Below are 118,534 nucleotides of genomic sequence, written 5' to 3'. Positions count from 1 at the left end.
ATAAAGTAAGTGGCAAGAAATATTCAAAAAGTTGAAATGCATAGAACATAGTTCTCTGACCACAGTAGAAAATAACTAAAAACAACAGTAACAGAATCAAAAAAACCTATAAATAAATTTCAAGAAAGCAAGATACTTCTGAAAAACCTGTGGGTGAAAGAAAAAATCATAAGGAAAAATACTTTGAATTCAATAATAATGAAAAACATGACATGTCAAAACTTGTGGGAACCAGCTCAACTGGTGTTTAAAGGGAAATTTATAACTTTAAGTTCATGTATTAAAAAGAAGAAAGGTTGAAAATTCAATCATTGAAGATTTTATCTCAAGAATCTAGGGAAAAAACAGCAAAAATACACCAGAAATGTAGAAGAAAGGAAATAAAAGAGTGGAAATCAATTACATAGAAAGTTGACATATAAAAAGTAAATCAACAAGGGCAAAACCTGGTTCTTTGAAGGATTAAAATTGATAAGCCCTAGTAAGACTAACCAAAAAAAGAGAGAAAACAAACAAAACATATCATTACAGATTTTACAGGCATTACTAAAAAGATAAGAGGAGATTAAGAGTAAAGACTTTCCCAATAAATTTGACAATATAGATGAAATGGAAACATTTCTTTAAAAAAAATTTCTGAAAAACAGGAGGAAATAATCTGAATAGTCCTAGAACTGTTTTAAAAACTCAGATATGTATTTTAAAACTTTTAAAAGCCAACTGTCTTGCTTCACTAGTGAATTTTTCCAAACATTTCAAAAAGATATAATACCAAATGTACACAAACTCAGAAAACAGAAAAAAAAAAGAAACACTTCCAAATCATTCTATGTGGTCAGTATAATTTTAATACCAAAACCTAGCAATGTCATTATAGAAAAAAAAATTAAAGGCCAGTATCTCTCATAAATACAGCTGCAAAATCATTCATAAAATATTAGCTTATTGAATCTAGTAATATATAATAATTCATGAATAAAGAATGCAAAGTTGGTTTAATATTAAAAAATCAGAACAGCAACAGGAAAAAGATCAGCGGATTCTATCAGTATCAATACCCTGGTTGTGACATTGTACTAGAATTTTGAAAAAATGCTAATTTTTAGGGAAATTGGGTAAAGAGTACAAGTGATCTGTCTGTATTATTTCATACAACTGCATGTGAATCAACAATTATCTCAAAATTAAAAAATCAAGGGTATAATGAATAGAACATAAACGGTAAACACATATGATCATCTCAGTATGTACAGCATTTGATAAAATTCAATATTGTGATAAAAATTCATAATAGTATGATAAAGCTCTTAGCAAACAAGGAATATCTTTTTTTTTTAACCCCCTAAAGCTAACATTGTACTTAATAGTGAAACATTAGACATCTTCCCACTGAATCAGGCACGAGACACATAATCATCATCACACTTCTATTCAACAATGTTGATTAGAACTGGAGGTTCTAACCAGCCTAATAAAGGCAAGGAAAAGAAATTAAAAGCATAGAGATTAGAAAGAAAGAAGTAAACTGTCTTACTTAGAGATGTCAAGGTTTTCAATGCAGATAATCCAAAGTAATCTACAAACAACTAGAATTTAGGAAGGTCACAGAGTACAAGGTCAATAATGATCCAATACATTTCTTCCTACTAGCAATAAACAATTGGGAAAAATAATATTTATAATAGCATCAAAAACATCAAATGTCAAGGGATACATGTAATGAAATATAAGTTAAATTTCTATGCTGAAGACTTCAAAACATTGTTGAGAGAAATCAAAGAAAACTTAAATATTGGAATAAATAAAGAGATACACCATTATCATGAACTGGAAGATTTAAAATAGTTAAGATGTCAGTTCTTCCCAACTTGATCTATTGACTCAATACAATCCAAATCAAAATTTCAGCATTTTTTGGTAGAAATTAACAAGCTATTTCTAACATTATGATGGAAATGTATAACCTAGGCAAAAGACCTATGATAGCCAAGACAATCTTGAAGAAAAACAACAAAACTGGACAACTTAACACTATCAAATTGCAAGACTTAAGATAACATTTCACTAATTAAGACAGTGCAACATTGGCCTAGAGATGAATAAGTACAATGGAACAGAATAAAGAGTCCAGAAACAAACCACACCTTTACAGTCACTTGATTTCTGCAAAATGCCACTATAATTCAGTGAGGGGTACGGTCTGCTGAATAATGAATGATGCCAAGTCAACTGTATATATCTGTATGGGAAAAAAATAAATTTTCACTCCTGCCTAATACCATGAAAAAAAATCAACTCAAAGTGGATCAGAGACCTAAATATGGAAGGTAAAACAATAAATCTTTTAGTAGTAAATAAAAAAATATCTTCATGTCCCTCTTTACACATCCAATAGTTCCTCAAAGCCTTTGGTTGAAATTTTAAACTACATTTGGTACATGGGTAAATGTGGATTTGGTCGTGTTCCACATAGCACCAGCAAGCCCATTGCTCCCTATGTCACCCACGTCCCTGGAAAAAATAAAAGTCATAAAAATAACTAACTATAAAAAGATACATTTTATTAAAATTAAAATCTCTTTTCAGCAAAAGATACCATTAACAAAGTCAAAAGGCAAGCCACATAGTGGGAGAAAATATTTCCTATATATATCTAACCAAAAAATCGTATCGAAAATATATTAAGGACTTGAATGAATCAGTAGGAAAAAAAGGCTTGAATACAGAAAAGTATATCCAAATGACTAATGAGCATAAAAAAGAGATGAAGACTATTAGTTACGAGGGGAAAGCAAAGTAAAACCACAATATACCACCATACACACATAAAATGGCTAAAATTTAAAAGTTGAAAATAGTAAATACAAGGATACAGAGCAATTTGAACTCTCATATAGTTGTTGATGGGAGCATAAATTGGTACACACACTTTGGAATGTGTTTGGTAGTTATTAAAGCTGAACATACATATGTCATGATCCAGCAATCTTACCCTTGGCTTAATAGGAAACAGAAATGAATGGTTATGTTTACCAGAAGACATGGCTAAGAATGTTCATAGCACCTTTACTGATAATAACCAAAAACTCAAAACAACCCAAATGACTGTCAGCAGAATATGTAAGTAAATTGTGCTGTATTCATGCAAATGGAATGCTATACAGCAAAGAATAAACTATGTCCGCATGTAGGTCAATCTTACATAGTATTGAAAGAAGGCAGGCACAAAAGAGCACATATGGTATGATTCCATTTACACAACATTCAAAAGCAGGACAAGCATACTAATCTTGGTGATAGAAGTCAGAATAGTGATTACGTTTGTGGTGGGGAATGAGTAGGATGGTACCTGAAGGAGTTTTCTGGTAATTTTGATATGAGTGGCAGTTAACATGGATGTGCTCACTTTGCAAACATTTATCAAGAAGGACACTTAAGATTTATTTACGTGACTGATACATTTTATACTTTAAAAAGATTAAAAAAAAAAAACCTGTTTCCCAAATAACCACATTCCAATCCATTCCATGGAGTGATAATGTAAACGGCAGCAGGAGTGTTTCCTGACAGGAAGCAGGGTGCTTTGTTAGGGCAATGTTTCAAAGGTCAACAGAAACAGAAATGTCCTTGGAAAACTTAGTAACAATATGGAGTGAACTTGCCAATTTTCTTTTTAAGAAAGAAAGGTAAACTTATAGATAAGACTTATCTTCACTTTTTTTTCATTCAGATAGGAAAAATAAACTTATTTTCCACTGAGACGAATGATAGAGTTTCCAGTGACCAACGATCATAGCCTATGTGACAGCTCACTGGTTTCAGTAGGTCAGCAGAAACTGACATTGTTTTTCTCTCACACTTGGAAAGTTCAGACCATGAGATTATTAAAACAAGCCAGGCATAACATGGTAGGAGTCCAGCATTAATTTGTTAGTTGTGGCAGTTTCTCCTTCACAATGTGAAACTGAATTGGAAGAAAATATCAAATGACTGAAAGTCCTGTTTGCTGCCAAGATGTCAGAGTTGAAAAGGCATCCTTTGGAAAAAGATGGGGAATAATATTCTTTTCCTCTGTTAATATCTTTCCTTGTGTTTAGAGTTTGCAGATAGCATTATCTCTAGAACAAAGCTTCAGGATTTTCCTAACAACCAAGATTCCTAACTGCTTAGGGTGGTAGCTTTTTTAGATGACTACCTTTTCAAAGCAAATCTCGATAAATGTGTGATATACCACTGTGAAATTCCTATCAGGGTCACTTATTCAACGAAGCATTTATCAAACGAGTCTTAGCAGCCAGGCACTGTATGCAGGGCATTAGGGAAGCAAAATAAAATTGCCGGTTTCCTCATGATACCCATGGTCCAGTAAAAGTGTTTGATGGGTTGAGGAGCCTCTCTGGCCTGGTGTAATCTGCTTTCGCTCTTGAACACTAACAGCAGAGAAGGAAGCAAGGAAAGTGGGGGATGGCAGGATATTCTAGGTGGGGTGGTGGTTGTGTTTTATGCAAAATATTCTATTTTTAGCACCTTTAGCAATAGGTTTGGAAAAGAAATTTAAAATGAGTGGAGGAGGATTTTATGTAGGTTTCAGTTCTCAGAACAACCAAGCATGCGAGTTTTATATTGTTGTTACTCAAGATTGGGGAAGTAGGGACAGGGTGTTGACAGCTTTAGCGGGAAGCTGGGAAGTTGCTTCTTGTGGCCCAGGAATGAGATAGACTTGAAGAAATAGACATGTAAAGAGACAGGGTAGAGTATGGGGAAGCACTCTGTGGAGTCAAGCTGGCTGCCTTGCATCTTGGGCAGTCACTTCACCTCTTTCAAGCCAGGTCTCCTCATCTGTATTGCACAGACCTAATTCCCATACTATAACAGGATGGTTTCAATGTCAGAGAGAGTGCATGTAACCTGTACACAGTAGAAATGCAATTCGTGGCAGCTGAAGTGATGACTGACATGTAACAGCAACCTCTGGGAGTAAGGCCCAGGATGTCTGCTTGTCTTCACAGTGCGTTCATTCAAAGGTGCATAGAGAGTGCCTGTGTTCAATCCATCACACGTTGTGAGGTGACAACAAAGCTCTGATGACAGCTGGGCCCTGAACACTTGTATCAAGGGGCTCATTCTGTCCTGGGGTTGTTACCAAACCAAACTTGGGTCCACTCACCTCCATGCAGTAAAGCTAATCCACTGACACAGGGTTGTAGTGAAGGAAAGTGTGGCAGCTCCCGCAGGGCTCCGAGCCACGCAGACGGCTATGCTCAGAAGACCCAAGTTCCCTGTTGGCTTTCAGGGAAACGTTTTCAAAGAAAGGACCAGAGACAGGATTGATTGCAGGGTGTGTGATCAGCTCTGGACATCCTTCTGACTGGCTGGTGGTGAGGTAATTGGGAAACAACATCTCAACCTTCTGGTTCCAACCTACGTGGGGTCTACCTGCTTGTGGTCGACGCGCAGTTACCGTCTTCCCCCTCGGGGGGCTTCAGTATCTGCAGAACACCTCAAGGTAATAGCTCAGGATATTATCTACAGCCCTTGAAGAGGAACTAAAAGTCCTTGACTTCACTTAATGGCTAAACTGTTTTATGTTGCTTGACTGTTTTCCTCTGTTTCCGCATTTTCTCATTTCTCCAGTTAAATACACTCGTTGGGACTCTGGGAGGGCCTGGGAGGCTAAGGTTTTTCTACAAACAAGATTCAGGTGGGGGCCACGGTAAAGGTCTGTCCTGGGAAGGCCCCATAGGATCCTGCTCAGTTACCATTGCCCCTCTTCTTTGATATTCCTCAGTCTTGACGGGGTAACAAGCGTGGAACAAGAAAGGGAATAAAGTTTTGGATAGAGAGGTTAATCATAAATTCAGCAGAGGAACTCAGTTTTAGGGAGGAACTGGTTTCACGGTGGCTGGGGAGCATGGACTCAGCCACCACCTGGTGTGACGGCTCCAGGAGGCCATACCCTGGATGTGCTGATCCACATCAGGCTGTAGGGACAAGTCGTAAACCCACTTCCAAAATTCTTATGAGTGTGGGGGAGGGAGGGCACTCCGCACTGTGGGTCAGTGGTAACATTTTTGTTTCCTTCTGAACCCTAGAGACAGACACTAGAGGGATTCAGGGAACAGGGAAACCAGGGGATTTTTGTGGCAATAAAGGACTGATTGTTAAAGGCCCGCTTGGTCCTTGCTGTTTTACTAGATCTCCACACAACAGTTCTCTGTATTTTTCTTGGAATAAAACTGGCTTTTGCACTAGACGCAAGGCACTGTGCCCTCAAGCAGCGGAGGCTTTCTAAATATTAGCGACTTTAACTCGATTAAGTATTTCCATTTCCTATTCCTGTGACTTTGTGAGGCTCGAGTTCCCAGAAAGGCTGCTTTTATTGATGATGACTCTTTAGGTTGGTTATGTTTTAAGTCATTCTGTTTTTATCATCTGAATAAGTGCTAAAAAAGTCAAGATACTTTTAAAAGATTCTTCACAAAGAAACGTTTTCAGATTTCCAGCTGAGCAAATGAGTTTCAAAGGACTGCAGATTCAGATAGCCTAACAGATTCTTAGTAAAAGGTTTTGTCAGCATTTCCTTCCTGAAGTCCGGTGCTCAACTCGCTGACCTCTCGCCTTCTTGGGTTAGGGCCATCTTTTTGTATAGTCTCAGCTATAAAAATATGCTAGGCCTTGCAACATTTCCCCCCTAAGAGGAATGAAAATTAACTCTGTTGGATTCCCCTCTGTATGACTAACGGAGGCCAGCGAGGCATTTTTACCTTAAAGCCCTCAGACACCAAATCAGAGGAATGGTGGCCTCTGGCCTCACTTGAGGTTCTGGTGCAAGCGTGCAATTAACTTCAGATCTTTGATGTTCTTTGACTTACGTTTCAGTTTTCCATGGGTTATTTTCTCCTAGCCACTTAAAAAGTGTCTTCTGTGACTTTTGTGCTATTTATGTAGAAATGTCAACGTGGAATATAGCTGGGCCTAAAATCTGGCGAGATGGTCCACATTTTCAACATGCCTTGTAACGTTTGCTGAGCACTAGCTGTTTGGATTTGCTTATTTTTCATTTTTTTAAGCTTTTGACTTTTTTTTAAGCATTTAATTCCTTTGAAATATTTCAATTCTAAAACTATAAACTATAGTTCTTTTTAAGGGTATCTCAGATCTCAAATTATAAGAGGTGACATGGTGGGGTTTTGAAGTCACTGAGCAGAAAAATTTTAAAAATTAGCCATTTTAATGAGGAATATATGACTAAGACGGTAGTTGCTAGTTTTCCTTCAAGTCTAGTCTCCCCTGCTTCTATAACAATGCATTCATCTAGCTGTTTTAATTGGTCACCCCAATTAAAGTCTCTATTTTCCAGCTTCCCTGGCAGCCATGTGACAAAATTCTGGCCAAAAGAAGGGGAGCAAAAGTTGCGCACAATTCCTGGGTCACCTCTGTCCCTCCCCTTCTCCCCTCTTCCTTCGTTCTGCTGCTGAGCCGCCGTGGACTGTGTGACAAGAGGAACGCCTTAAGGACCCCAGAATAGTAGACACTCAACATCTAAAAGTGGACACCTACTGACCTTGCCAAGCTGCTATGCCCACGCAGACTTTTACGTGAGAGAAGATAGCCTTGTCTTGTTGGAGTCATTGTCAGTGTGTGCCTTCTGTCATACACAGCCAAGCCTAATCCTAAAACAGAGACTGAAGTAAACATTTACCCCACTGAAGCCTGTGTTTTCAATAGTCACGTGTAGCCTCCAAGGCACTAAATAAGGCCTTGGTAACAATTTTTAAAAGGGCTCAAAGGTATTCTTCTTTATCTGAGGGCATCTAAAACTGCTGACCTAAGTATACTTAGATGTGCGGGGCTGGCTGTTTTCATAACTGTCAATCATACCAAACTACAGGCTTGCTGAAGCAGCCTCAGCACCAAGGACTCCTGCTTGTTCGAGGTCATGTGGAGTCAGGGGCTCAGGGTTCTGCTCTGGAAGCAGCTCATGGGATCTCGACCAGTACTGGGCAGATGCCAAACAGAGTAGGGTGGACAAATTTGAAGACTGGTATTTTCAGACTCTTTAGTGATACGAATTATAGCAAACACTTAAATGCACTTTAATTAACCTAGTTGATCTTTTTATAATCCTATAAGGTAGGGTCTATAATCGTTCTCATTTTGCAGATGAAGTAACAGGCAGAGGGAAATTGAGTAACTTTCCCAAAGTCCCCCAGCTAGTAAGGGAACAGAGGCAGGATTTGAACGCAGGTGTTTTGCCTCCAGAATCTAGGCTCTTAACCACAAGCTATTCTGCATCCCAATAAGAATAATAGTAATTATGCATTGAACATTTATCATGTGCCAGGCTGTTCTAAAATGCTTTCACTTATTAAGTCATTAAATGCAACAGCCCTATGGGGTGGCACCATTATGCCATTTTATAGATGAAGAAACTGAGGCACCGGGAGAGTATGTAACTTGCCCAAACTGGGGTTCAAAGCCACAGCATGGCTGCAGAGAACACACCGTTACCACCTTGATGCACTGTCTCATCAAGCAGCAGGTGCTGCCCTCAATGATGGAGATGCTTTCAGGAGGGGAAGGGAATACGCTTCAAATGACAAAATTTTCTGCAATTTGTCCTCTGTATATGCCCATATTCCAGGCTCTCCATTCACCCTCCTTCTATCTTCTACCACACGTCATCTCCACTCCTGACCACTCAGCTTTCCCCTACCTCCCACTGATTTTGCAGCCCATCTCTTTATTTAAACCTCCTTACCCACTTCTGCTCTAAGTATTTAATGCTGTCAGTACATTCTATTTCCCTTTTGTAGCTTTACTGAGATATAACTGACAAAAATTTAAGCTACTTAAGATGTATACTGTGATGATTTGATATACGTATACATTGTGAAATTATTCCTCCCATCAAGTTAATTAACACATCCATCACCTCACATATTTACCTTCTGGGGGTGGGGCAGGCAGGGTGAGATCAAGTTCTGTTCTCTTAGCTAATTTCAATTATGCAATACAGTGTTATCAACCATAGTTACCACGTTATTCATTAGGTCCTCGGACCTTATTCTTCTTATAACTAGAACTTTGTACCTTTTTACCATCCTTTCCCTATTCCCCCACTCCCCAGCCCAGCCCCTGGAAACCAAATTTTTACTCTGTTTCTATTATTTTGCCCTTTTTTTCCCCCTTAGATTCTGTATATAGGTGATACCATGCAGTATTTGTTTTTCTTTTTCTGGCTTATTTCACTTAGCATAATGCCCACCAGTTTCCTCTGTGTTGGTCACAAATGATGGGATTTCCCTTTTTAAAGACTGAATCTGTGTGTATATATTTATCACAATATTTTGATCAACTCATTTGTTGATGGACACTTAGGTTGTTTCCATACCTTGGCTATGGTAAATAATGCTGCAGTGAACATGGAAGTATAAATATCTCTTGGAGATAATGGTTCTGTTTCCTTTGGATCTAGATCCAGAAGTAGGGTTGCTGGATCACATTCTGCCGGCTCCCTCTCACTCACTCTGCTCAAGCCTTCCTGGAATCTTTGTTGCTGCTCAGGGAAGCCAAACAGTCCCCTGCAGGATCTTCGGTCTTTGCTCTGCCTGTGTATGTGGACAGGGGAGCCAGTCTCCACATCTTACCATCTTGCTTCCTCACTTCACTTAACTCTCTGTTCACAGGTCATCTCATCAGAGGTCTTCTTTAATAACTTACACAAAACAGCACTATACATTGATCATATCACACTATCCTTTCACCCTTTTTTTTTATAGCACTCATCACATATCATAAAATATTTCTCCATTGCCTATTCTCACAAGAAAATACACTCCATAAAAGCAAAACCCTATGTTTTGTTTATTGATTCTCACACCTAAAACTACTGGCTCATAGAAGGAACTCAGTATGAGGGGATGAACAAAGAAGTAAATTTACTTTTCATCTTAAAGAAAACTCTTCCTTGGCTTGTCTGTTCTTTACTTACTGTCCTCTACCTCTTTTAGTTCATAGCCAAGTTTCTTGAAACCTCTGCATTCTTTCCATCTCCTCAGTTCCATGTAATCTGGCTTATGTCCCTGCCAATAACTGCGTCAAGTTTAAATTCCTAACTGCTCAGTCCAATGCGCAAGTATGAGTCTTGATTTCACTTGGGTTGACCATTCCCTCCTTCAGCTACGTCCTTAACAGCTCTTTCCTGGTTATTCTCTAGCTAACTGTTCTTTCCTGGTCTCTCTTAATTCTTTGCTACCCTTAAGGGAAATATTCTCTGGCACTCATCATTGACCTCATTCCTACTCCACACAGTTGTTCCTTTGGTAATCTCAATCACTAATGTATTCTTCTGTATAAAGTATTTTCCATACTTTGGGTTAATTTCTTTAGATTTTGAGAAGTAGGATAATAGGGTAAAAGATACAAATATTTTTACGGCTTTCTGAAAGGACTGTCCAATTTACAATGCCCCTAAAAATGATCAGAGTTGCTAGTTTTCCCTCCCAGGAGAGATAAGATTTGAATAGTCAAAATAGGTTAAAAATATAGATGCAAAGGGGCAGAGAACTTGATTCTATGCAGTGAAGAGAAAATGCTTGAGCAGAAACGTCAAGAATAAAGGCATGAAAAAGGCTGAAATTGTTGTAAGCCTCGAATACTGGATAAGCAGTGAGCCACACACACAAACACATACACACACTGAAGGATTCCAGCAGTTAAAGTGCAGGATTGAAGGAAGGGAGGGGTGGCTGGAACCGACCAGACAGATGAATCCAGTATGTGATGGATAACCCCCACTCTTTTCAGGAAGCTACGTTTGTGGAGAAAACCTTCAAGCATCGAAACTTTGTCAAACATGTATGCTAAGGCTTGCGATCAAGAAACTATGCCTGAGAAGCCGCTTGGTGTTAAGTGTGAAACTAAAAATGCCTTGTGGGTCCTCTAGTTTCCCATAACATAGGACAAGGTTCCTGGGGATTTCCACTTACCTTCTAAGTTTCATGTGACAGTAGAACTCATGCTGATGAATGGAAAGCCCTCTTCTATATTGGGTGACTGGCAAAGAATCTTGCTCTCCTAAGCACTTCAAACCAGTATTCCTCCTGTCTTCAGTGGAGACTCCCTCCCTCTACCTCATCACCAGCAGATCAGCTCTTCTCTGAGGGACAAAATATCTCTTACCTTTCATTGGCCTGGGAATTGGCAGAGCCTGGTGGTGTATACTGGCCTCTAACCTGAAATGATAACAGTAAAGATCTGAACTGAGTCTCTTGTCTACTATCTATTGACAAAAACTGACCCATGAGACTCAAGTTGTTTTGTGTTGCAGGGATGGACTCAGGGTGGCTTCAGGGAGAAATGCATTCCATGAATCTGATCTTCTAGTCTCTGATATGGACAATATCTACCTTTAAACTTAGTTGCTAAGCAACAATTCAAGTCCCCTAGCCAAAACCCTATCCCCAGGTTATTTTCCTGGATAAATTTCCTAAAAGTGTAATTACTGGATGAAGGGTAAGAACTCTCAAGTCTTCTGACAACTATCACCAACTTCAAAAAAAAGTTGTACTAGCTTATGCTCACTTCAGCTTTAGATTAAAAACCAAACTCTGTGTACTGTTGTCCATGCTGTTATATATTCAAATGCTGTTTGATAAGCAAAATGACATCCTCTACCACAGTGCACAGCTCAGGGGTTATGGCAGACCTAGAGCCAGACCGTAAGGGCTCAGGACTGCATCTCAACCACTTGGTTAATAAGGAAATGACTTAACCTACTCTAGGCCTGTTTCCTAGAAAATAAGCAAAGTAAGTATAACGAAGGTGCCTCCTTCACAGACTTGATTAAATGAACAAAACATACAAAAACACTCAGAATAGCCTTACACTTGGAAAGCACTATTGTTTTCATTTGAATTTTTCAGTTACTACTAAATTTTTTTCCATTGGTCGTTAGTATTTCATCCTTGGTGAACTGTTTTTTTCTTAATCACATCCTTTCTCTTCTCGTATTTGATTGAGATAGTCACCTATATTTTCATCTTTATTACATTTATACTTTTTAACTCATTTGGAATTTATGCCGGCTTACGTTGGAGGGAATTTCACCCCCCTTCCCCAAATAGATTACCGCCCCCACCCTACTTCAGAGGTCAATTACAAGTCCAGATTGTCACCTGTACTTCTGACTGATTAGTTACTAATCAGGGCTTCTGTGACCCTTACCCTCCTTGGTTTTGATACTTTGCTAGAATGGCTCACAGAATTCAGGGAAACACTTAAGTTTACCAGTTTATTACATAATAAATTATATGACAAAGGATAGAGATGGACAGCCAGACCTTCACACATAGGGTGAGGTCTGGAGGAGTCCAGAGGGCAGGAGCTTCTGTCCCCATGTAGTTGCGAGCACCACCCTCCTGGCACATGGATGTCTTCACCAACCTGGAAGCTCTCCAGACTCCTTAATATAAGCATTTTTAATGGAGGCTTTATCACATGGGCACGATTGATCTCAGTCTCTAGCCCCCCACCCCTTCTGGAGGACGAGGTTGGGACTGAAAGTTCCAAGTTTCTAATCATGGCTTGGTCTTTCTGATGACCAGCCCTCATCTGAAGCTACTGGGGATCCTACCAAGAGTTGCCCCATTACAACAAAAGACACTCCTACACCCAGGAAATTCCAAGGGATTTCAAAACTGTGTGTCAGGAACTGGGGTCAAAGACCAAATAGTAGAAGAGAAGATGCTCCTCATACTGTTGTCACTCAGGAAATTACACGGGTTTTAGAAGCTCTGTGCCAGGAAACCAGCGACAGACACTGTGTATGCATTTTCTATCATTTCGCATTATCCTACTTTGTGTTCCTTTCAGGCCAATGTGAAATCACTTTAATATATGGTACCTTTGTCAGATAAAGCGAACCATCATTCCTTGATCTCAACGTTGGACCCACAGCGATGTCAATTCTGCCCATCATAAATTGCAAGTTCTGCGTATCAGTATAGTTGTCAAAAGATTAGCTCCCAGCAATAGCTGTTATGAACACCAAACAATGGGTGCCGCCCTCCAGGCACCTGCCTCTGAAGACCTGCTGGCTGGGCTTCTTGGGATCTCTTAAGTCTTCCCCCTCCCACTGCAGTGCCTTTGCCTCCTCCAGCTACTTGAAGTCTCCCATCAATGAGTAATCACGCGGAAGTGATGAGCTTTTCAGTTCATACCCTACTTCAGGACTAAGATGATGAGAGAAATACAGATTTCACTGTGCCTCTTAGAAGCGCCACTAAGCTAGATGGCAGTGCCAGTGCAATGAGCCTGACGCTTCCACTGGAAGTGTCCCTGAAAGGCCGAGCAAGCAACGGCAAGTTCGGCACGTGAGTGCGGAGACCCTGGAGTCCACGCACATGAAGGAGAGGAGGCTGTTTACTCCTCTTTTGATATTTCTTTGCCTACAGTCCCAGCCAAGAGCACAATAACCCAGTGCTTGTTTATTGAGAGTTACAGGACAGCTGCCAAGTGCCCAGGCTCAAGGCAGACAGGCAGGTGCCTGACTGTAGAAGCCTTAGACCGGGTGAGGTTTAGCTCCCCAGGTGATTCTTACAAAGAGGTTTTTATTTCAAAACCAACTTTGAAATTAGCTTTCGTAGCAGATAAAGGAAAAGCTCTTTTGAGTGAGAACTTACCAGGAAACAGTTTCCATAAAACTTTCTCCTTGCTCTTCTCTCCTAGCTGAATGCCTACAACCAGTTTAACCTACTTTTCCTCAAGACAGTCACATCTACCTCAAAAGTAATACCACAGAAAGACTTTTATACAACTTCTGACAACATGGATAGTTTCGAACAGCATAAAAACCAAACCCAAATGCTACATCAGTAACAAATGGGACATTTCTAATGCTTAAAGCAAAACTGGACTAAAATACTAGCTCTCTAGAGACTTAGAAAACATTTCTGATTGGTGACACACTAAATTGAATGCCACTTCTTAGTAACAGCAAGTAATCAGCTAGAGGTTTTCTGAGATTGCATGGAAGATATAATACTACAGCCTTAACATTCAGAGCCTATTCAGATAGCAGAATTTCAGGACTAGTCAGAACCATGGAAGGTAGCAAGCGTGGCAGAACAAAGATCTAAGCTAGTTGCAAAGGCCACTGATGGAAGCGGAGACATCTTTTCTGGAGGGTAAGATTAAGTTCACCTGGCTGAATGCTGTGGCTTCTCCATATACTGTGACTGAGCCACTGCTGAACACGCATGAGCCACCCTCACTCTGATAGAGGTTCTGTTTCCCTCCATGCAGTACTGAACAGTAAGTATTTACATCAGTGCTCTGAATTCTCAGAATTTGGAAATGTGTTTATTAGTGACAATGAAGAAGGGAAGAGCCTTGTGATTTATTTTAGTTCTAGGAGAAACATCCCATAAAGGCTTGTTTTCCAGGGGTAATGTTCTGTTGGTTTGTGAAGTAAAATATTCCTACTCTAACATAATGCCTCTTCCTAAATATGAACTCTCACAGTCACTGGTTAAGAAAAGTGTATCTTAAAAAAAATAGAATGATAATAATGAGATGTTAAAAAGCAAAAAATCAATTTTGACAATGATTTGGGGTAGGTTGGTTGCCCTCTGCTAACAATTTTAATCTCTCTCTGCAGCCACTACCAATTTGCTAGCTAGGTAGAAGATGGTGTGGGCATATACAGGTTTATAACCCAATTTAGTTATATATTCAACAGCTGACTTACCTCACTTGTTATACTTTGATTAAAGTTAATATGGTCATATGTTTTGCGTTTTTCCTTATCAATGATGTCTGGACATCAGAGCAGGAGGTGGGAGATGCGCTCCACAGGAGAAGACCATCTGAGAGAAAAGAGTGGTCATCAGTCTAGACCACAGAGGGAAACAATTCCCTTTTCAGTTTATACATCTGAATTAACAACAGCAGGTCACGGAGGGAATAATGGGCCATGAAGCCAAACACCTGACTCTAACACCTGTTAGCTTATCAACTTTAGCAAGTTCCTTATTCCAATCTATAAAAAAAAATAAAATGTGGGTAATACCAATCCAACAAGCCCAAAAACTTGAACAGTAAGATGGAAATGTTTATGAAGCATTTTCACAAACTGGAATATACTGGGGAAAAAAATAGGGTAGTATAAAATGAACAAGCCACAGACCTCAATGTAACATCCACTCAAACACCAGGAGAGACAAATCAAAATCTGTGATGTTAAGGAAGAGAACTTACAAAAGTACATTCTCCAGTTTATATGAAAATGGTTTAATAATAGTGAAACTTAAAAAGTTGTAAAATTAACAAAGTATATTGGTTAAAGACGGTTTTTTCCCCAAACATGGCAAATAGTATGCAGACATTTATCAATGCAAAGCTTTTAGTTCCCCCTTCATGTACTCTGAATCCTACTTACTATTCAATATGAAACATAATACAAAGATTTCTTTGGCAGACATAATCACAAGCATCAATGTCAAACTCAAAACATTTTCTCCATTAAACTTACCTGACTGAAGGCATCTGATCAAAAGACAAAAATGAGCAGTTTTAGTAAGTAGTTCAGTTTACCAGTAAGAGTTTAGAAGGTAACAAAAGCACAAAGATAAAGCTTTTTGGAAATTAAAACAAATAAATTTTACATTTTATTAAATCATCAAGTATCATGACCTGGGTATACTTTTATTAGCAAAAAAAAAAAAAAAAAAAAAAAAGAGACAGAGAATACAGGAAAAAGGAAAAAAGAAAATGCACCTCAGACCAGAATACCATTAACAAAAGTTTTGTGGAAGCTGCATTTTATTTGAAAATCCACCCATTTTTGCTAACATACATTTTAATATTGTAAACAAAAATAGAATCTGCAGAGACAATGCAACAAGTATGCTTAAACTCATGTACAGAATTGCTTTCCTACAATGAACTGTCCTTCTTAAGGCCCCTCTCAACCCAACGTTAAGATGTATTTACACAAAGCACCGATCAACAGTGCAGTTTAATTCTTCGTTAACTAAACTCTTGCCTAGACATTAACTTTAAAGATACTATTTCCCCTTATTTAAAAGGTACATGATCATAACATGGCATGAGCCAAATAAAAGGTTCAAGGATTTTGTCCCCCTCCCTCCCCCCATAACACCTCCTAGAGTTTTACTGAAAAGAAGGAAAGTCTTGAAGTGAAAGCAATTCCTCACATTCATTTTGGAAAGGCCCTAATGTCAAATGGAAAATAATGACATGCCAAGCACAAAGCAGTAAAGTTCCTTCCCAATGCACTAATGCTGAATTTAAAATGTAGTGCTCTTCCTAGTCAGTGAACTGTTCCCTTGCAAAATCCTAGGCACAGAAATGACTATAAGGATTAATGCATTTATAATGCTTCCCTAAATCCCATAGAGACTGAGAATTCTTAAGCGATTCAGACCTATGGACTTGCCTTAAAGTATTTAGTGCTCTGTATGTCAGCCGAAAAGCATTCTGAATCAGATTCATTCTTGTGGATAAAAATCAAACATACTGTGTACATCCATACTCATTTTCATAAGGAGGTTTGATACAATATTAATGTTATGTAAATTGATAATCATAAATAAATACAAATACTTAAGGAATGTCTACTGCAAACTGAATATATAATTTTTTAAAAAGAAAAGTTAATTTTAGTTACTGTTTCTGTATCTGTGAGGACTGGAGAAAAGAAAGATACTGCATAATTAAGAATTATGACTTGATCCCCCCAAAAGAGTCCTGCTGCATTACAGTAAAGGACACAGCTCTTCTCTCCAGGCAGCTTTTCCAAATACAAATTTCACACTTTCCAAATAAGGGCTTTTCTTGGTAGGTTACTGATTATGGGTATTAACAGGAGTTGAGAGAACTGAAGGGTTAGTCACCAAAAAGACAGATCTTAGTCTGAAATCATGGCAATTCGTGGCTTTATAAACTGTATTGATACATTCTTCTATAGGCTAGTCCCAATTTCCTTCGTGGGCCTTCACTGGGTTACTGTAGCATTCTAATGGAAGAAGAGAGTTTAAGAGACAGCAGTTTGGATTTTGCTGGAAGTTAAGTATTTGCCGCTTGAGCACTTGTCTTTTTGGAGTAATTCCATTCTCTTCCATCTAGTTACATAAACTGTATCTGGGGGGAAAAAAAGAGTGTAAGTTAATTCACTACATTGTAGGATATCTTCTCATAAATAAAAATGCTTTGTGCCTTTTACCATTCAATTGGCCCAGAAGTGTTTATAGCATGCTTATCATAAACCTTGATTTCAAAACAAAGTATTATCAGCTTATCATGAACTAGAACTCAGTATCTGAACCATAATTACAGAGCTTTCCAAGTATCTTTCTAATTACTAGAAACTGGGGGGTAGGAGAAGAAAGATGATGAATGAACAATTTTTGCATGACAAATTCAGAAAATCTCTCCATGAACACAAACAGTTGATGTAAAAATCTCACTTAAAACAACAAACAAAATTTAAAGTATTATTTCCAAATAATGTGATAAAATTAAGAGAAAATTAAGGGAACAGTAATATTATGATTACTAAATAATTTCTTTATTAATATAAATCAAAATCTGAAATATCTACCAAAGAATACTTTTCAATAGGGTGTCACTATTCACTCAGATACTTCAGTCATGATATCCTTTAAACTGCTCAACCGAAGACATCACTGAAATAGATATGCTAATAAACTGTTGTCATATCAGAAGAGTACAAACTCTCAAAGATCCAGAAGGTATATCTACACTGGGGGCTAGAGCATCAAGAAGAACAAATGACACTGTCTTCCAGAAAAAGAGCAGGTATGGATCAAAAGCAGAATCTGTCTATCAAAAAGGACATAAGTATTCACTTGTCCTTAAAAAAAAAATAGTAAGCTATTTTTTGGAAAATACTATTTTTAAATGAAAAGGCATACATAAAAATATAACCCTTTAAAGAAATTAAAATGAATTCCAACAATGAATTCTGGCCATTATATTAAAACTAAAGATGCTCCTAATTAAGCTCGAATCCATGTGTAAAATTGTGTTGTTCTCTATAAATCTTTCAAGACTGAATAAAACACCCAGTTTTTAAGAGTGGTGTTTGATCTCATCCAACTGCTGTGAGCAGTGGATGCTTATAGGTACACATGTGAGATGGTCCTTTGATTTCACACTTCCTAGTTATGTTAAAGATATTTTCCAAAAGTTGTTTGTCCTTATGCCCTATCTTGATCTATTTTTTTATTCTTCACCTAAAGAATAAAGGAGGAGGAGGAAGAGAGGGAACCTAGAGTCCTTTAAAGAAACAAAGAAGAAGAGTGAATTGTGCTTAATGTTTGGTAATTTTTTAAAGTAGGTAAGTAAGTAAGTCCCCATCTCCCCCAACAAGCAGCAATACCTAAAGTGATTTATAAGAAATCCTCCAAAGAGAGCTCTGCAAAAGGGTCCTTTCCTGAAGCTCTGTGAGGACTGTGACTGGAGGGGCTGGATGCTGCCGACAGCTGGGGGAAAAGAAGACAGAGAGAGGGAAAGAAAAAAAGATCTCAGAATGACAGAACATGAAAGCAGAAAATGTAATGAAAGAAGAAGTGGTTTTCGTTTTGTCATCTTTAACAAATATAATGGCAGCCTTTGTAGAAAGTGGAATTATTAAAACAAAAGTTTCAGTCACGTGTCAAATTAAAGGGTAGCCAATGGAATGCATTTTTTTAGAAAGCAAGTTCTTTTTTCTGAATTCCAAAGGAATAAAATCTTTTACCCAAAAAGGGTCGCTGTAAGCTGACCTTCTATGTGCATGTGGGAGAGGGAAGAAACAAATATGTTACTGTGCTTCTTTTTTTTTTAATTGAGAGAAGATGGCTTCCTGTGCCCAGGCTGTCTGTCAAATGGTGTGCAAAGTCTGACCTCAGTCCTGACTCAACACATCTAGCTACAATATTCCTTCCCTCCTTCCTCATAAGAGGTGGAAAGTCCTATCCTCAGTGTTCACACGTTTTTGACATGGTGTTGTCTCCTGCCTGTTTATCTGGACATGCTGCAGCTGATGCTTATACTCTGGGAGGTGGAAGTGAGTTTAGAGGTTATCTAATCACCCACATACTGCCCTGAGTATAGGGAATACTTAAGATCTTTGGTTCAGCTTCCTCTTAGAATATATATGCTTGATTCTTGGAATTTGCTATCATTTAATTTGTACATACAGTAGGGCAAGTAGACTGCTGAAATCAGTAACATATCTTTAGTATTCCTTCAAAGACAGTTCCTGAAGTACCAAAAGGTTCATTTTCATATATGTATCTCCTTCACCAAGCCTACTTTAAGAGTATTTTAAACCAAATATGAGCCAAAGTTGACTAAGTGTAAATAGTTTTAATTCATACCTCAACATTCAAATTCCTATAAAATATTTCAAGGCTCAAAATCTGTCTTTCCTGGTGGTTCAAAGTGATCTCATTTTTACCTTTTAATTTTTTTTTTTTAAGAAAGGCACTATAGAGAATGAATAGCCAATGAGTTTCAGCAAATACTGTATCACAAACGTATGCAATTTGTTGTTTTGGATGCCAAGATGAATGTACAGGTTTAGAAATCATCTTCAGTTATATTAGTGGTTGAGTCATTTTCTTAATCCATACCTTGTTCTCAGAAATCAATGTTCAAAGACAATGGGAAGGTTGATGGAATTACACAAGCAGCTACAGATGTGAGGATGGGACAGCAGGTCTGGGTTTGGGGATTGAAATATCATCCACGCAGAGACAGAATAAGGTGCAACTTAATCGGAAAGACGTTTCCTCCTCACCTTTCACACCAACCAGGATGAACTTTTAGAAACCAAATGATTTTAAGTAAAGTGATCATCAGTCACTGAGCTGGAGGGAGTTTAAGATTAACTGGGGATTTCTCCAAAACAAGTTTTTTCACTTAAAGTTAAAACAAAAACAGTAACAAACCCTGCTTATTGCAGAGAGATAGCATCCAAAATCACAAGTCCCCTATGAGAGCCCCACACTAAAACACCTTCTTAAATCAAATTTTCATGAGGACAGTAATCAGAAGACCTGACAAGTCACAGAGGGAAATGCTCCTAAAGACTACAGTCAAAGGGAACGCAACAGGTCTATTCTTTTCCACGTGTGAGCACACTGCTGGAGAGTAGCCCTAGAGGCTTATGAGTAATGGAAGAGGATCAATTTTCCCTGGGGGGAAGAGTGCTAGTTTTTAACTAATACTTCTACTGTCCTGTTAAATTGATAAAATAAACACATATATATGTCTTATACCTATAAAAATATGCAGCTAAGTACACGAGAAAATAAGATTTAATATCCCTGTGGTTAGTTTTCTATAATCAACACCCACCTTGGGCAGATAAAACCACGGCCCAGACTGGACTGGCTGGCTGCAGAGAGTGCCAAGGACTGAGCCACGCAACAGCCCTTGACCATCTGGTCCCACCCCTTCCTGGCACCTGCACTAAAGCAGAGGCACACAATGCGCTGGTGAGAAAGTAGCCAGCTCAGAATGTAAATAAGGAAAGAGAAGAAAAGGAAATACACTGCAACAGCCCAATTACTGCTCAAAGAAAGAAGGAAGAACACAAGAGCATGAAGAAACAGCAGGATTTAAAGAGCCTGAGAAAGTCACCTGAAATTACAAGGGTTAACCCTTTTACTTATCATTCATGGGAGTAGATTAAAGAACATGTAGAGCTGCTAAGGACTGAGAATAAGGAATTAAAAAAAGAAAATAACCCTATTATCATCATAAACTGCAAAATCACCATATTTTACAGGCCAGCATAAGACAAATTTTAACTTACCATTCCAGTCAAATCCTACTATAAATATGCCATCACTACACACAAAAAACTCAAAACAAAAAAACAGCCTTTTACTCATTTATTTCAAATAACATTATCTATACCAAAATTCCCATAGAGCTAAAAAAAAAATTACTATAGCTATCAGTGTGTTCAAATCAAATCGACCTATATATGTCATTTAAACAAAGTAGTTAGTCTCACTAGTCTAATATAGACATACCTAGTCTTTCTTTCTCATTTTATAGGAAAATGAAATACTGAGAAGCAGTGAAAGAAGAGCTACATATAAATTAAAATACTAAAATTTACAAGTAACTGATGATGGCAACTCTCAGTTGAAACTGCTCCATCCCTCCCTGCACTCTAATCAACTTAAAAAAAAAATGCTGAAATGACAAAAAAAATTCTAATGTTACCAAAAATTTGTAACTTCACAGAGGCAGCTGAGCAAAAAGATTTTCTTTTGCTTGTAGTGTGTGTTTAGTATACTAAAGACAAGAGAACAGAAATCATAAGTTAACTTTAAATAAAGGCAAACATACTGAGAATAAAGGAATTTTTTTAAAAAAAGAATTCCACTGATACACTAAAGATCATAAAATAAAAAGGGGGTTACTCCTTCATTCTACCCCGTTCAACACCAAAGAAAGAAAATTTCAGGTTAGAACAAGAAAGTAGCAGTCTCAGAAAGCGAGACTGGTGCAACTGAAAGCTTATGGGAGAATAAACGGTTGGGAATTTCAGGATAAACGTCTGACATATTGGCTGTGCTGAAAATTCTTAGAGAAGAAGCAACTTTGCCACATCTTTACATTTGAATTTTCCAGTCACCTAAAAGCCTGGATAGCAGTTAACAAGGCTGTAGAGACTCATTTTGTCTTTGGTGAAGAAGAAAAGCCAACATCTTAAGAGAAAAATGAGTATATTTTCTTTGCCTGAGATGAGAGAACACAGTTTTATGGAAAGACGGAAATGAATCTAATCCTGGCTCCTTTGTAAAATGGGGTTTTAGAACATCTAGACCCGATACCCATAATAGCTATCTTGAGGATTAAAATATGCAGAAAACACCTGGCATATATTAGTCATTCAAATATTAGTTCAACCTTACTTACCACGTACAATCAAATGCTCGTCTAGTCTTACATAATAGGTCCAGCTCAAACGTCACTGATCTGTGTTGCGCTTGCTCTTCCACTGTATTATCACCACTCTGTGTTTCTCTTATGTGAGTTCTTATTGTACCATCAACCAGTCACTTGTGTTTCCCTAGTAACTCACCTTTAGGTTTCTCAGATATAAGAAACATATGTTCCCTATCTCTTGTTTAGTAACTAGCAGTGACTTATGCATAGCAAAAGCACTCTATAACATGCTAAATTAAAATGCTTTTTGGTGATTAAAAAAAGCTCTGTATAAAAATGGTCACCAAAGTGGGATATGAGAAGAAAATATTAGAACTTCTCCATTAATTTTTAACCCTTTTAAAATTTGTATTTTTACATAAATGTATCTAACAGATTATTGTAGAATAGAGAAATATAAATACAGTGAGGGTCTGCACTTAAATATTTTCCTGATACTGCTGTGCAATCGAAACATTTAGAAACCACAGCCCTACTTGGTAAGATTTCACAAAGACATCAGCTGTAAAACAGAAAGGTAAGTTGTTTTTGAATAATATTAGAACATAGGCCACTAGTGGTGTATCCGAATCCAGTTGCATAGGATATAAACACAGTGCTGCATTCCAATTTTTTTTTTTTATACTAAAGATAATGCTATTTATTCTCAGCTGCCTCTGTGAAGCATGGCTAAAAGAGAGGACTTTACTGAATAAGGTAGAGGGCCTATTCTGTAGGTTGAGCCGAGCGCCTTTGATTACTGCTCCTTGGGTTTATGCTTAACATAACTCCATCTTGGGCTTCTGTCCATCAATAATATCACAAAGTTATGCCAGCATTACTTCTGTCATCCTCAAAGCACTACTCATCTTGTCTTAGGGGCACGAGACAATGATCTAAGAGGATTTCTCTTTGAAGATATATTGTTTCTAAACATCTCTGAAACTGCACTACTGCTAAGAGTCTACAATACCTTAAAACTATTAACAGGAGTGATATGTTATTCCAAATAGCATCTTAAGTCATCTCCTTAGAATTACGGCAATCTCAACTGACAAAGAGTTAAAGAAATCTAAACTGGAGAGAGGGAAAGAGATTACAAGATTTCCTAAACTCACGGGAGGAAACATTATTAATTGATGTAAGCTAACATAAACAACATTCAGAAGTGTTTCGTGTATCAGAAATGTTTCCAAGGGAAAGAGAAGCCTATTTAAAGTTCCATTTGATGGATGAGAATCATGAAGACTGCCTCAGCTTATCTGAATAAAATGTTCACTGCTAATTCATATTAGATCTTAACCTCCTAACCTAGGAAACCGAAGAAAATGAAAAGCTATGGTTTACGTCAACTGGTATATGAGACAAAATAATAATTAAGTATGTCTACAATGCACCACTGATTTTTTATTTACTGAAAACATGGCACTTTGGTTTGGTTTTTAAAAAATGCCTGAACTGTATTTCATACATGGAGTTGAGACTACCTGCTTTTACTTGATTTACCTATTGGGCTTCCACTAAAAATGTCTAAGGAGAGAGTTCTTTAGACTTAGATATTTTCAAAAAAGGTATGCCCCCTCCCCTAAGAAGAGATTAGGCAGCTTATAAACTATATTAAACTGGACCAAATAAAGATCTTTATTATTATAAAATAAAGCCTGGTACTTTGGGACACCACCACTTCTACGAATGCTGAGCCAATACAGGTGATCCTGATTATAGTCCTCAAGAATGATGTCTCTGGTTCCTGTAAACAATGTCCACAGTCTACATCCCATGTGGATGATTCAGGCCCTAATGCAGAACACGCTCAGCCAGGCTGCCCCATTTCCACATACCAGTCTCCACCCAAGCCTGTGTCTCTCTCTGTATTTATATGATGTTGAAAGATAATAAAAATTAAGGTTTCAAAATAATGAACTATGAATTACTTACAATCAAGGTAATTTATAACACATGGGAAGAAATATAAATTGTACTATAATAAATTAAAATTTGGGAATAGGGACACCTCAGGGAATAGAGACAATTTCTGAAAATAGGTCAATCTTGTAAAGTTTTCTTCTAAAAACAAAAAAAAATCACCAGTAAAGAAAACCAAAACAAACCTCCACATTCCTAAGCCAATTTCAAACATTTTCATTTGGACCTATAAAGTACCCGAGGTAAAATCACCATTTGATAGATAAGGAAACTGAAGCTCAAGAAAGGTACCTAGGCAACTTGTTCTGAAACACCTGGTTAGTGAGGAAGCAGGTTGTGAGTCTGTTGAACTGTATCCCCAAAAGGTATGCTGCAGTCCTGTCCCCTATGAATATATTTATGAATGTCACCTTATTTGGAAATAGGTCTTTGCAGCTGTCATCAAGTTACTAGGGTGGGCCCTAACCCAATGAATGATGCTTCTGTAAGAGGGAAATGCCATGAGAAGACAGAGGCACAAGGAGGACACCACGTCAAAGAGGCAGAGACTAACGCTGCAGCTGTAAGCCAAGCAACGACTAGGGCACCAAAAGCTGGAAGAGGAGAATTCCGAAGGACCACGGCCCCGCTGACACCTTGTTTTCAGACTTCTAGCCTCAAGAACTGTAAGAGATTAAGTTTTTGTTGTTTTAAGCCGTGAAGTTTATGGTGCACTTTGTTACAGCAGCCCCAGGACATCAGTAACAGACCTGAAAGCAGATCTGCTGACTCCAAGGCCGGTGCTTTGCTCCTTCTCTAAAATCTGCTATCTCCATTCATCTCAACTCAGCTAGAATTTATGGGCTATATTTAATGTACAGAAAAAAGTTTAAGAGTAGAGAAATAATTTTTTTAAAGGGACCTCTAGTAAATGTTATACAGTCAATACACCTGTGTGCTCTAGATACACACAGTGCTGTATATGGTCACTGACGTTCATCATCAAGATTTTGCAGAATGTCACAATCACCGAAGATTCTACAAATACGTTCCAGTTTTGTTTAAAACAAGAATTAAGAGTTCTACCTTCTAGAAAAAAAATGCCATCAGCAAAAACCTGGTGAAAAGGCCTGGCTCTACATGTTGTCTTATTAACAATAATGGTCAGCAGATGGGACTCCTCAAACTTTTGTTTTGACTGATTCAGGTATGCCCTGGGGACTAGAGAATCAGTCTCACCTACAGTACTAAATCACATTTCCTCAGGGGATCTTCTACTAGGCAAAGGTGAATGAGCACAACACACTGCTGACAAGGCAAAAGGCCTTCTTCACAGAAATCCAGCTGGGCAGATCAGCTGACAGAGTGGCACTGCCAACACCCACAATTAACATACCAAGAAAATTAAAAAACAAAAAAACAACCCCCCCCCCAAAAACACTAAGCCTAAAAGCAAAGAGAGCCATTAGTTCTTACACAAGAAAGTCATTAAAAAGGCCATCTTTTTGTAAGAGTTGAATTATTCCGATATCCAAAGCCAACAGTGCCCCCATTTAGATGGGTAAAAAGCATTCACAACAAGCCATTGTTTCCTTTTGGACACTTAACTGATGTCATACTTATTTAAAATTGGTTGATACAAACAAAAACATAGCAGCCATTTTGCATCTTTAGCCATACCCTCCATTAAAAAAAAAAAAAACCCTGAAACTTCAATACCAATCAAGAAAACAACAAAACTTTTAATATGCTTATTTTTAAATACTTTTAGGTTTTTTTGGGGGGGAAGGGTTATATTTGTTTGTTTATGTATTTATTTTTACGGAGGTACTGGGGATGGAACCCAGGACCCTGTGCATGCTGAAGGATGCACTCCACCACTGAGCTATACCCTCTCCCCTTAATATGCCTATTTTTAAGATTAAATCCTCTAATGTAACACTCTATGGTTTTCATATCACTTCTGGGAACACAGATTTGATATGGGATCAGTCTGAGTTTCTCATATAAGGAAGTGATAAGAACATAACAAACATAACCCTCCCCGCTTCAAAGATCTTCAACATTTAAGCTGTCTGATAAACATTCATTAAAAGAATGTTATTTCACATAAACAGTATCTTTTAAAAGAAAAGAGAAACTAGGTTAACTGTTTTCATGCTTAGTAACGTAACAGCTGCATACTGCAAAGCAGATTGAATTTACAAACTATTGACCAGCAATGAACATTTCAATTTATATAGCAGTAAGTACCAGTAGGATTTACATAAAGCACAAGTTAAGAGGTGTTAAGAGTACCCATTCTCTTCAAGTTAATAAACAGACACACCAATAACAAGTAATCAAATAGTGTGAGGAAGCACAGAAGAGTAAAAAAGCATTAACCGTAGGGATGTAGTATTTCCCACGCAGTCAAACATCTAGAAAGACGTACTCATGTAGAACATTAAAAAAAAAACAAACACTACAACGTTAGGCATGAAACAGAACACAAAACCCATCTTTAAGCATCTAACAGTTATGTGAAAATCTCTTAGAAAATACAGAGTAAGAGACCACAAAAAAATGGGAAGAGAACAGAGTAAGGTGCATAGGTGTATAGGACGGCATAATTTCAATATTATAGTGTAGTCTATTAAATTAAAGCTATATTGAAGACAAATTTCCTAAAGAACAAAACAAAGTCTGAGCTAACAGCCATCTGGAAGGTATTAGCTACTTTCTCACTAATAGGCACTAACCCAGCAATAAGGGTAACTAGATACAATTTAGAACACACAAAACACATTGTTTGGAATATCTCACTAATGGTAATATGACAAATATCTGGAAGGGTTGAGGTACTCTCAGGAATATTAACTTAGTTTAATAGTAAGTAGTCAAGAGACCAGCTACAAGTTATGCCTTTGGTGAATAATGGCTCCCAAAAGAAACACTTCAAGGAGCAGGGAAAGATTTTTCACAATAGCTGTAGAACTGGGATTTGATTAAAAGATTCTATTTTGATGGGATTTCACTTTATATTTAAACTACCACTTACTTTACAATGTACAAAGAGGTACCTCAAAACATTTCTGAAACTGAAAAAAGAGTAAAATAACGAGAGGACAATAAAAAGGTAGTTCATTAAGAAAAATTATTTTGGTTACTGCTACCCAATGAATGGACAAAATCAATCCAAAGGACTAGCTAATAATCATTAAAAACTGAAACATGATAAAATATTTCTTACTTCAAATAGTTTAATTTTCAATTATTAAACTATTCAATCATGAAATTAAAGGCATCTTCATTCCTCAGGTGATGGTCATCTAATATTTTAGCTCACGATAACTATCGGCCAACAAATTAAATCAATTCCGAACACTGCTATAAATTATTACAATGGTTATAAGTAAGTAAAAAGAGAGATCAATGAGGAATAGTAAGCTACACAATGGAAAAGTTAAGTTTTCAACCAAATCAAATTATTATGAGTCAGGTACTGTTTTAGGAACCATGAACACGGAATTAAACAAGCCACATAAAAGCCTGCCTCTGTGAGGGTTACAATCTGGTCTGGGAGTCTCTCACTAGACTGAATGGATGGATGGATGAATGGATTGAGACAGACAGACAGACAGACCAACAGGTGTCAGGATGTGATAAGTTGTATAAAGAAAAAGAATGCAGAATAAGGAAAAGAACTTCAGATCTCAGAAGAACTGAAAAGGGACAAGCAATGACTAAGAATGAATAAAGAGTAAATCTACTTAATGACAGACAAAGGCGTTCTGGAAAAGACAAACAGCAGCAGAATACTGGATATTTACTGAGAATTGTAAAGACATGGGAACTGAAGAACCTGAACATTCTGTTTACTCATTATTATTCTTATAAAGAGGGAGACTTTGCAAGGCAGTTTACTTTTAAGACAAAGTTGAGGGAATGCCTTACATGTTCAGTTATATTTAGATTCACCTCCTTAGATTTTTAAGTATGCCGCTAAGGGGCCACAAACAACTGCCTACAGAAGTTTACTCAAATATCTACATAATAGGTTAAATTAGAAAGACAAGAAAGGTTCCAGTCTAGATGAAGGAAAGGGTGGAACTAATAGTAACAGAAGAACAATTAGTAGGACTTTGTGACAAGACCTATGGAAAACAAAGGGGAAAAAGGAATTAAAAGTAATATTAAAAGATTTAAGATTCTCACTTTCAACTGATTCAAAGAGCTGTGTAAGGTGGAGACAAAAACCTTTTTGAGCCACTTCACTGCCACCTGATTTTCTTTTCCTAGTTATCATTTTGCTTCCTTCATATGCTTTTCTCAATCAATAATAGTAGAATTAAGTACTTGCTGCAAATTTGATTTCTCAATATAAACGTATTACCCTAATACTCTCATTCTCTTCTCTTCTGGAATATAGTAATTAGAAAAGGGTGTTTCTGTCACTGTTTCATTTCACACACATGGAAATTCTTACACCTTTTTGGTGTTTCACTGAAAGTTACATGGATTTAAAAGGACAACAGGATATAAAACCTGTGTTAAGAACAGAGGCTGGGGACCAGTAATTTTTTTAAAGGGAGATTTTTTTTACTAAGTTTTGTTTACGGTATTAAAAAAAAAACCCTCATATAAAATGTTTCGAGGTTAAAGTATTATCCAAAACTAGAGGATGCTCTTGACAACTATAGTAGTTATACATTGAATATGTACATGTAGTTTATAATCCAATATATTGGAAACCAAGGATTTAGCAGAGTGGTTCACTGCTGACAAAAGAAAGACAGTAGTACTACAGTGGCCATTCAGGCTGAGTCTCATCAGCAGAGAGGCCGTGTGTCACAAATGAGCACTGGCCAGGAATCAAGGATTCCTGCAGCTAAGTTGCATTTCACCACTTACTAAGTTGAAGAACATTACCGAGTCTCAATTTTCATTATCTATAAACCAGGATACTAGTAGGCGCATCTACTTTAAAGATTATTTTGAGAATAAGGTGAAATAGTCTATGTGAAAATGCTTAGAAACTGTCAGGCAGCATTCAAGCTTAAGGTAACTGTATCTTCTGTTTCTGAGACAGGAGCTTGCAAGACAAGACCCGGACTAGGTACAAGTTCAGCCATACATCACGGAAAAAACTTCTGTAGTCACTGGTTCCTGGTAAATTTGCAGCCCTAAAAATACAGCTTTTATTTCTAAATACATTTAAGTTCCTACCACTTGGTCTCTTATAGCATAAAACCAAAGTAATTTTTAAAAATAAACAACATGTATCTGAAGTTAAAAATATGAACAACAAAGAAAAAACTAAAGAACATCAGGAAGACATAAACTAAAGAAAACATCTACATCAAAAGTTAGAGGAGGAAATCAACATCTTCCAAAAGATTATCAAAATATGTTTATTAAGTTATGCCAGTATTCAGAACTACTGCTGGTAAAAGAGGAGAAATAAAACTATAAATAAATACCTGTAATACAACTTATAAAAACAAATGCATAAAAAAGTAACAACTGTACCAGTTTCCTCAACTCCCAGCTGTCTTCATTGTAAATACTTAACCGATTAAGGAACAGGAAGAAAAGGTCACTTTATGAACAAGGGGGGAAAAAAAGAGGCATCTGGGAAAACACATGAACTTCAAAGAACAGGAATTTTATCTCTTAATCAGAATTAAATTCACTACCCACTCCCAGTTACTGGCACTCCGTGAGATGCCAATTTATTAAATGAGTTCAATCCTCAAAAAGGCTGAAAAATGAACAGTGTCTCACTGGTCTACATGATTCATATAGACTAGGTTCAACTGGATCAATACAAACTAATTTTGGCAATGGAACACTATATGCACTGGCAAGTGTAATACTATATGCATTCAAGTGGAAAAGGAATAACAAGTCCATTACTAAATGTTCACATGAATGTTTTCAAATAGCATTAAACATAAAGAAACCAATCAGTCGGCATTGGAAGCAATGTAAGAAATGGAGGCTTACTTTAACAACTGCATGTCATTATTTCTAACTGTTAAATGATACAAGTAGAGACACAGACATAGAAGGATAAGCCATCTTACCACTTTACAAGGTTCTCATCCCACAGTATGCCACCAGAGAAGTAAATAACAGAAATTTCATTATTTCCTCTCCTAACCAAAATGGGGAGAAGCTTCTTTAAAAAAAAAAAAATTCAGATTCCCCTAACGATCATGAGATGAAAAAAAAAGAGTGATTATTTAGAGTGAATCTGCCTGAACTAGAAGAAAACCTTAGAAACATCTGAAGCGGAAAGTCTTTCCTGTGAAGCAATTAGGTCAGCATGGCATTTCAAGTTTTTTTGCCCTTTTGAGGGGTTTGTATTTAAATACAGTCTTTAGTGGCAGGAAGTTATCTAATGAAAAAATGTCATTCACAACTTTTGAAGACTTGTCAGGTTCCACAAACATCTCAAAGGCAACACCTTTATTACAGTACCATTTAAGCCAAGGCACTGAGTTCTGAGTTCTAAGGTCTACAAAGGAAAGCATGTCAGAATAATAGAAAGAAGGTTCCTTAACCTCAGAAAAACCATCCTCTGGACCCACGAACTATAAATGATCAAGAATTTTCCAACTTTAATACTTGTAACCTGTTTATCCTTCCCTTCCAAATAATCAATATTCTTAAATTTTTTTAGATGAGAAAGATACATGAAGTAAATGACATCCACCATGAAGGGAAAAAAATGCTAATAAATTGCTTGTCAAGTTGTATAAAAGGATTTTTTAGTATTATATTCCTTCCACATCAAGCTTTATTAAAACAGTTAACATGTAGCACGTTAATTAGTACCTGTGCTCCTGATACAGGGCCAAAAGGGTTTGGTGGTCTCATGACAGGCTGGCTATATATTAAGGTTGGTTGTGTCATGACAGGTACACTTCCCATTTGAGGAGGCTTAAAAAAACAAAACAAAAAACACATTTATATCAAGTTAAAGAATGCCGACTCACATTTTCTTTATTATAGGTAAACAAGATGGGTAACAGGGATGAACAGTACTAGTATTTTTGCATTAATTCAAAGGGGAAATTCCTGTAAATGTATACAAGACTGACAGATACAAATTTTTAAGAGTAGTTTTTGGTATGGAAAGTCTTTAATGTGCTCACTTTTTAAAGTCTCCAAAAAGCCTAACTTTTTCTATATGAGTTGCAAAATCAAATCTTACTACGGTAAACAAAAAAGAATTTAGACCAAAAAATTTCCAAATTTGCCAGTTTTAGACAGAGGGAAACCTGAAACTATAAAATGGAGAATACATTTCAAAGTAAACTGCCTTTGTATGTCAAATTAAGTTTCTACTTCATTCTGCAAGTGAGCACAAGTGAAAACAGCTGACTCTCTAAAGAAATTTACTCTCTATGGTTCTTTCATTTTATTTCCATTTTTAGGGAAAACCAAGAAGTTTAAATTACACACAAAGAGATTAGTTCATTTTTGAATAATTGAAAATAAATCTCAACCAACCATCTCTTTCTTTAAAAAGTACCACTCCATAAAATTAATATAGTAAGTGACAAAACAGACTACACACAGACCACCACATTAGTCTGGTTAAAATGCAATATTCTAAACCTTATCTTTCTATAAGCTCTATTTAATCTTTTAAGTAGACTACTATTTGTAAGGAGAGATTCATTTTAACTTTATGAGTTTTGTGCAGACTCCTTTTTTCTGTAATGACTGGGAATCCAAAAACTGTAAAACTTCTTCATATGCAGAAAAGAGCTACCTCCATTAATGATGTAAATAAAGACGTAGCACAAGCAGCCACAGTAGCAATACCAACGGATGACGCTTCCTCCTACAAGCAACAGTCCCTCAAAATCTACAGTGGGCTGAAGCCAATACTATCATTTCATATCTACTGAGTCTATATATTAAGAGAGTTGGGAGAGTAAGGGCAGTCTAGTACGTGGGCTGTGGGCAGCTTAAGGTCAAAGAATTGTTTCTGTGATATACCAATCATGTCATAGGAAAATATCTTTGGCCTTTACTAGACTAAATTTACCCCCTACACAATTCAATGAATATTAACCCCCACCCCTCCCCATAATATTAAGGTTGTGAGACCTCAATGGTATTAACGTAAGGTCACAGCAACGAAGACGTGAATGTTTAAGTGAGCTCTTAATGAAATAAAAACACCTAGCAAAATTATAAGGGAAAAAGAAGCCAAGTAGTACAGTGAACATTAATAAACAGTATTAGTTAAAAATAATATCTGTTGTATAAAGACTGTTCTAGAAATACTTATGAAACCAATGCTATGGTACAAGGTTCTGCGTTAGACACTAACGGTATATGGCACTAAGTTCTTTTCTCAGTTACGTCTGTAAATAAATAGATGTTAAATGTGAATCAACATAGTTTCAAAAACCTGTGTTGGGAAAAAATACTTACGATTCCATATCCTATCATGCCTGTTGGTGTAGTAGCAGGATAGGCCATTACAGGGGGTGCCTAACATGGTGAAAGAAAAAATAAACAAGGAAGTATAACTCACGTATGTCAACCGAGTTCAAGGAATTAATAGCTGTAGTTCCACTAGAAAGAATTGCTAAGACAGCTGTGATTAAATGTGACATTTGTGATCATTAATAATTGTGTCAATTAAAGCTCAATGAAATAAAGTGTCTTCAAGTTAGCACAAAAGCAGAATTATTAGAAAGAAAAAATACCATTTAAACTTAGATACAACAGTGATCTAAGATTTCAAGATGCTTTTACAGCTTTAAAAAATTGATTTAAAAAATATTCAAAGTTCCAAAATTTAAAGTCTATCACTATCATAAAAAAAAAAGTATGCCCAGAAAAAGCAGTATTACTAAATGTTTTCCTAGGTACTTCACTAAAAAAAATTTTTTTGTTGTTTTTTTTGGGAGAGACAATTAGGTTTATTTTTATTTACTTATTTAATGGAGGTACTAGGGAGCAAACCCAGGACCTCATGCATCTAAGCAGGCACTCTACCACTGAGCTATATACCCTCCCTGCCCAGGTACCTCAACATTTTTTGAGCAAAGAAAAAAATTTAAAGATCTCAAATCAATTAATAACTTGATCTTCCAAAAATCAGTTTCTATGGACCTCATTCACTCTTTTCAAAGAATCCCCAAGATTTCAAACCACTATGGAATATGACTATTTCTAAGAAGTACAGGTTCTTACAGAGTATGTATATTAGCATTCCCTCTAACTTATTCCATAAATTATTTAAACTACCTTCTGTAATGCACCAATTCAGAGGAGCAATGCATTTTTAAGTCCATTTATGCTTTAATGTCTGAAAGAGCCATCTACCACTAAGATGTTCAAGGGCCCCTACTCCTCCCATTTTAACTCATGCTTTAAAATATACAATCTCAGCACAGAATCATTTTAGATATATTTGCTGTCTTAACAACATTCCCTATGTGTAATGTAAATAAAAACTGAAACTGAATACAGGTGAAAGACCAATAACACTGCTAAAATATATTAAAAAAATTATATGGCAATTTGAACATACACATGAAGAAGTTAAATGAAGCATAACTAAAGTGAATAGTTAAAGGTTTAGTATTTGGGTGAGCATGTAGGACTTATTGGTCTCTCCCTACTTAAAAACCAAGAGCTGAGACAGCAGTAGACAAACTGCCAAGTACAGCAGAAGCCTGTAAGATTTCATGCAATTGTTATTTTCAACATTACCACAATCAACATTTCCCTTCATTCAGAAGTCATCAAGTGCATAGTGGCAGCACAGACACAGACACCCAGCCATCTGGCAGCAAATGGCAGAATATTAAGCAAGAAAAAAAATTTGTATTTCCCATGCCACCATCAGAATCAATTCTGCAACACACCCATGAAATCAGTAGATGCTAAGAAGAATTTTTGACACATTGAAAATCTGAATGTGAAAACAAGTAATAGCTGGAAGGTTATGAGATTCTGCTACAGCAGTGGTTAATAGCATGCCAATTTATTGCAAAAAAGGCTAGTTTTTGGTCACTTACGTATTGTGGAAAATGCATGCCATTCTGTTTTTCCCAGGGAGAACAATTACATAATGCAATAACACTGGATTAGAACAAATACTTACACAACAGAAAATACATAGAGAGCATTTTAGTTCACATGTACATTTATTAACTACCTAAAATTCCTTGTATTTCCAGTATCTAATGGAAGAACATCTATACAAAAACACTATCAAGGTTGACAAGGGGAATTTAGTCTTTGGCATCATCACCTTATTTACATAATAGTTTACTGATTACAAGTGTCATTAAAACATAAAATCTATCAGTAGCGTCAACAGTGCAAAATGCAGTGCATCCTATAAACATAGTTGCACTGTATAATGTCTACCACAGAAAAAAATGCAAGCAGTAATGAAAAGAGTTGGTAGTATAACATCATTACACCAGTGAATTTTTTTTAAATTTTAAAAATATCTTAAAACCTTGACAGTGTTTAAGGATTAATAAAATGGTTAGAAATGTAAAGAAATGTCATAAGCAGCAGTTTATCTAAATAATGAATCACATCACCAGCCCTAAATGTTAGTCACTAAAAAGAACCTCTATAAAATACATACATACAAATGTTCTAACAAAATCCTTAAGAGATGATACACATTACCATATACAACACAGCACCATACATACTGCTTCTTACCAACAAATTTAGATGCCTATTACATTCCAGTTGTTAATCTTAAATCAAGTGCTATCCACAAACTCCTAATATTTCATATTTCATGTAAGTTAACACTAATTTAATAGAAAATTAGAAAATATTCATTGTATTTTCATATCATCACTTAGATTTATATTATTCCTCATGTATTATCAATGTGTAATTCATACCTAGGCTATAAAGTCCACTAACCAAACCTCCTGCCATTCCTAGTCAGAGAAGTGTGTTAAAGTGGGAAAAACACTGGATTCAGAGTCAGAAGGGATGGGTTTCAATTTAAATCTGCTTTCTAGTTGCTCTGGACTTGAAAAAAAAATCACATAACTTTATCCTTACAACTGGGACACTGCTCAAACTTCCCCAAGAATGCACTATTTACAGACTCAAGATAGTATGTATGTACATGTGTGTGTGTAAAAACCTAAACTATTTAAATGCAGGGTTTAAATATTGGTGATGGTAGTGACCATTACCAGAACAGAGAAAAAGTACTGTCTTAAAAACTTGGCTATATTTCATTATTATTTTCTATTAATGAAGACTGAAACTAATGAAACTCTTAAGCTAATGTATTGCAAAATTTTAATAGCACATTCTCTTTAGCTCAGCCCTATTAATCTTAACACATGATTAACCCAAGGAAAATAGCAAAACAGCACAGCACAGTGCTCTGGAAGAGATTTAATAACAAAAAGTGGCATAACAAGGATAATGGGGGTCTCTAACAACAGGAAGTAACTTGCAATCAAAATGCTGCTTATAGTACACTGTTGCAATAAGGCATCTTTCAAATTTTTCTACAGGAAGAAACTGGATTTCTCTGACCCAGGAAGATTTATAGGATTGGTAAAACAGCAGCTGACCAAGGACAGGGGCACAGCCACAAAGCTACTCTGGGACAACCACATCTTACAGTAATTAAAACCATTAGAACTTCTTCAGTACTAGATACTAACTCATTAATTATCGTATATAATTAATTTTCATTATTCGTGAATTCTGTATTTGCAAATCTGCTACTCACTAAAATTTACTTGTAATCCTAAAATCTATACTTGTGCTGCTTTTAAGATCATCCATAGACGTATGCAGTATAGTGAAAAATTTGTCATCCAATGCACTTATTCCCAGCTGAGGTCAAACAAGGTGGAGCCCTGCCTTATTTCAGCTCTGACATGAAGATGATCAGAGGATGGAGAAAGTAGGGAACAGTGCAGCATACTGCAAGAAGCTCTGGCTCTGGGGCCAGATGGATAGGGCCAGCATCTCAACTCAGGCATCCTTTAGTGGGGCAGCTCAGGCAAGGTCACCTAACACTTCTGAACCTCATTTTCTCTTCTGTAAAAGTTAAAATACACACACACACACAATCTACTAGAATGAGTTTTTTTTTTAATATTTAAGATTATAACCTATGTGAGATATGTGAGTGCATTCATACACACGCACCCACACACACACACAGAACTGGTCTGCCTTATTTGCTGCACTCATGTTCTTAAAGTCACCAGAACACTGAATTAGTGAACACTGAGCCATTGTCGGGGGGTGGGGGGGGAATGTGCATGCATGTGTATGAACCTAGCAATGGTTCAGTGTTAGGGTGACTTTAAGGACATAACTGCAGCAAATAAGGAGAATGAACTATATAAATTATATGAAAATATTAACAAAAGCCAAGCAAGCATAGTTTCTTTACCAGTGGTGAGATCAGAAAATAATTAAAGCCTTTATATTCTAGATAAATAAATAATAGATTTCAAACCAGCAGAGAAAAACAGTGATTAAGAATATAAGCTCTGAGGTAAGCCTGCCTGGGTTCTAAAAACCCACCCCAATTTCTGTGATCTGGGCTTTTACTTAATAACCCTGTGTTTCCATTTCCTCATCTGTAATATTAGGATAATAATAGTTACTACCATGTTAGGATAAATTGAGGATTATATAAAACAAAACCACATATTATTTGTTAGAATGATGCCTGGCACAAAGTAACCTTTAAATAAATGTTAGCTACTAAAATGTACTTGGCAAATATAGCCAACTAAGCTTCCTTTAAAAGAAACACAAATTATTTACATTTTGCAAACTTGGTAACAATCTTTCCACTTATGCCTCTCACTACTTTAAAACCATTTTCATGTTACACATTTACATAAATTATTCATGTTAGTATACATCATGAGCTTTTCTGACTCACCATTGTTGCAGCATTCCAAGCAGTTGTTGGTGCAACCTTTGGTTGCCAGTTAGATCCTCCAGTTAGCTTCTTTTCACCTGGCTGACTCCAATTTACATCACTTTAAATAAATATAAGTAAGAATATTAAATGTCTGCAATTATAAAGTTTCTTTACTATGTATTTAGATTGAACAAAGCGTTTAAGATGCAGACGACATCCTACACATGCTCTGCAGGTGAAAGCCAAATCAACCTCTCAAAAGCACACGGGGAAGAACACAAAATAAAACACTCACTTCTTAGTGGTTCCATTTCCAATGCCAAGATCTGAGACAGGAGAAAAAGAAAGCATTTTAAAACTAGATTCATTTTTATAAAACAACTTATTGTAAAGAAGATTAAAGGATCCAAAGAATACTTACTGCCCACAAGGTTGGCTAAGGATGAATCCAAGTCGTCAGATACTAACTTGTTGGGTGGGAGTTTGGCAACAGGAAGACTCTGATTCTGAGAGGCCACTGTTGGTTTTAGAAGTCCACCTAGTTCATCAAAGCCTTAAAGTTACAAACAGACGAAATAGGATTTGTAAGGAACTTTTATGGTGCTAAGCTTTCTAAAGGAGGTATCTGTCCTTTCTCTTTGTTTGTTTATTGGAAAAGTCCTCCAAGAAAATGGGTACTAATTAATGCTCTTAAGTAGAAAAAGGAGAAATTGACCATTTCAAAGTAAACCAACTGAGAAGGCTGTATGTGCTTTGGAAGAAATCATTTATCTTATGTCATTACAAAATTATATTAAGGTTAAAGAGGATGAAAGGAGCATTCAAGTAAACTATTCTCATTCCACAATTGTGAAAGAGAAGGGAATGGAATTAATACTCCCTCTCAGCTGATAAAATCTGCTGAAGACTCACTTACACGTGAAGCAATGTATATAAAAATACATCTCTGTATTTTTTGGAAATCTTGGGAAAAAAGTTTCTTTCAAGAAATAGTATTTTATAAATCTTCTTATACTCTTCAAAGTGGAGAATGTAAAGTATATATAAAACAATATATTAGAAGCAAGTGAAAATGAACCATCAGATTACCTCTTTTCTTCTAAAAATAGCTAGCCTAAATTACACCTAAGAAGTAGCTGAACTACACTCCAATTGCATAAAACCACCTAGTAAACTAGGACACTGCTTAAAAATCAAATCAAATCAAATCAAACCCCTTCAGGTTCTTTCTTTACCAAAAGGTAGAAGGCAAAACAAACCCAATCAGCCAAACCACCAACGAACTCAACAGCACAACCCAGGAATACTACAGAATTTGAAAAAGCAAGTCACCAAAAATGGTGGTTTATAAAATATGAACAATTGCTTTCTATTTCCCTATTCCTTTTTCCCAGCAAGACAAACTCAAGAGGAAAAAATCAAATGCATCAAAAAACATAAACCTACTAGGGCACAGAAAAAAATAAATACTTAGTCCATGCATATTCTTTGTAAGTTTGTTTCTTACCTTTGGGATAATAATTAGCTATATATTAGAAAACTAAGAATACCTCAATATATTTCTTTAAATGGCTTGAATTTAATTACTGTATTTATCACTCTATGATTAAGAACATAATTTAGTGCCAACTTTACAGGAACTCTTAATCTTTACAAACTTCAAATTAACAAGATATTAAATGGAAACCTGGCTCTACAGATTCATAAAGTTCTTTTAAGACAAATGAACAAGCATACTATAAAAATCATCCTTGAAACAATAAAAAGCCACCACACCACAGCTCTGATATTTAATATATTCTAGCTGTTTACTACATGAACTATCTCAACAAATCAAGGTACCACAGGTCATATTCTCCTAGTTAAAAAAAAAAAAGCCAATTTCATTTCAGTAAAGGTAAAAATTGTAATACTAAAAGGTAAAACATACTACACCAAGTGACTAGCAAAATCTCTTTTTTTCTCTATTTAATAGCTCTGAGAAATCTTCTCAGATTCAAAATTGCCACTAAGAAAAGAGTAAAGATTAATAGCCCCTTGACGTTTTTCATCCAGTGGTTGGGGGAAGGATCACTTTTTTGGCTACCCTAATTTCATCTATTTACACATGTTAAAAGGACCACTATCTGTCCTTATACAGACTCTAAATAAGAACAGTATAGTAATGTTGATAAAGCATTTTTTTCTTACCCCCAGAATCTACAATAACGTTGGTAGATTTATTTCCAAACACAGATTCAAAGTCAACATTAAGGCCAGCTGAAGGATGTGGCTGTGCAACTGGAGAAGGAGTAAATCCTAAGAAAAACCAAAATGGAAAAAAGCTCAATTCTTTAATATTCAACATTTACAGTTCTTTAATAATGATGATAATAGAATGGAAAAAGCAGTAAATTCCCACAACAAAAAACAAAGCCAACCCTTCAAGCAAAATATTTCCTACACTACATCTTATTGTGGTAATTACATTTTTCAAAATAAAATCATCCCATTGACAAATACAACTAACAAAAGAGTTAGTGAAGTTGAACTACTAGTTTGTTTCATTACAGAAATAAAATCTTTGCTTATTTTTTACCTTTTGTATGCTGATCATCTTTAAAAAACTAAACACATCTAAAATTCTAGGATTTTGCATGAAGTCAAAATTTAATTTAAGGGATCATTTGGTAGTAAGTGTTTCATGGTGCTTAAAAAAAAAAGAAAAAAGAATCTACTGAGTATCCCCAAGAGACTTTCTCCCTCTACTTACTCACCTTTTCTATTTCTCCCTTCTTCCTTCAATGGTTAACCAAAAGCTTTATAGTTTAAGTTCATTTGAGAAGTGAAAAAATTCTGAAAGTTACAACCCACTAATCCTTGTGTCCCTTTGTGTCTAAATGTTTTTCAAATATAAAAGAAAGAAAGAAAAAAGGACCATTTTCAACTCCCAAACACCCTCTAACTTCAACTAAACTACTTCCGGAAGTGGAACTGACAACTGTACCGTTGAATGTGCTACTTCACCTAGCTACTCTGAAATACTAGAACATAAACAGGAAAACTTATTCTTTCCTGTCCATGTTACACTGCTCATGTTGCTGAAAGCAGACTAGGCTGAGGTAACACATGTAAGATTTTCAATTGTGTGAGGCTGTATTTTTGTGAGGTGAGGTTCTGAATGTCTAGAGGCTGATGAGAATTAAAATCATCTAAAACTATTAGGGCTGTCATACGACTTGGGGAGTTTTCAATCACTGAGTATATATCCAAGGAGAGAACAGTCTAACAAGGATCACAATGAAGGAATTCTTTCACTTTGTGGAAGGCTGTAATGCTCCTAAATTCTCTTCCATCTCTAAATTCTATAAAGTCAGAATGTTAAAAATAAAAAAAGTCTGGCATTAGGAAATTAACTTTATCATTAGGAAGAAGGCAAACTTTTGAGCCCTAAACATAGGCTCACTCTCTTCCCGTCCCAACTTTCTGCTAAAGTACATTCAGTAAGAATCTCACTTTGAACTCTTAATGTACACCACCAGGATATAAAGAAGTACAATGATCCTGTACTAAAAAGACTGATTTTAAAGAAAACTGTAAAAAGTAGGACAAGATTTGGTGAGAAGTCCAAGAAGGTTCTCAAAGAGACAGAAACCAGAAAGCAATGACTTAATATTAACAATGACTCAACACAAGCTGGTGTACGTCAATGATACTACTTTAAAAGTAGCATTTTACATCATAATATGAATATGCTATACGGCACAAAATTTTAAGACTGCAGAAGTTTGATCCTATTCCATAATTACTTAAGTTTTAAAATACTCAACTCAAACACACTAGCCATACAATGAGAATACAAACACTATCAAAATATAAAATAATTTAGTATATGAATCTGAGCAATCATCAAAAGGTTCCTAGAATTCTAGAGACATATAAATTTGACAGCACTTTAAACTGTACAAGCTGCTTAAGAAATATACCATGGGCTTACCAGTTCCTCTTGTAACACCTTACAAAAAGAATAAACATATCTACTCAAGAAAGACAAAAATCTATCATGCTTAATTATATACCCATGCTATACCACCACAGTGTAAGAAGCATACATATTTTTCTTTAAATCATCCTTAAACAGTATCTTAGCTATGATATCACTAAACTTAAGAAAATACAGGAAAAAATAATTTACAACAAGGACAGTATAGCAAATTTCTATTTTTCCCTGCTATTTTGTCCCAGATATCTTGTCCCAAATTCTTTCTAGAATTTGGTTGATATCAGAGATGAGCCTATCCTTTATAATAATACAAAAACAATTTCATTACTTTCTGTAAAGAGAGGAGCCATTTCCTGAGGTCCCTAGGAGCATCAATCTATGCAATTACAATATTACTGCCTAAAAATATAAAAGGTTTGAAGAGATACAATGTAATCTAGAGCTAGTACCTCAAATGTTAAAAGCTTCCACCTAATAGACCAAAAAAGTGAAAGGGAAAATTTTAATAAATTATGACAGCTGATTAGATTGTCAACATTTAATTTTAAAAAGTTACTTAAAGCAAAGGTACAAAACTAATATCACCATTTCAAAAGAGGAGATTTTAGAGACCCCCCCTCCCAAAAAAAAGATAAATAGGCTCTCCAAGTTAAGATTAACTTTATAAAATAATCACTATATTGAACCACCTATCTCATTTCACCAAGGCCCAGTGAAAACTCTGTCACTGACCTGCTCCATTCCATAGATTAACATTTAGAAACCAACTGCACTGCAGGGCAAATCTCAAGAAGACAATAATAAGTTAACTGAAAGGTACAAGATGAACAAGCTTTGGGGAGAGAAAGGCATTCCAAACACCTTTCAGAAAAATTGGCTAGGTTGTTAATAAGTAGTAGTTCTGTAATAAACAGGCCTTATATTTTTTGTGTGTGGAAAAAAAAAACACCCTGCTACTATTTATTAAATACTATGCAAGGGTTTTATAAACAGAATATTATTTAAACTTCATAACATTATGAGACAGTCATTATTATCCTCATTTTACAGATGCGATAACTAAGATTAAACAACTTATCCAAGGTTAAATAATTAAGTCACACAACCAAGCCTTAAGGTCCTTTCATTCCAGGCTTTTGGTTTATCCTGAGTATTTCATCTTATATAAACTAGTAGGTAAAAAAATTAGTTTTTATTATTATAGCTATAATTAATTATATCTATTTATGAGGACTCTTCAAGTTTTACGAATCCCTTGAGCGTTGAACAGCAAATGCTGGATCAAAAAAAATAAAAAGCCCCTGGCAATTTTAAAATCTAAAAGCAATGCAAAAGCAATCAGTGTTCAAAATTATTTCTGATGATTAAATAATTTAGGTAAGAAGTATACTCCAAGTATGAAATGATCTGCATACACAAGAAAGTTTTTAATAGTAGTAGTTTTAATGACAATTCTGTGTCAGGCATCATGCTAGATATTATACAGTCATATATGTAAACCTCACGACAATCCTGGAAGACATTATTATCCAAATTTTCATAGGCTTAGAAAGGTTAAGTACTTGCTTAAAGTCACACAGGAAAAGAAGTGTAACTGGAACTCAAACCCAAATTCATGTATTTCAAACATATTCCTTCCATCAAATACTCTCATAAATTCCATTTTTAAACATTTTTAAGCATGTGCAATTCTTACTGCCAGTCAAGAACCTCAGTTCTTCAGTTGTGCCAAACCTAACTGCTAATGTCCACTTAACCAAGGTAACAACCCCTATACACAAAAAATTCAGTTAGATTTTGAGGTCTTGTTGCTACTGCACTGGCCTAGAATATACATGGAAAGACACAGATAAAATTGGCTATTATATCTTCTTGAAAACTGCTTCCCATTTCTATGGCCTTTGCACAGTGCTGGAAAAGCACACTTCTTTCCAGTCTAATCTCCCTACATCCATGCCACAACTGCTCAAGTCAAATTATCTATTATTTCATCACTAAGATTTACACATGGAGCTTCAAATTCCATAAACTTATAATATTAAAATGTTGTAAGTGCTTCTGAAAATTTGAGAGTTTAGAGAATGAATTAAAGTAGGAAGATGACAGGCATCCATTTATTCATAAAACAACTGTGTTTAATCAAGGAAAACAAAATTAGGCAAAAAATTGCTCTTCAAAAGCAAGTGTTTTTTTCCTTCCCAAATTTAAAAAAAAAAACTCATTCTAAGGAAAGCAACAAAAAGAAGTCCCCCTTGCATAAATAAATTGATAAATTTTAGAGTTATCGTTACCTACCTCCAAATAAACCAGCTACAGTAGAAGGCTCATGGCACATAAGGGTAGTATTAGCATAAGCTTGAGTGCCACAAAAAGAATCTGACAAGGCATATAAGGGGGGGAGGGGAAGGACAGGAAAAAAAAGAAAAAAGAGAAAAGTGAGAAAGTGAGGACAGTTAAGAGTGGAATGGAGTAATTAAAAACAAACCAAAAACAAACACTGATAAACAAACAAACAAAAACCAAACAAAAGAAAAAACAGGAGTTCTACAAATTACAACTTACTAAGAAAAGCACTTAAGGCTCCAATAAGAGCAATATATGTATATATTATATATATATAAAACATATATATATAACATCCACAGCAAATTAAAAAAAAATAACCAACACTGCATCTCTTTAGATAAAGAAATGTGAAGCAGTTGAAGACTAACCTGTCTTCTAGTGTCTTCTTTTGCAGATGAGGAAACAGGTGTAGACAAGGTCATAAACATGGTATAGCTGGGACCACAACCCATTCTCCTTGACTTACAAATTTCAGTTTTCTTATAGCTTTAATGAGGACAAGCTACCTAGTACAATGACCATCACATCATCAGACCAAGGTCCTCCTCTGGAAGGCTTGATGGGTATCTACATACCTAATTCTGATTTCTCTTGATCGTTCTCAAGCTTATAGAACAGGAGTTGGCAAACTACAGCCTGTGACCTATTTTTATACAGCCGTATGAGCTAAAAATGGTTTTTACATTTGAAAGTTTGTTTAAAAAAAAAGGAAAAAGAAAAGACAACGACTTAGAAATTTTATGCATCCTGTAAAGCCTCAAGTATTGTACTATCTGGCTCCTTACCAGAAAAATTTGCTGACCACTGTTCTAGAGCAGCACTACCCAGCATAGCTTTCTAGTAACAGAAATGTTGTATAAATCTGTGCAATATGCAGTTATGTGCATGTGGTAGCCATATATGCAATATGGTAGCCACTAGTCACATGTGCCACCGAACAATGGAAATGTGGCTAGTACAACTGAGAAAGTAAATTTTTAATTTTATTTAACACTGAATTTTAATTAATCAAGTTTAAATGACAATATCTGGCGAGTGGCTAATTAGATGATGCAGCTCCAGGAATGGCCCACACCTCAGGTGGTCCTTTCATGGTTTTACTACTCTGAGTAAGAAACTACTGGAATTTTTATTACACAATTCTACTTCTTGGGAACTCTTAACTTGCACTGAAAGACTCCTTATTAAAAAGCCTCTTCTAGAACAGGCATCAACAAACCACAGCTGCTTGTCTTTGTAAATAAAGTTTCAGTGGAACACACCCAAGCTCATGTGTTTGTGTCTTGTCTATGGCTACTTTCATGCTATAAGGTCAAAGTTGAGAAGCTGAGATAGAGATTGTGTGGCTCACAAGGCAAAGATACTTCTAATCTGACCTTTTAAGAAAAAGTTTGCTGACTCTTATTCTACATTAATACCTAATGGTTCTGTCAGTGGTTTTTAATTTCCTCTTTTGCAATCATTTTCATTAAAAAAAGATAAATGAGTACTTAATGTAAGTTTTTTCTAACGACAAAACTTGGCAGACGAGTTTTTTTTTTAAGTGTACTTTATACTTTAATTTGTATTATTTGCCCTCATAAAGAGGAAGATAAGGGTTTAAATGAAAGCCTGCACTTCCATAAGGGAAAGAGCACTGCAGAGCAAAGCTGCTGGTCTCCTGCTTCAGGCTTTGCTTCCACTAGCTGGGTCAATCTTGGTGCATTTAACTTTTCTGGGACTCGGGATGCATCCATAAGATGGTAATAATATCCTCTAACCACTGTGAGAGTTGAGAGCTGGACCAAACATTCGCATTTTTTTTGCAAACTCTAAACCACCACTTCTAAGATTTTCACCACTTCACATGGACCTACTCACCTTGGTCATCAACTTTACTAATCGGCTTTGCTTTCTGGTCTTCCTCTTGCCCCAACTCAAAAGCCTTAAACTTAAGAAACATTACGAATGTGACATTTCTGGTATATTCCTCTCATTACAGGCTTTCCTTGAAAAGTCAAAATAGTAACTAAATAACTCTCTCACAGTGGTTTTATATTTTCACTCTACTTCTGTTTGAATGTAAAATAGCCACAACCTTTAGCACTTAAGGTTATTGCCCTCCATTCTGTTCCTTTTTAGCGGATACAGATAGATATGACAGCCTGAAGCCTATGCGCTGCTCCGATCTAAAAGACAGAGATATCATGTAGACCCAAAGCAAAGACATATCTGTTTCATGTCCCCAAGTTAAGGCAACTGACTTAAAAAGACACAAACAGCCACATTTACCAAATACATACTATTCATATTCAGTAAATATGAAGACAAATGAACTTGTATAAAACCACAACAGAACACTCCAAAGGTAACTTTAGTTACCCCTCATTAACAAGAAGGTATTCTATTTGACAAATTTCTATAGTAACAAAATGTGAAGCTTATTTTCCACTACTTTTCCTGTAATTTTTATATGTATTACAATATAATAATCACTACAATCAAATATTACACTTTGGAACTATTAGACTAGTTATAAAACCAGAGCACCTGTCTTGAAACTTTCTCAAATCTCCAACTACTGCTTTCTAGTCACCTCCCGTCCTCCCCCTCTCAGATATATCTAACAGAATATTCAGAACGTAGCCACATCATCTGTCTAGGGTACAAAGACGACTTTCTGCATTGCTTTAATCAAAGATTTAAATTTGTGTCACTTTAATGCTGTTCCTTTGATTGAATCAAAGCAGCTTCACCATATTTTAAGGGGGGTTTAGCATCTTTTTAGCAAGATTCAAAAACATTTATTTCAGTTTAGTATATACTTAAAAACTTATTCTACCTTGTGTAACTTTGGTGTGAAATTTTGCCTTTTTATAGATTTTTATGTGCAATTAAGGCTATTCAGTCAAGTTGCTTTTCATTTACCTCTAGGGCAACCATGAAGTGAGACCCTTAAGAATGGACAGAGGGTAGGTAAGGGTCTTAGATAATCTAAAGTTATACTATTACTTGCAGTTAAAAGGGGAAAACAAAGATTAAGAAAGCTACTAAGAGTGATGACCACCCTCTCTCTCAAGCACAGAGGGGAAAATATTAGCACACATAAACACATAACTAAGTTTAAGAGATGTTACTCTTCAACCAACTCTCTGAACTAATAAACAGGATGTAGCATGTGATGCTATAATATGATATATAGAGAACAAAACACATTAAAAAGTCCAACTTCAAAGGAAATTTTCTTTCCTAAAAATTTGCATTAAATAAAGTTAGGAATACTGGTGTAAAAATCTCACTACATTAATGCTATTCAGTTTATTTTAAAATCTGTTATTAAAATCCAAAGTAATTATTTCAGTGCTTTCAAAATAACGGATACGTTTAAAAAAAAAAAAACTTAGGCAGTATAAACATTAATTGGAAAGAAAGGTTAAATGGTACTTTACCAACAAACATTTCATGAGTAGGTGTCCTAGTAGTAAAAGTGGATACATCTGAAGAAATGGGAAGGTGAACATCACCACTACTTTTTGTGAGGAAAGGATTTAAGCTTGGAATGGCATCATCAACAGCATCTATAGTAGCAGAGAAAGGATCTGTGCAGTCCAAGTGCATTACAGCAAAATGAAGAAAGGAAGTAAATTAATTAGTATTTTAATTAGTCAAAAGATGCAAAGTGAAAAGTAGTAGCTATATTATTATTAATCCAAATGCAAATTATTAAATCTAATCACCAAGATGGAAGAAATTCATTTAACATATTTTAAAATGAATCCTCAGAAAAAAACATTTATGTGTCCATAACAAAGGAAGCATACTAGGGGGAGGGTACAGCTTAGTGGTAGAGTGCATGCTGCATGAAGTCCTGGGGCTCAAGCCCCAGTACCTCCATTAAAATAAATAAATAAACCTAGTTGCCCACCCCCAAAATAATAAAACATTAAAAAAAAAAAAGGTAGCATACTAAGGACAAATCTGCTCTACATCAGAAAGCCAATAGTCAAGTCGTTTAAAAAGAGAATATGTAATAACAAAAATGTTTCTATAAAAGAGCCATCCACCCTGAAACGTGTTCTCCTCCCAAGATGGAAGTGTACTGGCTGTGGTGGTATAGCTACATTTACTCGAATAACTGATACATACAATGGAAGCCTGTGTGGAATAAGTAATATTTCAAAAACCAAAGGGAATTAGGGGTTTCCAACATGTGCATATAACTCTTGTATAGGTTCAGATGTAGGAGACAAAATAATAATGAAGAAAAGGTCTAATGATGGGAAGAGGAATTTTAGAAAAATGAAGAACAGAGACAAAAGATTGGCCATTTAGTAGACTAGGATTAGCTCTGAGGCCTAGCTGTGAGTTTTAAAGCCTAAATGATTTGAAAGGAATAATAAAAGTATCATTCCCTACTAGCATGGTACCAAAGATGTACCATTACCAAATCCTAAATCTAAAGTTATTTTAGAATCAGATATTTACTGTCCCTATTCAAGATAACTGAAAGCCATTCATCCTACCTTAAGTAAATAAATGAAGAGAGGGGAAAAAAAAAGCAGCAAAAATACAGTATCATAATTTTTTCTCTTGCAACACAATTAAAAATGAGAAGACACTCCTGTAGTTCCAACCAGCAGTCTGTTCTTGTCTATTCTGCGCTGGTTTGTGACCCTTACTTAAGAATGCAGTAGTAAGCACTGTATTTTACTCTAAGACTGTATAATAGAACAAGAAGAAGGAAGCAATGGCCTAAGGACCAGCTTCTTCATCACAATATAGGCATACTTTCCTTAAAGTCAATAAATTCAAAGTAAGCATTCCACAAGCCCCGCAACTGTTTTAAAAAGGAAAGTATCAAGAAAATATCGAGGTCATTGGCTTAAATACAATAAATTTTTTACATTTAATTTTTGTAATGTTCCTATGGAATTCACAGTTAAAAATAAAGTCCGAAAAACATCAAAATTCACTGATGAATACTCAAACTCAAATGATCACATTTAACATCTTTCCTACCCCTCAATAAATGGAACAATGAAGGGAAAGAATCAGAAAAAATCACTCAGAAATAAAAAGTAGAAAGAGGTCAGATATAAGATTCATTTTTTTGTACTAAAATAAAAATGTTAACGGTGAGCACTCTAACTTCCTTCTTGCATAAGAAAGGAGCTGCATTAAGTTTAGAGTTGACCAGTTCATTTGAAAGTGCTACTTTTAAATTATCTGACAGTGGCATGGAGTTTTTAAAGTACATCGTGGCTTGAAGCCACGAGAGAAGTCACTCAAAAAGAGGACACACATCTCTATAACAGATCCACCATTAGGTATATGAGAAGAAAAAAGTTTGAGAAAAGTTACTAGTTATCTGCTATTCTACTGATTGATACTTTTTACCTAAGCACTTGATATCAATCATTTCCCATTATACGAAACATCCTAAAGAAGAATATGCAGAGATGTGCAAATGAATCTGTATATTTAGATCAATCAGACAATAAAAAAAAAACAAGCTCTTAATTTACCTTGACAAAACACTATAGGTAATCTAAATGATGTTAATCTACTAAGTGGACAATATACCATAATTAAAACAAATTCATTAAGATAAAAAAATGTAATAATGTTCCAGCTATTTCAATTTAAACTTTATTTATTCCTTTTACTTTTAACAAATATTTTTTCCCATTATTTTTATCATTATTCATTTGAAAGTTTAATTTTATGTTAGAGTCATAGAAAAATAATAATAAAAAAAGATTAAAACAGTACCAGTCATATTAGAGTCTTTAAGTTTAAATATTTGGTATCTACATTTATACACTGAAAATTGAGTATTTTCATAAAGTGTTGTGTGTTTCACGCCAGCTAAGAGTAAAACAAATCAAACTTCAGAATGGGTAATTCTTTTCTGCCTGAATTTTGAAATCTTGCTTAAAATATACAACAATGTACTAAGCTCATAAGATTATATATTTTTAGATCTGCTCAAACTTTCAAGGTGATGAAACTGAAATCTTCTAAGATATTAGTATTCAACACCAAGTGCTTATTTAGACTCCAGATCATTTCTTGAAAAATCAAATGTTCACTAATAATTCAATGAGGGGGGGAGGGTATAGCTCAGTGGTAGAGTACATGCTTAGCATGCACGAAGTCCTGGGTTCAATCCCCAGTAGCTTCATTAAAAAATAATAAATAAATAAACAAACAAACCTAATCTAATTACCGCCCCCAAAAGCTTTCAAAAATAAATTAAAAAATTTTTTAAAAGGAATGAGAAACAGGAGAGCTTGTGTTCTTTCTCTTCAATATTCATTTTTAGGTGGAATCTTAAATGCCTTTCCTATAAACATGCAAACCTTACTTTCCCTTAACTCTGTATCACTAACCCACCTATGACTGGAAATACACAATGTGGTGGTGGTGCTTATGATAAGAACTAAATTAAATACCAAATCTGTTATTAATATTCATTTTTGGCAAATGAGAGCAAGAAAAGCATAGAATTTTAGAATTATCAAGAAAATCATAACTTTGTCACATGCTATAGAAACACGATATAAAATGTTACATATTTCAAATTTTCAGGTAAATAAGTAACTTCAAAAATACTTTTAATAATTTACAGCTTTTTTCTTGTTGTTTTTGATATTTCTTTTAATTGAAGTATATTCAGTTTACAATATTGTTTCTTTTTTATTTACAACGTTGTTTCAATTTCCAGTATACATCATAAACTTTCAAGAAATTGACTGTTATGGATTAAAGCTTTTTATATAAAAGATTTATTTATTTATCTTAGTAACTTTAATTTTAAAAATAAAGTAAAAAATCTTAATCTGAATGTCATGGATATGAACAACTCACTGATTAGGAGTATTCAGAGTTCTTGACTTAAAATACTCGACTATCCAATTATACAGAAATCAAAACTCTGAAGCCAAGTATTTTATATGAAAGTCAAGACAAGATTTCAATCTTCTTAAGCTGTGGGGTTCTATAGTAAGATCACCATCCTTTCCTCATATATAAGCTTTTGGAAAAACCGCAGTCAATTGCTACTGCCTCTGCTCCCATTATACTTGATTTGTATTTCTAACATTTTTGAGTTTCACTTGTACACGGCAAGCCTAATGTTAAAATATGGGGAAAGTTTTTATTAAAGTAGTACATAAACCAAAATAACCTAAAATAGAGAAGTAAAACATGATTAAATATATTCTAACATTGTATTATTCACACATAGACTGCTATGAAATATTTCTTGTAACAGAAAATAAAATAATTTTTACAGGCTGAAATTACTTAAAACTATTCGCTCACAGTAATAATCTATCTGCCTTCATATATGAGCTCAATAATTTCAAGCAGAAACTTTCAATTTCTCATTGTTAGAATTAATTGTACATGGTATCCAGACAAAACAATTTCACAGTTCAGTTTCTTTAAAGTGTTTTATTAGTTCTCATTAATAAGCCTTCTGTAAAATTTTTTAATCTATTTAGAAACATAACTTTTTAGGCTTAATTTTAGAAAAACTACTGTTTGTTTTCTTTTGTAAAAGATAAGCAAGCTAGAACAGCTTAAATGTTCATGTTAACTCTACTACCCTTTTCTAAAGGAATTCATAATAAGCAGAAAATAAGCATACAAATTTTGGTGGATTAAAAACCCTAAAATTTCAATTATCATTAGGATGTTAAAAAACTTCTTTCTTACTTTGCTATCTATAGGTCACTCAGTTAAATAATTCAAGAATATTTACTGACTTTAAACTAGCTTATCATTTTTAGAAATTACTCCCAGATCTTAAGATTTAGCTATATTAAAGTAGCTTTCAAAATCAATTAGTTTTTTAAATCAAGTTAGGCCTCACAAAAGTAGTCTAAAAATCTAGTATTCTAGAGTTTCACTATTCCTGTCCCCTGCCCTACCTCGAACCAGAAACAACTTGCCCAGAAAGAAAATGTCCACTCATTCAACAAACATTTACTAAGACCTGTTATCTATCAAGAAATGTTCTAGGCATTGGGAATCTATCACTCAACAAAATATTTTAAAACTCCTCTCTTCACATAGATTACATTCAATTACATAAAGTAGAATCTTTAGAAATAACTATAAAAAATAACAAAACAAAAAAGTTATTAAACTCAAATCATTAAAATAAAGATGAAGAAAGTCTAATATATCATAAAAACTCACTAGAACAATTAATCCCTCCTATGAGAGGTAAGCCAATCAATTCAGATTTTTACATATGAGCTAACATAAATTTTAAGGCAGTTGGACAGCAAACTTCCCTGTTGGTACTAGGGGAAAAAGCTCTTTGAATACCAAAATCTTATAGGGCTGAATTAAATCAACATTTTAAATACAAGTTGCATAAAGTCTGTCATGACATTCCTGCACAAAATATAATGTACTACCTGATAACACTATCCGAATTTTTATTAGAACTTTATTAGATGAGTTTCCCCCTGCAAGTCAATTTTTTTCCTGTATCAAAAGTAAAATAACCATCATGCATTTTCTAGTAATGGAATAGAAATTCAACACTGAAGGATGATTTTATACTTAAACATACATTTGGTCCTTCTTTATCTTCATTAAACCTCATTTCATAATTTAATTGAACATGTATTCCAAAACTGCATTTATGAAAAAATGAAAATGTCTTCAAAGGGCAAGATGATTGCACTGTCATTTTGATACATGAGAACTTGAGAAATACTAAGTGTAACCAAAAATTATATAAACACCACAGAATGGTGAAGGGAGATGCCTACATAACATACAAAGCAGATTCATTAATGCTTACCTCCCCATGTACTTGCTACCTGAGAAGCAGTTGACATAGGAAGTACTGTCGGGTGAAAAGTAGGCTGTTGCAAATCAAGCAGATCATTTGGTAGCTTTGATGTGCTGGTAAGATATTTTGAAAAGAGGATTTATTAGGTAAATGTTGCTACATTAGCCACTCCCCTTCTCCCACCTCAGTAAGTTAAAACATTTTTTTAAAGTGAGAAAAAGAGACCCAATAATATAAATCTCAAAAGGAATAACAATTTCAGCAAAGTAACAGTTGCATACCCCTCAAATAACAGCATTTCTAAGAGGGCCTGGAAAATTATTCAAGTACCATATTTTAAGTTTACATGGGATTCAAATAATAATAGCCCTTCTGGAAAGAATCAATTACTTACCCAGGAAAACACTAATTTTTTTATTGAAAAGAATTTAAACAACATAATTCTAAAATATGAAACATCCTAGCAATTTAATTTTTTTAAGGAAATGTTTTCTTACTTCTAATCTTCAAAGAACTTCGATTAGATCTGCAATGCCAATATCCCTACAAACTAAAATGCCTGTTAACTTTACCTCTATTGCTTCAAGTTTCAAATAACATATCAATTATACAGGGGAAAATGATACATACATATATGACATATTAACCCCATTGCATAACTCCAAGCAGGTACTACTTAAATATTTCTTAACATAAGATTTTTATGTGATTAAGGAATAATAATTCAAAAAAAGATGCCAGTGTTTCCATGAATTGAGGTATTGTGTGTAACACAGCAGAGATCATTTTTAATTTATATTTGCTCAAAAACAAAAGTTTTGAAGACATGTCTTTTAGATGTAAAACATAGTTTTATAAATAGATAAATAAAAATTCAAATGCATTTAGTGCTTTGGGGAAAAACAGAGAATATGCAATAAGCATTCTATAACAGGCTGTAAGATTTGCCCTCAATTACTATAAAAAAAGGTGAAAAGGCTGAGTATTAAATGAAATAAAACTATCAGTCCTTATCTAATAATTTGTTTCATCCTCAAACATTCAACATTCTTTTCCATTAACCCCACTCCCGACCCTACTAAGACAGACTTCTTTCCAAGGTCTCCAAGTGGAAAACTTGACACTTAGTGATGGGTTCAATGTTACTGGAGATAAAGGAAGATATTTTACAAAAACCAAAACAAACAAACAAAAAGATAAAGCTCAAAGAAGAACATATAACTAAATTCAACATCCTGTAAGACTTTAAGGAGCAGGTAGCAGCTGAGTCAGTAAAAGTTACACTGAACTACACCAGGAGTTGGTAGGTGGAAGGAAAGATCTTTTAATGATGAGTTAATAAAATAAACAGCAACAAAAGCAAACAAACAAACGAAACACTCCATCACTCTCTACGTAGCACTTACCATGTGCTAAGCACTATGCTGTACCCTATACTAGTGATCTATGACCCTCACAGAAATGAAAATTCTTGGGCCTCATCCTGCCCCTACTACTGAACCAGAAACTCTAGGGGTGGGGCTCAAAATCTGTAGTTTAATAAACCCTCCAGTGGTTCTGACGCTTGCTAAAGATTGAGAACCACTAACCTATGCCAAACATTACCCTGTTTGGAAATTGAGGGGGAAAAAAAGTAAGAAATAAATGAACTAAGATTCAAACCAGAATCTGATTTCCAAACTTCTACTTTAAACCACTCTAAGGTGAAAGAGGGACGAGATTTAGAAAAAGCCAGTTATTCTAATTTGCCTGTAAATATAATATTTCTATTGTAAACTGGTTTAAATTAGGCAACAAGATTACTGAAATTGGTCTCACATGCTTCAATACCACAGAAATCTGGCAACTAAATTCTTACTGCGTTCTAGATGACAGAGCTTAAATTAACATCAGGGACTAAACATGAAAAACATTTACTATCCAATGAAAGGATATACTGAAATACATATCATACATACATATCCAAGAGTTATATACAAGGTGTTGAATCATCAGACACTTCACAAATGTGTTTAATTACAGTTAATTTTTTTTTGCAATGAAACACTTGCCCAGAAATAACCCACTACCTTCCAACTGGTGTAAGTTTATTATTTAGCCATATCCCGTTTCTTAAATACTAGAAATATAAACTGTATCACTTTATATTTAGCTATTATACTATACCACTACCACCATTTATTACTACCTCTTTTTGAATTTATGATTACAAAATCATATATCAAAGTAAACTTGAAAAGCTCTGCAAAATTTCTATTAAATCTTTAAACCTAAGTATTTGAAGGTAATCTTTAACCACTCGACCTACCTGTTAGAAGAACTAGGGGTAGAAAATATGTCAATGGCTGGTGCAGTCATTATACCCCCTGCTGAGGTGGACACAGGAGAGGCTGCAGTTGTTAAAGAGGTATGAGGTTTCTTTGCAAGTTCTTTTAGGCGCTGTTCCTGTTGAGGAAGGGAACTACCATAAGGAATCCAGAAACCAGATTTGTTTGTATAGCCTCTGAAAAAAACATTTTCTAATTTTGTTTTGATGGCAGAAAGGTATTCTCAGACTGTTTTGTCAGTCATTCAAAGTCAGGATGAAATTGTATAAATATATATTAAATTCTGTTAGTCTGTGTAGAGGTCCCAGTCACTTTATGAACATCTGTACTTGCTTTTCCAAATAAAGAGAATTCACACACCTACCTTTAAAGCTTTTAAACGAGCCTGTTCTTCCTCTAATGCTGCTTGCTTTTCCCTTTCATCCACTTTGGTAAGAGACAGGCCAGTGCTTGCCAGGGAAGAGACTGCGTTGGAAAGTGTTGTCGCTCTAGGATAATCAAACAAAGGTAGTTTCGTTTTTTGCCAGACATTTCACATTACAACCAAGTTATAAAATGGTCTAGCAACCCAGCCACAGAAAGGCACTGTAATTATGAACTGAACATGGAGCCAACACCAGTACTTCAGATGAAACATTCTACCCATTGGTCTAGAGGATTATTATCAATTAGCTGATTTACACATACATTCATTTATCATTTAAATAAATGTTAGACTTTGGAAAAGGCTCACAATAAAGGTGAGGGACATTACCTCTTCTAAGCCCTAAGGGAGGGAACCAATGCAATTAGGAAAGAGCTCACATGCTTCTAGGAAAACCCTGATAGGTAAAAAATATTGAGTTCCTCACAGGAAATGACCTTCTGCTAATCTACAGCTTGGGTTTTGGCAGTACTACTACAGAAACACTAAAACATGAATACCAGTAATAAACAGTGTGTATCTGTCTAGGTATCTTTCCCTTATAATAACACCCAAAGATGTCATCCCCAGAGGACCCACAGGTTCTTTCAAAAAAGATCAGTTTCATTCCAGTCACAGTCCGTCTGGCACCTTCCTTCTGTCTGCTACCATTTTGTCAAGCTAGAATTCCTTTTTCAAACATATTACATGCACAGTGAGTCATCTCTCTTTAGTGGATTCACGGCAAGACAACTCCTTTCCCTTATATCAAAACTTTATTCATATCATAAACCCCAACATTTAACTCCCAAATTTTAATTCCAGGCAAAATAAATACATGTGGTAAAGAATTCTTCTTGAAACTACTCCTGTTATTCATTTTCCTTTTATCGTACATCAAGCATTGTTAATTTCCACTCTAAGCACACAAGTGGAAAAACTACTTTTTAAATTTTATGTAAAATCAAGTTCATAAATGAACCAATGCAAAGATATAACTCAGAAGACAAAGGAAAAGTAATATTGTTGTGAAGAAATACAAGAAATACAAAAATTTTACGATAAAAAACATGAGGTAAATCAATGTACCTTAGCTACTTGGCTGTATTTTTCAGTACTTCCTCAAATAACTGGGCATTTTAACGTTGCCAAAGTTATATATTTAGAAATATATCTAGCCATATATTTAGAAATATAATTCTAAAAACCTACTAGAAAATTCAAAGACCAAGTCTGCCATTAAAAAGTTGAAATCCAGTAATGACAGTTTCCTTTACAAATTTACTTCAATTTTGTTGCTAAAAAAAAGTTCTGAAACAATCAAAAAGGAAGGTTCTTATTATACTTGTATACCTCATACAAGTTTTTTCTTCATACTGGTAAAGAGAAATCTTAAGAAAATATGAGAATTACTCAAGTTACTAACCAACACAAAAATCATGTTACAAGGTCGAAAGAGAAGATCTATGTTATTTTTTAATTTGCTAAGTTAACTGATCTTAGTCTTGGAAATCAGCTAGAAGTCTAACAGAATGATTAAAATACGTCAATAATCAAGCTGATGAACTGGCATTAGAAAAATGATAAAATCTTATGCCAGACATCCTAGCTTTGAGTCCCAGAATTACTACTACACACTTAAGTTCACAGGGCTAGTGTGAGGATTAGTCAAATTTGTAAAAACACATCTTGTAATTATAAAACAAGACATGAAATCTATGTATTTCATCTTTAAGAGAAATATTGACACTATGAACACCATTGTAAACCACACAGTCATTGTCATCATCTTAACAGATGCTGACATTTACTGAAAATAAGGAATTATTCCTAAATTTACATGTATTAGTCCTTGACAGCAGCTCTATGAGGCTGATACTATTATTAAATACATCTTATAAATGGTTAAATCAAGATAAAGAGATGTTAAATAACTTGGAACTTCAGCTAGACTCATCTACTTTCTCAGAAACATCACTACTACTCTTTGCCCCATGAAGAATGATGTACCTGCTTGCAGCTGTAGAATCTTTGATTTTCTTTCCTTCCAAGGAAGCTAAATGTTGTTCCAAAGCATCAAGAAGGCTGCTGGGGGCCTAAAAGTGTACAAATGTTAAGACTTTCATGATAATCAGACCACTCGTCAAAATAAATCAAGCATTATCTAACAAAGGAGAGCAATAAAAATAAACAAGTATATTCCTCATGAACTAATTAACAGTGGAATTTTAGCTACCTAAATTTTTATTACATAAGCATGACCTAGTAAGGAGTATTAATAAATCAAAGACATAAAAACTAAGACTATATGAACAAGAAACACTAAGAGGATCTTGTATTTAATTTTTAAATATTCTACTTATTTAAATTTTAAATAAAAGCACATTCCTAAAAGCTAGAGATACTCTTGAGCATGGTCCTAGTACTAAGTACTCTGCTAAGTAACTGAAAGTTTCCAAACATTATTTTTGAATAGTTAATGACAAATGAAACTGAAGACTAACATCAAGGAAACAAAATCACAATGAGATACAACTTCTTACCCACTGGAATGGCTAACATTAAATAGACTAGCAATATCAAATGTTGATGAAGATACAGAAGAAATGCAACTGTCATACAATACTGGTGGGAATACATCCACCTTGAAAAAAAATATAGATTTAAAAAAAAATAAAGTTAAATATATACCTACCTTAATTACCCAAGTCCATTCCTAACTATTTATCTAGGAGAGAGAGAAACGTATCTCCACAAGAAAAGACTTATTCAAGAATGTTTTAAGGCGCATTAGTTACAATAGTTAAAAAGTTGCAAACAGTACAAAAATCCATCATTTGGAAAATGGATAAACAGAATTGTGGTAAATTCACTTGATGGAACACTATTCAGCAATTAAAAAGAATTAATGATATACTGAACAACACAGACAGATCTCAGAATACCATGATGGGCAAAAGAAGTCAGCTATCAAAATAAATGTTTGCATAATTCCATTCATATTAAATTCAAAATCTGATTAAAAAATGTTCTATTAGAATTCAAAATAGTGATTTGTGTGGAGCAGACTAGGAAGTGACTAAAGGAGGACAGGAGGAATGGGGTGATTGAATCGACTTGTATCAATGGTGTGTTGATTACATAAATGTTAATGGTTATCAAAACTCATTCAAATAGATATTTACCTCACTTGAAAAAAAAAGACGACTAGTTTTAAATTCTCAGGCTATATATCAAACGTCAACCTAATATGAATAGCTAATTACTTTCAAAAGGAAATCTTTCAATGAGTTGAGAAGGAATTGTTCACTATCTTTAAGTGACACAAATGCATTAGTGGCATTCATTTACACCAAATATTCTTCTTTAGGATTTGATATATAGTGTTTCTGGATTACAGGGATCCAAAAACAGTTGGAAGAAACAAAACTAGCTAATTGCCAATTATTATGGCTGAACAATTGCCTTCAACCTGTATTTTCTCTCTAAATACTAAGACCTTAGCACAAGACAGACAAAGTAGAAAATCAATTAATATCAAAAATATTAGATGGCAACATTGACTTCTATGCTGAACTGAGAACACATGTGTACACCTTCAAACCCTAACAAAATATTTGCTAAGCCAGCAGGGCAACCACTGTCCCAAGAGCTATTGCCAGAGATGATGAGGTGAATGTTAATGATAGCAGTTAACATTTTAAAAACTCTTACAACACAACAGGCACTGTGTGAGCTACCTTGTACGTAATCTCTGACTATAAGCAAGACACTACTACCATATCCATTTTACAAATAAACCATCTGTGACAGTGAAAATTAAGTAACTTGTCCCTAATAACAGAGCAGGAGCCAACACAGTGTCTTAAGATACGTCTGATCTGAAAGTCTACATGTTTACTACTATGCTACAGAATCTTAAATTAAAATTGTGGTCATTTAAATTATAGTTGTATAGTTGTTTTTTTTTGTTTGTTTGTTTTGTTTTTCTTCTGAACAGTACAAGGGTTTAAGCTATGTTTACAAATACTAAACTACCTAGTTACGATACTTAATAAACTATTTCCCAAGTTCCTTCTAAATATACCTGGCTATTCCTTTAAAGTTAAACCCACATTACAAAGAGTGAAGGAAATATGATGCTTCACATCTTAAAAAGAGCAATTTACAACAAAAAAAATAGTAAATAATCTCAAATTTCCACTCTTGTGTATAACTACCATCTTCCCTGAAGTATAAAAAGCTTTGTTTTAATACTTTTGAAAATTTTCTGAATCACTCAGAGCTTATCAATGAAGAGGCAGGGAGGTTCACAGGTTGGTCAACCCTACCTAATTAAATACCATGAATATTAAAGCACAGACACATGATGACAGTCTGGCTTTAGGCTGATGCTTTTTAAACAAAAGACAGGTGAAGCTGACATGACAAATGGGGTAAGTAATGAGGAATGTGAAACTGCAAAATCAATTTATACTACATCTTGTTCAAACAGTGACTCTTCTCACATTTAACCTACAATAATGTGCTCAATCTTTATGAGGTCAATTATCTCATGTGGGCATATGAAAGAATTTTCTATTTACATATAACCCATATCTAGATCTAGTGCATACTCTTAGCCTGGAGATCAAACGGATAAATTAGAACAAGTGAGTACAGAGAAACACAGTAAGAACCATTAACAAGAAATAAGTTTAAAAGACATCCCAGAACAACTGAAAATAAGGTAAATAATAAAGAAATGTCAACTATTAACGAGAGAGTTGATATGTAAGGATAATTTGACAATTAAGTACTTTCATTCTTAACACTCAGTAAACGAAAAACAGAAAAGGCCAGAAAAAAACTGCAGATTTAAAATTTCTTTCCTAGAAATTTTTTGAAGCTAATGATGATAAAAACAATATTATAATAGCTAACACTGAGCACTTAATGCTCTAAATTTTTTTAAGGTATTAACTCACTTAATCCTCCAAACTACCTTATGAGGTGGGGATTGTAATATCTCCATTTCAGATATGAGCCTGAAGCACTGAGAGTAACTTCCCCAAATCACAGGGCCAGCTAGTGGAACAGCTGGAACTCAAACTTAGACTAAGTTTGCTCTCTTAATCCAGCATCTTGCTTTGAGGTTTACCCTTTACATCTAGCAGTACACAGCAGACAGTGACTGATATTATAACAAGATACTTACCTGTGAAAGATCTGGTATATCACCTCTGTCAATTCCAACTTGCTGTAAGAAGAAGCAGCATTGTATTTAATAGATAAAACTATAATAAGGGCATATATAAATAAAATTAAGAAAATGATACTTATGGCTAGTACTATGAACAATATTTTAGACAGACTTCTTTAAAATCAAAAGAATATTTAATCCCCACAGATATCATTCAGTATTTCCAAAGACTTAAATACAGTTGATTTAAAATGTATTAGTTTCTGGTGTATGGCATGGATGGACTTGGAGGGCATTATGCTAAGTGAAGTTAAGTCAGACAGAAAAAGACAAATATTGTAAGGTATCACTTATATGTGGAGTCTGAAAAAAATACAACAAACTAGTGAATATAACAGAAAAGAAAGACTCACAAATGTAGAGAAGGAACTACTGGTTACCAGTGGGAAGGGGTGGGGGCAAGATGGAGGTGGAGGTAGAGGATTAAGAGGTACAGATCATCAGATATAAAATAAGCTACAAGGATATATTGTACAACATGGGGAATATAGCCAATATTTTGTAATAACTATAAATGGAGTATAAACAAAAATTTGTGAATCACTATATTGCATACCTATAACACATAATATTGTACATCAACTATACTTCAATTTTTAAAATGATGTTGTAAAATAAATACATAAATTTTTTAAATGGTTAAAAAAATATTTCCAAGGACGTTGATGATATTTGATAGCTCTAAAAGTTCTAACATGGGGGTGGGGGGTAGAGCTAAGTAGCAGAGTGCATGCTTAGTATGCACAAGGTCCTGGGTTCAATCCCCAGTACCTCCATTAATAAATAAATAAACCAACAAATAAATAAGCAAGCCCAATTACCTCTCAAAACAAACAAACAAACAAACAAAATATCACTCACCCCCCAAAATAAGTAACAGTTCTAACATGAGAGGAACCAGAGTGGGAAGTTCAACAAGACTATTGTTACCATCTCCACATCTTCTAAGCACCTACATACCTTGTCATAGTCTGAAAAATCCATCACTTCTATAACACAAAACACTATAGCAAGAACAAGAAAGGCTGACCATTAACAAGTCCCCTGGGGCACAAAAAAAAGCAAAGGAACAAACCTGATGACAATGACTTTCTCTTTCTCCATAATGCTTTCTCTGGCAATCACCAAAGATAACAATTATAAAAACTTATGTTCACTCAAGTAAGCCAACTTTTACACAAATACCAGATGATATCTAACCAGGATATAACTGTCCAACAAAGCAATCCCAATACACTTTCATGTTGTTCAGGTACTAGATAATTTCCAGCAAAAAAGATGAAAACCATTCCTGTTTATTCTAACACCCAAACTGAAAAACTGTTTTTCCCCCCATGGCTATATGACTATATTTCATTTTCTAATCATTCTCTCTTCGTTTTCTCAACCTCTAAGGGGCCAGTCCTAGAATGATTTCAGTAGAAAATTTGATAATTCATACTAAGACCTTAGTAGCTAATCACTAATTGATATATCTGTTCTCTTCAAACACATTTGAAAAAGTTGCTTCTGCCTTTAATCCAAGAACTAACGTCTCCTAATGAAATTGCTAGCCCAAAGACGGCCTCATGAAAAATTATTCTTAGGGCAAGAGAATATTCCTATTTCTCAGATCATATGGAGTAGCTGGTCTATTCCATCTCAGAGTAAGACCAGCAGATCTGGAAGTAAATAAGGGCTTAAAACTTAAGTCAGTAACTATAACTATCAAATACAAAGAACAAAAGGGAAGCAAAGGGAAAAGTCAACAAATTAAAACTTAAAGAATTTACTAAGATCACAGCCTAAACTACCTTTTTCTAGATTTAGTGTATGACTGACCCATTGATTTCTCCTTGAGATAGTTTAAATCCAAAATAAATTTTAGTATACTTCATAAAATAGTTGATTCACAACATAAAGCTGTTTTCTTCAAAGGTCTCATCATCCTGTTCTATCCTATTCCATCTGCAACATAATAAAACATCACTATGGTAATAGAGCTAGAATCACCAACTTGCTAGCTTTAGATTAACTACTTTGACATTACTGATCAATTACCTAGTCATCTTCTAGAATTATCCTAGCAAGACATCTCTGATGGTATGAGTAGAGCACAGAAAGGAAAACAAGCAAAAACACTTTAAGCTCTACCTCTGTGCAAGCAAGATAATGCCCAGAACATTACCACAACTACCTTCTGTGACAATTTCAGGAAATTATTTTTTATGCAGATTTGCAAAATTAGATTATCTTATAACTCACATTCATGGTTTTCATAATCAGGGACAAACAATAAATACACTAAATTCACTTCTATAAGGGGAACAAAATATTTTAATCATGTGGCTGGAGGAAACAGACTTGCACTAACATAGATTATTTTATTTTAACATATTTTAGAATATTTATTTTAACATATTTAACAGAATAAATCTTCTAAAATACATGACTAATTCCAAACATAAAAATCACTGCCATCTACCTAATTTTATAGAGAAATAAATAATTTAAAAACAGATAATGTTCCAGTATTCAATACTGAATTAAATACACAGGGCATTTTTTTACTCACTATTATATCATATTCACATCACAGCATAAAATTCAATATAGCATAGTGATATAATTAAACATATACCTTACTATATTTTAAGATACTTCTTTCACTTGGATATAGACTGATTTCTCTGAAATCCACACTTAAAGACAGAAGAGCAAGTTAGGGGATATAGTGATTTAAAGATAGTTTACCTCTGCAACTTTGAGAAACTCTGAGATTCTTGTCATCCTTGTCAGGAACTTCTTATAGATGTCAAGACCTTCTTTGCACTGGTTCTTTTTCATATCGAAATATTTTTCTGCCAAAAGTAGGTGTAAAAACACTTTAATTCACATCAAAATATAACACTCAAAAAGGAACAAGATTAAGTTAATAGCTCCAAAGAGATTATACAGATGTCTTAGAGAACGCTTTCCCCCTACAGAAAAAATACCAGTGTTAAATTAGCTTAGATACTTCAAGCAAATTAAAAGAGATGCAATTTTATTAGAAACTAAGAAATTATGACTTTACTCATATTATTAGTTCATTCTACAATATTTCTTTCCTCATATATTTGCATGTAAATAGGGATCACATTTTACTCCATTTAAAACAGTGCTAACTTTTATTCCCAAATATCCTCACTAATGATATATAAATAAAGATGCCCACTTTCTCATGTCCAAATGTCACTTGGAAAGCTAATTTAACTTAATATATTAACAGCAGTAAGGAATTTAGTTTATACCAATCACAGGGTAGAAGACTATGTCTTCCAAAGCTTTGTAGAAAAGAAAATCTTCCATTTTTCACTTCTGAACAAAACAAACCCAATTTCCCTATCTCCGTGGGTTAAAGCATTCCTGAGTAAGTTCATGTCGCCCTAGCCTATAAAAAACAAATTTAAACAAATCCTAAAATTAAAAAAAAAAAGTACTGAGGAGGGAGAACAAGTTCACTGGAGTAAACACATTTGACATCTGACACTTGATATTCTGGCACTCCTTGCAGACTGTTACTTGTCTACTCCATTCAAATCCCACTGAAAAAAAATTAGCATTTCTAGGCAAAATTAACGGCATTCCATATATACCAAATACACAGTAAAGCACCACACGTTCCTAAAACATATCAAAAGTAAAAAGCATCCTTAAAAACATGTTTAATTATTTCAAAATAATTATTAATTTTAAAATTAAGTTTAGAAAAAATACCAATTTTACAGTTTAAGTTCATTTTGGAGTAAACTGTGAGGAAATAAGATATTCCTGAGACAGACAATTCCAACTTAATTTTTAAGAAATTTTTATATGTCTAAAATAAAACTGACAGAAAAAAACAGATACAGCTAAAAAATACAAAATTCATCTAGCTGAACACGTTATAAGTAGGTATTTCATCACTTAGCATGTGTAATCAGATATAGGATTCTTTTCTCCAAATTGTCTCAATGAATTTTTAGGCAGCTTTAAGTGACAAGGAAGACATTATTTATCTATACGACACAAGATAGGAAATAAAATGTTATTAAACTATGGAAATATTTACCCAACAGGTTAATAATTCCTTCATTGTATGCTGCAAACAGTCTAATGGCATCCTTGAACAGGAGCATGAAGGCAGCATTTATTACCCCATTTGTAAGTTCGTTGCTATTAACCTGCAAAAAAAATAGAAAAATCAGCTAATCTTTTGTTTTAAAATGACAATAACCGCCTTCGAACTAAAATACAGTGTAATTCAATTATTTAGGTGTATGAGAGAAAAAGACATTTATCTCTAGCAATCAGAGCTCCAGCCAAATAGCTTAAAAATCTTGATCAGAGAGTTGGATTTATTTAAAAGCCACACACACAGTCCTTCAATTTAGTTCAGAAATAAGTCACTGAGAACAAAAGTACCCTTTAACTCTTAACAATCTTAGGCTACATCTCAAGTCTTTCAGTTGTAAGTTCACTTCAACATTAAATACTTCTTAATGCAAAATGAAGCCCCTTTCTAGGTAGGAGTTCACTTTGAGTCACGAAGGATCCACTGAATATTCTTAAATCAAAAAGCATTAAATGGCTACTACAATTACCAAAGCACTGAATTAAGCTAGGCAGAAAACACTTCTTAAAAATACAGCTTTTTCCAGTATTATAAACAAACTCACCTTCAAAACAGTTATGATAATATTTCTCCCTCATATGGTTACTGGGAGAACTAAATGATATATTGAGTATAGAGAGCCCAGTACAGTACTTTATACATAAATGATCAATATTCATTATTAACACTGAATTATGTTTTAACAAAAAAATAGCATGCATTTGTCTACCAAGAATACTAGAAATAACTTTAGTTTTATCTCAAGGAATGAATCAAAAGGGTAATAAACCAAATTAATCTTAAGTTCCTTTTTAGATATCTAAGTGCATGATATTTAACTTGTTAGGTACAGAAAAATGTAAGCATAAAGCTGAATGGTAAGCAGCAAATAGGTAAGTATTTGCAAAATATCTGACAAGATTGATTCCTATTACAGAGAGAATCCTAATTAAAAGCAAATGACAATTAACTAAATAAAAAGTACAGCTGGCTAATAACATGTGAAAGAAGTTCAACTTCACTGATCAAGTAAATTAAAATATAATAATCAAATTAAATTACTGAACTATCTTTTCTTGAGCACCAGACTAGGAGTTATCAAGATAATCAAAACCAAGGTATTATTCTGTACTGATAAGGATTAACAAAAACAAGCACCACTGACAAGTGACTGGCCCAACCCTTTTGGAGCGTAAGTTCGCAGTATTTATTAAAAATTTACATGTATGTCCTTTGAACCACCAAATTCTTTTTCTAGGCATTAACCCTATAGAAACAAGTTTATAAATGTGTAGATACACACACTATCTGACACACACACGGAGTGTTTAGTGCCCCCCTCCTCTGCTTTTTTCCCCCATTTATTTACTGGATTAAAAACCTAAAATACTCCAAATATTTATCAACAGGAGGATCAGATAAATTGTTATATACAATGAAGTATAATAGATACTGAAAAGAATATGAAAATTTATAAAAGAACCCACGATATACTAAGAGAAAAAAAAATTTCGTGGTTGGGTCCTCTCTCTATAAAGACCAAAATAAAGCTCAGTGGTTACATCAATCCCGAGTCTTCTAGACTAAAGGTCAGCAAACTTTTCTGAAAAAGGCCTCACTGTATATCCAACTGCACAGGTCATGGTCTCTGCCACAACTACTCAACCCTCTTATTACCTCAAAACAGCAGGCAGACAATATGTAAACCAATGAGCCTGACTGTGTTCTAAAAACACTACTGTGGACACTGAAAAATAAATTTCATATAATTTTCACCTGTCAAAAATATTTTATTATTTGCAACCATTTAAAAATGTAAAAATTGTTCTTAGCTCACAAGCCATATAAAAATAGGCAGCAGGTCATAGTTTGAGAACCTGTTCTAGTCTATAAAGAACCTACAGGATTCATTCATTGAATGTTTACTGGACACCATCTATGTACCACGAACTACTGACAATGGGGACACAGCAGGGAAAAAATAGACCTGGTCCCTGCCCTCAAGAAGCTTAAAGACTTCCAATTAATAGCATATATTAAAGGAAAATCAATTTTATCATAAGCATCACCATTCCATTCACAAACTTGCACTTACAAGCTCTAAAATAAAATGTCTTAAGATAGATGCACCAAAAGAGAAAAGACTTAAAAATGCTAACACCTAACATATTACAAATAATACAGCTGGCAACTTGGTTCAAGCAATGGTCATTAAAACAAAAATTCTGAGGAACATATAATCCTCGGGCAATAGCTACGTAACAGGCTGTTACAAGTGTATTTGAACTTCCCTTTATTTCTTAATAACTGTCATGCTTGAGTCCTAAAGCAAACAAAAAGTGAAATACTAAGTGAGGTGGTCATAAAGAAAATCTTAATATAATTTTAACACGTAAAAAAATTAGCAAACGAAAGTAGATTTTCAGATCAATTCTTTCATCTCTCCATTGCTTTCTTTAGCTTGTATATGCTATAATTCTGGGATTAGAGACGTACCACCAAAAAAATTAGAGTAAATCCAAAACAATTATAAAAATGGGCAATAATCTGATTTGAGACCATATTTACAGAAAATCCTTAGCCAAATAGGATATTACTGTGAAAAAATTACTCTATGATAATTTGAGAATAAAAACTCTGAGCAATTAAAATGATATAATTTTTTAAATCTAAAATTATAAAAGCATTTATACAATCAACTTACATTAAAATCAAGAAGGGCATCCATCTGATTTTGAATAATTGGTACAGTTTTTAGGAGTTTTTCTGTGTTCATTGTTCTCATAACTCCATCAGCCCTATTTAAAAAAAATGAAAACACTTGAGTTTGTTATTAAATCTACATTTCGAACTCCCATCTGGTTCTCTATTTAAACAGAACAAGTTGCTATGAAACATCACATGTTTTTAAGTCATTATTGAACGTGAAACCTCAAGCAGAAACCATACAGAAAAAACAAAAAAAGGAAACACCATATGTCTAACATCAAAGGGCTCATTTAAAACTAAAAAGAAGATGCAAAACATGAGACACAAAAATAAAAGCTTGTATTACACAGCCAGGTTCACAGTGCATTTTCTACATGAGGAAATCATCTGATCCTCAACGTCACTCATTTGCATAAAGGGCAGTTTTATCGATTTTTTTAATTATAAATTTTAAAAAATCATTTGTCTCAAATCACTAAACAGGACACAATGGAGCCTGCAGTTGAACACAAGACTTGGTGAGCACTGCTTTATTTAAGGTATTTTATTTATGACTCAAACCAAAATAATTTTATTACAAAATAAGGGACATTTTTACAAAGACATTCTAATCTGGCTATTAAAATAATTGATACTTAATGAGGAATGATTTTTAATAGAATATTCTGTTAAATTTTTCCAAAAAGATTTCTTTAAATATTTCTGTAGATATTTCTAAAGATAAAGAAATATTAGCATTAGCAAATGAACTAGAATTTTACAAAACTGACAGCAGGAACACTAGATAAGAGGTACTGGCGTGAAGGCACACAACTAAGTAAGTGTTTATTACACATCAGGCTCCGTACTAAGGGCTTGATGTATGTTTTTCAAATCTTCACGAACTCCTGCAAATAATCTTGTTCCATTTTATAGACAAGGAAATTTCAGGTTTAGTGAGGTTATAAGACTATCAAAAGTCAGGAAACTGGTTTTTGGGTCAGGATGTAAACCCAAGTGTACGAGACTCCAAAACAGTGTTTTTCATAACCTTTTGGCAGAGTAACAAGGCCCTTTCAAAAAATTTATAGGCTTTCCCTAAATAACAAATGACCCATACTTACAAAGAGCTGCTCTACCCTAAGCTACTACCCCCTCAACCACAACCCCAGATACCATAAAAACAATTAAGCTATGAACAGTAAAAACAGTATTTTGCAGGACAAGAGTTTAAAGAACAAACACTGGACTGCGTTAGGTAGGCAACTACTGACGAGCTTGACTCCAATGACTCTCCCAAATAAGATGTGTTAACTCTTAAATGATGCCTGTATCTTCTCAAGTACTAAATTACATTGACTGGTACCAGCTGCTGGAGTTTGGGATAAGGACACCACTCCCTCTTTGTAATTCCTTCTTTATTCTCATACACATCACACTCTCATTTCATCAGTCACCCTTAGCCCCCTATTAGTCCTCCCTCCCTCTCCTTGCTGAATAACTTTTTGACTTCTGGGTCACTTCCTCTCCATCACAGAAGACTTGAATACTGGCTCAGTTTTTCTTGGTTAACTTCAACAACTTACATCCACAATCAATCCAACATCTTGATCTCAAAGTCCCTTAACCACAGCCCGTATTCCCATAGTCAGATCCTGACCTTACTGCCCCTCAAGAAACCACATTATCCCCACCCTACCCCTTTCCTCCACCTAGAGAAAAAGACAAAATACAGACACCTCACCTTATGACAATAACCTTTTAACTTTCCAGCTGACTTGGTCAAGTATCCTCATGGCAAAAACTATTTGACTTTATCATAAACTTCAATGTATCGATCCCACAACTACCTACATTGATCCCTTTTCATTCTTCCTTCTTTCATCTAGCTTATAATTCTACAGATCATTATTATAATCACTCCCTTGCTAATACCCTTAACTCTTTTGCACTTCTCTTTCCCTTACAGTCACTTGGCAAATTCACAATCCTGGGTGAACGTACATTTACCTTCTCCACGTCTATACACATGCAGCTGGGGTTTATAAAGGAAGTAAGAGATAGATATATATATATATATATATATATATATATATATATATATATATATATATGTGAAAAGTCATTTAATAATACTGGGTAATAACCCATTTTGATTTTTAATACTGTGTATTTCTATTAAAAATTACAGTTACACTTCACCTCATTTTTTATACCAAGATATATTCTAAATGAACCATAGATATAAATATGAAGTATTGAGTTTATAAAAATATCCAATAAAAACATGAATAGATAATTAATCATTTGGGGTAGAAAAATCCACTCTGAGTTTGCTTAAAGAAAATAGCCATAAAAATAAAGATAACAATTTTGATCACTTAAGATTTTTTTTAAGTTTTAATAATGCTAAAAAGGGGGGGTGGGGGTGGGATATGTGTAATCCTTATGACAATTTCCCCCCAAATCCAAAAGCTTATTTGTTAGTTTGCCATGTGCTAATATGCATTACATACAGTATATCATTTAATTCTCACAACAATCCTAACAGATAAGTGCTATTAACATCACCACTCTACAGATGAAAAACTACAGATGGAAAACTTGGAGCTTAAGTCAAGGCTTCCTAACTGTGCCACAGCATACTACTACGGAACAAATGGGTTATATGTATACCAAGATATTAATCCCTAAACCTTCAAGCCTCAAGCAGTCTTCTCCATGTAATCCACTGTCCTGTAAAAAAATAAAAGGTTGTGTGCCATGATGTGGAAAAAGTTCCAGCAAACTGATGGATATGTAATAAAAGATACTTGTTCTTAAGAAATAGGCACTCAAGTATTAAGAGCTATAAACTATAAAAACGCATGAGGTACTAAATCCACTCTCAAACAGATCCACATAAAAGTATACAAACACACATACACACAGAAAAATTAAGCAAATGTGACATAATGTTAAAACTGGTGAATCTGAGTAAAGTGTACAGGAGTTATCTATATTACTCTTGCAGCCTTTCAGAAAGTGAAATTGCTTCAAAATAAAATTATTTTTAAAAGTTAGCAAGTTGGCTTAAGTATTCTACTAAAATCCCTCACTTAACTGGAGTGAAGCTACAAATCAAATCTAGATTTAACTCATTAAACGGCCTGTAAGTCCCTAACACAACAGAAAAGAATTTTTTAAAATCCCAATAGAGACGTGGGTAATGCATATTAGCACATGCATTATTTCTGGACTCTGGTAAAGAACATTAAAAAGCAATTAAGAAAACACAAACGGCATTTTAAAAAAACAGAGAAAAAGGCTTAACATCACCATTTAATAATCAATCAATATAAAATGAACACCTAAGAGATAACATTTTCACAATGATGGAAGAATACAGTGAAAGTGGTATTTATAATTGTATTTAACTCAAGAATTTGGTACAACTTTTACACCGGGCAATTTGGTGTTTTCTATTAAAGTGTTAAATCTATATATTTCCTTTGACTTGTCAATTCTAAGAATTTATTCTACAGGAAACTTCACTTAAGAATGCAACCATATATAAAAGAACAGCTAATGCATTACTTTTTTCTAAGATGAAAATGGGAATAAATCAAATGTATATCTAGAACATAATTCTAAAGAAATTCCATTCAATCATAGGTCCTCTTTGATTCACTTCCTTTTTCATTAGAATTAAGTAAGAGTAATTTCCTTTGATAATACTAATTATATTGTGTATAATCAAGGGCTATTCTCATTCAAATAATGAAAGTTTGCTCTAATAAATACAGAAATGCAGCAACTCTCTTCAATCTCAAAACTGCCTTTTCAGATTAGAAAAAAAAGTTGCTATTTAAAAAAATCTATTAATCTGAAATCTACATATATCTTGGTCCGATTTAAACAAACACACTTTATAGTGAAGTACTAACATAAGCCCAGCTGGAAAATAGTTTACTGGACAGAATACTGGGGTTAAGAATCAGACTTCTAGGATAAGCTCCTCTACCATAATTATCTACAAAGTACCTAAATATATGAAACAAAATCTGTGAAATTTAGTTTTGTTAAGTTCCAAACTAATCACCTCCTGATTACGTGACACAGAACATTTAAGTTCAGCTTTAAAGTTTCTTGTGTAACTGATAGGTTACTTTTACATTTATATTACACTTTCCACTTCAGTCTAGTAATTTAACATTTTAAGAGAATAAAGAAACATATTAATTGCTTAGATCTTTGAGCAGCAGCGAAACTCAGAAAGGCATTCACTAAAGTTATTTCTGAAGAAGCCAAGATTCCCCTTAGGGGAGGCCTCCATAGCTACAAGGGTCATCAATGCTCCTTAAGAATGTCTTCAGTGGCTTTTTCCTGGGGACTTATTCATGTAGCCTAAGAAAAACTTGTATTCTATACTAGCCTTATCAGGTATATAAGCACTGATTATATTATTCATGTGATTACTTCTCGTGCCAAAAGACTGTGATTCAGGGTACAGCAAGAAATAAATTCATCCTCTGCATCCAATATTTAAAAAAACCTTTTATAAATACAAAACAGCAAGAAAAGAAAGACACAGAAGGACATCTCATATTTATGGATTGGAAACAATGTGTTAAAGACAGCAACGCTCCCCAATTTGATCTACACATTCAATGCACTCACTATCAAAATCCAGCTGTCATCACTGCAAAAACTGATAAGATGATCCTAAAATTTATATGGAAATGCAAGAGACATAGAATAATAAAAACAATCTTGAAAAATAAGAGAGCCAGAGAACTCACACTTCTCAATTTCAAAACTTCCTACCAAGCAACAGTAATCAAGACAGTGTAGTACTGGAATTAGGACAGACATAGATCAAGAGAACAGAATTCAGAGTCCAGAAATAAATCTTTACACTTATGGTCAAGCTGGGATAACAGAATATCCACATACAAAAGAATGCATCCACACCTCATACTATATATAAATATTAATTCAAAATGGATCAAAAACGTAAATGTAAAATCTAAAACTACAAAACTTAGAATAAGTGAAGGAGTGAGTAAACCTTTGTGACCTTGGATTAAGCAATGTTTTCTTAGACATGATGCCAAAAGTACAAGCAGCCAAAGAAAAAAACAGATAAATTGGACTCCATCAAAATTCAAAACTTGTTTTTCAAAGGATAGCATCAAGAAAGTGAAGACAAGCCACAGAAAGGGAGAAAATATTTTTAAGTTATGTATATGTCCAGAATGTATTTAAAAAACTTACAACGCAACAAGAAAAAGACAAATAACCCAATTTAAAAAACGAGCAAAGGATCTGAACATTTTTCCAAAGAAGACATACAAATAGCCAATAAGCAAATAAAATGACACTCAATATTAGCCATCAGGAAAATGCAAACCAAAATCACAATGATATACCACTTCACACCGACTAGGATGGCTATAATCAAAAAGATAGAAAATAACAAGTACTGACAAGAACGTGGAGAAACTGGAACCTGCATACACTGCTGGTGGGAATGTAAAATCATTCAACTACTTTAAAAAATGGTTTGGCTGTTCCTCAGAAAGCTATACATAAGAGCTACCATATGACCTAGCAATTCCAGTCCTTGGTACATATCCAAGAGGACTGAAAAGATAATCTACACAAAAACTTGTATACTAATGCTCACAGCAACATTATTTCTAAGAGCCAAAAAGTAGAAACTATTCAAATGTCTATCAGCTGATGAACAAAACACAGTATAATCTGTACAACAGAATATTATTCAGTCATAAAAGGAATGAAGTACTGATATATGCTACAACAAGGATGCTACAACTTGCATACATAATGCTAAGTGAAAGAAGCCAGATACAAAAGGCCACATATTGTATCATTCCATTTACATGAAACACCCAGAATAGGCAAATCCAGAGACAGAAAGTAGATTTGTGGTTTCCAGGGTCTAGAGGAAAAGGAAAATGGAAAGCATTGAAATGTTTTAGGATTAGACAGCAGACATGCTGTACAATTTGTTAAATATGTTAAAAACCCCTTAATTGTCCACTTTAAAAGGGTGAATTTTATATTGTGTGAATTATCTCAATAAAGCTGTTATAAAATTTAAAAGAATTTTGAAAATCCTTTTAAATCGAGTGCAAAAAGTATCTGATGTACTTCTTCAAAGAAAAAAGTTCACCTTTTAAAACTGGCCTGAAATTCTATAATTCATAATCAGTAATTCCTATGGTTTACATTTTAAAATATTCAAACACATTAGATGTCAAAAAAAAAGCTCAACTCACCCTCTCTTCACTTTTGTGAAATCAAATGCAACTTGTCTGTATGAAACTGCTTTTTCATTTAGATATCTACTATACCGCCTAATAAATGTAGACATGTCATAACCTGTAAGAAAAGAAACAGAAGTATTGCAGAAATTATTAACATCCCAATTTGCTTAGAAAACTCATTTTATCCAATGGCCATAAAGTCTTGATATCCCACTCTCAGTTTAGTGATGTAAATTAAATGACATTAAAATCTCTATTACTTCACATTTTTAAAGTCAAGTATATGTCACATGCAGCTTAGAAAAACCTTCCCCCTTAGAATTTCACTAAAGTAATAATTCTGTTTTACTTCTGATCAACATTCCTATCTTTTAACAAGAACTGGAAAAGCATGTTTTCTTACACTACTTGACAACCTTATAACTCAAATTTAATATTCTATGGAACCACAACATCACTCCTCAAATCATTAAGTAATTTAATAATTTTCATATTTATGAATCTTTAGCTGCATTATTATTTAGAACAACAATAATTTATGTAGGCCTTATACCTTATAAGCAGTAAATTACTGCATAGTACAACAAAAGAAATGACAATATGCAAGTTTAAGGCATAACAAAAAAATGTATATAAATGTTTTCAACAAAGCTTTCTTAATGAATACCTAAATCAAAGATATTGTTTCAACACAATCATGACATTTGGAAAACTTCAGCAATATAAAATCTAATCAATATCATTAAACAAACAAACAAAAAACCCTTGTGTTTTAGCTATTGCCTGGCTCAGGAAGTCTATAAATTTTTGCTCTTCATTGAAAAAGCAGGTCCATTCTATTTTAGCTCATTTTCATCTAACAAATTTAACTTTAGTTGATGGTCTCTGCTGCTTTAAAAAGAATACCAAAACAACAACAACAACAAAAAAGCAAAGTGACTAGATTTAACATAATCACCAATTCATTTATCAGTAAATATTTCTTGAATGGCTACTAATTTGCCACTGGAGAAAAATCAGTGAACAATACGGAAAAAAAAATTGACTGTCCTCAGATAGTCTTGTAGCTGCTAGTGTTTTTTATAAGGTATTACATACATTCTTCAGGTCTTTAGTTCACATTGTTCCTTCTAATCCACTCCACTCCATCCTCACTAATGCGGGAAAAAATAGCTCATCTTTCAAGGCTCAGTCTCTGAAACCTTCCCTGAACTCTCTGCATTCCCATATTATTCTTAACTCCAAGCACAACTCATAGCTATTAGATGTACATAGTGCCTATCTCACTCACTAGACTAGAAGTTTATTTATATTATATAAACCTAGTGTAACACCCAGCATGTATTTAATAAAATACACCAGAATCCATGCAAACAAAACACATTAACAATCAAAATTACTTTTCAAAAACATCGCTGAATTATATGCTTTTAATTATCATTTCAGTTATATCTTTATAATCTCTTTAGAATATAAGCTTTAAATAAAAGGTCTAAAAACTGTTCTCTACCTAAAAGGAATGAATGCCTTAAAACCTTATCACTAGAAATGCTTAATTTCCATATTAAGAAAATGGAAAATCAGTAGCTAATAAGAACAAAAACCCACTTGGACATATGCATACATTCTGCTCAAAGTAGTGGTCTGCACATCGTTCGCCATAGACTCTTAAAGTTCAAATGAACTGAATAAGGGGGAAAGCAGAAATAAAAAGATGAGGAGGCAGAGTTTATTCCATGTCCTGGAAAACAGAGCAGCTCCAGTTTCATCTGTTACATATATCTAACTTCTATTTAAGATTTTATTTGAAAAAGGGATTCCATTGCTTAATTTTTTTCTTAACTCCTTAGAGTATTATATCTCTTATTAAAGTAGAATCAATCTTGTAACACTTGGTACTATGCATACATTATTGACCTTATAAAATCTCTGGAAGACTAGGTATTCAATTCATTCTACTTAATACTTCCATCTGCCAAAAGTAAACAAGTACTGAACTACACAGTCCCTAAACACAAACAAAGCTAGTCACTAAATTCAAATGATTTTATCTCTACAAATGCCACAACTCAGTCCCACATAATCTCTCTAATTCAGCCTGGACTGAGCTATGGTGCTTTCTTTATCACACACACTCCCTCCCCTTTCCCTCCTCAACTCAAAAACTCTGATGGTTTCTTACTGCATTATAAGAATATTATATATTCTTCTTGCATGATTTTGGCCCCAGCTTCTTGAGGGTTATCTGCCACTACATGTTCCCCATCATCATACATTCTATTCATACTCATTTTCTGTATAAATCTTAAATATCCCTGTTCTTTCACAAGCATGTACATCTGTGTACCTTTGCGGAAGCCAACTCATGCCCTCCTCCATCCATCTTTCAAAGCGCAACACAAATCCCACCTTCTCTAAAGATATTTCCCAGATTGAACCTTTCTGTTGAATATTCACAAGTCCTCTGGCATGTCCTTTATGAGGCTCTTCCTAGAGTTCTATAATGCTATCAGTCTAGTTCTGGAACTAAGTATAACAAATCCCATTAAGACAGAATGTACATGGAGGGCTACAATACCAGATGACGGCAATTTAAAGGTACTGGATTAAAAGTAAAATAAAAAAGTAGGTGAGTATCAATGAGCAATTCATCTGAATAACACATTTTATACTTACCTTTGCTACTAAAATGTATGATATTCCCAACTGCATTTCTTGGAATGAAGTATAAAACAACAACAACAATATAAGTGAAAGCAGATACTTACATTGTGTTTCCTGTGTCAGGTACCATTCTAAGCACTATACATTTATTAACTAGGTTAAGCCTCATGATACTCCTATAGGATGGGTACTATCATTATTCCTGATTTTACAGATGCAGAGAGGTGAAGTAACTTGCTCAAGTTTATGCAGCTGTTAAGTGGTAGAGATGGGATTCAAATCCAGGCAGTCCAATTCCAGAATCCACTCTCAAACTACCCTACGCTGCTTTCTCAAAGAGTTTTGGGTATCAAGTAGTGAAGTCAATCTTAATCTTCACATTAAAAGACAGTTTTTCCTTTCCTATAACTTTTACTAAAACATGATGTTCCTCCATAGCACATGTTCTCAAGGACAGAGTTCAACTCTGCAGTAATTGTCAAATGGGGCCACTCTTGACTTTCCATAATGAGTAAGTTGTCTTTACCTTGCAGTCCACTTTTATCCAAAAAATTGCTTAAGTTAAACAACGTGTTTCTTGAAGCCAAATACTGAATAAAACGCTGAGGGGAAAAAAAAACAACAAATAATTATGTCAAATTTAAGTACTGACATCTAAGAAACTCTAATTTGAAAATTAGGGGAGAAAGTGGTGGTTAACACATTTCATTCATCTTATCTAGTTTAAATTTCTCATCCTTAGTCTTCCTATTAGTTACCAAACCTAAAAACATAACATTTTTCACTAGCATGCAGTAATTTATTAAAGCCTAATGCCCACAGCTATGGCATTAATGTTAAAGTAAAAGGAAACAGGCACTTTTAAACTGGAACCAGTAATTCTGGCTTTACTGCAGCCATATTATAGCTACAGCTAGTCACATTCAGGTGGCAGCTTTACTGTATTGTACTGTATTAAAAGTAAAATAAAATAATAGGTATCAACGAGTAATTCTTTTGAATAAATGATCATGATCTTAGGTAAATACATTCCTGATAAAAATAGAAACTATTATCCTAGTTAAGATCAAAATGTTCCAAGTTACACTGAAGTCAGTATACCCAAATATTTTTGCTGACTCTGTACACTGCTTATAATGAATTAGAAAGCAACTGAGTAACATATGTCCTAAAGACGGTCACGTCTGTCACCTAAGTAAATCGTATTTCAAGTAACATCTGGAAATAACTTTTAAAACTTAAAGACTACAGATAAGATCATTTGCTGTGGTGCTATAACAGTGAATAATAAAAACTAAATTTCCAGCAAGGGCAAGTTAAAATTACAGAATGTATGATCAATTGTGTAGTCACTAAAGATGATAAATACAAAGAACATAGAACATGGAGATGCTTATTATGGTATGATATATAAAAAGGTTAAAAATAATATTTTATCTAATTATGATTATAGCTACAAAAAACACTTCTGGACAGGACCAGAAGGGAACAACAAAACGTGCAAATAGATCTGTTGCAATGTAAGAATTGTGGGTAAGTTTCTGCTTTAATTTTGAACTTTAATGATGCTATATTTGGTATCTGTCAAAGATGACATCAGAGTCTCATGACTGAAAAACCCAAAATAATGAGTAAAATGATGGATCTCAGGAAAATCACTATGCTCAGTAGTCTGATACCAATGAATAAAGTCCCTCCACATCTCTATGGGAGCTGTCTCCCAGCAACTAGAGTTCTGCATTTTTCTAAGGCTCGTAGCAAGATACTAGATTTATCTAGTTCCATTCAAATTTTCTTTAACACAATTCAAAATATTTCTTCTGACACAATTTTACAAGTATTTATACTAGCCTGGGAAAATCACTTAAGAACTAAAAAATAAGTTGCTAAGGCTATCATGGAAAACAAGATGATTCTCTCCAAACCTTAAACTGCAAAAGCTTGTGCATCTTATTTTTAACCCTTCTGGGCAACAGAGACTTTAGACACAACTCTCTGCTGAAGAAGGTATTCTTCAATTAGCCCCTCTCAGCAAAATGCCGTCTTAGTCCTTAATATCACAGCCTCGAACCAGGCAAAGAGCTTCTACAGACAACAATATGAGATCAGACAGAAATCTGACTGGTCTATAATAAAAAAGCAAATGAATACAGACAAACATACAGTCTATAGACAAAGGCCCATAAAAATCAGATGCTACTTATAGAACTCATCTCTAGGCATTACTCTTTGTTTCTTGATCCCATTACTGAAGTCCTCTGTGCTCTGACCCACTTTCTGCTTTCTGATTTACAGGCCATCTTTCCTTAGAGTGTAGAGTCTACAATTATATTTCTGTATAAGCATTTTGCCCTTTTCACCTTTACTCGGTTACTATAGCCTTCCAGAAGTGTCAATGGGAGAACCAAGCTGAATAATCAGTCAACACACCAGTATACTTGTTAACCAAAAATACTGCTTACCTCATTTCCATACACCATCAAATGATGAGTTGTAATGAGAGATTTGAAGACCACCACCCAACTACTGTTGGTAGTTCTTTCAAATAAACTGTCTGCCAACTGTGGGATGTTCACATTCATCTCATTTGTGCACTGAATTAAGTCTGCAATGTTAAAAAAAAAGATTAATTTACTTTGGCTTTCATTTATTGTTAGTGCTAGAACTGCACAATAGCAGGGGAAAGATGTAACAGAACAGAGCTACAAATGGATAGTTCGAAGAAGCTGTTAAGGAGCTCTCAGGAAAACAACTCAAATAGTACTTCTACCTGAGAAGTAAACAGGGCACTGATTAGTATGACACAACTGATCAATAATACCAGAAGTAAGTCAAACTCCCTTTACCCTTAAGTATTTTGTTTCTCTCAAAAGGAATTATTTCAGGGCTGTGTGGAACTTTCAATTCTCTTACTAACCATAAACTTTCAGAGTTACAATGCTAATATTATTCATCCCTATGTTTAAAGAAAACTTTAAAAAGTCATACACATGGAAGCAAGAATAAGCTGAAAGTCAAACACCTTTATGAATACCCTCCCTAGAATGCTGTGTTTGCACTAGTAGAAAGATAGAGCCAATACGTGGTCTATGAGGGGATAGGATTCTCTGTTTATATAAAGTAATTATCATTCTTTTCTCCCTTCAGTTCCACTGAGTTAGCTCTGTTTTTACTTGATTGTAACACTGAAAAACAAAACTGAAAATGGACTGAAAGTTTCTCACTGCAATAAATTTCCAAATAAGAAATGATCCAGGAACTCCAATTATTACTGTGAAAACAGTTAAAACAATGTAAGTTCTAATTTTATATTTCAAAATACAAATAATTGGAAAGAATTACCATAAAGTAGTCTAATATATAATTGTTTCATCACCAAAACTGAAAAAAATTCTTTATAGACCTCAGTTTCACCTCCAATCTGCTTCAGAGATATTACTGGCAAATTCAATTAAGAAAATACTAACTATGGTCTAATTTTGAGAATTAATGAAGAGGCAAATCAAGAAATGAGTTGTTTTAAAGTACACAAAAGGCAAAATCTATAAATACCTTAGTTATGACTACCATAAAGGGAAAAAAAATTAGTAGTTATTTGTGATTTATTAGCAGTTTGTCTACTTTTAAACTTCAGTATTTAATAAATATGAATTCAAATGACCAAGCTTGGCTGTGATTGACAGTAAGAAACATCAATGTAACTATGACCATTTATCTGTTTGTAATCTTTCAAAAATGTTTATTCTATAATAGGTCCAATTACTATACAAGTAACATTTGATAAGCAAATGCATTTTAGATAAGCAGTTATCCTGGCCAGCAATGCCTGAAGAACAAAGCACAAAACAATCAGACTGCCCACGGAACAGAGAATGACATAAGGCTTTCACAATTCAGACTACTTGCAACAAAAATTAAATAGTACATTCAACTTAGTCTGTATGGTTCAGCTTCTGATATTCTACTTTTGGTATTTTAGAATTTGATCTCTGCTTTCTCTGAAACTTCTTCAATAGTACTTTGTTACTGTCCTAAGGCACTGAATATACTGTACTTGCCTTATTCCCAAAGTTAAATTTTCTGTGTCTCTCAAAGCATAATTTACTGGGAACAAGGCCTATCTATGCCCTGCTCATTTTGAATCCTTTAAAACTTCAAGCAGAGTGGTCAAGTTCTGAACTTAATTATAAGAAGTTATATTCCTAGCTTCTTTCTTTTATGGTTTTATCTTTACACATCTATATTTTTCTACATCCTTCCAGAAACTACTGATAAGCTATTCAACTCTTAAATATAAGCTACTTTCTCACAGTGGCATCAACAGTCATTTTACTCCTCAAAATCTTATTTTTGTTTTCAAAATTGAACCTGTCACAAATTTCTTATCTCAATATTGCCCAAAGGTGCTCCTGCCTCTGCGCATGTGTATATACATTCCCTAAAGCCAATCAGTAACCAATCCCACGGTCTCCTCTCCATCCCACTATCACTGCCAAAGTCAGAGTTCAGATTCTATTTTTCCTTAACTAGAGGTTACCAGTTCTGGGAGCATTCAGAAACTGGGGAGAGAGATTACCATGCTCTGAGGGGTTTTACTGGCATTTAAATATCAAGGATGATGGAGACTGTCATGCAATGCACAATTAACATTCCAGAATTAAAAACTGTCCCACCCAAAACTGTCCTCCTTGAGAAAATGTTGGACTGACTGGCCTCTTGACTTCCAATGATACCTAATCTGGGGTCTCACCCATTCCATACTCCCAAACATTCTCTAAACCCTCCACACAATCACTAAAGCGGCACATAATTCTACACTTGCACTATTTACTTCCAAATCATTCTCTTCTACCTCATTGAGAGATTTTTTTAAAGGTATCTGGAAAAACTTTTGTTAGTAATTTCCATACTCTTAATCACGGAATACACTGCTAGATTAGTCAGACAGAGCTTAATCTTACATGAAGCCAAAAGTATAGATTGTTTCAAAAATTAGTATTTTATATATTAGAATATATATATTCTACCTATGCTGTATTTTCCCTCTGTGATCAGCTCTTCTCTCTGCATCACTTTGCCTCAGTTACACTGATGTCTCTTTTGCAATGCCTCCCACGAGCCAAGTACCTTTATGTGCTCAACATTTCTATTCCTTCTGCCTAGAATACTCTTCTCCCATGTATCCACATTTTCCTTACTTTCTGGCTCAATTCCTATAGATCTTTGCTCAAAGGTCATCTTTTCAGATGAACATCTCTAAATATTTATAAAAATTAATGTAGATTTAACAGTATTCACCTACTTTCAAACTCTTACTACACCCCTTACTCTTGCTTTCTTTCTTTCCAAAGCACCTGCCATCACCTATCTTATTTTGTTTAATGTCTTTCTCTCCCAATTAAAATATAAGTTCCATGTGGGCAGGGCTCTATTACGTTCTCTGCTATATCTCCAAAGCCCTAGAATAGTGCAAAGCATATAGTAGTCACTCATATTTTTTGAATACATTCATTTTAGTATGCATATGGACAGTCCTAACATGACCTTTTAGAAAGCATCCAAAATGGTGTTTTTTTAACAAAGACTAAACCAACAATTTCCAATTCTTTGCACAACCTGCTATTCCCAAAAGGTTGAAGAACAAACCTGAGCCCATGAGATGTGAAAACTTTCAAATTTCAAGTTAAAGGGAATCTAACAAATAATGGTTAAAATTGTAACCCTATGAAAACTATATAGTATGCTTTAGGAATGACCACATAAAGGAAAACTCCAGAAGCCAAAATGTAACACTTCACATGTAACAGGGAAAATGAGACAAGAGTTCAGGCATGAATTCAGAGTAGACCAAATGCAAAACCAAAGATACACAAACATTACTGGGAGAAAAAATACCGCATAGTTACACAAACTCTACAGAACACACTTCCCCATAGTATTTTAACACACCCAGTCATTTTCTCCATGCAGTAATTTTTTCTCTGAACAATGTTTCTACTATAGCAGTAATTTGAAAATGCTTCTAAGTCTGAACTCCAACAACTTGGGAAGGGAAATGTTTTCCCCACCTCTGACTAACCAAAAGCAAATCATTTCAAACAGAAGTTGAGCATATCATGGGAGTCTTGATAGCTACTGCTTTTCTCACTCTCAATTCAGATTTCACTTCTTAAAAAGCACAAACTTGGTTTTAAACTTCCCTTACCATCAAAAGGCTTCCAAAGTAGAAATGCATCTTTTAATTCTTTTAGTTATTTACCTTAAGACTATAAAACTGAAAAATGTTTTTTAACATGATTAACAAATCCTAAACCCTACACTCAAAAAAGTAGTTACTATATGGCATATAGGTTCTCTGCTTTAGGTATACGTGAGAAGCCATGAGGATTTTTAGTTATTTAAGGGCAGGAAGACAATAGGGTTACTACAGAAATAAAGAGCCTTTTTCCACAGAGACAGTGGAAGGAACCAATTCCTACTATACAAAAAAAGCTCTCACTTTTATTATTTAATATGTATCTCCAACAAACAAGGTCTGAGGTAGATAAAGTAAATGTTAATTGCATTAACACAGGTAAGGCCCTTGCCCATAGGTAAGGTCACAGGAGCTCACTAGTAAAGTAACAGATTCGTTAGCAGAATTAAATTTTTGTAAAAGATAAGGCTTGGAAACATATAGGAAGTGAATATCCAACTAGCCAATTTAATGCAAGTCGTAAATTTCTAACTTAAAACAAAAATAGGTTTAAAAAAATTAGTGAAATGTAAAACAGTACTTTTGTAGTCAGTGGAAAACAAAAGTTCAGCGAAGTACAAAAAATGTAGAAGTATCCAGCAACCAGATGGTTTCATTAATCTTATAGCCATATAAGCCTGTACAGATCTCCCCAGGCAGGGTTCACCAGTTTTAGAAACTTACAGTATTTGGGGTTTACTCCAAAGCAAGTCAGGCAACACAGCCAGTGGCAAGCACCATTAGCTGAATGTAGACACCTCAAGTTCCCATCTAAACAGGCACCAACTAGGCTATATCAAAACTATGCTGACACTCACGCACATTTTCTAATAAATGAATTCGCCTATAACGAATACTAGTCTTTAAAACATAAACAAACAAAGCCTGATATATCATAATCATTTAGCCAAATACTACTGTCTCTTTCAAAACGGTCACTTTGAAAGATACTCTTTTTGCAACTGTCTTCAGAACGGATTAGAGTAACCTTAAGACTTATCTCTTCAATCATCTAGAAAACTGGAGATACACTCAATTGGAAAGGCAAATTAAGTGGTTCATCCAATGTTGCTTCACTGATCAGATCTTTGAAATTTTTCCTGGGTAGGAGTACAAATAAAGAACAACTGTTCACCAAGGAACGGTAACTAGAGGATATGAAAATAGTTTCTGAACTTTTGCTATAAAGTATCTGCACAATTTTTTTCACTTAGCAAAAATTTGAAAGTATTTAGAAAACATGCAAGTTGAAATCAGACTTCAACCAAAAGATATCTAGGAAATGACATGAACAATCTTGTCTGACTCAATTAAATTTTTTGTGTAAGGGGTCACAAAATACAGTCCAAATTAAGACATAACTACTACAATTTTTAAAGTTTGTGGGGTCCTCTGTGAGAAGCATCATACATCTTTACATAATTTTCATTAGAATTAACTCAAAAATACAGTCTTCACAGACTAATTTATATCTCAAGAAATAAATCTAAACAACATTTTAATTGGATGTTAAAATTAAAACAAGGGAAAGACTCACATAGAATGCTCAGTATAAATAACAAGGATTGAGTTAATCTGAAAAGAGGAGCAAAAGGGACATTCAAAGTATTGAAAAGAAATGAGAAAGTTAGCCAAGTAGCTTTGATAAAAATACACGAAGCTAAGATATCTAAGTCACATTATAAGTGGACATGTCCAATAATGAAGGAATAGTTCATTAAATGACAGCCGTCTGACAATGAAATACTATGAGGTCAGCAAATACATGGTAAAAAAAAAAGTTGAGAGAGGAAAATGCTCACAGTATATTTTATCAAAACCATATTAAAGAACAATAAGAGTAAGATTCCATTTTTTCAAATCATAGATGTACTGTATTTTCTGATATATACTGTATTTGCTCAAATACAGGTGATAAAGAACTGAACACTTTTGAAATTACTCAGCAACTAATTTATATATGAACAGGCAGATAAAAGTTAAAACCAATATGTAAAAGAATTCTATCACTGTTATTCCCATAATTTTACAAATTTCAGTAAGCATCTCTCATGTCACACAGTAAATACCAATCCACTACCGTAATTCATTCCAGATTCTTTGGAACATTATCATGATCGATGGCAGAAAGGACAGCATTGACATGTTCCTTTATTTCCTCAAGGATGCGAGGAAGAGGTGCTATAAGCACAAGAATTGCACAGTGTAATAACTGGAAATTTGGTAGCCACTCTTGTGCAGATAGGCCAATATTTCGAACACAAGTTCAATTATTCACCATGGTAGGTGAGTCTTGAGGAATCTCCAGAACCCACAAAGGAAGTAAGGCAAAATGCCATTTTACTAAAAAACAAACAAACACAAAAAAACCAAGGTGCAGTTGTAGGAAAATTCAATCTGTCAACACAACCAGGTGCTGTTTCTGTCACGGTGTCGTCTGCAAAATGAATGGGCTAAGGATTCACATATGTGAAAACTAAGAAATGTACAGATAACTCTACAATCTGATAATAGTTTATTAGTACAGTTACATTAGTAGTATACTAGTATAGTTATATTTAACCTTGTTACTGAGTAGTAAGTTTCTTCCTTTTAACTGTTGTTTTTTTAAACATTTTTTATTAATTTATAATCATTTTACAATGTTGTGTCAAATTCCAGTGTAGAGCACAATTTTTCAGTCATCCATGAACATACTCATTGTCATTTTTTTCTCTGTGAGCTACCATAAAATCTTGTGTGTATTTCTCTGTGCTATACAGTATAATCTTGTTTATCTATTCTACAATGTTGAAATCCTGTCTATCCCTTCCCACCCTCCGCCCCATTGGCAACCATAAGTTTGTATTCTATGTCTATGAGTCTATTTCTGTTGTGTATTTATGCTTTGTTTTTTTGTTTTTGTTTTTGTGTCTTAGATTCCACATATGAGCGATCTCATATGGTATTTTTCTTTCTCTTGCTGGCTTACTTCACTTAGAATGACATTCTCCAGGAGCATCCATGTTGCTGCAAATGGCATTATGTTGTTGGTTTTTATGGCTGAGTACTATTCCATTGTATAAATATACCACATCTTCTTTATCCAGTCATCCGTTGATGGACATTTAGGCTGTTTCCATGTCTTGGCTATTGTAAATAGCGCTGCTATGAACACTGGGGTGCAGATGTCATTCTGAAGTAGGGTTCCTTCTGGATATAAGCCCAGGAGTGGGATTCCTGGGTCATACGGTAAGTCTATTCCTAGTCTTTTGAGGAATCTCCATACTGTTTTCCACAGTGGCTACACCAAACTGCATTCCCACCAGCAGTGTAGGAGGGTTCCCCTTTCTCCACAGCCTCTCCAGCATTTGTCATTTGTGGATTTTTGAATGATGGCCATTCTGACTGGTGTGAGGTGATACCTCATTGTAGTTTTGATTTGCATTTCTCTGATAATTAGTGATATTGAGCATTTTTTCATGTGCTTATTGATCATTTGTATGTCTTCCTTGGAGAATTGCTTGTTTAGGTCTTTTGCCCACCTTTGGATTGGGTTGTTTGGTTGTTTCTTATTAAGTTGTATGAGCTGCTTATATATTCTGGAGATCAAGCCTTATCAGTTTCATTTGCAAAAATTTTCTCCCATTCCGTAGGTTGTCTTTTTGTTTTACTTATGGTTTCCTTTGCTGTGCAGAAGCTTGTAAGTTTCATTAGGTCCCATTTGTTTATTCTTGCTTTTATTTCTTCTAGGAGAAAATTTTTGAGATGTATGTCAGATAATGTTTTGCCCATATTTTCCTCTAGGAGGTTTATTGTATCTTATGTTTAAGTCTTTGATCCATTTTGAGTTCATTTTTGTGTATGGTGTAAGGGAGTATTCTAGTTTCATTATTTTACATGCTGCTGTCCAGTTTTCCCAACACCATTTGCTGAAGAGACTGTCTTTATTCCATTGTATATTCTTGCCTCCTTTGTTGAAGATGAGTTGACCAAAAGTTTGTGGGTTCCCTTCTGGGCTTTCTATTCTGTTCCATTGGTCTATCTGTCTGTTTTTGTACAAATACCATGCTATCTTGATGACTGTAGCTCTATAGTATTGTCTGAAGTCTGGGAGAGTTTCCTCCAGCCTCTTTCCTTCTCTTCAGTAATGCTTTGGCAATTCTAGGTCTTTGATGGTTCCGTATAAATTTTATTATGGTTTGTTCTAGTTCTGTGAAATATGTCCTGGGTAATTGGATAGGGATTGCATTAAATCTGTAGATTGCCTTGGGCAGTGTGACCATTTTAACAATATTGATTCTTCCAATCCAAGAGCATGGGATATCTTTCCATTTTTTAAAGTCTTTTTTAATTTCCTTCATCAATGGTTTATAGTTTTCTGTGAATAATTCTTTCACCTCCTTGGTTAGATTTACTCCTAGGTATTTATTACTTTGGGTGCTATTTTAAAGGGGATTGTTTCTTTACTTTCTTTTTCTGGTGATTCATTGTTAGTGTAATGAAATGCAACCAATTTTTGAAAGTTAATCTTGTAACCTGCTACCCTGCTGAATTCTTAGATCAGCTCTAGTAGTTTTTGTGTGGACTTTTTAGGGTTTTCTATATATAGTAACATGTCGTCGGCATATTGTGTTAACTGTTGTTTTTAAATCACCATGTAAAAGAAGAGAGGCTTTTCCCCTTAAAAATTATTCAACAGAAAAGCTGCTATAAATCTTTGCAAATTCTCTAATTAGCTGGTTCTCTCTGGTTATTCTAAACAAAGTTTTTTTGAAGATAATATATTTACCTGAAAACACCTCCATCAGTACTAATTTCAGGTGCTTATGGAGGCCACCAAATCAATTTTTTTAGAAGAGGAATAAAGAATGTAACAGATTTAGGAAGTGGTGAGTGCCTTCAGAAAACTTTAAAAACCAACAGAAGAGAAAGGATTGACTTCCTTTATATCGGTAGCAGAGGAAAGAAGTAGAACTAAAAAGGGAAAACCTAACAGAAGAAAGAATTCAGATGGAGCTAGGTAAACAAAGCCAACCCTAAGGTACTCAACATTATTATTTGGCTGAAATTTAGCTTTTACATCACAGATGAACAAACCAAATTTGCTAAATTGTCTATACTTTAAAAGTGCAAAATAAATTGTTTTAGTTCATGGAATCATCATGTAGTTGCCATAAAATTTTAATCACACACAAAGTATCTTTTTCAAATCAACTCTACTCTACTGTCTTAAAATTATTTACCATTATTTATGCATTGACTCTTTACCAACAAACCTAAAAATCTTACAATAAGAGCAGAAGAAACTTTAAGTCACGAAAACACTACACAGAAAACCATATACTCCTCAGAACTCACTGCCACTACCTTGCTTTTCAAACGGAAGGGTTGGTTTTTCCCCCATTACCAAAATGTTTTAGCCTACCGCGTAAGCATTCCTAATACGAGAAAGTCTGAAAACCTAGAGCTTCTCCTTGGTATTGTGTTGTACTGTGCATTCCAACCACTAGATGGCAGACTGTACAGAGAAACAGTAGGACTACGGCAAGAACAGACATGGGTTCAAACTTAACTATAAACAAACTCCTTAATTTTGAGATTGTTTAGGATTCCAGGTGAGTTCCAAACCTAGACACTTTAGTCCCAAACCAGATTCCAAATAAGGATCTCAGGGGTGAGAGAATCATATTTTGGTAAGCACTATCAAAGCATTTGGTAAGCATTACTTCTGTGTTAATGTTTAACCTACCAGATAATGTAAGATGATAATAAAAAGTTACTTAGTCGAATAAAAACCACTTAATATGAGAATAAAAAAATTTATTTAAACGGAATAGGAAAACAAAATAAAAGCATTACAGTGCTCCAACATAAAAAATAACATGTCCATGAGTATAAGCACAAGGTGTTCTCCTTCCCTTGTCTGAAGATTTGAAGTTTCAGAATTACAATCCCACCTGTAGGAAAGAAAACATACTGAGTATGTATTAAATAATTTAAGAGTTAATGCGAAATTTATAAATTCTTTTTCGTATTACATTCTAAGAATTTATTAATAGTTCAACAGCCCAATTAAGGAGATACAACCAGGATTCTCAAAAAACAATCTAACACTGGATCAGAAATATACAAAACCTGATTTCCTAAGCCAAATAAAAGGTTAACTAATAATACAGTATGAGTACTGTACTTACCTCCACCAATGCTGTAAGCCAGAACAGTCCGGGGGATGCAGAAAAAAACGGAAAGAATTCTTTCATTCCACCAACACCGGGAAAAAGGAGCCAAGGCTTGAGAGACTCTGAATGCAAATGAATTCTCTAAAGGAGAACAATTTATGTGGAGAGGTTCAAAAAACTGGGACTGAGTCTGGAAAAAAGTATGTTATTAGCAGGGGATGATCAAGTGTCCTGGTTTTTCTGGACCAGTCCCGGTTTACACCTGTTGTCCCAGTGTCCCATTCAGATAGCATATACTTTCACTCTCAAAAGTGACCCAGTTTGGAATATAAATTATATGTCACCCTAGTTATAAGTGACCTAATAAAAATCTACATGTAGCTAAGGAATTAATACACTACCACCATCTACTTCCAGTGTATTTGCATTTTTCTATAAGGGCTACATTCTGGTTCTTCCCCAGCCTTCCTAAAATACAAACATGCTTTCATTCTACTTTGTCCTCTCATCTTCAACAAAAACTTCTATGCAAATAATTCTCAAATTTCTTCTCTGAAAGTCAACCTAAGGTATCCTGGAGAGTTAGAGATACTAGAAAGTTTCACCTCTATGTTCGAAAATATCTCATGCTTAAAAAACAACATCAAAATCTCAACTGCAACCTAACTTTTCCACCATTTTGTTTTAAGCAATCTATGTAAAACTAGAGGCTTTGCAAACTATTCCCTTTAAAACAGATTCAGGAATCTTCGTTTCCTTTTATTTCCTACAATGTGGGAGTCTTACACATGTTGATATGATGGTATAAATGTCTGTATATTTATAGATGAAACAAAAGTCCATTTCTCCACTCTAAGATCTAGAGAGAAGAGAAAAGAGGCAAAAAGTCCTTCCCATAGCTAGGTTAATGTTATTCAGTAACAGTCAAGCCCATGTCTAAAAAGTAGAAATACAAAAGAATTTTCATGGCTTCTTTCAAGAATTTAAGTCTGCCTAGGCAGAATAACGAATTGCAGTTAGTCTCTGTGCCAGAGTCTACCTCACCCAGAAAACACAAGTTTCGTGTCCCCAATGCAATTAAAACAATAGAATCTTTATAATCCATTCTCCCACAACTTTGCAAACCTCAGAAACCCTATTTATTCTTCAATATTCACTGCATACTATAATATGCCACATAGTCTTAGGAGTTAGAAATATACAATAGTGGACAAAGTCCCTGCTATCATGAAGATTATATACTAGGAGGAGAGACAATCAATAAACAAATGCACAAATACATGTCAGAGGGTGAAAAGTGCTAAGGATTTCTCAGACCTTAAGAAGGATGGGGCATGTGCTTGGAGAAGGCTGCTATTTATACATGATAATCAGGAGTCTTGGATAAACAGACTTTTGAAAATTATAGTAACAACGGTAGTGTGTCACCAGTGGCCTGGAGGCCTACAGAACTGACTACTATGATCAATTACCATCTTCCACATAATTAAGTTATATGATTCACTTTACATTTAAAAGTCATATATGTCTGCTTTATCTTTGCCAAACCAAAGACATGCTGAACAATAGTCATCTTCTCTAGTTGATTCTGCAAAGCCTCTAGTTGTACATAGACAGGTAAGTAGAGACTGTGGGAATCTCATTTATTTCTGCACATACTTCACAATTAAAGCAGCATGTTCACCTTCAGTGAGTCAAAATGGCACTAACCATTTACTACAGTTCATCAAGTGCCACACATGTGGCAAGTAGGCATCAGAAGCCTACTCTAAGACAGTGGGTAACAAGCAAAAGCCATTTCTGAAAAATCTTTTTTCAACTGCTATAAACAGTAATGACAGATACAGCCAAAAACAGCACCAAATAATAACCCACCTACATGGCTTTAAGTTTTGAAATAATGCTCTATAAGTGGAAAATGTGAGCAATTAATACATTACTAATAAATCACCACAAAATAAAGCCAAAGTATTTTTCCTAGTAAGTTTAAACTTAAGCCTTTAAGTTTCTACAAGAAACAATAATCAATAGGAGTACTTCAGCCAAAAAATTCCATTCTCATACATTTCATAATCATATAACTGATCTTATAAGATTCACTATAACCCTAGTTTGCCTATTTATCACCATTTAAAAAAAAAAAAAGTCCAGAAAATTTCACCCCCTCACAAATGACTTTCTTAAAAAGGCAGAGTATCTTCTGAGATAAAAATCTGCTTTAAAAGCTGCCAAAATTGAAGATGTTACTTTTTTCACTTAAAAATTCCATGTAAATTATGCTTCAATAATACTAAAGTGGAAGAAAAAAGCTACCAGTTTGAATTTAAAAGTCCCAGCTTTGGCCATCAAAAAGTGTTTTGTTGACCTGAAAACAAGACACTTTTTCAGAACTATGCAGGAGGATAGGGAACTTGGTATGTTTATTTAAATTTCAAAATAAAGTTATATGATTCATTTTACATTTAAAAGTCATCAATCTAACCATATTACAGCAAAAATTTAAGAAGACAGTGTTTTAAAGATTACTCTTCTATTAAAAGTTGACATGATGACAACTTACTCTGCACACCATACAGTTAATTATGGATTTATTTTCCTTAACTATAGGCTTTAAGTATTTCTCAATACAAGGCATCCTGATAAACAGACCTCTGCTGCTAGAGAATTTACAAAGTGAATTTAACACAACATATATTGTACATGATACTTACAGTGGGTTTTTATTTAGTTCTTCTGCTTCTATGTACCAACTAAAACATGATAATAAAAGACTAGAAATAAAAATAGCTATTCATGCAACCATCTATATTTAGGTAGGTAGATAGATAATATCATGTATAACTTCAAAATCCACATTCTGTCTGTGGATGGATATCTGAAAAGTTCCTCAAATTTGAGAGAATGTATCTTTCTTTTAGTTTGTTATGAGAAGGTAAATATAAATCTTAAATGGTCTAGACAAGTAGCAGAGAAAACTTAACCATCTTTCTCCCTTCAGTTTACAATACCAAACTTGCACCAATTTCCCTTTTGCTGCGATGACAAAGGCTCCCAAAATCAGCCTTCTACCCAACTAAAACGCTACTACGTTGAACACTACTACTTTTAGGGTATGATCCTTGCCTAAACTTGACAAATATTGGAAATATTAACTAGCTTTCTCTTTCACTGGTATATTGGATACCTTCCAGAATGACTGGGATTGGCAGGTGAGGAGAAGGGGTGTCTGTTTTTAGTTCTTTCTATTCCTTTAAAGTTCATTTCTATTAGAGCTCTTCTCTGACTCACACTCTTGGGATAGTCTATCCTAAATGCTGTTCATTCCCAATCTGTTTCGAACAGTAATGATGAGGATGCTAATTCCACCATCACCAAAATTCTGCTCTAGGCTCTCCTTCCAACACTTCCATGCATGGCCCCATCCATTTTCATGTCACTTTTTCCTGTTAGTACAGTCCTAGTACATCAGAATGAGCAAAGGATCTAGGATCAAATTCCAGATATACTGTTTACCATTAAGACTTCAGGTATGTTAATTAGCCACTCAGTTTCAACTTCTCCATTTTATAAATAAGAATATTAGTAATTAATTTTCAAAACAATATACTGTAAAACAACATATTTAGAGTACCTCATAAGCTTTAAAGCATCATTAAATATTAGACATCATTAGTTTTACTTAGATTCATTTTTTTAAAGTGAAATACAGTCAGTTTACAATGTGTCAAGTTCTGGTGTACAGCATAAAGTTTCAGTCATACATATACATACACATATTTGTTTTCATATTCTTTTTCATTATAGGTTACTACAGTGTATTGAATATAGGCCCCAGTGCTGTACAGTATAAACTTGTTGTTTATTTTATATTAGTTTCATATTTTATTGGTGAGTTTTTCCTCATTTTTGTAGACTATTCCTCCATTGCTTTTCCAAAGTAGTAATATGAAACCACCTCAAACTCAGTGACGTCTGCAAAACCTTCTTTAGAATGTTTATAAAACTCAACTTCTTTCACTGTAAAGTGTTAACCAGAGTTACCTGCGCTCAATCTTAAGAGTGGCAAAATCTAGAGATTTCGTCATACTTTACAACAAAGTTCTTTCATATCCATAGTCTTTTGATTATTACAACAGCCTGGTGACGAGGCAAGGGATGCTCTATTACCTCCACTGTAAAGATTTAAATACTTGCCTACCAAAAGTAACACAAACTAGTAGCTATGCTGGAATTAGATTCTTTAAAACAATAATCTTTCCACTAGAGGGATGGATGAAGATATACACATATTTTCTCTCAATTCTGTCTCTCTTCATTCTACATGGTCCAAGTCTTGTCATCACCTTCTCTTAATTATTCTAAAATTCACACATTTCTTTTTAGCCTTTACAAATCTAATTCCTAGTACAGGCAGTAATCACCTGTTGTCTGACATAGTAAATTCTGCTCATTGGCATCATCTTCATTCTGACTACAATGAACTGAAGTTGACTGGGTGTAAGGAAGGAGCCATATTATTCAACCAAAGTTCACAAGGAACAGGTTTCAAGAGATTTGGCATCCCCATCTCCAAGTGCCTCAGAAACTGCAAGCCTTAATTTATAAGCAAGGTTTAAAAAGCCAAGAATATTACAAAACAAAGTCAACTCACCAAATTTCAGGTGACTAGGGTTTACATGAAGTTACATGAGAGGAACACAAAGCAGTTTTCCAGTCATCTGCCCCAGAGATGTAATCATTCTCAATTCGAAGTAACAGAAGAGGTAAACTATGTTAAAAAGGGTCCCAAAAGCCATAATACCTTCTTGGTTGGTCACTGACTAAGTTAGGAAAACCTAACTCTGATGAAGACAAAGTCAAAGAAAAGGCACTTCTAAGTTAGGTCCACAAGACCTCAGATAGGAAGCAGCTTAGACTTTTCTCTTAAAAAGGTTTCCATGTCCTCATAGGAAGAAACGGTTTTCTCCCTGCAGTTTAATCAAGGAGCGTCTCAGCCTCCTGAGCTGCTTTATAAATATCTTTCTAACTTAGCTGCCAGCTGCAACTCTGTAACTAATTTTTTTCTATAACTAATTTTTAACTCGGTACTTATGATTGTTGTTTATTCCCACTCAGCTATGTTATGCAGTGTTTCTGGAATGTGCTACAGAAATCACCTGAAAACAATGCCTTGGTCCACTCCACATCACCAATTCAAAACAATATTTTGCAAGAATATGAAGAACAAAAATAAAGGAGGGTTTATACTGTACCAAGTCAAAAAATCTCATACTGAATGAATACCTAATACAAACTCCAAACCTGATAATACATAATTACATAGCTCTGTGAAGAAAAGTTACAAAAGTTAATGTTGAGAAAAGAAAAATAAAAAAGGAAATACTGCCCGCTAAACCTTAACTTCTAAAACATTAAACAACTGGTTTTACTTCTAAAAAAAAATGTACAAATGGGAATAAGGATAATGTGGTTATAGCTTCCAGATCTGAAAACAGAAGACACCATAGATCATATAAGAACAAACCAGATCTTTCCTCAGGTTTCATACCAAAAGATCAAATGCAGCTATCCTACAACCCTCTTGTATATGTGGTTCTTAAAAACAAGTTTATTGTAGAACAATCCATTAAATTTTCAAACTGGCCTTATAAACTGAAACTAGACCAAGTTCCCCACCACATCTCACCTTAAAGCTAAGAACTGCAATCAATGAAACATTTTGTTTTCTATTCACCTAACATAAATGCTACATGTTTCCAAAATGCTACCCCTCCTTTTCCAAAAATGTTACCTGAAGACAAACTCAGTAGTTAAAAAAGGCATCAACAAGTATTAAAACAAGTTTCCTAGGTATAATTTCATACTGTATACAACTAAAGATTATTCTATACTATACCAATAAGTTGCTTTTACAAAAAGTAAAAAGATGGCCAAAGAGAAAGATAGCTCACACTGTATTTGACAACTTAACTCAAAACTAACTACATGTACATGTACTTGCAAGTAAAAGGAACTTTTCTTTTTTTTGCTCTTCTCTTAATGGTTGTCCTAAGTACACAAAAGGTTGCAAGCCAAAAATGAGTAAGCAGCTATAGTCAGAAAAGCCGATGCAGTACTGGCCTGTTGCAAGTTCTAGGATTAATAAGCAGATATACACAACCTCCATCCACAATACATGTCTATAGTATACACATACGTCAAGAAACATAGTCCTTCTAACAAGCAAGTGAATGAAGGATCTTCGAGACAATAATAATGAATAATGCTTAGCTTTCTGTGGTTCTATGAAATTAAAATAAGGGATAAAAGTAGGTTTGAGCCCTTAATTCACAAATTCATCACTTAACAAAATAATTTTAAATTACTGTGCAAATGAACACATGGTGATGAATTCATTAGTGACGCTCCATTATACACCCTCAACTGATAACCAAAAGCCAACAAAAGCAAGACATTAGCCAGTGTAGATCATTTAGTCTGTGGCAACAGTTAAGGGATCACCACTATCACCCTTTTTCAGGTATCAAATTAATAATCCTAGCATGAACACTATGAACTTATCAAGTGAACTAACTAGCGAAAGATCAAAATGATATCTGAATATTTTCAATTAAGATTCATTCTGTCTAAGAATTTCATATTTAAAAATAGAACAACAAAAAAACTTGACAAAACAGTTCATTATTAGCCTAGTATATTAAATCCATTACCTTCATCAAAGATTTATTAAATATTTACTAATACACTATTATACACCAGGCATTATATTCTGGGTATTGGGGATACCAAGATGAATGAAGCAGTCCCTGTTTTCACGAGAAATAAACATGTACGGGATGCTATGAGAGTTAAAAACAATCACAATCACCACCACCAAAAATGAAAATGCCTCTGCAGAGGGACAGAGGAGCAATTTGATTACAACTGCTGTCCCCTGCTTGCCAGATATGGCTCATCTGACCAACTGAGGGGGAGGAGGAGAAGGGTCCTGTTCTCCCTTTCATATTTTCTCATGAAATAAAGACATCCAACCCCCAAATACATGCCCAAGGGGGCAAACCTGAAGATAAGCATCCTGCGGTCAGCCTGGCCTACCAAAATGGAAAATTCAGAAAAGCAAGCATCTGAAACATGGCTCCTTTATTGTCAAGAATTATATTTTGTAAAATTCACATATTTTTAATAAAGACAGAAGAAAATTCACTTTTCATTGGCCATTTTTCTCCTAAAACAAAATACAGAAAACAGTGAAGCCCCTCCCTCCCAATGACAGTAAGATATACAAGTTAAAACTATTTTTCAAGTAAAGATGATATAGTGGTAGGTAGGACACAATAATTAATGGAGAATGAAGCAAAAGCTCAGACAGATTTCCCTAACCTTAGTTTCCAAAGTACCACACCAAGAACAAAAAAGCTAAAGGGGCACAAATATAGCATTTTAGGATAGCAGAGCAGGAGGTAATTTAGAAAACAAGCAACTGAAGCAAGTAAGGGATTTTCCTAAAGTCGTATGGAGCTGGGGCCAGCACACCACATTCCAGTTCAGGGCTTATTCTTCTTAAAGCATAAAAAGTACAAGAAGTTGCTGTTTCCAAATGTAATCTTACATATTTACAGAAATTATATTTCTCAAAGAAAAGCATTCTTCTAACTCTATCCCATTCCCTAAAAGTTCTCTGTGAGCTAAAAGATTCCCCAGATTGCCTGACTTCCACTCAAGGTTCTTCATCACCATTTAAGCATTAAATTTATTCTCTATTCTGTCCTTTTATTAGTAATGTTCCACTTTATGTACCTATACAAGAGAGCTAATAAGACTATCCAATAAATTTTTTTATAAAGATCAACTGCGTTAATACACGTCAAGTGCTTAAGACAGAAAGAATTCTTTTATTATCCCCATTATGCAGGTTATGTTCTAAACTAAACTGATTTGATCAGATTTTGTTAATGCTGAAGACTGAAGTTTCCTTAAACTTTTACAAAATCTCTATCTTCAGACCAAAATTAGGAATATGTTATTACTCTTTAGAGAGCATTTTCAGTAATTCATTCCTGTGCAATCTACAGACTCAGAAATCCCCCAAACTTTAGATATTGCCACTATTAATGCAGTCTATAATAACTGAGTTAAATTAAAAATCTAGAAGCAGTAAAATCTCATTCTTGGCTTCAAAAGCAGGGAAACTTTTTGCCTTCTTTATTTTAAAACTGGTAGTAGAAAACAGTACAACTTTGAAAATCAGCTCTAACTAGCTATAGTCCAACTTTACCTACAGAAGCCAAAAGCTATCAGGAAATATATCTGAAGGTCTTATGATTAAAATCCATACTCCCTCTACCATCTCACCTCAGATAATTGCTCCAACTATATTTCTCCTTACACCCAACCTATCCTTCCTCTGGTCTCAAAGCATGCCATTTATCCTCTACAGTTAAACAGATTCCTTTGTTTCCCAAACACAGTTTCAGCTTTCCTACCTACAAATGTTTGCTCATGCTCTTTCCTCCACTTGAAATGCCTACTGCTCCTCACTGATTATCATTTAAGGTCCAGTTCTCCCCCTCATCAAAAGCAATTATCTTACTCTCCCTCTAATTTTCAATATTTGTTCTGTGCTTATCTCACACTGCCTGGTAATATAGCTATCTGTATATGTCATCTTCCTCACTAGACCAAGGGCATGATCAGTGATTTCACTTTTAGATTTCTCCATAATCTCAACACAGTAATTTGGATATAGAGTAGATACTCAATGCACACTTACTAATGAGTATACTAATTTCCCCTAGACAAAGTCTTGTTCGGTAAAAATGAGGCTTTAAAAACCTAAAGAAACTGAAAGTTAATGTATCCTTTGTATATTAAATGATTCCAATTGTTAAATCACATAAATCAAACATGCCCCTAAGCATCTTATCAAACTTCTCCTTTTCATACTGACCATCGTCAGATGATAAGATGGTTTAAGTTCATTCACAAATTTGGAACTCAACTCCACTAGCAGACAAGCCCACAAAAGCCATGAGATCAGTGTACCTTTATTTTATTTATATGGCAACCCAAACCACCATGTATAACATTATTCAGACATCCAATTTCAGGTGCCAAAGCTCATCTAGCCCTATACACAAATGGCAACAGGATTGTACATCCCTTCTTCCCAACCCTTTCAATAGCCCTACCACAAATTACTAGGAAAAAGGAAAGAGCACTTCTCCAGTTCCATTGCGCTAGCATTTGAAGCTAGGAAAGCAGCCTAATAAAGGGGGGAAAGGGGATTCTCAAATGAGGATTTGGGGAGGAGGGCTCTCTGAAGAGACCAGAGTTTATCAAGATAACTCTTGTCCCTACAAGACATTTAAGGGCTCTCTCTCCAACCTCACCTTCCCTCTACTCCAGCGAACACTTCACATTCCACCCTACAGCACTACTTAAAGTTTACCCCAGGCACATCAAAATGCTGTGTCTTGCCTCTCTGTCACTGTATGTGCTAACCGACTTAGGAGGAATCCCTTTGTCCATGTGGCAAATCACTATCCAGCCTTAAAACTCTTGTTATCTCTTCTATGAAGCTGTAGCTAACTCCTTCAAAATTAATTACTCCAGCCCCTACACTTTGATATTTTATGTAAAAAATACTATGCATGTATCTCAATGCATTACAATTATTTGTTTACACATCTTATCATTAGGTCTCATGTTCCTTTTGGGGTAACAATCAATTGTCATTCATTTTTACATTCTTTTCTAGACCTTGATCACTTTCCCTTAGCAATCCACTTAATGCTTCTAAATCAGGGGTTTTGTTGGCAAAGCTCAATGTTGAACAGAACTCAATCTCAGAATTTTCATCCCATACTCTTGCTCATAGAGCAAGCAAAAGGGTATAATAGTTTCCTAGATAATTTTATTAAAATAACATGAAATTAAAAAGACTTGCTCTTATAATTCTCTTTCTCCACTCAGGCCTTCTCCACGAAAAATAAAGTCACACAAGATAATAATCTCTTGGGTCTTTAAGTACACAAATGAATTAAGATTTATCTACATTTCACTTGCAAACAAATTAATTTGTATTTCCATAGGCAATTCACTTCAGAGTTCTAAGCCCAGAAGATAAAGGGAATTGCTGAAGTAGGTAGTGGGAAGAAGCCAATCAAGGCTAACATCCACTTCATTCATGACAGTCTGTTAAAGTCATATACTTCGTTTCTATCTTTCTTTGCACTTTACATGTTTTGCCAGTCTTAAAACATACAGCATTAGCAAATAAGGTCTCTTAGCATTCTGCTATCAGGTGTGAACTATCACAGATAACATACAGTCTAAAATCAAGGACTGCCTGGAATTCACTTACAACAATCATACATTAGCAAATAATAATCAATATACTAAAAGAAATAAAGAAAAGCAGAAGAAACATTTGTTTGAAGTCCAATATGCCACGATTAGGTAAGTCCTGGAATAAATAATATTGTATTGTATCAAACTGCCCTAATTTTACATAATCTAACTCTGGAAGCTTATTTCTCAACTTTCTCACATTTTCAACCAATAAATAATAAAAAATTTACTGCAACATGGAAACAGAAATAAGTTTAAACAAACAACTACTACTTATATCAAAGACTATTCTATTACCCTCACAGCAATCTTCCTCTTCCTTTACGAAACAAAGTCCTAAAACACTGCTTGATAACACATTAAAAAAAAAAAAAATGAAAATCTCATCCCTCCTTCACTCTTTTCAGCAACTTTTTATTATAAACTTGCTAAATGATCTATTTAGCACAGTAATAAAGACACACAAGGGTTCTCTATAAACAATTATAATTATAGAAGCTATAAAGAATTATATTACATGAAAAGTGTCATGGGGAAGTACAAAGGTATTATAGAAACATACACAGTATTCTGGGTAGACAAAAATAACTGCTTATTGATACTAATGCAACTATGTATTATCTCTTCACACATTTACACTATACTGAGAACCTAGAAAAAAAAAAGTTCAATGGATTCGAGTAAGTGGTCCATCCAGTTGAAAGAATGTTTCATTCAAATGCTCCACAGTCAAGGAACTATATCAGTACTGGAGAATGCCATCAAGAAAAATATTTTCTCCCTCACTAATCTCTTTTTTCCACATTACACAGAAGTATTAGAGTTGGACCTCAGGTCAACCTCAAAATGGGAAAAACTCAAATATCCTTAACATTCCTTAATGCCACTCATGCCTCCACACACCATATATAAAAACTCAAAATTGATCAAACCTAAAAGTAAGAGCTAAAAACTATAAAAGTCTTAGGAGTAGTTGAGGTGTAAATCTGTGTAACCTTAGTTAGCCATTGGTTTCTTAAGGTATTATCCCAAAAGCACGAATAATCAAAGAAAAAACAGAAAAACTGAACTTCATGTTTAAAAACTTTTGTGCATCAAAGGGCACTATCATCTCTAAAAAACTATGTTGTAAATCTGAAACTAATACATTATTGTAAATCAAGTATACTTCAGTTAAAAAAAGGTGGGGGGGAGGGTGCAGCTCAGTGGTAGAGCGCATGCTTGGCATGTACGAGGTTCAATCCAAAGTACCTCCATTAAAACAAATAAATCTGGTTACCGCCCTCCAAAACAAAAACAGAAAAAAAACAAAAAAGAGGACGGAACCATTAAAAAAATTGAAAGATAAGACACAGTATGGGAAAAAACACATGCAAATCATATAAGGATCTAGTATTCAGAGTAAGTTAAAAACTCTTCTAGCATTCCAAATATATAAAGAACCAAATTTAAAATGGGCAAAATAACTGAAAAGACTTTTTTTTCAAAATGTAATGTTTCAGTATGTAAATGTTCAATAAGCTCAACATCATTAAAAAAATACTCCACATCATTAGTCATTAGGGAAATCCTAACCCAAATCATGATATACCAGTTTAACTAGGATGACAAGAATAATAAAATTTTAAAAACCCCGAGGATAACAAGTGTTGGCAAGAATGTGGAGAAATTGGAATCTGTTGGGAATATAAAATGGGGCAGCTGCTGTGGAAAACAGTCTGGTAATTCCTCAAAAAGTTATATGCATAATCCCACAAGACCTGGCAATTCTCCTTGGTACATACCCAAGATAACAAATGTTCATACAAACACTTGTATATGAAAATGTATAGCAATATTATTCTTAGTGGGTTTAAAGGGGTAAACAACACACACGTCCATCAATGGATGAATGGATAAACAAAATGTGGCATATCTATACAAGGGAATATTACTAGGTAATATTCCTAGTAATAGAATGAAGTAGTTACATGCTACAACATAAATGAACCTTAAAAATATTATGTTAAGTAAAAGAAGTCAGACATGAAAGGCCACATATTGTATGATTCCATTCATACAAAATGTCCAGAATAGGAAAATCTATAGACAGAAAATTATGTTACTGGTTGCCAGGGGATGAGGGGTGGAGAGACTGGGGAGTGACTGCTAACAGAGAGGTGGTTTCTTTTTGGAGCGGTAGAAAATGTTCTAGAATTAGATAGTGGTGATGGTTGTACACAACACTGCGAAGGTATTTTATATTATGTGAGCTACATCTCAATTTAAAAATTGCACACCAAAAAATCACTTTGCCTCACAATCCCTTTTTGCACATTAGCTTTGGATTAGTTAAATTAAAGTATTTCTTATCAGTCAATACTGTGCATGAATCATTTCTGCAAGCAACTGTTTCAAATACAACAAGAAGGTCTGCAAATCCTCTCCAGTGTGAATACCACCCTATTTACTTTTTGGCATATACTTGAATTACAGTAAGATTTTTGCACATTAGATGTATTTAAAATACATTACATTAGTATTTCTCAAGCTTCTACAAGATAACCAATTCAATTACCAGCACATAAAAATTTTAACATACACACACACACACACACACACGACCCTTGTTCTCAGAGCTTATAAGCACATGAAGAGACCTATAATCAGCAGAAACATCTACATTAAAATACAGCAACTGACTATAAGATACTCTATGAAGTCACTTGTAAAAAGCAGACCTATAATCTTTAGTGAGGGAAGAAGTTTGGGAAGCATGTCTAGCTTCCTCCACCACTACTTGGAAGAAGTGTCCCTTGAGTAAAATCAGGGACCCTAGGAGGCTTTCAAGTTTATGACTATAAATGCCAGCACTGGTTCAGAAATCACAGATGGAATTCCAAGCATTTCAAAAAAACTTTCAGCAATTCCTATCAGTCCCTGGCATCAACTGATGATCTAGATTTAGTGGTCCTACCATCATGGCCATCCCCACTACCACTACAACCCTTGCCTCATACCTCATAAGGCTTCATTCTAAAACAGTCATGTTTTCTTTTTCATTTTGACATTACATATTAAGTGTACTTTATCCTTTCTTACATTTAAAGTTAGGCTGCTGTATACTTATATTCTAAGGGCACCCTTCAACATTGATTATAATGTTATCTGCACCTCCTGGAGTTATATAAGGAAGCAGCTCTGACAAATATTTCAAATCTAATTCTGGTCCCTTGTTTGATTCTGAAAATTAATTTCTACTTTTAAGAACACATCCTCAAAAATATGCATTTTAATATATTAGTTTTCAAACTGAGTAGCTGTAACCAAAAAACTATTCTTCCTTTGCTGTAACAATACTTTGGAAACACCACATAATATCTAAACAAAACTAAACCTCAATGCTCCATAGGTTCCATGAAACACACAGTAATTTGTTGTTTTTTTATCAATGCTACTGATTGACTTTACATATAATTTTTAACCAGGTGATTACCATTCCTGCAAGTAATGGTAATGGCCATAAAAACATTATCAAAATGTTCACTGGAATAGACCTCTACACTGTGTCCATACGATATTCATGGAATAGCCTGAGCTGTGATGGAAGATTATGTATAATCATTCAATACTTACTGGGTACCCAAAGAGTCACTGATTAGGTACTTGGAGATGAGATATAGAACAGTACAGAAAAGAATAGTTCCTATTCTACAGAGAAAACACACATGAACCCAAAATATATATAAAAGCATGACACTAACTACTGTTTAATCAAAATAATTATAAACTTTAAATGATGATAAAGTTGGAATAACAGAACCAGGAGAAGTTATCCGTAATGTCTTTATGAAAGACGTTACTTTAAATGTGAATGTTAACAAAAGCAAGTTAGTTTAAAGAATGTTTAAAAGGAAGGATGGATCTATACTGAAAGAGAGGTGAAGATATTTTGTGTCCAAAACATGGTATTTGCAAAAGTGGCTAAATAGTTTGGGGATCAAGAACTTAAATTGGCACAACTGGTACCTGATCTGTTTTGCTGAAAAGTAGTTTATATATGAAAAGAAAAAAAGTGAGAAAAAACAGATTGAGTCTCAGTTAATGATGGACTTTATCAAGGCCTTTTAGGAATGATTAGATTATTAACTCTTTTTTGCCCCCAATCAGTCTCCTTTCCAAGTCACATACAGCACATTCTTTCCAATTTACTTAACATTATGACATAATCAAAGGATTATGTCACATCTCTTGCTTAAAGTCCTACAATGCTTGGGTCACTGTTATCCATCAAATCAAATCCAAAGTTACTCTGAGAACTTAAGGGACCACTGAAGCCTAGTTTTTGAGTATCCTTTTCTCCCTTCTTAATATAAACTCTTCCTTAGAGTTGTGTTTTTTTAGTTTCAGAACCTTTACAATCTTAAAAATGGAGGACTCCAAAGAGTTTTTGTTCATGTAGTTTTTCTCTGTGATATTTACTGCATTAGAAATTAAAACTGAGAAAATTTTAAACATTATTAATTCATTTAAAAATAAAACTCATATGTTGGCAATTTTCATTAAAAAAAAATTCCAAAGTCAAAATTTAAAACAGTAGCATTGTTTCACATTTTTTTGCAAAACTCTTTACTATCTGGCTTAACAGAAAACAGTTGGATTCTCACATCTGCTACTACATTCAATTGGTTGCAGTTTCACATAGCCTGTGGAAAACTCCACTGTACAATCACAGAAGAATGAAAATGGAAAAGGTAAATAATGTCTTAGCATACGAAAATAGTTTTGACCTCACAAACATGCTGAAAGGGTCTTGGGGATTCCCAGGAGTCCCAGAACCACACTTTAAGAAACACTGCCATGAATCAATAAATATGGTTTATTTAGTGCTTAGCAAGCATAGGGTAATAGGTTCAATCCCCAGTACCTCTGTTAAAAATAATCAAATAAATAAATAAACCTAATTACCTCCCCTCCCCTCCAAAAGAAAGCACAGACCTGTTCTCCTCTTCCTGGTTATGAGACCTTGGGAAAATTACTAAACTTCTCAGTGCCTCAGTTTCCTCTTAGTAAAATGGTGATAATAAAATCTCTTACAAAGTTGTTGAAAGAAATAAACAAGTCAATAAATGTAAAGTGTTCAGTAATGTGAATGCCCAGCACAAAGTAAGCACAAATATTTGTTAATTATAAAATCAATCCAGGCACAAGCACAAAGAACACACCTAGCTGTGAATATCGCCACCACATTCTAATGTAATTTGAGAAATCCTTAATATTCTGATAACCTGGCAAATTACAACTTTGAAAATAATTTTTAATATAAAGGTTTAATTTCATCAAAATTCTCTTTTCAAGGACTATCACTAGCAAATTCTAACTGCCCACGAACTAGTCTCCATGAAAAGGACCATATACACAATGAATATACAAAACTCTAAAAGGTCCAATCCAAACATTTCAATTCTCTAGAGAAATATATAAAGCCATCTAACTGGGAACATACTGAGACGGAACACAAAGTAACGGAAATGCCACTTCAGCCACCAAAAGAACAGGAAGAGCAAATATTAGGCCTTCACTTTGAAAATCTAACCCTACTTCTTCTTGGTAGGGCTCTAACCTCTTGCCAAGAAGCCTTTAAGTTTATTTTTCTTCTTTGATTTTAAGGGTGAAATCATGGAACTAAACACAACTAAGCACTTTGAAATTGAGGAAAACAGAACAGAAGAGACTTCCTATGCATTACAGTGAACTTTCACATTAAATATTCTGAGTAATAATCAGAATTAAGATAAACAATTTTATTTAAAAAGTAAAGCAATTCAGATGATTAATTTGAATGACTTATTTTAAACAATTAATGTATTTTTAAAACATCTGATTAAATATTTCATACAAGTGCTCTAATAATCAAGTGAGAGAAAAAGTCACTTCATAACGAAGTTTCACTTTTCTGCAGAAATTAAATTCTAAGACATCTTTGAAAATTATTCAGAAGCATTGCTACAAGGATAAAAAAAAAAGACTAACGTCTATATAGTATTTCTTAAAATAACAAGTCCACCAATCAAGCTTAATTATTTTATAAAGATATATTAGAACTGACTTGCTAATTACAAATAAAGTGGCTAACAAAATGGCTGTATGTCAAATTCTCTTCAGTTTCTCTTTTAAAATACAACCTATTCAGAAACATAACTAAATATATCAAAGAGGAAAAAACTTAACATTTGTGGAGTTCTACCATATACCACTGGCATTTGACATAAGTAGTCAAATCTTATAATTATCACTTCAATGACTCAATTACCATTTTTTGTATTTCACAACAGAATAGGTCAAATAACCAAATGAAAATACAAACCATATGGTTAATTCTTATGGGAAAGAACAGTAAGCCCATACATAACCATGAAATAATTGTCTCTTTAAAACAAGACCCATTTGGAAAGCCCCAGTTACCTATTTCTAAACAAGAGCCATTTAGGGGCAGATCTTCTACTTATTATCTTCCTCACATGCACCTTCTGGCAAATCAGATCCCAGTTACCAGGCCCCTTTTTGACAACATGCAAACTAAGCATTCATTGGCTAGCATTAACTAAGATGTTAAAAATCAATAATTTGTAAACAGTGCTGCTATGAGCATCGGGGAGCATGCATCTTTTCAAATTGGAGTTTCCTCCAGATATATGTTCAGGAGTTAGATTGCTGGATCATATGGTAAATCTATTTTTAGTTTTTAAGGAATGTCCATACTGTTTTCCATAGCAGCTGCACCAAATGACATTCCCACCAACAGTGTAGGAGGTTCCCTTCTATCCACACCCTCTCCAGCATTTACCAGTTGTGCACTTTTTACTGATGGCCATTCTGACTGGTGTGAGGTGATACCTCATTGTAGTTTTGATTTGCATTTCTCTGATACTTAGTGATACCGAGCAGCCTGAATGTCCATGAATGGATGACTAAAGAAATTAGGGTGTGTATACACACACACAATGGAGTACCACTCAGCCATAAAAAAGAATGAAATAATGCCATTTGCAGCAACATGGATGGACCTAGAAATTATCATACTAAGTAAAGAAAGTCAGACAAATATCATGGTAGCACTTCCATGTGGAACCAAAAAAAATGACACAAATGAACTTATTTACAAAGCAGAGACTCACAGACATAAAAAAAATTAACTAATGGTTACCAAAGGAGAAAGGGAGGAGGGATAAATTAGGAGTCTGGGAGTAGCAGATACAAACTACTATGTACAAAATAGATAAACAAGGTCCTATTGTTAGCACAGGGAACTATATTCAAAAGCTTGTAATAACCTGTTATAAAAAGAATGTGAAAAAGAATATATATGTATATAACTGAATCACTATGTTGTACACCAGAAACATTAACACTGTAAATCAACTATACTTCAATCTGAAAAAATCAGTAATTCCCTTAAAAAGATAATTATTTCAGGTACATTTCAGTGTTCTATATATATTTCCAATTGTCATACAAATCACTAACCCAAATACAAATCCCATCATCCACATATTCAAAACATTCACAAATTCTTACTTAAAAAAAAATGTTGCCACAATTAAAATTAGGCAGAGTCTAGATCCAGTACACAACACACAAATACCCACACTCTATCCACGTTAGAGATGTGCTTATAATGGATGCTTAATAAGAACATGATTTTGATTTTGTTGTACAGAATGTAGGGCAGATGGTGGGTGGAATGAAGTATCCCTGGAAATTAACTGGGGAAAATGTGGATAAAAAAGTGAAGACATTAGAGACATTAACATATTACATTTCTGTGAAACATGTCACAACATAAATGCCCAAGGACAGTAAATTAAACAAGTATAGAAAAAAGGAAAATATTCTTGTCTAAAAAACAAGAGTAAAGGTTGTGAAATCAGGTAAGAACGTTTTTAAATTAAGAATTTATAAATTTTAAAACTGAGTTCTGTCTATACTGTAATTATTAATGTTTTAAGCATTCTCTGACCTCTTTAAATGGAGTTAGAGACTACTTTCTATGCATATGACTTTACTCTCCCATAGCTATGAAAGAGGATTACATTAGATAATGGTTAAGTGCCTGGCAAATTGAAGTCCTTCAAATACAAGGGCTGCTATTCTTCTATCTTTATTATACTATTAGACATCTGGATTTAAATGCAAATCATGTTTATTTTTTACAAATATGTTTCAAGTTTGACAACCCTTTTCACACTAGGGACACTAGTTAACATTATTATCTACTGACACCTATAAGCAAAGCAAAAGCTTTCTTAAACAAGTATACACTGTAGTATGAATTAAGCAATAATTCATGGGTCAACAATAATCATTTCCTAATATGGAAAGACCTTGGTGAAGTACACAGAAATCACCTCTACACTCTAAAGGCTTATAGGAAAGAAAAAACAGTACTAAGCATATTTTTCTGTTAAATACTAACATTTAAAAAATGAAATCATTTTCATTAGCGTCAACTAATTAGTCAACAGTTTTTTAAGACATTAAAAGATGCAACAGAACTAAGCATTCACTAGAAAGAAAAATTTCTAAAAGAGGAAAAATTATCTCTACATTAAAGCCTTAAGAGTTCATGGTGTCAAGAATCAGAACTGTTTGTGAAAGCCTTTTCAGTTTTCTCAAAGTATGTCAAAGTGTGCGGGGGAAGAAGGTGTTTAGAAAAACCACTCATTGGTCAAACTTAAATTTATGTCATTAGTGGAACTGGTTACAAGGATATTTTAAATAATACAGCGAAAATGGTATCACTGTATTTAAAAAACTTCATTTAAATGAAATAGAGTAGTGGCTCCTTATTTACAGATTTTTTTTAAATTACCAGAAATATTCAAGTTCTAAAGAATAGGGAATTCATAAACACAGCAGTGGAAAATAAAAAGAACTACAAATGTGAGATTATGCATACCAAACCTAATCCCAGTTCATATCTGCAGTAGCTTCCATTACAAGAGAAAAGGCTAACATTTAGAAACCACAATCAAGTACCACTCTCCTAAACGTACCTAGCCTATTTTCTAACCTTTCCCACAATGTGTTAGAACTGCAACATCTGAAGTAAGACAAAAACCTTTAAAAAGGACTTTTAAAAGCGCTATTCATTCTTGCTATGATTTATCATTTAAACTGAGAGAAGAGGATAACAGTTCACAAAGTCACAAGCAGTCTCTTCACTCACCCCTCAACACCAAAAACAAACAAAAATCAACCTCACAAAAGAATTAACAGTGTTAGGGCAAACCATTGATTAGGTAGAGCAAGCCAAGTAGTCATCCGAAAAGAAGTAAACAGTAGAAATGTCTACTCCAAATATCAGATAATCAAAAAAGCACTTAATGTATTTTAAAGAATTTCCGTTTATTAAAGTGTCATCATTTAAATATATTCTGTATTCTCTAAACAGTCAAGGATTGATATTTAATAAGCAGCCTGTATGATCCGCACATCTGAGAGAAGAACCAAGGAGCAATGATGTTTTTTTTAAACTTTTCCACAAGGAAGGAGTAAGTCACAATGAATAATGGGTTTGTCTGTAGCAATAACTTGTTCTAACAGTACTTCATGAGCAAAGTACCTTGGAAGAATTCACATTTTGTACATTTTTTTTTTAAAACTGCAAACCTTACGGCCAACATCCAAAAAAGAAATCAAAACAGGACTCCCATCAGTGAATTCCCTTTCAGGACATGCTCACTCTTGCTTCAAACAGTAAAGCAAAGTAACTTTCATGTAGGATGAAAGTCAGGCTATGTGTCCAATAGCCATTTAAAAAAGGAATTTATTACTATGCCTATGTCCCTCTGTTTCCCTGAAAAGTTTCAGGTCCAAGCTCCATTGAGTCAAAGCTTGAGTAATCCACTGAGCTTTGTACCTTGAGGTAAAGGAGTGGAATGAAAAAGGAGACTATTACAGGTGGCTTCCAGGTTTGGAAAAAGTTGGGAGGAGTTAGCTCCAGGAATTGTATATAAGTTAGTGAATGGTGTAATATGCCATGTAAGAAAAGCTAGTCCCCCCAAAGACAACCAGCACAAATTAAAGCGGATTCCAAACTCAAGCATCATCAAATATCTTTTCACCAGTTTTTTTAAATGTATTTTATTTGTAGGTTTGATTAATCCATTTTGAATTCCAATAATCTACGCTTCGCTCAAGCTTCTAAATTCAAACCGCCAGGTTTAACAGTTCTAGGAACTGATACCAAAATTAGCAAACCTTTCTCCATATCCCTATGAGAAAAAAAGCCGGGGGTCGGGGGGCCTGACATTCACAACTTACTTCCGTCAAAAGCGTGGAAATACAATCAAATTCCACTAGAGGCGACTAAAAATCCCAACGTTCCACAAAGCTTTCCCTAAACCAACGAAAGCTTTACTTTCGCTCCCACGAAAAAAGTAGTCTGGGATAAAAGTCGGGTATTGAGTACGATATTTAATATGAGATGAAGGAACTTAACTGAAACTACAGAGGCAAAGAAAAGTAACTCAAGCGGGGGAGGAAAGGTGGAGGAGAAACCTGGGAAGGGAAGGGAAGGGGCAGAAGAGGCTAGTGGGGCAAAGGAAGTGGGAATCACTTCAAGGGAGGCAGCCCTCAGGGCCGCGGAGAAACAGGGATCCCGGTCCACCGAACCCGGTGTTAACGGAAACCCGAAGAACGCTAATGGGGAAACAATAGGTTGGTGAGACCGGGAGCAAGCGGGGAGACGTTCAGGAGAGGGCGACTAGGCTGCCCGGGACGGATGGGATGAAAGAGCAGAAGGCTGCGGTAGATAGAGGAGGCCGGGACGTGAGGAGCTAGGTGGAGAGGCAAGTTGGTCGGGTGTGATGGGGTATCGCGGCGCACCGGGCAGGGCAGCGAGGGTCCCCTAGGAGCCTGGAGGGGAGTGGCTTGTCAGGGATTTTCAGACAGGGAACGGAAGCCGTGAAGGCAGGTGTGATGGAAGCAAAAAGAACACAGCTCGGACGAACACAGGACCCGCCGTGCCAGATAAGACGCAGGGAGGGAAGAGCTAGCTGAAGGGAGGAAGGATTCGGGTCGCGGGGGCCGCGATCGGCTTCACTCACAGTCCAGGTGCTTTTTCTTGGGCCCCATGATCTCGTGGGTCGTGGCCTTGCATACTGTCTTGGATACGGCGGAGCCGGTGACACTGTGCTGGGCGGCGGTGATTCGGTCCGTCAAGCTCTGGCCGGACATCTCTGCGGCTCCTCCGCCACCCCTTCCGCTCGGCAGCCGGCGGGGACTGGGACCCCCAAGCGCCGGAGGACCCCCACCCCCCCACCGCACCCCCTACCCCCACCGGCTCCTTCTCCGCCTGCCGGCCTGGGGCGGGGCTCAGGGCCGCTCGCTGCCACCCAGCCCGGAAAGAACCGGCTCTTGTCACCCGCGGGGTCAGGCACGGTGTCGGGCACTCCCCGGCCCCCGCCTCAGCTCAGCCCACCCCTTCCCTGGTCAGCTGGAGCCGGGCAGGGTAAGAGGGACAGGCAGCTGCAGGAAAATGGCGGCGCCAGGCTCCTCCTCGGAGCTTTCCGGGCTGCCCCGGGTCACGTGACTCGGGTGCCGCCCCTCCTTCTCCTCCCGCCCCCTTTCCCTTCTCTTTCCTCTTCGACGCCCGCCCTCCCTCGCTCGGCGAGGGAAGAGCGGGGCGGCGCCCGCGCGTTACGTGATGGAACCCGCCCGGCGGGCGCAACAGGAGGCCCGGGCCGGGGGTAACGCGCAGCCCGCCGCGTCACGTGACGCTCCCTGCCAACAGGTCGCCCGAGGCTGGGCTCGCGGGGGTCACAGAAGGGGGGCGGGGTGGGGGCGGGGCGGCGAGTCCGACGGGCTTGGGGCGGGAGGGGAGGGACGTCCGGCTTCTCCGGTGTCCCACCCCAAGGGGTCCTAGTCCCTGTGGTTGAAACCAACGGCGTGACAAAGAGGAGGTGCAGCTGCCCTCACAGCTCCCACTGAGGAGGGAGATGTCAGAGCTCCCCGGGCTTTCCCAGAGGAATCAGGAAAGTGTTTAGGGATGCCCCTAAAGTCATCCTTCTGGCTTTAAGGAAAACCGAGATGCTTCTGTCGGTTCATTCTCGGAGCCTGCCAGCAGGCCTCTCCCTACTGTGGAACTTTTGAACCAACCGCGGCTTACTTACCCTAGAAGGGTTGGGTTTTAACTCCCTTTTCTTTAGAGGCTTGGAGATGTCACCTGTTTTTGTTTATCTCTTCTCTGAAAACTCGACCCATCGCTGCCAGTCTAAATTTAGACACCAATGGGCCAGTATTCTTTCTCTAGGGTGTCAAATAGGACAGGAAACACATAGCTTCACTGGAATTTGAAAAGGGAAGTAGTAGGGTGATGTCAACAGAGATTAGCTTGACCCTACAAGGCTGACTGCTGTGATTATTAAAGGTCCAGACCATAGAAGGAAGTGAGAAGGCGGTAAATAGAGAAGTCCCATTCAAAGAATCCAGACATCACTACCTGCCATCTCCCCTGGTTTAGTCTTTGTTCTCTTTGGCCTCTTTTCTCTTGCATAAACCAGATTTTCAAGGAAAGAAGGCACTGACACTGTCCTGTGGGCATTTTAGAGGAATTATTATATCCTGTGAATCTGTTCTATGATACAGGTTTATTAACAAAGTCTTAAAATGTTATTAGGGCCTCACTTTTAGCACAGGTTTAGAAATAAATTTTAAAATCTCCATGAATGTTAAATTACCGTGATAGTCCTATGTAATCTTGCTAGTTTCAAATGAAATGCTAACATACTCAGAAAGTCTGTGTACACCATCTGCCAGCTGAGTCCAAAATACTGTGCTTCAATCTGGTGACTCTCAAAAGATGCAAAGCTAATAGATAGTTAACATTTTATGCATCATCGTGAATTTTGTGGTCTCCTCCCGTTCCCTTTCCCCGCGTTTTTTCACTGTGGCTGGTGAAATTCTGCAGCACCATGCTTTTGCCAAGAACATAAAGTGCTTAAACCAGCAGGCTTCATCTTTGTCAAGCCTGCCCCAAATTTCTCAAAACTTAATGACTTCCTTCAGTGTATCTGCAATCCGTCTGTGGTGTGGTGCCCAGTTTGATGCCCCATGTTCATTGAGCAGCGAGAGTTACCCAATTGTCAAGACAGGTCAGCCATCCCTGCTTTTATTCTATGGGTTCCACTTACTAAGTTACCAGTTGGCCTGAGCCTCTGCACTGGTAAACCCCCACTGAGGTCAACAGGAGCATGGCATCTAGCTATGAATGGCTAAATCATTCATCCTCAGGAAAATGTTAAAGCTTTCCTAAACACACAGCAGGCAACTTGTATCTTTTGCACTATTGTGAATGACATTCTAGGATAGTATTTCACTGTTACTTTTACCATAGAGGTTCTTACAAACCACCTTAGTCAAATAACTGTGGACATGTTCACCTTATTAATAAACTAGCTTCTATTAGAAATATCACTGCACTTTTTTTCAAAGGTATATTTTAGAAGTTTCTAAATATGTAAACAATTAGTGATCATTGTAGAGATTTATGTATAACTGGGAACTGAAAGATACGAAGAAATTTAGATGACAAGGAAGTGTCCTAAGGATAGAAATTACTAACATATCCTATCTTATATGCTTAAGTTTTCTGTGTGTTCCACTTTTCTTGGTCTATTCAAGAAATATCTTTCCCTGAAGTCCCAGAGATGCCTCAAACTTACTGTGGCCAAAACTGAACTTCTCTTGTCTTTGCCCATTCGACATCCTGAATCCATACTGATCTTTTTCTTTATTCTTTGCTTCTATTAATGGCCTTACCACCTGCCCAGAAGTCCAAGTCAGAAAAACCATGACTCACTCTTAGCTCTCCTTCACTCTTATTTCTCATCTAGCCTAATCTGCTTACATCCCTCCAAACCATATTCTCTCTAACACCACCTCTATTGCCTTAGTTCCAGGCTTTATGATCTCTTTCCTATGTAGACTATTCCAACAACTATTTAGCTGATGTCTCTTTCTCTCATACTTCAACCCTCCACTCCAGAAGGAGTCTTTCTGAACCCAGAATATGATTATCTTTTCTTTGCATCAAAACGCTTTCGTAGCACCCTCATCACTACTCTAGAGAATAAAGTTCTGGACTCTCAGCCTGGCATACAGGCCCTTCGTGATCAGTAGCCACTACCTAACTATTGCTCAGTGAGCCTCATCTCTTCCCAGTCCCCCACATGCACTCCAGCCAGTATTGCAGTACTGGCTATGCTTGGATGTGCCATGCTGTTTCATACCATAGGCAGTCAGCAGTTTCCTTTTGTTACTCATGTGGTATCTTGTATATCCTTCTGCCATCTAATTATTTTAATTGTTTTCTTGCACAAGCATGGGGGGATGGCAGATATCTTCTTGCTAGTATTGTGGCTGATGCACAGTAGACACACAGTCGTCTTATGGTTAAATGAATGAATGAAGACATTTTGAAGTCACCCATTTGGAAACACCACTCCAAACCTCTCATTTAATAAAACCTGGCCATTTTTTTTTCACTTACGGCATAATTGCCAGATTGTGGACAATAATTATGGATTGTGGACTGCAGATGGATTTGGAGCATTATCCTGTTTCAGTACTTTATCAATTCATTTACTCTTTCAAAAAATATACATTGAACAAGTACTGTGTGTCAGGCACTGTTCTAGGTGCTGCCTACTATTCTAACAGTGAACCTGTCAGTCCTTTGGGAACTACTCAGCTTTTAACTCACCAACTGAAGGTGTATGTGTTTTAATTACTAATGAACAGAACCAAAAACAGAAGAAAGGAAAAAAATCTTGAATAGTACACAATATTTCCTAGCCTCCCCAAATTAAAAAGTATACTGTAGAGAGGTGTGAGGTCCAAGGGAGGGAACAATAGTTTTTTGAATGCCTTCTGTGTACTAGGAACACTACATACAATTTCTCATTTAATTCTCCTTACTATAACTCTGAAACGTATTGTTCCACTTAATACAAGGGGAGAAAAAGGGTCTTAGAAGTTAAATTCTTATCTAATTTTTCTCTATTGCTTAAAAAAAATTAAGTCTTAAAAAGTCGCAGAATCCCACAGATAATCAAGTGGTAGAAACAAGATTTTAAAACTCATTATCCTTTCATTATTTTATCTAGACTCTCTAGCCAAGACTTAAGCAACTACCATATAAATTAAATTCAATTAATAAATACTTCTTATCTACATACTCTATGCTAAGGCATTGCTAGTTGCTAAGATATAATAATGTGTGAGACACACATGTCCTCTGCTGTCAGAGTTCTTATACCATTTTAAATGGCAACAGAGGAGAAAAGTAAGTGGGGAGAAGAAAATATGCTGCACCTGAAGAATCCTTATGATGTCTGTAATTTTAAAGTAAGAAAATGAGGTAAAAAAGAATACAGAAGAGAGGAGTGACCAGAATTTTTACCCTTTATTATTTCACATAAGAGCATTCCCAAATCCAAAGAGTCTACCAGTTCCCTATTCCCACTCTTCTTAGACATTACGGCTATCTAAATTATAATCTTTTGACATTCTGTTAGCTAAGCCGACCTGAACACCTTGGCAACCCCTTCATCCCTCACCTTTCTATGTTTATGCTTCCTGATGTTGCCAAGTCAGTTAAAGATTATAATCTTATATAAACTTACAAAAAGGTAAGGACTTTTTCTTTGAATGTAGCTTTACTGTTTTGCTAGAACTTCCAGGCAAGGACTCCACTTCCAACTGTGGGACCCTTATTCAGGCTCTCAGCATACATCCTTGTGATAACAACAATTACATTTAACTGTGTTGATTACTTATCCTGTGCTAAGCACGTTACATGCATAACTCAAACCCTAAAACAATATCATGACCTAAAGTAGCAGAGACAGCTTTGCGTTCCCCCAAAGTCTGCTTCCTTTTCTCCTGAACACACACACCGTATTTCCCATCCTCCTCTGTAATTAGTCATGGCCATGTGACTGACTTCTGTCCAACAGAATGTGGACAGAAGCGAAAACCATTTAAGTTTTGGCCCACAGAACCTCTGAAACCTCCTACACATGCTCCCATTCTCTTTCTTTTCTTACCTACCAGCTGAATGAAGATTTCAAAGAATCTAGAGGAAGTCAAAACCACAAAATGGAAGAATCCTGGGGCCCCAAAATAATCCTTAGAGAAATCCTGCTCCAGGGAACTGCATGACCAGGAACACCTGTGCTGGATTTTACTTGTCTTATTAAATTCTGCCTCCAAAATTTTGATGCTGTAGTTACCACAGTCATAAGCTGCCCTTCCTAATACCCTTCTTTTCTCTCCACTTCATTGATGAAAAAATTGAGGCTTACAAAAAGTTAAGTAACTTGCTTAAATTTGCTCAGCTGTTAGGTGGGGAAGGGTTAGACCTCAGGCCTATCTGACTTCAGAGCTTGGGCTCTCACTGCCTAACTTTCTCATGACACTACTTCATGTGCTTCTTAAAACTTTGTCCAAGCCCATATAGCCTTTAACATACACTGCTTCACTTAGCATGTGGAGAAGATAGTAATCAGGGTGACCACCACGTTCTCTCACATGTATGGGGCTCTTTTACTACCTTTAACTCACTGTTGCCACATTCTCCTTTCTTTCAAGTATATTAATTCTGTAATTCCAATATGACTTACAATGTATTTTGGCCTTTTATACTCCTTGAAAGATGACATGTAGACTAGCTGTAAAATACAGCCCTTCTCTAAAAAGGGAAAACTAATCAAACTTTGACTCTGAATCATCATCAAAACTTTCTCTGTTACGAAGCAGAATAAAAATAGTATACCTGAGCTGTTAAGATACCTGGAGTCCATTCTTCTCTGTAATCTAAAGAGGCTGAATCAAATAAAAGTGTATCAGAACATGTAACACTGAACTGAAAGATCAGGATTTTAATGTTCATGATGAAATTAGGGTATTAAATTTTGACTAGTAAGTAACAGTAAAATGAAGGAGATTTATTAATTCATTTGAGGCAATGGGGGAAACACCAGATTTGTAGTTAGGCACACTTAGGTTCAAATCTCTGGGCAAGTTATTTGGTTTCCTCATATATAAAGCAGTGATAATAGCACATATCTTACAGATTTCTTGTCAGGATTAAAATAATGCACGTAAAGAATTAGTACAATGCTTGACACACAGTTGTCAATGAATAAAATCATTCGGCAAATATTTACTCAGAATTTACTATGGACAAAGCACTCTACTAGAGTCGCAGGATATAGACATAGATTAGGTAAAATATTAACACAATGTATAATTGACCCTTGAACGAGATGGACTTCAAATGCACAAGTCCACTTATACGTGTATTTTTTTCAGTAAATACATACTACAGTGCTACATGATCCCCAGTTGGTTGAATCTGCAGATGCAGAGGTCTGACTGGCAGCGAGGGTGGGGGTGGCAGCAGGTAACTCCTGCCTTGTTCAAGTGTCAATTGTGTTAAGTAACATGATGAGGTATGCCTACAGTACTATAAGAACAAAGAAAGATGATACCTAGTTCTTCCATTCTAGATCCTGAAAACACATCAGTGAACAAAATAGAAAAGTTTTCTGCCTTCTTGAATGGTATGTATATTCAAGTGGGGATATAACAAACAAACATGAAACAGATGCAGGGAGTGAAGAGTGTTATGAAGAAAACTTAAGCAGGGTAAAAGAATCAAGAATGACAGGAGATTACGTTAAATTGGATATCCAAGGAAAGCCTTTCCAAGAAGGCGGCATGTAACTTGAGTGGATTGGGGGAGTCAGCAGTGCAAATATTGGGGAGATCATTTTGCATCAAGGGAACAGTGAGTACCATAGCTCTCAGACAGGAACAAGATTAACTTGTTTCTGGAACAGTAAGGCCAGTGTGGCCACACACACAAAAAAAGTGAAGAAGATACAAAGACTTAAGAAATGACCTCAGAGAAATAATCAGGATATGAAGGGCTTTAAAAGACATGTTGAGGAATCTAGATAATATCTAGACATAGATGTCCCATGAGAATAGACAGCTAGCCCTAGATCCTTGGAACAACCTGATGACTGTGTGAAGTAGGCTATTTCCAGTCAAGGCAACTGGAACAAGACCCCATTGGTTGCCATGTTCTTCTTGTACGCATATCCCCTTGGCTTCGCATCTTCTCAGCTATTTTGTTCCCCCTCTTCTGGATCAAGGTTTCAGACAGTTGATGGACACCAATGCCCTCTACTCATGGCATTTCCAAGACCCGTATTCTTTATTCACTGGTAAGGCTGAATAAACCCTACCCAAATTAAAGGAAAGAAGAAACTTGATTACGTAAGGAAGACCCATATAGATTATGTCACATGCTTTTGTTGTTCAGGTTTCAAAATCTAAGCATATGGCTTTGAAATGCCCTGCAAACTCTAATACTTTTTGTCTTAATGTCTGTCTTCATTGCAGTTACCAGATACATGATCTTCAGAGTCTTAAATCCTGCTGCACAGCCACTGCTACACTAGATGACTTACAAATGATCATCCAACAAAAAGAACAAGAAAAGCTGATACTTACAGAGGTCGATATAACTACTATGAAAAACTCAATACATAATTGCAGCTTATCAAATAGCATTACAGATCTGGATTGATCACGTCCCCAGAAAAATAATAGTCTTTCTTCTAGCTTGGGCTGAAGATTGACCAAAAGAAGGGGGACTGAGAAATGAAGCAAAAACTGAAATGATCTACTGTACCATTCCATGATATGTAACCAAAACCATTTAAGCTCTTACTGTTTTTAACACCATCTTGCTTAGGCTCATATGTTACAATATAAGACCACAAATAAATCAATTTAACTGCAATTCTGCACAGATTCATAAGATCTAGTGAGTCACTTAGTTTACAAATTGTAACCAATCCCTGCCCAGGCTACTAATATCCACCACAAATGCACCCTATGATGCATCTCTTTCCCTACACATCTCTTTCCCTAACTACCCTGTTTTGAGACATTACTGACACTCTATTACTGTGATGCTTCCCCTTACTTATCAGCAGCTTTTAACAATCCAGAATTTTATGAACAGTTTTTCTCTTGGCTTTTGAATGGAATTTGGCAGACTGACTCATATCTCACCTCCCCCTCTCAAAGCTGTCCATGTCCTAATTCCCAAAACCTGTGACTTTGTTATCTTACATGGTAAAAATGATGTAGCAGATATGATTGAATCAAGGATGGGAAGACTATTCTGAATTATCCAGGTGGGCCTGATATAGTCACAGGGTCCTTATAGAGGAAAACAGGAGGTCAGCAGGAGAAGGCTATGTGACAACAGAAACAGCAATTGGAGTGATGTGACCACAAGCCAAGGAATGCCAGTCATCTCTAGAAGCTGGAAGAAACAAGAAATGAGTTCTCTCTCAAGCCTCTATAAGGAACCAGCCCTGTTGACACCTCAGTTTTAGCTCCATGTGAGTGATTTAGACCTGTAACCTCCAGATTTACTGGTAAATCTGGAGGTTACAGGTCTAAAATAAGACGACAGAATAAATTTCTGTTGTGTAAGTGACTGAGTTTGTGGTAATTTTGTTACAGCAGCAGTAGGAAACTAATACAGAGAGCTTGGGCAGGAATTTGGATTTTATTCTAAGTGGATGAGAAGTCATTGAATGTTTTGAACAGAAAAATGACATGATCTCAAGATACGTATATTTTATGTACATTCTTGCTGTGTTGAAAATAGAATTTAAAGCAAAATCAGAAGCAGGGAAAGTAGTTAGGAAGGAATTTCTATAGACAAGAAAAGCAGTCAATGACAGTGATTTGGATTAGAGTGGAAGGCGTGGAAATGAAAAGTAGATAGAATTAGATGTATTTTTAATGTAGAATCAACAGAATTTGCTGGTGGATCAAATGGTGCGGAGTAAATCTGAGGACAGTGACTGAAGGGGAAGAGATACATAAGGATGACTCCTAAAATTTTGACCCGAATAGCTGGATGAGTACAGAAGAGGGGCAGATGAAGTTGGAAGGAAGATAGTGGCCAGGTCATAAGAACCCCGTATGCCATGATTAGGAGCCTGGATATTGTCCTGAAGGCAATGGGGACACATTGAAGGCTCTAAGTACAGGAATGTCACGGAAGTCTAACCGACCTTTGTGTCCCTTTCATTT

At 35.2% G+C, this 118,534-nt stretch overlaps 1 protein-coding gene and 1 long non-coding RNA gene across 18 annotated transcripts; one reads left to right on the top strand and one right to left on the bottom strand.

Moving 5' to 3' along the window:
- Positions 1 to 16,944: 16,944 nt before the first annotated feature.
- On the bottom strand, positions 16,945 to 109,997 carry PICALM (phosphatidylinositol binding clathrin assembly protein). 17 transcript variants are annotated; one of them, XM_072969043.1, is made up of 23 exons: positions 109,453 to 109,669; positions 78,079 to 78,221; positions 76,143 to 76,218; positions 72,965 to 73,067; positions 66,697 to 66,790; positions 63,951 to 64,062; positions 62,612 to 62,718; positions 59,834 to 59,875; positions 56,647 to 56,732; positions 54,598 to 54,721; positions 54,215 to 54,351; positions 51,916 to 52,019; positions 46,541 to 46,690; positions 43,062 to 43,142; positions 38,975 to 39,082; positions 37,206 to 37,322; positions 37,080 to 37,110; positions 36,803 to 36,902; positions 33,918 to 33,941; positions 32,320 to 32,379; positions 30,706 to 30,810; positions 18,428 to 18,530; positions 16,945 to 17,166 (listed from the first exon to the last, which is right to left on the bottom strand). In XM_072969043.1, exons 1-22 carry the CDS (start codon positions 109,580 to 109,582, stop codon positions 18,438 to 18,440), a joined length of 2,127 nt encoding a protein of 708 aa, XP_072825144.1. In that variant the 5' UTR covers positions 109,583 to 109,669; the 3' UTR covers positions 16,945 to 17,166; positions 18,428 to 18,437. The 17 variants fall into 17 exon arrangements, with proteins under 17 accessions (XP_072825144.1, XP_072825143.1, XP_072825145.1 ...); XM_072969042.1 differs by having other exon boundaries at positions 37,206 to 37,337; positions 109,453 to 109,668; XM_072969044.1 differs by lacking the exon at positions 33,918 to 33,941 and having other exon boundaries at positions 37,206 to 37,337; positions 109,453 to 109,668.
- LOC116282096 (uncharacterized) lies at positions 109,077 to 117,221 on the top strand. The gene is made up of 3 exons (XR_012076473.1): positions 109,077 to 109,194; positions 115,918 to 115,971; positions 116,819 to 117,221. It is a non-coding gene; the product is annotated as an uncharacterized lncRNA (long non-coding RNA).
- The last annotated feature ends 1,313 nt before the right edge of the window (positions 117,222 to 118,534 follow it).

The sequence above is a fragment of the Vicugna pacos genome, chromosome 10 (assembly GCF_048564905.1).
Source record: "Vicugna pacos chromosome 10, VicPac4, whole genome shotgun sequence".
NCBI classification, from domain to species: Eukaryota; Metazoa; Chordata; class Mammalia; order Artiodactyla; family Camelidae; genus Vicugna; species Vicugna pacos.
This window is presented reverse-complemented; position numbering and strand designations above follow the sequence as displayed.

What these genes read in the sequence shown, in the direction of transcription:
- PICALM (XM_072969042.1), bottom strand. Translation starts at nt 109,582, where the DNA reads ATGTCCGGCCAGAGCTTGACGGACCGAATCACCGCCGCCCAGCACAGT. An exon ending in TGATGGTGTATGGAAATGAG is followed by an intron (nt 76,219 to 78,078) that starts GTAAGCAGTATT and finishes TTTTCCCCTCAG; the next exon opens with CGTTTTATTCAGTATTTGGC. An exon ending in GCCCTGTATCAGGAGCACAG is followed by an intron (nt 18,531 to 30,705) that starts GTACTAATTAAC and finishes CTTTTCCCCCAG; the next exon opens with CTGTCGGCAGCATCCAGCCC.